The sequence below is a fragment of the Ranitomeya imitator genome, chromosome 2 (genome assembly GCF_032444005.1).
Source record: "Ranitomeya imitator isolate aRanImi1 chromosome 2, aRanImi1.pri, whole genome shotgun sequence".
NCBI lineage: Eukaryota > Metazoa > Chordata > Amphibia > Anura > Dendrobatidae > Ranitomeya > Ranitomeya imitator.
The window spans coordinates 23,863,264-24,007,442 of NC_091283.1; the positions used below are offsets into that span (position 1 = coordinate 23,863,264).

The 144,179-nt window shown below is 49.1% G+C and overlaps 6 protein-coding genes and 1 non-coding gene across 11 annotated transcripts in view; 4 read left to right on the forward strand and 3 right to left on the reverse strand.

The window, feature by feature from the left end:
- Positions 1–6,348: 6,348 nt before the first annotated feature.
- Positions 6,349–13,610, forward strand: OPA3 (outer mitochondrial membrane lipid metabolism regulator OPA3). The gene is made up of 2 exons (XM_069746160.1): positions 6,349–6,515; positions 11,714–13,610. The coding sequence occupies exons 1-2, from the start codon at positions 6,374–6,376 to the stop codon at positions 12,022–12,024; spliced, it is 453 nt and encodes a 150-aa protein (XP_069602261.1). The 5' UTR covers positions 6,349–6,373; the 3' UTR covers positions 12,025–13,610.
- On the reverse strand, positions 12,208–35,776 carry VASP (vasodilator stimulated phosphoprotein). 2 transcript variants are annotated; one of them, XM_069746158.1, is made up of 12 exons: positions 35,517–35,776; positions 30,751–30,919; positions 24,734–24,902; positions 24,592–24,649; positions 24,436–24,473; positions 23,966–24,231; positions 23,595–23,734; positions 23,344–23,429; positions 16,092–16,137; positions 15,940–16,018; positions 15,637–15,694; positions 12,208–13,567 (listed from the first exon to the last, which is right to left on the reverse strand). In XM_069746158.1, exons 1-12 carry the CDS (start codon positions 35,519–35,521, stop codon positions 13,530–13,532), a joined length of 1,152 nt encoding a protein of 383 aa, XP_069602259.1. In that variant the 5' UTR covers positions 35,522–35,776; the 3' UTR covers positions 12,208–13,529. The 2 variants fall into 2 exon arrangements, with proteins under 2 accessions (XP_069602259.1, XP_069602260.1); XM_069746159.1 differs by having other exon boundaries at positions 23,595–23,731; positions 35,517–35,656.
- A 534-nt stretch (positions 35,777–36,310) lies between these two features.
- LOC138667122 (uncharacterized) lies at positions 36,311–44,769 on the reverse strand. 2 transcript variants are annotated; one of them, XM_069755432.1, is made up of 8 exons: positions 43,945–44,765; positions 43,652–43,768; positions 42,074–42,141; positions 40,719–40,796; positions 40,034–40,083; positions 39,823–39,964; positions 39,676–39,762; positions 36,311–36,680 (listed from the first exon to the last, which is right to left on the reverse strand). In XM_069755432.1, the coding sequence occupies exons 1-8, from the start codon at positions 44,153–44,155 to the stop codon at positions 36,363–36,365; spliced, it is 1,071 nt and encodes a 356-aa protein (XP_069611533.1). In that variant the 5' UTR covers positions 44,156–44,765; the 3' UTR covers positions 36,311–36,362. The 2 variants fall into 2 exon arrangements, with proteins under 2 accessions (XP_069611533.1, XP_069611534.1); XM_069755433.1 differs by lacking the exon at positions 39,676–39,762 and having other exon boundaries at positions 43,945–44,769.
- Positions 44,770–53,772: 9,003 nt separating this feature from the next.
- On the forward strand, positions 53,773–88,285 carry RTN2 (reticulon 2). 2 transcript variants are annotated; one of them, XM_069746162.1, is made up of 10 exons: positions 53,773–53,998; positions 61,089–61,139; positions 61,383–61,688; positions 65,356–65,433; positions 67,245–67,443; positions 67,719–67,857; positions 68,741–68,810; positions 68,989–69,035; positions 71,131–71,189; positions 88,057–88,285. In XM_069746162.1, exons 1-10 carry the CDS (start codon positions 53,968–53,970, stop codon positions 88,097–88,099), a joined length of 1,023 nt encoding a protein of 340 aa, XP_069602263.1. In that variant the 5' UTR covers positions 53,773–53,967; the 3' UTR covers positions 88,100–88,285. The 2 variants fall into 2 exon arrangements, with proteins under 2 accessions (XP_069602263.1, XP_069602262.1); XM_069746161.1 differs by having other exon boundaries at positions 53,839–53,998; positions 61,089–61,154.
- A 4,531-nt stretch (positions 88,286–92,816) lies between these two features.
- Positions 92,817–104,331, forward strand: LOC138661467 (calpain-1 catalytic subunit-like). The gene is made up of 13 exons (XM_069746163.1): positions 92,817–93,084; positions 93,298–93,367; positions 94,911–95,035; positions 96,407–96,540; positions 96,693–96,864; positions 96,943–97,026; positions 97,838–97,923; positions 98,109–98,183; positions 100,882–101,018; positions 102,388–102,557; positions 102,830–102,844; positions 103,843–104,045; positions 104,190–104,331. Exons 1-13 carry the CDS (start codon positions 92,962–92,964, stop codon positions 104,194–104,196), a joined length of 1,401 nt encoding a protein of 466 aa, XP_069602264.1. The 5' UTR covers positions 92,817–92,961; the 3' UTR covers positions 104,197–104,331.
- Positions 104,332–123,868: 19,537 nt separating this feature from the next.
- TRNASTOP-UCA (transfer RNA opal suppressor (anticodon UCA)) lies at positions 123,869–123,955 on the reverse strand. Its single transcript has one exon. It is a non-coding gene; the product is annotated as a tRNA-Sec (tRNA).
- A 17,033-nt stretch (positions 123,956–140,988) lies between these two features.
- FOSB (FosB proto-oncogene, AP-1 transcription factor subunit) overlaps positions 140,989–144,179 on the forward strand; it is a 21,268-nt gene continuing 18,077 nt past the window's right edge. For both annotated transcript variants that reach the window (XM_069746167.1, XM_069746168.1), the window contains exon 1: positions 140,989–142,593. In XM_069746167.1, coding sequence (XP_069602268.1) covers positions 142,489–142,593 — 105 coding nt within the window. In that variant the 5' untranslated portion in view covers positions 140,989–142,488. The remainder of the gene's footprint in view (positions 142,594–144,179) is intronic.

Here is a 144,179-nt window from a genome sequence, read left to right on the forward strand (position 1 = left end):
AAGGTTTAGTTGTTTGACTGTGAACTTTGCTTAGAGGTCACCATCGCACTCTCCTTATTAATGTGACCACACACCTCAACCTAAGGTATTCCCTACCTACAGCTGGGTGACACCTTCTATTTAAAGGGCTTCTCCTTGAATATGGAGGTGCCAGAGCTACAGTGTTAGTTTTCCTTGCATACTTGCTAGTTGTCAGGTTCCCCAGGTCAGTCTGTCTGCTTGTCTGCCCTGTACCCATCTGCTATTACCTGCCTGTGCCCAACTGCTCATACCTGTCTGCGCTCTTCTGTCCATCAGCCGGGCCAGATCGCACCTGCCAGCACTCATCTGTCCTAACTCCCAGTCCAGAGCGCACCTGCCAGTACTTTTCTGTTCCTCAGCCAGTCACATCTGCACCCGTGGTTCCAGAGTCCCTACAGTGCCTGACTGCATTTTTTATCAATTCATTGGGCCTTATCAACTTAACCGCTCTAGGGGGTCAAATCTGTGGAAATGGGCTGTTTGCCCACTTTGATGCCAGTTCTGGTGCCCAGAACCCATTTGGGCCAGGCTGAAGGGACCTGGGTTTGATGCAGGGCATCACTGTCTGTGAATTTTAAGTGTTGTATCAGTGGCTCAAAGGCATTTAACCCCTTAAAAACATCAGTTACTTATTCAAATCTGTGGAAATGGGCTGTTTGCCCAATTTAATGCCAGTTCTGGTGCCCAGAACCCATTTGGGCCAGGCTGGAGAAACGTGGATTTGATGCAGGGCATCATTATCTTTATATTTTAAGTGTTGTATCAGTGGCCCAAAGGCATTTAACCCCTTAAAAACATCAGTTACTTATTCAAATCTGTGGAAATGGGCTGTTTGCCCACTTTGATGCCAGTTCTGGTGCCCAGAACCCATTTGGGCCAGGCTGAAGGGACCTGGGTTTGATGCAGGGCATCACTGTCTATGTATTTTAAGTGTTGTATCAGTGGCCCAAAGGCATTTAACCCCTTAAAACCATCAGTTACTTATTCAAATATGTGAAAATGGGCTGTTTGCCTACTTTGATGCCAGTTCTGGTGCCCAGAACCCATTTGGGCCAGGCTGGAGGGACCTTGGTTTGATGCATGGCATCACTATCTGTGTATTTTAAGGCTATGTTCACACTTTGCGGATTCCACTGCGGATTTTTCCGCAGCAGAATTCCAAAATCCGCAGTGAAAACCCGTTGCGGTTTTTACTGCGGATTTATCGCGGTTTTTACTGCGTTTTCTTCTGCGGATTTTCATCTGCAGTTTTCTATTGGAGCAGGTGAAAATCCGCAGAAAAGAAGTGACATGCTGCGGAATGTAATCCGCAGCGTTTCCGCGCGGATTTTTCTGCAGCATGTGCACAGCGTTTTTTGTTTCCCATAGGTTTACATTGTAATGTAAACTCATGGGAAACTGCTGCGGATCCGCAGCGGTCAAATCCGCTGTGGATCCGCAGCAAAATCCGCAAAGTGTGAACATAGCCTAAGTGTCAGATAAGTGGCCCAAAGGCATTTAACCCCTTTTAAACATCAGTTACTTATTCAAATCTGTGAAAATGGGCTGTTTGCCCACTTTGATGCCAGTTCTGGTGCCCAGAACCCATTTGGGCCAGGCTGAAGGGACCTGGGTTTGATGCAGGGCATCACTGTCTGTGAACTTTAAGTGTTGTATCAGTGGCCCAAAGGCATTTAACCCCTTAAAAACATGTTACTTATTCAAATCTGTGGAAATGGGCTATTTGCCCACTTTGATGCCAGTTCTGGTGCCCAGAACCCATTTGGGCCAGGATGAAGGGACCTGGGTTTGATGCAGGGCATCACTGTCTATGTATTTTAAGTGTTGTATCAGTGGCCCAAAGGCATTTAACCCCTTAAAAACATCAGTTACTTATTCAAATCTGTGAAAATGGGCTGTTTGCCCACTTTGATGCCAGTTCTGGTGCCCAGAACCCTTTGGGCCAGGTTGAAGGGACCTGGGTTTGATGCAGAGCATCACTGTCTGTGTATTTTAAGTGTCGTATCAGTGGCCCAAAGGTATTTAACCCCTTAAAAACATCAGTTACTTATTCATATGTCCAAAATTGTTTTTATGTGGGGCGCCCTGTTCTATATGTCTGCAGTGTTAGATCAGTGGCCCAAAGGCATTTAACCCTTTCTTCAGCGCTGTTTGGTGCCCACTTTGATGCCCATTTTTGTGCCAGTTTTATTGTTTTTGTAGCCGTTTTTAAGTGTATTCACATCAGGGCTCCTCGCTGCATTGTCTTTTATTATTATGATGATTATTTTTTGTTGTTAAACCTATAAAAAACAGAAAAGAAAAAATTGCCGAATAAGAAACCAACTTCAGCTCCGAATAAGAAACTGACGAATAAGAAACCAACTTCAGCTTCGTCACATTCTGGAGTTTCAATTATTTTTCTTTTTGCCTTTTATCTTACGGGTTACTCGCTATTTTGATCAGACTTTTATGCATGTGGCGATACCAAATATTCTTAGTTTGTATTATTTCATATTATTAAACGGGGGATGATTCAAAGTTTTTTAAACCATGTCTTTATTTACAATTTATTTTTTAGTCCCTTCAAGGGACTTGAACCTGCAATCATCTGATTGAGATGATTTATATATATGTATTGCATTATATAGATAAAATGATGTTCTCCTATGACCTGTCGCCCCCAAAATGGAAGTTGAGCTAAGCCCACCGGCATAAGGGGCTTATCTACAGCATTCTGGAATGCTATAGATAAGCCCCCGATGTAACCTGAAAGATGAGAAAAAGAGGTTAGATTATACTCACCCAGGGGCGGTCCCGCTGCGGTCCGATGGGCGTCGTGGTCCGGTCCGGGACCTCCCATCTTCATAGGATGATGTCCTCTTCTTGTCTTCACGCTGCGGCTCCGGCATACTTTGTCTCCCTGTTGAGGGCAGAGCAAAGTACTGCAGTGCGCAGGCGCTGAGCCTCTCTGATCTTTCCCGCCACCTGCGCACTGCAGTACTTTGCTCTGCCCTCAACAGGGAGATAAAGTACGCCTGCGCCGGAGCGTGAAGACAAGAAGACGATGTCATCCTATGAAGATGGGAGGCCCCGGACCGGACGCCCATTTGATCGGACCGCCCGCCCAGGTGAGTATAATCTAACCTATTTTTCTCCTCTTTCAGGTTACATTGGTGGCTTATCTACAGCATTACAGAATGCTGTAGATAAGCCCTTGATGGCAGTGGGCTTAGCTCAACTTCCATTTTGGGGGTGACAGGTTCCCTTTAACCAACATCAATCAGAGCAAGCTCCGTCACTGCTGTTAGAGCAAGATGTCAGCTGTGAACCATATTATAATCCTGAACTCATACAAGTTTATGGATAGTTTGTCATTCACAAACAGAAATTTGGCTTCTGCTCTCCAGGTGAATTGATGTCGTCCTGATGACTTTTTTTAATCCCGGAATTTTACAGACAGCAAGTCTCCACAGTAAAAGCCCCAGATATTCCGAGCCTTCAGTATTTGGTTGACCAGGGACCTGTGAAGGCTTTTTTTGGCTACAGCTTATGGTCCTCTGAACAGAATGGTTATGGGTTTGTTGGCTAAGCCCCACAAAGCCTTGGCCCCGTTTAACTATCCTTGTTTCTCCAGTTTTTGGGAGTAATTTGCTCTTTTTTAGTGGCTCTAGTATTGCCGACTTATTCTTTCAGGGTCGTCCACTACTTGGACAATCCCTTCTCAATCACCATAATCCCCCATGGAAACTGGTAACAGCCCGTACTCCTTTACGGCGACATCCGGAGAGGGTGGGAACTGCTGCTACTGCTGACATCCAGAGGGAGTGGGGAACCGCTGCTAGTGCTCTCTGATATCCAGAGGGTATGGGAACTGCTGCTACTGCTCTCTGACATCCAGAGGGAGTGAGAACCGCTGCTACTGCTCTGATATCCAGAGGGGATGGGAACTGCTGCTACTGCTCTCTGACATCTGGAGTGGGTAAGAAGTTTAACCACTTCTAATGCTCTCTTGATATCTGGAGGGGAGAAATGCTGCGATCTGACATCTGGAGGGGGGAGAACCGCTGCTGCTGCTGCTCTCTGACTTCTTCCGAATGTCACTTACATCCCAAGGAAGTGATAACTCCGTGCCCTAGTATTTTATGCATTGAAATCCCTGGTGTGGGTAAGAGTCCAGTGGGCGGGCCTACTAGTGACTGAGTTACCTCAGATCAGTCATTCACTAGTTGTCCCGCCCACCGGACTCCTACGCATCCAGAAACCAGGGATTTCGTTCAATAACATTGAGGTTTAATGGACATTTTCCCACAAAACTACACATCAATGTGGTCCGCACTCTGTGACCCCCGTCGTCAGATCAGACGCCATTTTTCACCCCTACTCACTTTGTATTGTTTTTTTTCTTAAAGGGAACCTGTCACCCCGTTTTTTTGAGATTGAGATATAAATACTGTTAAATAGGGCCTGCGCTGTGTGTTACTATAGTGTATGTAGTGTACCCCGATTCCCCACCTATGCTGAGAAATAACTTACCAAAGTCGCCGTTTTCGCCTGTCAATCAGGCTGGTCAGGTTGGGAGGGCGTGTTCACAGCGCTGGTTCTTCCTCAGCTTTACGTTGGTGGCGTAGTGGTGTGCGCCTGTTGAAGTGACTAATCCACTGTGGGCACGTGAACAAGCAGCGCGCGATCTGCGCTGTCATCCCTTTCGTCGGTGGGGGCGGCCATCTTCCTGGGGCCGCGCGTGCGCAGATCGAGTGCTCTGCTGCACGGGGCTTCAGGAAAATGGCCGCGGGATGCCGCGCGTGCGCATTAGAGATCGCGGCGGCCATTTTCCCAAAGCCGAGATGCAAACTTCACGTGCGCGCAGTGGATTCGTCACTGCGACATGCGCACACCACTACGCCACCAACGGAAAGCTGGGGAAGAAAAGAGCGATGTCACCCCGCCCACCCGACCTGACCAGCCTGATTGACAGGCGAAAACGGCGACTTTGTTAAGTTATTTCTCAGCATAGGTGGGGAATCAGGGTACACTACATACACTATAGGAACACACAGCACAGGCCCTATTTAACAGTATTTATATCTCAATCTCAAAAAACGGGGTGACAGGTTCCCTTTAACTACTTTACAAACTGTTCCGCCTTTTCAGATTTCTATAATGTTCTGAATTCAATGATGGAACCGATCAACCCCTCGGTTATCGCTGTGGGGTCTCGTGGGAGAAAATTTGCTTTTTTATAGTTATTACATACTTATGAACCTGAGATCACAGAATTCAAGACAGTCAGTGACAGACCGGTACCCGCCGCCTCAGTGACAGACCGGAGCCCGGTACCCGCCGCCTCAGTGACAGACCGGAGCCCGGTACCCGCCGCCTCAGTGACAGACCGGAGCCCGGTACCCGCCGCCTCAGTGACAGACCGGAGCCCGGTACCCGCCGCCTCAGTGACAGACCGGAGCCCGGTACCCGCCGCCTCAGTGACAGACCGGAGCCCGGTACCCGCCGCCTCAGTGACAGACCGGAGCCCGGTACCCGCCGCCTCAGTGACAGACCGGAGCCCGGTACCCGCCGCCTCACGGACAGACCGGAGCCCGGTACCCGCCGCCTCACGGACAGACCGGAGCCCGGTACCCGCCGCCTCACGGACAGACCGGAGCCCGGTACCCGCCGCCTCACGGACAGACCGGAGCCCGGTACCCGCCGCCTCACGGACAGACCGGAGCCCGGTACCCGCCGCCTCACGGACAGACCGGAGCCCGGTACCCGCCGCCTCACGGACAGACCGGAGCCCGGTACCCGCCGCCTCACGGACAGACCGGAGCCCGGTACCCGCCGCCTCACGGACAGACCGGAGCCCGCCGCCTCAGGGACAGACCGGAGCCCGGTACCCGCCGCCTCAGTGACAGACCGGAGCCCGGTACCCGCCGTCTCAGTGACAGACCGGAGCCCGGTACCCGCCGCCTCAGTGACAGACCGGAGCCCGGTACCCGCCGCCTCACGGACAGACCGGAGCCCGGTACCCGCCGCCTCAGTGACAGACCGGAGCCCGGTACCCGCCGCCTCACGGACAGACCGGAGCCCGGTACCCGCCGCCTCATGGACAGACCGGAGCCCGGTACCCGCCGCCTCAGTGACAGACCGGAGCCCGGTACCCGCCGCCTCAGTGACAGACCGGAGCCCGGTACCCGCCGCCTCAGTCACCTCTCCGCCGCCTCCCTCAGACTGGAGTGGAGTCACGTGTCCACCTAGTTGTGTTTCCCGCTCTTCTCACTGATTGGATAAACTGTGATGAGGCGGGGCTTAACACAGAGGAGATGTATAGGTAGACGAACTGGAGGAAGGACTTCGGCATGTGACGTCACTAAAGATGGTGGTTGGAGCGTTTCCTATCGCGAAGCTCCTCTATCTGGGGATCCGGCAGATTAGTAAACCGCTCGCCAACCGGATCAAAGCTGGAGCCAGACGCAGCGAATTCTTCCGCACCTACATCTGCCTGCCGCCCGCTCAAGGTGATTATACCGGGGCGACAGCTGCGCTACCGGGACGTGTAGGGAGGTGACCAATCACACCTCGGCAACGACCTGCGCCAGCCAATCACAGTGCAGCAGCTTAAAGCGGCGATCACGTGTGTGACAGAGAGGTCACCCTGATCACATGGAGGAATATGGGGGTCACCAAGAGCTACACAGGAGAGTGCCCCCATAATCATGATCCACTGCCCCATAATAATGACCCACTGCCCCATAATAATGACCCTCCTGCTACACTGCCCCCAAAATAATGACTCCCTGCTCCACAAAAATGACCCCCGCTACACTGCCCCATAATAATGACCCCCGCTACACTGCCCCCAAAATAATGACCCCCTGCTCCACTGCCCCCATAATAATGACCCCCTGCTCCACTGCCCCCAAAATAATGACCCTCCTGCTACACTGCCCCCAAAATAATGACCCCCTGCTCCACTGCCCCCATAATAATGACCCTCCTGCTACACTGCCCCCAAAATAATGACCCTCGCTACACTGCCCCCAAAATAATGACCCCCGCTACACTGCCCCATAAAAATGACCCCCCTACTACACTGCCCCCATAATAATGACCCCCCTACTACACTACCCCCATAATATTATTATTATGCATTTTTATAGCGCCATTTATTCCATGGCGCTTTACATGTGAATACGGGGCAGATATAGACAAATACATTAAACATGAGCAGATAACAAGGCACACGAGTACATAAGGAGGGAGGACCCTGCCCGCGAGGGCTCACAGTCTGCAGGGGATGGGTGAGGATACACTAGGAGAGGGAAGAGCTGGCTGTGCAGCTGTTCAGTAGGTTGAGGATCACTGCAGGCTTGTCGGAAGAGATGAGTCTTCAGGTTCTTTTTGAAGGTTTCTATGGTAGGCGCAAGTCTGATGTGTTGGGGTAGAGAGTTCCAGAGTATGGGGGAAGCACGGGAGAATAATGACCCTCCTGCTACACTGCCCCATAATAATGACCCTCTGCTACATACACTGCCCCCATAATAATAACCCCCGCTACACTGCCCCATAATAATGACCCCCCTACTACACTGCCCCATAATAATGACTCCTCTGCTACACTGCCCCCATAATAATGACTCCTCTGCTACACTGCCCCATAATGACCCTCCGCTACACTGCCCCATAATAATGATCCCTCTGCTAGTTTCCATAATAATGACCCCCCACTACACTGCCCCATAATAATGACCATGACCCCCACTACACTGCCCCATAATAACCATTGCCCCCCCCACTACACTGCCCCGTAATAATGACCATGATCCCCCCACTACACTGCCCCCATAATGACCCCCTACACTGCCCCCATAATAATGACCCTCCTGCTACACTGCCCCCATAATAATGACCCCTGCTACACTGCCCCTATAATAATGACCCCTCTGCTACACTGCCCCATAATAATGACCCCCCTACTACACTGCCCCCATAATAATGACCCCCCTGCTACACTGCCCCCATAATAATGACCCCCCTGCTACACTGCCCCCATAATGACTCCCCTGCTACTCTGCTCCCATAAGTGACACACTGCCCCATAATAATGACCCACTGCTACACTGCCCCCATAATAATGACTCCTCTGCTACACTGCGTCATAATAATGATGCTACTGCCCCCATAACGATCCCTGCTACACTGCCGCCATAATAATGACCCCCCCTACTACACTGCCCCATAATAATGACCATGACCCCCCACTACACTCTGCCCCATAATAATGACCATGACCCCCCCACTACACTGCCCCCATAATTTCCCTCCTGCTACACTGCCCTCATAATAATGACTCCCCCGCTACCCTGCTCCCATAATAGTGACACACTGCCCCATAATAATGACTCCTCTGCTACACTGCGCCATAATAATGGCGCTCCTGCTACACTGCCCCCATAATGACCCCGCTACACTGCCCCATAATAATGACCCTCCTGCTACACTGCCCCCATAATGACCCCCGCTACACTGCCCCATAAAAATGACCCCACTGCTACACTGCCCCCATAATAATGACCCAACTGCTACACTGCCCCCATAATTATTACCCCCCACTACATTGCCCCATAATGACTCCCTGCTACACTGCCCCCATAATATTAACCCCACTGCTCCCACAAAGGTATGTGTCCACGTTCAGTATTACATCCGGATTAGCTGCGGATTGGATGCTGCATACAGCCGCAGCGTCCAGATGTTACAGATAGTGGAGGAGATTTTATAAAATCCCGTCTCCACTATGCGTGCGAACACGCATCCGGCGGCCCTGCATAACCGGACATGCGGCACGTCTTTTTAGAACGCAGCATGTCTGTGACGCTCCGTCCAGGGCCCTATGTATGGGGTGCAGTGAATTTGGATGTGTGCAATGAACACATCCGGAATCACCGGGCATACAGAAGGGGGCGGCGCTTTGGGTGTAGCGGGGTTTCCGCTCCGTCCAAAGCTCAGTCATTACGGAACATGGACACACACCCTAATAATGACCTTCCATACTACCCTGCCCCCATAATAATGACCTCTGCTACACTGCCCCATAATAATGACCCCCCACTACACTGCCCCATAATAATGACCCCTCTGCTCCACTGCCCCCATAACAATGGCCCCCTTCTACACTGCCCCCATAATAATGACCCCCCGCTACGCTGCCCCATGACCCCTCTGCTACACTGCCCCATAATAATGACCCTCCTGCTACACTGCCCAATAATGACCTCTCTGCTACGCTGCCCCATAATAATGACCTTCCTGCTACACTGCCCAATAACGACCTCTCTGCTACGCTGCCCCATAATAATGACCCTCCTGCTACACTGCCCAATAACGACCTCTCTGCTACGCTGCCCCATAATAATGACCCTCCTGCTACACTGCCCAATAATGACCTCTCTGCTACGCTGCCCCATAATAATGACCCTCCTGCTACACTGCCCAATAATGACCTCTGCTACGCTGCCCCATAATAATGACTCCCCCGCTACACTGCCACCATAATAATGACTGCCCCACAATAATGACCCGCTGCTACACTGCTCCCATAATAATGACCAACCCCGCTACACTGCCCCTATAATGACCCCCCTGCTACACTGCCCAATAATGACCTCTCTGCTACGCTGCCCCATAATAATGACTCCCCCGCTACACTGCCACCATAATAATGACTGCCCCACAATAATGACCCGCTGCTACACTGCTCCTATAATGACCAACCCCGCTACACTGCCCCCATAATGACCCCCCTGCTACACTGCTCCAATAATGACCCCCCGCTACACTGCTTCCATAATGACCCCCGCTACACTGCCCCCATAGTAATGATCCCTGCTTTACTGCCCCATAATAATGACCCCCCTGCTACACTGCCCCCATAATGGCTCCCATACTACACTGCCCCCACAGTAATGACTCCCTGCTACACTGCCCCCATAATAATGACCCCCCTGCTACACTGCCCCCACAGTAATGACTCCCTGCTACACTGCCCCCATAATAATGACCCCCTGCTACATTGCCCCCACAGTAATGACCCCCGCTACACTGCCCCCACAGTAATGACTCCCTGCTACACTGCCCCCATAATAATGACCCCCCTCCTACAGTCCCCATAACCCCCATGCTACGCTGCCCCCATAATAATGACCCTCCTGCTACACTGTCCACTAATGATGACCCCTCTGCTAGTGCCCCATAATGACTCCCCCGCTACACAGCCCCCATAATAATGACTGCCCCACAATAATGACCCCCTGCTACACTGCTCCCATAATAATGACCCCACTGCTCCCATAATGACCCCCGCTACACTGCCCCCATAGTAATGATCCCTGCTTCACTGCCCCCATAATTACTACACTGCCCCATACTAATGACTCCACTGCCCCCATTACAATGACCCCCTGCTACACTGTCCCATAATAATGACCCCCGCTACCCCATAATGGTGACCCCCCCTGCTACAATGCCCCCATAATAATGGCCCCCCGCTACGCTGCCCCATAATAATGGCCCCCCTGCTACACTGCCCCCATAATAATGCCCCCCTGCTACACTGCCCCCATAATAATGACCCCCTGCTACGCTGCCCCCATAATAATGGCCCTCCTGCTACCCTGCCCAATAATGATGACCCCTCTGCTAGAGTGCCCCATAATGACTCCTCCCGCTACACTGCCCCATGACTGCCCCACAATAATGACCCCCTGCTACACTGCTCCCATAGTAATGATCCCTGCTTCACTGCCCCATGACTACACTGCCCCCATAATAATGACCCCCCTGCTACACTGCCCCCATAATAATGACCCCCGTTACACTGTCCCCATAACCCCCTGCTACACTACCCCATTATAGTGACCCCCTGCTACACTGCCCCCACAGTAATGACCGCCTGCTACACTGCCCCCACAGTAATGACCCCCTGCTACACTGCCCCCACAGTAATGACCGCCTGCTACACTGCCCCCACAGTAATGACCCCCTGCTACACTGCCCCCATATTAATGACCCCTCTGCTACATTGCCCCATAATAACGACCCTCCTGCTACACTGCCCCCATATTAATGACCCCCTGCTACACTGCCCATAATAATGACCCTCCTGCTACACTGCCCCATAATAATGCCCTCCCTGCTACTTCCCCCATGATAGTGCCTTCATAAAAGTATCACCAGATATGCTGCCCTCATAATAACTCTTGCTTCTCTGCCCCCTTGTGACTCCCTATGCTCTACCCCATAATAGTGCCCTCACAAGTGACACCTACTACTGCTCATGATAGACCCCCGTATGCTTCCTCCTATACCACAGCCAGCTGTGACAGCTTCTCAAGCCTTTTCCTCACCATAGAGAGTACGATGATATGAAGCTTCCCGTCTGCTGCGGACGTTCATACAAAAAACTAAAGTCGCTCAACTATATTATTTTCCAGTCTTGAACCCAACCAGTCATTGCTGATCCCCCTCCACCTTAATAGTCACAGACAAATTGCTGTAAGTGCTACACACAGAGGATGCAGTGTGTCGGGGTGTAGACAGAGGGCGCCGCTCTGCATGCCATGCATTGACCTCTGATTTTGTTATTGTATATTCTGCCCCCTGCTGGGCGCACCGTGCACTGCAGCTCGTGTGTCACAATCCTCTGGTTTCTTTGCAGTTTACCATTGGGTGGAGATGCGAGCGAAGATGAGGATCATGGGTTTCCGCGGAGCCGCCATTAAACCAATGAACGAGGAAGCGGCGGCAGACTTGGGGGCGGAGCTTCTAGGGGAAGCCACCATCTTTTTAATCGGAGGCGCTTGCATGGTGGCAGAATACTCGCGGCAGGCCACCAACTCCCGCCGGAAAGAGGAAGAGATGGAGGCCAGACTGAGCTCCATGGAGACAGAGATTGCTCGGCTGGGTCTCCTCACAGACGAGCTGGATGCGCGCGCTCGAGCCGCAGAGAGGCAGCAGGTGGCAAAGTGAGGCCGCTGCGCTGTGGTGAAGCTGGTGCCAGACCGGTGCCGGCCGCGTCTCCAGCCGTGGAATGAACAGCGGGACATGTGCCGTCTCTGGAGCAGCACGATCCGCAGAGGCCGGCCGCCCCGAGCGCTGGAGGGTGTATATAACCAGAATAAAGGACATTTCTGTGCTGTCTGGACACGGACAAAAGAGGCAAAGGATTTTATTTCTAGAAAACTGCTTACAAAAACAAAGTCCCTCATATATATATATTTAGATAGATATCAGCGCAAAATAGGTCAAAGCCCGACCTCCCCCGAGCGCCGCTCTCCAGTGTCTGACACCAATATCCTAAACCATCTGATGAGAGGAATCCGTCACCCGCCACCATTATACAGACGCAAATTCTGCTAGAAAATTTATACAAAAATTGAAATGATTCAAAAAAATAATAATAAAAAAGAACCCGTGAATTATCCCATAAAATTCCTATTGGTTGAAGCTCGGAGCCTCTGCAAACCCGTTTAGAGACACTCGGGAGAGTGTGGGAATAGGAGGTACTGGAGGGTGCAAGGAATGTTAGAATAGGGTGCAGAGCAGGCGGGGGGCCGCAGCTAAGACACAGGGCGCAGGAAAACGGAGGGGGCCGCAGCGAAGACATAGGGCGCAGGACACAGAGCAGCTCAGGAAAACAGAGGGGGCCGCAGGGAGGGAAAAGGGAGCAGGGAATTGGCCGCAGCTCGGGAAAAGGGAGCAGGGAGGGGGCCGCAGCTCGGGAAAAGGGAGCAGGGAATTGGCCGCAGCTAAGACATAGGGCGCAGGACACAGAGCAGCTCAGGAAAACGGAGGGGGCCGCAGCTCGGGAAAAGGGGGCAGGGAAGGGGCCGCAGCTAAGACATAGGGCGCAGGACACAGAGCAGCTCAGGAAAACGGAGGGGGCCGCAGCTCGGGAAAAGGGGGCAGGGAAGGGGCCGCAGCTAAGACATAGGGCGCAGGACACAGAGCAGCTCAGGAAAACGGAGGGGGCCGCAGCTCGGGAAAAGGGAGCAGGGAGGGGGCCGCAGCTCGGGAAAATGGAGCAGGGAGGGGGGCCACAGCTAAGACATAGGGCGCAGGACACAGAGCCGCTCAGGAAAACGGGGGAGCAGGGAAGGGGCCGCAGCTAAGACATAGGGCGCAGGACACAGAGCAGCTCAGGAAAAGGCTAAAGGGAAGGGGCTGCAGCTAAGGCATAGGGTGCATAATGGGGGCTGCAGCTAAGGCAGAGGGTGCAAAGTAGGATGGGGGGGGTCACAGCTCAAGGAAGAGGACAGCAGAGACAGCACAACATAGAAGGGGGCTGCAGAGCAGGAGCCGTAGCTCAGGAGGGCACAGAAGTGAGGGATATCCAGGAGCCGGCGGGCCCAGCAGCAGTACAGGGCTGTGTGGGGTACAGGTCGCCCGTTGCCCCCAGCAGGGGAATGATTGCAGAGTCTGCCATGCAGCACAGTGGGTAGAGCCTGAGACTTCACAGTGGGCGATCGCTGAAATCACGAAGTGCTGCTCCTGCGCATTTCTTGCATGAAGGCTGGAAAAAATTACAATAAGAAATAAAAAGCGTTAATAACCTGGAGGGATTCCTGTGCTATCTGCCGTACAGCTCCTGTAGGATGGCCCGCACTGTACATCTGATGCAGCGCTGCTTTATTTAAGGGACTGACCAGTAATGTCTGACTTATGGGACCCTCGCCGGTCACTATGATGGTCTTTGGCTCCCACTTCAGCTTCCTGCTAGGCCCCGGTGCGGGGGGGCTGGGTTGGAGCATGCTCGGTGGGGTTCAGCTCAGTGTCGGGGGCTCACGGAGACAGTGGGGTGATGCACGAGGTGAGAGAAACCCAAAGCATCTGCACAACTTGATGCAAATTTTCCCTTTTGGACTTATCCTATTGTCGGGGAAATACGAGGCCCCAGACTGTGCGCGGCTCTGCATGCACAAGCCATTATGTAGATTTCCATTTTAGTTCCAGCCAGAACTGCAATCCCCATTCTGCCGCTTTCTGGTTGACTGATAGTGTTTTTCAGTCCCTACATAAACACAAAGAATTATAGGCTCTCGGGAGGTCCGCGGCAGAATTGTGAGCGAGCAGAGAGGTTGGCGGCAAAACTGAGCAAGGCAGGGAGGTGCGCGGCAGAACTGTGAGGGAGGTCGGCAGCAAATTGTGAGCGAGGCAGGGAGTTCGGCAGCAAATTGTGAGCGAGGTAGGGAGGTCAGCGGCAGAACTGTGAGTGAAATAGGGAGGTCGCCAGCAAATTGTGAGCGAGGCAGGGAAGTCTGCGGCAGAACTGTGAGCGAGGTAGGGAGGTCCGCGGCATGATTGTGAGCGAGGTAGGGAGCTCCGCGGCAGGATTGTGAGCGAAGTGGGGAGGTCGGCGACAACTGTGAGCGAGGTGGGGAGGTCGGTGGCAGAACTGAACGAGTTGGGGAGGTCTGTGGCAGGATTGTGAGCGAGGTGGGGAGGTCGGCGACAGAACTGTGAGAGAGGTGGGGAGGTCGGCGGCAGAACTGAACAAGTTGGGGAGGTCTGTGGCAGGATTGTGAGCGAGGTGGGGAGGTCGGCGACAGAACTGTGAGCGAGGTGGGGAGGTCGGCGGCAGAACTGAACGAGTTGGGGAGGTCCGCGGCAGGCTTGTGAGCGAGGTAGGGAGGTCGGCGGCAGAAATGTAAACAAGATGGGGAGGTCTGTGGCAGAACTGTGAGCGAGGTGGGGAGGTCCCGCCGCAGGATTGTGAGCGAGGTAGGGAGGTCGGAGGCAGAACTGTGAGCGAGGTGGAGAGGTCGGCGGCAGAACTGTGAGCGAGGTGGGGTGGTCCGCGGCAGGATTGTGAGCGAAGTAGGGAGGTCCGCGGCAGAAATGTGAGCGAGGTAGGGAGATCCGCGGCAGGATTATGAGCGAGGTGGGGAGGTCGCAGGCAGAACTGTGAGTGAGGTGGGGAGGTCCGCGGCAGGATTGTGAGCGAGGTAGGGAGGTCCGCGGCAGAAATGTGAGCGAGGTAAGGAGGTCCGCGGCAGAAATGTGAGCGAGGTAGGGAGGTCCGCGGCAGAACTGTGAGCGAGGTAGGGAGATCTGCGGCAGGATTGTGAGCGAGGTGGGGGGGTCCGTGGCAGGATTGTGAGCGAGGTAGGGAGGTCCGTGGCAGGATTGTGAGCGAGGTAGGGAGGTCCGTGGCAGGATTGTGAGCGAGGTAGGGAGATCTGCGGCAGGATTGTGAGCGAGGTGGGGGGGTCCGTGGCAGGATTGTGAGCGAGGTAGGGAGGTCCGTGGCAGGATTGTGAGCGAGGTAGGGAGGTCCGTAGCAGGATTGTGAGCGAGGTAGGGAGGTCCGTGGCAGGATTGTGAGCGAGGTAGGTGATCACGTAAATATCTGCAGTGATACTTCTGTCTGTGGTTTTACACTTCTGAGATGAGTTTCTGCTTTTGGACAAAAATAAAACCCCGGAGGAACATAAAACCTGACAGCGGAAATAATTACTGAGTGCCGAGACACAATGTGCATTATGACCACATGAGGGCGCCATGCTGCCTGCCATACAGTGATCTGATATTTAAAGGGCCAGACATGCGTACAGTGGAGGGCGGTGTGACATCACATCTCACCTTCTATGATCTCCTCCTTGACTTTCTGCAGCTCCTTTCTCATTTCTTCTAATAATTCCTGTGGGAACAGACAGACGCTGCTGTGAAATAATCATGACAATCCTTACCTGTGACTCCTCAGCAGGAGGTGGCAATGGGTTGACTGCAATGTCACATGCCCCCCACACAAGTCAGCCAGAATCAATGGTGGGAAGGGGGTATAGACCCCCACAGCTTGGTCACATCGGGTGTAATCACCCCCCTCTAAACATAACCACAACCCCACCCGGCTGCGCCGGTCAGAAGCCGCGTCCATCATGTTACCTGCTTAATCCTCTCCATGGAGTCTGATTCTTCGGCGCTCGGGGCCACGTCTGCGGGGCTGCTGACTGTGGACTTCATCCTACAAAGAACACAAAGTCAGAGAATGGAAAGAAAAGGCAAAACCCACCGACCCCTGACACCCTAACACTGACCTCGGCAGCGTGGTGCTTCCCTTGTCCCACGGGCGACGGGCCGGCTCTGCAAGACACAATATGACAGATGTGAGGGGTCAACAGAACCACAAAAATCCCAACCCCTCCCCGACACTGACAAAGCACCAGCTCTATTACTGACAACCTGTATACTATGTATGAGAGGTTGTCAGACCCGCCCCTGGTGATGATATAACGGCTCGGGACCCAATTCCTCAAGCAATTGTCAGTGGTCTCGTAAGACTGACACTTTTGAAGTTCTTGCACCATAGACCCAGGGGGTCTGCAGAGTGGGGTCCGCAGACTTATTGATAAGTGACTTTGCTGCATCTCACGCCAGCAGCAGCGGTGGACAATGACGACTCGGGGGTCCGAGAATTCATGGTGTGATCCCAGGGGTGGAAAAACCACTGGAAATCTCATTTCTCAAGATTTCGTTCACCGACTGCTAAGAAAATCACAGCAGGAAAAAATCTGCCGTGTGTGAATTTATGCTGCAGACGCCACGACGGATTTAACCCTTTGTATTGCAGCATGCGTGCTAATCCGGACCTGTTCAACAATGAAAGGAGGGTGCTTAATAAATGGAGGGAATCATAAAGAGAGGGGAAGTGGGTAACAAAGATTCTTCTCTTTTTTTTTTTTGCATCAATTCCGAATTCTGACAAAAAAACTGAATTGAAAACTGCATGAGCGATTTCCACCCCAAAGACGGGGGCCCGGGCACACGGTGCTAGCAAAAATCACCAATATCCCCACCTACCCACAGTATCATGAATCACCTACTGTCACCTGCAGCCCCTTCCATCACATCTGCTCCCTTCTCCTCTGCATCTTCCACCTTATCGCAGGTGTTTGCAACCCCCATACCTCATTCCCCTCTTACAGCTCACTCAAAGCCCCTTCTGCATTCTCTCTCCACCCGCAGCCCCTTCTGCATTCTCTCTCCTCACAGCCCCTTCTGCATTCTCTCTCCTCACAGCCCCTTCTGCATTCTCTCTCCTCACAGCCCCTTCTGCATTCTCTCTCCTCACAGCCCCTTCTGCATTCTCTCTCCTCACAGCCCCTTCTCCTGCATTCTCTCTCCACCGGCAGCCCCTTCTGCATTCTCCTCACAGCCCCTTCTACATTCTCTCTCCTCGCAGCCCCTTCTGCATTCTCTCTCCTCGCAGCCCCTTCTGCATTCTCTCTCCTCGCAGCCCCTTCTGCATTCTCTCTCCTCACAGACCCTTCTGCATTCTCTCTCCTCACAGCCCCTTCTGCATTCTCTCTCCTCACAGCCCCTTCTGCATTCTCTCTCCTCACAGCCCCTTCTGCATTCTCTCTCCTCACAGCCCCTTCTGCATTCTCTCTCCTCATAGCCCCTTCTGCATTCTCTCTCCTCATAGCCCCTTCTGCATTCTCTCTCCTCACAGCCCCTTCTGCATTCTCTCTCCTCATAGCCCCTTCTGCATTCTCTCTCCTCATAGCCCCTTCTGCATTCTCTCTCCTCATAGCCCCTTCTCCTGCATTCTCTCTCCTCATAGCCCCTTCTGGATTCTCCTCACAGCCCCTTCTACATTCTCTCTCCTCACAGCCCTTTCTGCATTCTCTCTCCTCACAGCCCCTTCTCCTACATTCTCTCTTCACCCACAGCCCCTTCTGCATTCTCTCTCCTCTCAGCCCCCTCTCCTACATTCTCTTATCACCCACAGCCCCTTCTGCATTCTCTCTCCTCACAGCCCCCTCTCCTACATTCTCCTCACAGCCCCTTCTGCATTCTCTCTCCTCACAGCCCCCTCTCCTACATTCTCCTCACAGCCCCTTCTCCTACATTCTCCTCACAGCCCCTTCTGCATTCTCTCTCCTCACAGCCCCTTCTCCTACATTCTCCTCACAGCCCCTTCTGCATTCTCTCTCCTCACAGCCCCTTCTCCTACATTCTCCTCACAGCCCCTTCTGCATTCTCTCTCCTCACAGCCCCCTCTCCTACATTCTCCTCACAGCCCCTTCTCCTACATTCTCCTCACAGCCCCTTCTGCATTCTCTCTCCTCACAGCCCCTTCTCCTACATTCTCCTCACAGCCCCTTCTGCATTCTCTCTCCTCACAGCCCCCTCTCCTACATTCTCCTCACAGCCCCTTCTCCTACATTCTCCTCACAGCCCCTTCTGCATTCTCTCTCCTCACAGCCCCTTCTCCTACATTCTCCTCACAGCCCCTTCTGCATTCTCTCTCCTCAAAGCCCCCTCTCCTGCATTCTCTCTCCTCACAGCCCCTTCTCCTGCATTTTCTTATCACCTGCAGCCCCTTCTGCATTCTCTCTCCTCACAGCCCCCTCTCCTACATTCTCCTCACAGCCCCTTCTGCATTCTCTCTCCTCACAGCCCCCTCTCCTACATTCTCCTCACAGCCCCTTCTCCTACATTCTCCTCACAGCCCCTTCTCCTACATTCTCCTCACAGCCCCTTCTGCATTCTCTCTCCTCAAAGCCCCCTCTCCTACATTCTCTCTCCTCACAGCCCTCTCTACTACATTCTCTCTCCTCATAGCCCCCTCTCCTACATTCTCTCTCATCACCAGTAGCCCCCTCTCCTGCATTCTCTCCTCACAGCCCCTTCTCCTGCATTCTCTTATCACCTGCAGCCCCCTCTCCTGCATTCTCTTACCACCCGCAGCCCCCTCTCCTGCATTCAGTTCTCACCTGAAGCCCCCTCTCCTGCATTCTCATCTCCTGCATTCTCTCCTCACCTGCAGCCCCCTCTCCTGCTCCTGACATCCAGTGTGCTGTGTTGCCGTACATTTCTGGTCTGCTTTTCCCCACTAATTGCAGCCCAGGTCCTGGTGACAATCAGATCCTGAACACTGAGCCCCAATGATTGCACCCACATTTAAGACTGGTAATGCATTAATATAGCTGCAAACAAAATTCCCCCTCCCCTAGTGTAAATTTGGTTTATTTGCAATAAATCGCTGAATACAACTGATATAACAAGTGGTTTCTCCAAATTGAGCAAAAAATCTCACTTTTACTGGCTGCTGCAGTCTCAGGTTCTTCAGCCCCTGCACAGAATCGCTCAGAAGAGCACGATTGTCTCCAGCACCGGATGTAATAATCCAGGACCTCATCAACGATATCAGGCTGAGAATAAACACATCCAGTACCCGGCCTGGCTGTCAGAAATGTTACTTGGGAGTCACCACACTCATCAGATATTCCTGCCCCAGGTCGGATGGACGGTCACTTGAGTAAGTAGTATATAAGAATCGGAGTCCTGCCCTCGCACCCACCTGAAATAATCCTCTACAGATTATTAAAAAACAGCAATACAAAGCAGGGACTTCCAGGGCTCCTCCAACGCATTTCAACTTTTTGGTCCTAATCATGGCTGCTTTCTCTGTAGCATCTTAATTGCTCAAATTGTTTAAAACAAAGCTGTGGAAACCAATCACCTAAATTGCAGTACCCTGTGAGATTTACATCAGAGGTGCATGATGCAAAGATCCCCTCCAATTTGCTCAACACCATACAAATAAAATAGCGGTATGTTTGGAGGGGGAATGATGAAGCAGACCCAGAAAATAAACATAAACAACCTGCTTAAAATAAAGCACAGTGGAGGTTCAGTGATGCCTACAACGATGCATGACGGGGGCTTAGTGATGCCTACAAAGAAATACAGCGGGGGCTCAGTAATGCCTACATTAAAGGATGGTGTCACAGGTGTGTCAGATGCTACAGTCGCTCTGCATCTGGCTGCAGATTGTCTCTGCTTTTGGCATTGCAGACGCCCTCTTAATCCTTCTGACCTTTGGACCAAGTAGCAACCTCCCTCCTACTCTTATTGACACACCTGGATCTGGGTGTTTATAAACTCCCAGTCTGCTTCAGGGATATTCACATTTTCCATTGTAAAGGCTTGGAGCGATAGCAGTCGGCTAACTTCCTCTCTGGTACTGTTGGAGGACGTTTGGTGTTACCTCTCTGAGTTTGCCTAAGATAAGTTGCTTCCCCCTTGTTTGCCTCCCTTCTTCTCTAGTGTACAGTGGGAACTGACCAGTGCTCATCCCCCCCCCCCTTTTCCCTATTCAGGGCCTAGTTCTAGGGATATACAGGGCTTAGGTTCCTACTCGACGATTGGTGTGGAACCAATAGAGGGACGGTAGGGGAGGCAGGGTGCTATTGGATCTGACTAGGGGTCTCCACTCCCCCTTTCCGAAGCGTTTGGGCTTCCTTCCCCTCGTGTTGCACTTAAGTCTTCCCACAATGTGTGTGACTGATGGTGGGGGCTTAGTGATACCTACAATGAAGCATGTTGGGGGGCTTAGTGATGCCTACAGGGAAGCACGGCGGGGGCTGGTTGTGATGTCTACAGTGTAGGATGGTGGGAGTTTGGTGTTGCCTACAGTGAAGCATTACGGGGGCATGGAGATGCCTACAGTGAATCACGGGCGGGGCTTGGTGTCGACTGCAGAGAAGTATAACAGGGGCACAGTAATTAAAATGAATTTATCTATATAATTGTCTAAGGGGTACTTCCGTCTGTTTGTCTGTCTGTAACGGAAATCCAGCGTCGCTGATTGGTCGCGACCAATCAGCGTCAGGTTTAGTCCGGCTGCGAATTGGCCCCTCCCTACTCTCCTCCAGTCAGTGCCCCCTCCCTACTCCCCTCCATTCAGCGCCAGTGTGTCGCCCCGGGCCAACTTTTTACTATTGATGCTGCCTATGCAGCATCAATAGTAAAAAGATATGATGTTAAAAATAATAAAATTAAAAAATTGTGCTATTCTCACCTTCCACCGTCCACCGATGCACGCGATGCTGCCGCCAGCTTCCGTTCCCAGTGATGCATTGCAAAATTACTCAGATGACTTAGCGGTCATCTGGGTAATTTCGCAATGCATCACTGGGAACGGAAGCTGGCGGCAGCATCGGGACAGATTGGTGGACGCCGGACGGTGAGTATATAACTATTTTTTTTTCTTTCTTTAACAAGGATATGGTGCCCACACTGCTATATACTGCGTGGGAAGTGTTACATAATGCGTGGGCAGTGTTACATACTGCGTGGGCAGTGTTGCATACTGCGTGGGCAGTGTTGCATACTGCGTGAGCAGTGTTGCATACTGCGTGGGCAGTGTTATATACTGCCTGGCTGCTATATACTACGTGGCCTGTGTTATATACTATGTGGCTGTGCTATATACTACGTGGCTGTCTGTGCTATATAATAATAATATAATAATAATATAATATACTACGTGGCTGTCTGTGCTATATACTACGTGGCTGTCTGTGCTATTTACTACGTGGCTGTCTGTGCTATTTACTACGTGGCTGTCTGTGCTATTTACTACGTGGCTGTCTGTGCTATTTACTACGTGGCTGTCTGTGCTATTTACTACGTGGCTGTCTGTGTTATATACTACGTGGCTGTGCTATATACTACGTGGCTGTCTGTGCTATATAATAATAATATAATAATAATATAATATACTACGTGGCTGTCTGTGCTATATACTACGTGGCTGTCTGTGCTATTTTCTACGTGGCTGTCTGTGCTATTTACTACGTGGCTGTCTGCGCTATATACTACGTGGCTGCGCTATATACTACGTGGCTGCGCTATATACTACGTGGCTGCGCTATATACTACGTGGCTGTCTGTGCTATATACTACGTGGCTGTGCTATATACTACGTGGCTGTGCTATATACTACGTGGCTGTCTGTGCTATATACTACGTGGCTGCGATATATACTACGTGGCTGCGATATATACTACGTGGCTGTGCTATATACTACGTGGCTGGCTGTGCTATATACTACGTGGCTGTGCTATATACTACGTGGCTGTGCTATATACTACGTGGCTGTGCTATATACTACGTGGCTGTCTGTGCTATATACTATGTGGCTGTCTGTGCTATATACTACGTGGCTGTCTGTGCTATATACTACGTGGCTGTCTGTGCTATATACTACGTGGCTGTCTGTGCTATATACTACGTGGCTGTGCTATATACTACGTGGCTGTCTGTGCTATATAATAATAATATAATATACTACGTGGCTGTCTGTGCTATATACTACGTGGCTGTGCTATATAATACGTGGCTGTCTGTGCTATATACACAACGTGGCTGTCTGTGCTATATACTACGTGGCTGTCTGTGCTATATACTACGTGGCTGTGCTATATAATACGTGGCTGTCTGTGCTATATACACAACGTGGCTGTCTGTGCTATATACTACGTGGCTGTCTGTGCTATATACTACGTGGCTGTCTGTGCTATATACTACGTGGCTGTGCTATATACTACGTGGCTGTCTGTGCTATATAATAATAATATAATATACTACGTGGCTGTCTGTGCTATATACTACGTGGCTGTGCTATATAATACGTGGCTGTCTGTGCTATATACACAACGTGGCTGTCTGTGCTATATACTACGTGGCTGTCTGTGCTATATACTACGTGGCTGTGCTATATACTACATGGCTGTCTGTGCTATATACTACGTGGCTGCGCTATATACTACGTGGCTGCGCTATATACTACGTGGCTGTACTAAGCGCGACGTACATACATACAGTACATACATATTCTCGAATACCCGATGCGTTAGAATCGGGCCACCATCTAGTGTAAAATAATAACAGGGAGAGACCGACTGCAATTGAAGAGAAGATAAAGTCCTTTCCTTATTCTCCTCTTTTCTGTAACAGAACGCAGTGAGGGTCCTGCACACCCGGCATGCTATGAACTTGCTGCAGGAGCGTAAAAACTAAGGCGTTAACATGTACATTCCTGTCAGGCAGAATGTACAATGCAATTGCCCTCAGGCACCATTTTTTGCTACTCGGCCGCGGCCCTATTTTCTTTTGCACCTTTACTGAAAAAATTCTCTACATAGTTGAACATAATAAATGTACGGAGGCTGCATCTAAAGGAAATGTAGGGGGCAACATGTAAAACTAAACAGGGTGTGAGTCCTCCGTTCTACAGCCACATCATATGATTGTAGCACTGCCCTGATGAGGAATAACCATAAAACGTATGAAAGAAGGAGACAATAAGGAAGCACCCCGGGAAAACCTGACGCTGCAGGTACTGCAGGGGTGGGGCCGGTCTCCATCTTAGGGGATTATGCTCTGGCCCCGAAGATTCTGAATTAAGCAAGGACCGTTATCACGATGTTATAAGATCTTGTATCGGCCCATGAATGATGAAGCAGATATTACAGACTGAATGCTGATGTGACTCACCTGCCTGGCTCCGTCCACTGGTGATATCATTATCGTCTTGGGTGGCTGTGGGGGCCGGGCGCTCCGCCTGCTGGGTCATCATCTTCCTATAGAGAGAAGCCAAGAAATGAATCACCTATGTGGTCTAATACACTGTATATGGAAATAAGACGCGATCACAAATCATCACGTATCTCCGAAGAGCCCCAAGTCTAGTGAGGTCACTGCTAAGACACCCCCAAAAGGCGGGGAAGAAGGGACAAAATCGCTACCTGCGGGCCAGCATTTTATTCATTTCCTGCATGAGTCCTCCTCCACCTCCACCCCCGGTCGATGCTCCTCCACTGGTGCGGCTAACGTCTGGCTTGGGCGGGCCGCCACTGCTAGGAGAGGAGCCGCCAGACTCCTCCTGCTGAACCAAGTAGAAAAAAAAAAAAAGGTCAATAAATCACCAATATCCCCTCATCCTCACCCACTCAAAGCATCCGGATCTGTCTACAACCACATCTGCACCCGCCCCTTCCCTGCCACCTCCAACCTCCCACAGCCACACCTGCATCCGTCACTGGCTACTGTCCACATCACCTTAAATCTCCCCTGTAACCTCGTACTCCCCCCCACATTCCCCTTCTTTTTTTCTTACCTTTGACACTTTTTTCAGCTTGGCCGCAGCTAAGGCAGCTGCCAGGCCTCCACCGCTCGATTCAGCCCCTCCAATCACTCCTCCTGAAGGCAAGGGTGGTGGAGGAGGAGGGCCACTCCCAGGAGGAGCTGGTGGACCCCCAGGAGGAGCTGGTGGACCCCCAGGAGGAGCTGGTGGACCCCCAGGAGGAGGCGGTGGACCCCCAAAAGAAGGTGGTGGTCCTGGTGGTGGGGGTGGTCCAGCTGATACTGGGGTGACTGAAGCAACTAAAAGAGAAGTGATGGTTATTGCCGGCCATTGTACCCCACCCTAAACAGAAGCCTCCTAATGTGTATAAATGAAGAGGAAAACCATCATCAGCCGCCCGGAATACTGAGATAACATTAAAGGGCCTTGGGGGGTCTCTGATTTACTCCGATGACTTAACATTAGGCCTGTGAGCTGTTTTTGACCCTCTTATGCCCCCGTACCTGGACTCTGGACTTTCTGCTCCAGTTCTGGCTGCGGCCTGTGGACAAAGGACATGACTGGTAAGAACAGGCACCAATCTCTTAGGCCCACAAGGCCGCCCTCCATGTCACGGTGCCTAGCCTCATCATGGCCGCCATGTTGCTGCTGACACTCACCTCCTTGGCGGCTCCGGCTCTTCTGCTTTGGGTCCATTCTGACTGGGCCATGGCGCACCTGCAGAAAAGACACCGGTGACAGGCTCGGCCCAAGGTCGGCGCGCTCAGGTCACATGACTGCGGGGGGCACACCGGATCTTACCAGTTTCCAGACAATCAAGAGCCTGTATTATCCCCGCAGCGAACTGACCGGCCTCCTCCTTGCTGCTGAAGTTCAGCCCCCACACCTGCCGCGCGTCCCTCCACTGGTGGAAGTTGGGCGTAGCCTGGTTGTACTTCAGTCCTCGGATCAGGGGGCAGTTAATTACAACCTGCAGAAGACGAGAAGATAGAAGAGATAACCAGCGAACTGTCTGATCACACAGCAACCGCCATGTACGGCGAGAGCCTGCAGAGGGCGCTGTGGCCAACGGGGACGAGACGCCATGTCTATGAAATCCACTAGAAGAAAATGGTATTTATTGCCGATAGCAACCAATCACAGCGCAGCTTACATTTTCCAAAAGCAGACAAAGATGTGAAAGCTGAGCTGTAATAGGAGAAAATGTCTTTGCAGCCATTCTAATCTGGACAGATTTACAAAATGGTCTAAAGATATAAGAAAGAGGGTGAGGGCCACGCAAACCCTCAGCCCACCAATAACCATGGAGACGAATATCAACTAATTACATGACAAGGATACGGGTCTTATTTCTCAAGACTGTCCTTGTTGCCTGTGGCAACCAAACACAGCTCAGCTTTCATTTCTTAAACATCTCGGGAAGAATGAAAACTGCACTGTGATTGGTTGCTAAGGGCAGTGCAGGCAGTTTTCTTTTAGTTTTGATATCTCTGCAGCTCCTGTGTGGGGCCCACCAGTGGTGACCCCGTAAGGGGAGGAGCCAGATTTTGCTGTGGGTGGAGCCATTAGAAGTTATTTCTATATCTGAATATTTTACAATAGGGCCCGCCAGCTTCACACTACGTCACCGGCGACAGCACGACGATATGGAGAAATCACAAGAACCAGCATGCAAGACGACCACAGCGGGCAACAAGTCCCCCCGACGTTATATACAGAGCTGAGAGACGGCGGTGTTGATCTGCTGCACAATTATTACACGAGGGGAGGAAGGAGCAGCCGCCGCTACACGTTACAACATGTCCTTCCTGTGTCCACACTGCAACCCCCTGAGCAGGCGACATGACGGACAGGAGGGATGAGAAACCACCTGACACCATCACATCGAACAGCTAAAGACATACAGTATATCACAGGGCAGCGTAACCGCCATTATTACCCCAAACTTAAAGGGGGTATCCGGGACTTCATCAAAAAACAAAAAAATGTACCTAAGCACTAAAAGGCAGATAACTACAACTTACCTGCCTGTTGTTCCCGGCGCTGTTCTTCCCCAGTACAGAGCGGTCACAGACGCTCCTGCCGGGGATTCAGCTGTCTCTGCCGGCGTCACATCTGCAGAGCGGAGGCTTCTCTTCCACGCCGCTATGTCGAAGGGACGGGACTTACGCCGTCATTCTGATTGACAGCTGGATTCCCACAGCCTGAGGTAGAAGGCTGTCAATCAGAATGAAGCCGGGGGTCCCGCTCCGTCACACCAGCAGAGACAGCTGAAACCTGGCAGGAATGGTATGTCATGGGGAAGAACAGCGCCATGCACAACAGGCAGAAAAGTAAGAATTACCTCTGCCTCTTAGTGCTTAGGTATATGTTTTTTTTTATAAAGTCCCAGATAAACACTTTGAAAGGAATCTAAGTGAAAATAAGAGCGGTCACACCATAGAGCTCTGTACTGTAAGAGCGGTCACACTATAGAGCTCTGTACTGTAAGAGCGGTCACACTATAGAGCTCTGTACTGTAAGAGCGGTCACACTATAGAGCTCGGTACTGTAAGAGCGGTCACACTATAGAGCTCTGCACTGTAAGAGCGGTCCCACTATAGAGCTCTGTACTGTAAGAGCGGTCACACTATAGAGCTCTGCACTGTAAGAGCGGTCACACTATAGAGCTCTGTACTGTAAGAGCAGTCACACTATAGAGCTCTGCACTGTAAGAGCGGTCCCACTATAGAGCTCTGTACTGTAAGAGCGGTCACACTATAGAGCTCTGCACTGTAAGAGCGGTCACACTATAGAGCTCTGTACTGTAAGAGCGGTCACACTATAGAGCTCTGCACTGTAAGAGCGGTCACACTATAGAGCTCTGTACTGTAAGAGCGGTCACACTATAGAGCTCTGCACTGTAAGAGCGGTCACACTATAGAGCTCTGTACTGTAAGAGCAGTCACACTATAGAGCTCTGCACTGTAAGAGCGGTCCCACTATAGAGCTCTGTACTGTAAGAGCGGTCACACTATAGAGCTCTGCACTGTAAGAGCGGTCACACTATAGAGCTCTGTACTGTAAGAGCGGTCACACTATAGAGCTCTGCACTGTAAGAGCGGTCACACTATAGAGCTCTGTACTGTAAGAGCGGTCACACTATAGAGCTCTGTACTGTAAGAGCGGTCACATTATAGAGCTCTGTACTGTAAGAGCTGTCACACTATAGAGCTCTGTACTGTAAGAGCTGTCACATTATAGAGCTCTGTACTGTAAGAGCAGTCACACTATAGAGCTCTGTACTGTAAGAGCAGTCACACTATAGAGCTCTGTACTGTAAGAGCAGTCACACTATAGAGCTCTGTACTGTAAGAGCGGTCACACTATAGAGCTCTGTACTGTAAGAGCGGTCACACTATAGAGCTCTGTACTGTAAGAGCAGTCACACTATAGAGCTCTGTACTGTAAGAGCAGTCACACTATAGAGCTCTGTACTGTAAGAGCGGTCACATTATAGAGCTCTGTACTGTAAGAGCAGTCACACTATAGAGCTCTGTACTGTAAGAGCGGTCACACTATAGAGCTCTGTACTGTAAGAGCGGTCACATTATAGAGCTCTGTACTGTAAGAGCGGTCACACCATAGAGCTCTGTACTGTAAGAGCGGTCACACTATAGAGCTCTGTACTGTAAGAGCAGTCACACTATAGAGCTCTGTAGTGTAAGAGCAGTCACACTATAGAGCTCTGTACTGTAAGAGCGGTCACATTATAGAGCTCTGTACTGTAAGAGCAGTCACACTATAGAGCTCTGTACTGTAAGAGCGGTCACACTATAGAGCTCTGTACTGTAAGAGCGGTCACATTATAGAGCTCTGTACTGTAAGAGCAGTCACACTATAGAGCTCTGTACTGTAAGAGCGGTCACATTATAGAGCTCTGTACTGTAAGAGCGGTCACACCATAGAGCTCTGTACTGTAAGAGCGGTCACACTATAGAGCTCTGTACTGTAAGAGCAGTCACACTATAGAGCTCTGTAGTGTAAGAGCAGTCACACTATAGAGCTCTGTACTGTAAGAGCGGTCACATTATAGAGCTCTGTACTGTAAGAGCAGTCACACTATAGAGCTCTGTACTGTAAGAGCGGTCACACTATAGAGCTCTGTACTGTAAGAGCGGTCACATTATAGAGCTCTGTACTGTAAGAGCAGTCACACTATAGAGCTCTGTACTGTAAGAGCGGTCACATTATAGAGCTCTGTACTGTAAGAGCGGTCCCACTATAGAGCTCTGTACTGTAAGAACGGTCACACTATAGAGCTCTGTACTGTAAGAGCAGTCACACTATAGAGCTCTGTACTGTAAGAGCGGTGACATTATAGAGCCCTGTACTGTAAGAGCGGTCACACTATAGAGCTCTGTACTGTAAGAGCGGTCACACTATAGAGCTCGGTACTGTAAGAGCGGTCACACTATAGAGCTCTGTACTGTAAGAGCGGTCACACTATAGAGCTCTGTACTGTAAGAGCGGTCACACTATAGAGCTCTGTACTGTAAGAGAGGTCACACTATAGAGCTCTGTACTGTAAGAGCGGTCACACTATAGAGCTCTGTACTGTTAGAGCGGTCACACTATAGAGCTCTGTACTGTAAGAGCGGTCACACTATAGAGCTCTGTACTGTAAGAGCGGTCACACTATAGAGCTCTGTACTGTAAGAGCGGTCACACTATAGAGCTCTGTACTGTAAGAGCGGTCACATTATAGAGCTCTGTACTGTAAGAGCAGTCACACTATAGAGCTCTGTACTGTAAGAGCGGTCACATTATAGAGCTCTGTACTGTAAGAGCGGTCACACTATAGAGCTCTGTACTGTAAGAGCGGTCACACTATAGAGCTCTGTACTGTAAGAGCGGTCACACTATAGAGCTCTATACTGTAAGAGCGGTGACACTATAGAGCTCTATACTGTAAGAGCGGTGACACTATAGAGCTCTGTACTGTAAGAGCGGTGACACTATAGAGCTCTATACTGTAAGAGCTGTCACACTATAGAGCTCTGTACTGTAAGAGCGGTCACACTATAGAGCTCTGTACTGTAAGAGCGGTCACACTATAGAGCTCTGTACCGTAAGAGCGGTCACACTATAGAGCTCTGTACTGTAAGAGCGGTCACACTATAGAGCTCTGTACCGTAAGAGCGGTCACACTGTCGAGCAGGGCGGTCACACTGTCGAGCAGGGCGGTCACACTGTCGAGCAGGGCGGTCACACTGTGGAGCAGTCTTATTGAGTATATCAAATTCCCTAACTTCTTTTCTGACAGATAAAAGTCAAGTTTTCTGCACTGGATCACTAGGACCGGCTACTGATCCAGGGGTTTATTTTGGTTTCCAAATTTGGAGTCAGGCTGAGCTGTGGATTTGATAGAAATGATCAACATCTCACAGTATAAATCTGTGGAATTTGTGTGTCCTGGCTTAAATCATGTCTCGTGCTGAAATCACACCCGAAGCTGCACTCATCGTTATCTACTGCATTACTTATTATACTCCAGTTACATCCAGAGCTGCAGTCACCGTTATCTACCACATTACTTATTTACTCCAGTTACACCCAGAGCTGCAGTCACTTATCTACTACCATACTTATTTACTCTAGTTACATCCAGAGCTGCATTCACTGTTATCTACTACATTAGTTACTATACTCCAGTTACACCCAGAGCTGCAGTGTGGTTCCCTTTGACAAGGCTGCAGTGTCAGTTTCATACAACAATTTGCTTCCAAGCACAATCAACTGATCTGTGACTGCAGCTTTGGATGTGACTAAGAGGTGGTGGAACTCATGGGGGAGCTTTGGTTCATTCTTCTTATCCAACACAGTCACCTTGGGCTCCCATAATTCCATGTTCATTATCGGTATAGCTCTGCTCATCCTGAGCCTCCTGGTTCATGAACAAAATGACAAAACTAAAATAATGACTGACACAAAGCTGGATCTGCAGGGGAGAAGTTAAACGCTGCAGATTTCCATCCGATCTGGGATGACGGCATTTTGGGGCCCTGTAATGGCGTCCATGAAACATCTGAGCTAATACACACAAGGACGACTCGGGGACGGACACCTCCAGGTGAGTGGGGAACGCTCCATAATTAAATATCTACAAGAGGCTGTGATGGCTCCTGTATTCACATCCCCTCCGGCGCTGGACACATTCCTGGAATAACTCATCCTCCCAGTCCTCGTCAGAACCGCAGCCGTGGGGCGGTCAACATTCAGCGCTCCACAGCCAGCGCCTCTACAGCCAGCGCTCCACTGCCAGGAGTTGGCGGATGCTTTAGTCCAGGTCTGGGAGGAGATCCCTCAGAAAAACCATCCGCTGTCTCATCAGGAGCATGCCCAGGTGTTGTAGGGAGGTCATAGAGGCACGAGGAGGCCACACACACTACTGAGCATCTTTTCTTTGTCATGAGGCATTTCCACTGAAGTTGGATCAGCCTGTAATTTGATTTTCCACTTTGATTTTGAGCATCATTCCAACTCAAGACCTCCGAGGGATATTAGTTGTGATTTACACTGATAATTTTTAGGTTTTATTGTTCTGAACACATTCCACTATGCAATGAATAAAGATTTACAACTGGAATATTTCATTCAGTGATATCTAGGATGTGGTATTTTAGTGTTCCCTTTATTTTTTTGAGCAGTGTATATTTGATACATGATACACACCTGGTGCATAGACACATATACTACTTACATATATGGTACATATGCACATTACACATAAATGTGACACACACACACACTACAATATATGATGCCCCCATGTTTACCTGCTGATCAGGCTGCTTCCTCCCAACCACGCGGTACGACTGGCCCCCTGCGCTGTAGTAGAGCTGGACTCGGCTGTGTCCGGCGGGCCCAGTCCCAGCATTGATCCATTTCTTACTGGAATCATCATAGACCATGACGGTGGCTCTGGCCGTGATCACCGGTGTCTCACTGCAGAGAAGAGGAAGACGATGAGCAAAGAAATTCATGACTACCACCCCCACTACAACTCCCAGCATCTCCTGATATGCCGGAGGGACACAACACACTCCATCAGCGTTGTGGTGTCCCACCCTGTGGACGCAAAGTCACATCAGAGCCGTTATCAGGTGTAATTGGGGGGGGCTCTATATACATGTATGTATGTACACCCCTGGCCGGACACCAGAAAGTCCACTCCTGACCCCCAGAACGTCCACTCCTGACCCCCAGAACGTCCACTCCTGACCTCCAGAACGTCCACTCCTGACCCCCAGAACGTCCACTCCTGACCCCCAGAACGTCCGCTCCTGACCCCCCAGAACGTCCGCTCCTGACCCCCAGAACGTCCGCTCCTGACCCCCAGAACGTCCGCTCCTGACCCCCAGAACGTCCGCTCCTGACCCCCCAGAACGTCCGCTCCTGACCCCCAGAACGTCCGCTCCTGACCCCCAGAACGTCCACTCCTGACCCCCAGAACGTCCACTCCTGACCCCCAGAACGTCCACTCCTGACCCCCAGAACGTCCACTCCTGACCCCCAGAACGTCCACTCCTGACCCCCAGAAAGTCCACTCCTGACCCCCCAGAAAGTCCCTCCTGACCTCCAGAAAGTCCCTCCTGACCTCCAGAACGTCCACTCCTGACCCCCAGAACGTCCACTCCTGACCCCCAGAAAGTCCACTCCTGACCCCCAGAAAGTCCACTCCTGACCCCCAGAAAGTCCACTCCTGACCCCCAGAAAGTCCACTCCTGACCCTCCAGAACGTCCACTCCTGAACCCCAGAAAGTCCACTCCTGACCCCCAGAAAGTCCACTCCTGACCCCCAGAAAGTCCCTCCTGACCCCCAGAACGTCCACTCCTGACCCCCAGAAAGTCCACTCCTGACCCCCAGAACGTCCACTCCTGACCCCCAGAAAGTCCACTCCTGACCCCCAGAAAGTCCACTCCTGACCCTCCAGAACGTCCACTCCTGAACCCCAGAAAGTCCACTCCTGACCCCCAGAAAGTCCACTCCTGAACCCCAGAAAGTCCACTCCTGACCCCGGCCTCACATCGTCAGTGGTCAGAGCCGTTTATGCAGCATACAGTCCAAACAGTGTGTACCGGGCACAGGCAGCACAGGAGCGATGACCTCACACCCTACTATTGTAGAGTGTTACATACAGACCCGCCATCTTCCCCAGAAAACTTTATAACCGGTCTGGCTCAAGTGATAATGGACCGGAGGCTATAAATAACGTGTGATTATAATGTGACGGCAGACAGCCCTGCACCCAGTGCTACAGCAGACGGCGCGGTACATAAAGCCGCACAGAACGTGTCACATTTCATATAAACTGTCAGACACATAAAACAAAAATAAAAATGTGGCTTTCCCTCGGCCATCCGCCTCCTGCCCCCCCGCTGCAAGTTGTGGTTTTGTCTATATAAGGCTATGAGAAGCTGTCGGGAGCTACCACAATGACTGAGAAGAGGGAGGGAAAAAGGAAGTAAAAGGAATGAGCACACTGCTCAACACCGAAAATAATTACACAATACAGCCCAGTCTGACGGTCACCCAGGTGTTATAGGGAGGAGCGTGATGTCACCGTCCTCCAGGTGTTATAGGGAGGAGCGTGATGTCACCGTCCTCCAGGTGTTATAGGGAGGAGCGTGATTTTACCGTCCTCCAGGTGTTACAGGGAGGAGCGTGATGTCACCGTCCTCCAGGTGTTATAGGGAGGAGCGTGATTTTACCGTCCTCCAGGTGTTATACAGAGGAGCGTGATGTCACCGTCCTCCAGGTGTTATAGGGAGGAGCGTGATTTTACCGTCCTCCAGGTGTTATACAGAGGAGTGTGATGTCACCGTCCTCCAGGTGTTACAGGGAGGAGCGTGATGTCACCGTCCTCCAGGTGTTATAGGGAGGAGCGTGATGTCACCGTCCTCCAGGTGTTACAGGGAGGAGCGTGATGTCACCGTCCTCCAGGTGTTATACAGGAGTGTGATGTAACCGTCCTCCAGGTGTTATACAGGAGTGTGATGTAACCGTCCTCCAGGTGTTATAGGGAGGAGCGTGATTTTACCGTCCTCCAGGTGTTATACAGAGGAATGTGATATCACCGTCCTCCAGGTATTATACAGAGGAGCGTGATGTCACCGTCCTCCAGGTGTTATAGGGAGGAGCGTGATGTCACCGTCCTCCAGGTGTTATACAGGAGTGTGATGTCACCGTTCTCCAGGTGTTATACAGGAGTGTGATGTCACCGTCCTCCAGGTGTTATACAGGAGTGTGATGTCACTCTCCTCCAGGTGTTACAGGGAGGAGCGTGATGTCACCGTCCTCCAGGTGTTATACGGAGGAGCGTGATGTCACCGTCCTCCAGGTGTTATACGGAGGAGCGTGATGTCACCGTCCTCCAGGTGTTATAGGGAGGAGCGTGATGTCACCGTCCTCCAGGTGTTATACAGGAGTGTGATGTCACTGTCCTCCAGGTGTTACAGGGAGGAGCGTGATGTCACCGTCCTCCAGGTGTTATACAGGAGTGTGATGTCACTGTCCTCCAGGTGTTACAGGGAGGAGCGTGATGTCACCGTCCTCCAGGTGTTATACAGGAGTGTGATGTCACTGTCCTCCAGGTGTTACAGGGATGAGCGTGATGTCACCGTCCTCCAGGTGTTACAGGGAGGAGCGTGATGTCACCGTCCTCCAGGTGTTATACAGGAGTGTGATGTCACCGTCCTCCAGGTGTTATACAGGAGTGTGATGTAACCGTCCTCCAGGTGTTATAGGGAGGAGCGTGATGTCACCGTCCTCCAGGTGTTATACAGGAGTGTGATGTCACTGTCCTCCAGGTGTTACAGGGAGGAGCGTGATGTCACCGTCCTCCAGGTGTTATACAGGAGTGTGATGTCACTGTCCTCCAGGTGTTACAGGGATGAGCGTGATGTCACCGTCCTCCAGGTGTTACAGGGAGGAGCGTGATGTCACCGTCCTCCAGGTGTTATACAGGAGTGTGATGTCACCGTCCTCCAGGTGTTATAGGGAGGAGCGTGATTTTACCGTCCTCCAGGTGTTATACAGAGGAATGTGATATCACCGTCCTCCAGGTGTTATAGGGAGGAGCGTGATGTCACCGTCCTCCAGGTGTTATACAGGAGTGTGATGTCACCGTCCTCCAGGTGTTATACAGGAGTGTGATGTCACCGTCCTCCAGGTGTTATACAGGAGTGTGATGTCACCGTCCTCCAAGTGTTATACAGGAGTGTGATGTCACTGTCCTCCAGGTGTTACAGGGAGGAGCGTGATGTCACCGTCCTCCAGGTGTTATACGGAGGAGCGTGATGTCACCGTCCTCCAGGTGTTATACGGAGGAGCGTGATGTCACCGTCCTCCAGGTGTTATACGGAGGAGCGTGATGTCACCGTCCTCCAGGTGTTATACAGGAGTGTGATGTCACTGTCCTCCAGGTGTTACAGGGAGGAGCGTGATGTCACCGTCCTCCAGGTGTTACAGGGAGGAGCGTGATGTCACCGTCCTCCAGGTGTTATACAGGAGTGTGATGTCACCGTCCTCCAGGTGTTATACAGGAGTGTGATGTAACCGTCCTCCAGGTGTTATAGGGAGGAGCGTGATTTTACCGTCCTCCAGGTGTTATACAGAGGAATGTGATATCACCGTCCTCCAGGTGTTATAGAGAGGAGAGTGATGTCACCGTCCTCCAGGTGTTATAGGGAGGAGCGTGATGTCACCATCCTCCAGGTGTTATAGGGAGGAGCGTGATGTCACCGTCCTCCAGGTGTTATACAGAGGAGCGTGATGTCACCATCCTCCAGGTGTTATACAGAGGAGCGTGATGTCACCATCCTCCAGGTGTTATAGAGGGTGATGTCACCGTCCTCCAGGTGTTATAGGGAGGAGCGTGATGTCACCGTCCTCCAGGTGTTATAGAGGGATGTAGGTGGTACAGACAGTGGTGTGATGTCATAGGCATCCAAGTGTTATAAATAATACCCCCATATTTAAAATAGATAAGATATATATATCACCCCCAGGTACAATATATACCCATATAGAATACCCCTGGATACAGAGAATGCCAATATACAATAGCCCCAGGTACAGTACACACCTGTGTATAATACCCCCAGTACAATATACGTCCATATATATGATAGACCCCCGTACAGTATACACATATATGTATGCTATACCCAGGGTATTATATATGGGAGCATACTGTACCCAGGGATAGATATATATACACACTGTACCAAGGGGACGGATGATAGAGAATACATATATATATCCCCCTGGGTACAGTATACATATATTAACCTGGGTATAGTATACACCCATATATGATACACCCCCGGATACAGTGTACACATATATATATATATATATATATATATATATATATATATATATATATATACACACACACACACCCGGGTACTGTATACACCCATATATAATACCACCGGTACAGTATACGCTTTATACATTACCCCCCGGGCCTGTATACACCCGCACATGACAGTATATACACCGACACATGGCGCAGACAGGCCGGACCCCTCTCACCTCATGCTGCTGGCGCCTCCTCCTGGCAGGAATGTGCCCTCTCACCTGTGCGGCCCCCACCCTAACTCTCCTCGGCCCCTCAGCTATCTGGGCATAGCAGGCAGTGGCCCCTGCAGCAGCCGCCTCCTCCTCCTCCCGGGGCCCCGGGCTCTGTGTCCTCAGCCGCTCCCTAGCAGATCTATAGAGGCATCGGTCACTCCAGCTCCCTCTGCTCCCGTCTCTTTCTTTCTTTCCTCTCTGTTACCAGCTATCACTTCCTCTCTTTCGGGATCTGCCTTCTCTTAAAGCGGCCACAAGCCACAGCCCCACCACTTAAAGCAGCAACGCCACCTGCACCTTCCCCCACAGCCGGAGCTGCAGCCCCCGGGGGTTCGTGCAGTATGGCGGGAGGGCGCTCACACCTGGCAGGTGACTGCACGACACACCACCATCTACTCTACAGAAAGTCCAAATCCACACGGAAAATATTTATAACTACTTTTCAGGCCGACACCGACCAATCACAGCGCAGATTTCATTAATCTTCCCAAAGATTCTGCACAGCAGCCGGATCCCAAAATACGAGGGACACACAGGTTTGTGCAGGTCTAAAGGGGCTAAAATCCAAATAAAGCCCTGGGGAGACACAGGCCTGAGACTCTACAGTGACCCCTGGCGGTTGGTTGGGTGAACTGCACTTACAGATGACAGCTGACACTCTAGAGTGGAACAGACCCTGCAGAGGGCAGGAGAGGCGCCATCTTCTGAAACCAATTGGTCACACTCAGAAATACAGACCCACAACCTGCTCATCACATATCACAAAAATTCTTTAATAAAGTTAAAAGGGAAAAAAAAAAAAAAGTGTCATTCTGGTATGAGGCGGATGAGCTGAGCTTCCCCTGGCGCCAGCTGCACGCGGTCCTGGAGCAGCTGACCTCGGTTATGCTCCGGTTTGGTAGTCAACAATAATCGAACAGAGTTTGAGAAATAAGGAAAATGCAGAGACACATTGTGCGATCGATCAGAAGGACCAATAAGGACTAAAAGCGTGGAACAGGCCCAGGAGGATAAAGCGCTGTACGAGGAGCCATTAGATAAACGCTGCAACCAACCGGAGTGGAGCGCGGGGTTCTGGGATCGCAGGTGGAGAAGAGAACGGAGCCAGGAGGGCGGCGGGAGGGACTGTGGAGACAACGCAGAAAAAGACGTCAACCGGGGACACGCAGATTATCAGAAAGACATTACTATGTAAAAACACCTAATACGTATATATTATAATACTGCCCCCTATGTACAAGAATATAACTACTATAATACTGCCCCTATGTACAAGAATATAACTACTATAATACTGCCCCTATGTACAAGAATATAACTACTATAATACTGCCCCTATGTACAAGAATATAACTACTATAATACTGCCCCTATGTACAAGAATATAACTACTATAATACTGCCCCTATGTACAAGAATATAACTACTATAATACTGCTCCTATGTACAAGAATATAACTACTATAATACTGCTCCTATGTACAAGAATATAACTACTATAATACTGCTCCTATGTACAAGAATATAACTACTATAATACTGCTCCTATGTACAAGAATATAACTACTATAATACTGCCCCCTATGTACAAGAATATAACTACTATAATACTGCTCCTATGTACAAGAATATAACTACTATAATACTGCTCCTATGTACAAGAATATAACTACTATAATACTGCCCCTATGTACAAGAATATAACTACTATAATATTGCTCCTATGTACAAGAATATAACTACTATAATACTGCTCCTATGTACAAGAATATAACTACTATAATACTGCCCCTATGTACAAGAATATAACTACTATAATACTGCTCCCTATGTACAAGAATATAACTACTATAATACTGCTCCTATGTACAAGAATATAACTACTATAATACTGCCCCCTATGTACAGTAAAAGAACCTACTCAAAAGTGAATATATAGAATCCAATATTAGATATATTTAATAATATTATTTTAAAGTAATTATTAAACAAGGAGAAGCTGACAGCAAACATCACAGTAAATATAGTACAAAAAGTGGATACATCATAAGGGGCACAGATCCCATAGTATATACAAATATAACTAGCTAAATGAATAACCTCCCAAAAATATCCATATATATAAGTACCAGTATAGATGTGATCAGTGACTCCAGCTCCAACGTACGTTTCGCCACTGCGGCTTTTACAGAGTCCTTGAAAAAGCCGCAGTGGTGAAACGTACGTTGGAGCTGGAGTCACGGATCACATCTATACTGGTACTTATATATATGGATATTTTTGGGAGGTTATTCAAGTACCAGTATAGATGTGATCCGTGACTCCAGCTCCAACGTACGTTTCGCCACTGCGGCTTTTACAGAGTCCTTGAAAAAGCCACAGTGGCGAAACGTACGTTGGAGCTGGAGTCCCTGGGAGTCACGGATCACTTCTATACTGGTCATTTAGCTAGTTATATTCGTATACACTATGGGATTTGTGCCCCTTATGATGTATCCACTTTATGTACTATGATCAAATCAGAAAAAGTACCTGCCTAGTCAAGTGGCAATGCTCCAAATAGGTATAATCATCATCCAAAAGAGCAAATATGAAGCAACATAGCCATAAAATAAGTCAAATTTTATTAGAACACATATCAATACATAAGACAAAAAAGTTTATAAAAACTGGGGCAGAAAATATGCAAAAAGAAAAACCACCGTAAGGAAAAATATAATGCAAATACTAAATGTATCGAGGTAATCAATGAAAAAAATATATATATAATGACTTCAATATGTTAAACTGTACGCACCAGACAAATGTCAGACATGGCAATAGCCTATGCCGTGCAAAAGTGAAAACAGAAGAAAGACCGGCATGCTACATAGTCCCATCAGACAGTGTTCACATGTAATACAAAAAATGCAGTAAATCCCTACGGCAAACCAAAATTGGTTAAATAGTACACTGCAGACAGAATATCTAAATATATAATAAGAAAAAAGTTCTTAAGTAAAATGGAGCCATCCTCAAAAAATATCAAAAAATGTTTATTAACTGTAAGAACTTAGTATGCGCAGCAAATGAACATAGCGATAAACCTATGCCTATAATGCAACCAGATGGCTAAACCAGTGTATGCAACTAAGCAGAGAATTTGGAGGGATGATGGGATAAAGCAGCAACCCCTGCTACCACCGCTAGGTAATTACTATGGCTGCTTATTTCCCATCGGTTGCACTGCTGCACGTTTAGCCTATGTGACTCTAAACTTAGACGGGTCTTTATCCCATCATCCCTCCAAATTCTCTGCTTAGTTGCATACACTGGTTTAGCCATCTGGTTGCATTATAGGCATAGGTTTATCGCTATGTTCATTTGCTGCGCATACTAAGTTCTTACAGTTAATAAACATTTTTTGATATTTTTTGAGGATGGCTCCATTTTACTTAAGAACTTTTTTCTTATTATATATTTAGATATTCTGTCTGCAGTGTACTATTTAACCAATTTTGGTTTGCCGTAGGGATTTACTGCATTTTTTGTATTACATGTGAACACTGTCTGATGGGACTATGTAGCATGCCGGTCTTTCTTCTGTTTTCACTTTTGCACGGCATAGGCTATTGCCATGTCTGACATTTGTCTGGTGCGTACAGTTTAACATATTGAAGTCATTATATATATATTTTTTTCATTGATTACCTCGATACATTTAGTATTTGCATTATATTTTTCCTTACGGTGGTTTTTCTTTTTGCATATTTTCTGCCCCAGTTTTTATAAACTTTTTTGTCTTATGTATTGATATGTGTTCTAATAAAATTTGACTTATTTTATGGCTATGTTGCTTCATATTTGCTCTTTTGGATGATGATTATGTACTATGATGTTTGCGGTCAGCTTCTCCTTGTTTAATAATTCTATTTAATAACATTCTGATACTTGGATTCTATATATATTCACTTTTGAGCAGGCTCTTAGATTTTTTTATAGTGAATATTACTTATTTAGGCGAGTTCCTCACTGAGTGGTTTGTTTGCCCCATGTACAGTGTTGTTCCCACTATGATATCTTTTTCAGCCATGTGATAATGTCTCGGTACTTCTGATGTGGTGACCCCGGGGTGACACACCTGGCTCAGGGACAGGATGACGGTTCCGGGGAGGGTTACAGCCAGGAATTGTCTCAACTCCAGAGACTCAATGTCATCGGGCGTCACCTGCAGAAAATAAGCGGTTACTTTATGACGTGCCCTTCCCCTCCCCCGGTCCCCACTCACCTCCCAGGCCATATCCTTCATGGCTGACCCCATAGCGAACGGTTGCAGGTTCCAGTCAGGTAGAGGACAGGTGCGCAGAAGTTGGGACTTATTTTTGGGTGCGTCCTCATCGTCACACAGCCAATTAGGAAGCAGGATCAGCCTAATTATAGAGTTTTGTTAGAGCGTTTTCTTTTGTGTGGACACGTCACTGCGATTACTCGGTTGTCACCTTTCCTCCTCGCTGGCGATTTCTACTTCTTTCAGGAGGATCTGAGAGATCTGCCAAAATCAAGACATATCGTAGTCACCGACTATAGTGCAAGTGTCCACATGTGACATCAGATCAGAAGGAGTCACAGCCCCACCCCCTGGTGATGACATCAGAAATGAGACCACACCCCTTATACTACACCCCGCCCCCATCTATCACTGCTGACAACCTGCCTGTATATTATGTGTGAGGTTGTCACATAGCCCCGCCCCCTGGTGATGACATCACTGATCTAATGACGTCATCAGGCATGAGACCACACCCCTTATACTCCAGCACTGGCCTATCATCTACCAGGCTGTATACTGTGTGAGGTTGTCAGCCCCACCCCCTGGTGATGACATCACTGATCTAATGACGTCATCAGGCATGAGACCACACCCCTTATACTCCAGCACTGGCCTATCATCTACCAGGCTGTATACTGTGTGAGGTTGTCAGCCCCACCCCCTGGTGATGACATCACTGATCTAATGACGTCATCAGGCATGAGACCACACCCCTTATACTCCAGCACTGGCCTATCATCTACCAGGCTGTATACTGTGTGAGGTTGTCAGCCCCGTCCCCTGGTGATGACATCACAGTTGTCAGCCCCGCCCCTGAGGTACTAGTGCTCACAGTCCCTCATTTCCCCTCTCACCATCATTACAGTGGTTTTCTTGTCACCTAAAAGCTGGAACCCAGATGCTCCATCTTCCATCCAGCTCCGGGCAGAGTCCTGCACAAGAGGGGTTCAAGTTACTAAGAATGAGGGTCCCCAGCGCTGGGGTGTGGAGGCGGCCGGTGACAGGTGTGGCTGATGACAGACATTTTATAGTAGCTGCTGGGGGTAGTAGTAATATCTACAGTTCTCACTCTACAGTAGAAAAGCCCGCAGTCCGGGCACAGAACCTTCATCCCTGTGCCACACATTCACAGTTTCTCCGATACTCACCTCATGCTCTCCCATCTGTAGGAAAGACTGATCATTACTGACACACGAGGGATCCTGCTGAAGGAACGAGCGGGGTTCTTTACCGCAACAGCAGAAAGGCCACGATGGTTCATTCATGTGAATGCGTAAAATAGAAGAGCGCCCCCTACCGGAGGATTGAAGGGCCATACATCCACAGTTTATCCATGATGACCCATCCTCTCCTCTCCTGCAGGGTCCTCTCCTCTCCAAACAGCTTGTCTGCTCTTACAGTAAAGACAACTGTCCATTTCTGGAAACAGAACCTTCATCCTTCCAACAGGAGGAGGCGCTCGCATCGTCTGAGAAGACAGAGTATCACAATAAATACAGGACGGGTCATTTCTATAGTGGCTCAGATTTATCTTCTCCTCAGACGCCTCTTCTTAACGCTAAACCCAAGTAATTCCCCCGATTATCTCTAACCGTCTCCGGCCACCCGTCAGTTTGGATATTCTTTGCGCCATCTCCAGATGAAGAGACGCTCAGTTATAAAGTGCTGACAATACGGTGCCACGTGTGCGTTTTATAGGGGTGTCCGGGTTTCCTGTCTGAATGGAGCAGAGAACAGCTGCAGATATCTGGACCTGAGCCCCTAATAAGAGTGGCCGCCTTTAGAAGCAGCTGCCTGACGCTGAGCTCCCTGGACAGCGGAGCCGCACACTGCAGAGCTTTTGGCCAAGTTTCCACAATGAGTTTTTGACGCTGCAGATTTTCTGCACCAATTACAGAAATTAGGTTCATGAGGTTTTTAAATTACATTTTTTTTCAGCTGCACTTATTTGATCCCTGTGGTCAGGTGGTAAATCAACTGCTTTGTGCTGAAACGTCCCCGCTAATTAGTAGTGATAAAACATTATTGATAAAGTCATGTGCAGATAAGTGGTGTTTTTTTTTTGTTTTTTTAAGCCATCTCCTAAAAGTTGATTTAGAAAATCCACAAAAGGAAGACAAGAAAAAGAAACAAGTGTGAACAGAGTCTTACATTCTCTCCCCACAATCTCATGTATAAACCTCTCCCATAGACTGTAGGACATCATCACCTTCAGCCTCTGGACTTGATGGCCGTCATACTCCTCCAGTATCTGGACCTCCAGGATGATGCGGAGACCTGGGAACATGAAGACCACAGAGGTGATCAAGACTCTGGGCCTCGTCACTCAGCGCAGCCGTATAGACCTCCACGCCAGACACAGAATGCCACACCAGACAGACCTCCACGCCAGACACAGAATGCCACACCAGACAGACCTCCACGCCAGATATAGAATGCCACGCCGTACACAGACCATGCCGCACAGAATGCCACACCAGACAGACCTCCACGCCATACACAGACCACCACGCCAGACACAGAATGCCACGCCATACACAGACCACCACGCCAGACACAGAACACCACGCCGCACAGAATGCCACACCAGACAGACCACCACGCCATACACAGAATGCCACACCAGACAGACCACCACGCCATACACAGAATGTCACACCAGACAGACCACCACGCCATACACAGAATGCCACACCAGACAGACCACCACGCCATACACAGAATGCCACACCAGACAGACCACCACGCCATACACAGAATGTCACACCAGACAGACCTCCACGCCATACACAGAATGCCACACCAGACAGACCACCACGCCATACACAGAATGCCACACCAGACAGACCACCACGCCATACACAGAATGCCACACCAGACAGACCACCACGCCATACACAGAATGTCACACCAGACAGACCACCACGCCATACACAGAATGCCACACCAGACAGACCACCACGCCATACACAGAATGCCACACCAGACAGACCACCACGCCATACACAGAATGCCACACCAGACAGACCTCCACGCCATACACAGAATGCCACACCAGACAGACCACCACGCCATACACAGAATGCCACACCAGACAGACCACCACGCCATACACAGAATGTCACACCAGACAGACCTCCACGCCATACACAGAATGCCACACCAGACAGACCACCACGCCATACACAGAATGCCACACCAGACAGACCACCACGCCATACACAGAATGCCACACCAGACAGACCACCACGCCATACACAGAATGTCACACCAGACAGACCACCACGCCATACACAGAATGCCACACCAGACAGACCACCACGCCATACACAGAATGTCACACCAGACAGACCACCACGCCATACACAGAATGCCACACCAGACAGACCTCCACGCCATACACAGAATGCCACACCAGACAGACCACCACGCCATACACAGAATGCCACACCAGACAGACCACCACGCCATACACAGAATGCCACACCAGACAGACCACCACGCCATACACAGAATGTCACACCAGACAGACCTCCACACCGTACACAGACCACCACGCCATACACAGAATGTCACACCAGACAGACCTCCACACCGTACACAGACCACCACGCCATACACAGAATGTCACACCAGACAGACCTCCACACCGTACACAGACCACCACGCCATACACAGAATGTCACACCAGACAGACCTCCACACCGTACACAGACCACCACGCCATACACAGAATGTCACACCAGACAGACCGCCACGCCATACACAGACCGCCACATGCACTTACCGTATCTTTGCCCCTCGGTCACCTGACCTCTCACACTCCCGTTAGTCACCTCCTCATGGGCGACAATGAGACCCCCACACCCCAGAGATGACGCCTCTCGTATTCTGTGCGACACATCTGTAAGACATGGGGGGCAAGAGATGGGTAGAGGGGACAGGTCAGCCTGCAGCCACATAAGGCACGTTCTCCACATGCTGGGAGTTGTAGTTTCACGTCATCCAGAGAGCATCACCAACCCAAGATCCCTGCCCCCTCCGTCACACACGGCAGTGGGGGTCCCACATATAACTCACCGGTCTGTGGCGCCAGTCCTGCGATGCGGCAGATCACTCGGCGTTGGTGCCACGTGCTGGGTGGTGGTGGCACGTACGCCCGGGCGAGAATGGCGATGGCAGAACTAAGCAGCGCAGCCAGTAATATCCAGAAGAGCAGCAGCAGCCCCCGCCGTACGCACACCCAGCCGCGGGCGTCCTGCTCGGGCCTCAGGAGCGGCTGGGACTCCATGTCTCCCCGGCTGCGTCTCCTCCTACAGATCTTATACTTTGGTATTTGCTGACCAGAAAATCACCACAAAGTGTGAAGAGGAGTGTCACATTCTACATCCACCATCGTCGCCCCACCCGAGGCCACAACGGGGTCCGGGCAACAGACCAACCTCCGTACAATCACAGTACCACCAAAAATGGCACAAAAAACCCTGCAAAATTGTGCACCCAATCTACAAAAGCAGGTACCTGATAAGTCAGTGGCCAGCCGTGCATAACTAGAAACCCACAATAATGGCGGCCGCCTCGTTGGGGAATGGCTAGTTGAGCGGTTTCCAGACACCGCAGGCGCTGATCTCTGCTAACAGCTGCCACCTCCAAACACACTGAGGCCATGATCCAGGGCGCAGCGAGGGTTAAATGTGAGCCCAGGTGAAGCTGCAGTGGTGATCACCTGGACCGGGCGGGGGAGGCCTCCATGATGATTCCTGTGGTTTCCATGGAGACGTGGTGATCATGGGGGTCACGATTATAGTCACCACAGTCTGACGGATCCTGATCAAAATCACCCTCATCATCCTCGTCCCGCTGCATCTGGTCTTCATGATTTGTTACTTATTGTCTTGTGATTTCAATTTTTTTTTCTTCTTTAGTAAAATATTTGGAAAGCTGCTTTGTGATCACTGTAACAAAATCGCCACATGTGAATAAAAACCGCACATGGAGAACTATAAATATGGCCGCCTTTATGGATTGTATGTGTGGGTGGGGTGTGGCCGCTTTTTGTTACAGCATGGCTTCATATCCATAAGCTGCATTCACACCAGTAGCACGGCGGCCATGACGGTGGGAAAACAACAGAAATAATGGCAGCTACATTGGATGCCACATTACTGAGGTACAATAGGAGGAGAGTGCAGTATACAGCACAGAGCAGCATATGGCGCCATACCCAGGCCCCCAACACTGCACAGTACAGATCCATAATGGTGAGGGGTCAATTTGTATGACTGTAGTATGGCGGCGCGGAGACGAAGGATTGTAATATAGCGGTGCGGAGACGTATGATTGTAGTATAGAGGTGTGGAGACGTATGATTGTAGTATAGCGGTGCGGAGACGTAGGATTGTAGTATAGAGGTGCGGAGACGTATGATTGTAGTATAGAGGTGCGGAGACGTAGGATTGTAATATAGCGGTGCGGAGACGTAGGATTGTAGTATAGAGGTGTGGAGACGTATGATTGTAGTACAGCGGTGTGGAGACGTATGATTGTAGTATAGCGGTGTGGAGACGTATGATTGTAGTATAGCGGTGTGGAGACGTATGATTGTAGTATAGCGGTGTGGAGACGTATGATTGTAATATAGCGGTGTGGAGACGTATGATTGTAGTATGGTGGTGTGGAGACGTAGGATTGTAGTATAGCGGTGTGGTGACGTATGATTGTAATATAGCGGTGTGGAGACGTAGGATTGTAGTATAGCGGTGTGGAGACGTACGATTGTAGTATAGAGGTGTGGAGACGTATGATTATAATATAGCGGTGTGGAGACGTATGATTGTAGTATGGCGGTGTGGAGACGTATGATTGTAGTATAGCGGTGTGGTGACGTATGATTGTAATATAGCGGTGTGGAGACGTAGGATTGTAGTATAGCGGTGTGGAGACGTACGATTGTAGTATAGAGGTGTGGAGACGTATGATTATAATATAGCGGTGTGGAGACGTATGATTGTAGTATGGCGGTGTGGAGACGTATGATTGTAGTATAGAGGTGTGGAGACGTATGATTGTAATATAGCGGTGTGGTGACGTATGATTGTAGTATGGCGGTGTGGAGACGTATGATTGTAGTATAGCGGTGTGGAGACATATGATTGTAGTATAGCGGTGTGGTGACGTATGATTGTAGTATGGTGGTGTGGTGACGTATGATTGTAGTATGGCAGTGACGTATGATTGTAGTATGGCGGTGTGGTGACGTATGATTGTAGTATGGCGGTGTGGTGACGTATGATTGTAGTATGGCGGTGACGTATGATTGTAGTATGGCGGTGTGGTGACGTATGATTGTAGTATGGCGGTGTGGAGATGTATGATTGTAGTATAGCAGTGTGGAGACGTAGGATTGTAGTATAGAGGTGTGGAGACGTAGGATTGTAGTATAGAAGTGTGGAGACGGATGATTGTAGGAAAGCGGTGTGGAGACGGATGATTGTAGTATAGAGGTGTGGAGACGGATGATTGTAGGAAAGCGGTGTGGAGACATATGATTTTAGCATAGCGGGGTGGAGACGTATGATTATATTATAGCGGTGTGAAGACGTAGGATTGTAGTATAGTGGTGCGAAGACGTAGGATTGTAGTATATCGGTGTGGTGAAGTATGATTGTAGTATAGAGGTGTGGAGACGTATGATTGTAGTATAGCGGTGTGGAGACGTATGATTGTAGTATAGCGGGGCGAAGACGTAGGATTGTAGTATATCGGTGTGGTGAAGTATGATTGTAGTATAGAGGTGTGGAGACGTATGATTGTAGTATAGAGGTGTGGAGACGTAGGATTGTAGTATAGCGGTGTGGTGACGTATGATTGTAGTATGGCGGTGTGGAGACGTATGACTGTAGTATGGTGGTGTGGAGACGTATGATTTTAGCATAGCAGGGTGGAGACGTATGATTGTAGTATAGCAGTGTGGAGACGTATGACTGTAGTATAGCAGTGTGGAGATGTATGATTGTAGTATAGAGGTATGGAGACGTATGATTGCAGTATAGCGTTGTGGAGACGTATGAGTGAAGTATAGCAGTGTGGAGATGTATGATCGCATTATAGCGGTGACGTATGATTGTAGTATAGAGGTATGGAGACGTATGATTGCAGTATAGCGTTGTGGAGACGTATGAGTGAAGTATAGCGTTGTGGAGACGTATGACTGTAGTATAGCAGTGTGGAGATGTATGATCGCATTATAGCGGTGACGTTTGATTGTAGTATAGCGTTGTGGAGACGTATGATTGCAGTATAGCGGTGCAGTGATGTATGATTGTAGTATAGCGGTGCAGTGATGTATGATTGTAGAATAGCGGTGCAGTGATGTATGATTGTAGTATAGTGGTGTGCAGATATCTGGTGACAGGATTGTGGGGTGAAGACGTATGACTGTAGTATAGTGGTGTGGAGTTGTATGATTGTAGTATAGTGGTGTGGAGACGTATGATTGTAGCATGGCGTTGTGGAGACGTATGATTGTAGTATGGCGGTGTGGAGACGTATGATTGTAGTATGGCGGTGTGGAGACGTTTGATTGTAGTATGGCTGTTTGTAGACGTATGGTGGTGTGGAGTCCTATGATTGTAGTATGGCGGTGTGGAGTCCTATGATTGTACTATAGCTGTGACGTATGATTGTAGTATAGCGATGTGGAGACGTATGATTGTAGTACAGTGGTGACGTATGATTGTAGTATGGCAGTGTGGAGTCGTATGATTGTAGTATGGCAGTGTGGAGTCGTATGATTATAGTATAGCGGTGGGGAATCCTATGATTGTACTATAGCGGTGATGTATGATTGTAGTATAGCGATGTGGAGACGTATGATTGCAGTATAGGGTTGTGTAGACATATGATTGTAGTATTGCAGTGTGGAGATGTATGATTGCAGTATAGCGGTGACCTATGACTGTAGTATAGCGTTGTGGAGACGTATGATTGTAGATTAGCAGTATGATTTTAGTATAGCAGTGTGGAGACTTATGATTATAGTATAGCGGTGTGGAGTCGTATGATTGCAGTATAGCGTTGTGGAGACGTAGGATTGTAGTACAGCGGTGTGGTGACGTATGATTGTAGTATAGCGGTGACGTATGATTGTAGTATAGCGGTGTGGAGTTGTATGATTATAATATAGCGGTGTGGAGTCCTATGATTGTAGTATACCGGTGACGTATGATTGTAGAATAGCGGTGTGGAGTCGTATGATTGTAGTATAGCGGTGACATATGATTGTAGTATAGCGGTGTGGAGACGTATGACTGTAGTATAGCAGTGACGTATGATTGTAGCATAGTGGTGTAGAGACGTATGATTGTATAGCGGTGTGGAGACGTATGATTGTAGTATAGCGATGTGGAGACGTATGATTGTAGTATAGCGGTGTGGAGACGTATGAATGTAATATAGCGGTGTGGAGTCGTATGATTGTAGTATAGCGGTGTGGAGTCCTATGATTGTAGTATAGCGGTGATGTATGATTGTAGTATAGCGGTGTGGAGTCCTATGATTGTAGTATAGCGGTGACGTATGATTGTAGTATAGCGGTGTGGAGATGTATGATTGTAGTATAGCGGTGACATATGATTGTAGTATAGTGGTGTGGAAACGTATGATTGTAGTATAGCGGTGTGGAGACGTATGACTGTAGTATAGCAGTGACGTATGATTGTAGCATAGTGGTGTGGAGACGTATGATTGTAGTATAGCGGTGTGGAGACGTATGATTGTAGTATAGCGATGTGGAGACGTATGATTGTAGTATAGCAGTGACGTATGATTGTAGTATAGCGGTGTGGAAACGTATGATTGTAGTATAGCGATTTGGAGTCGTATGATTCTAGTATAGCGGTGACATATGATTGTAGTATAGCGGTGTGGAGACGTATGAATGTAATATAGCGGTGTGCAGTCGTATGATTATAGTATAGCGGTGTGGAGTCCTATGATTGTAGTATAACGGTGACGAATGATTGTAGTATAGCGGTGTGGAGTCCTATGATTGTAGTATAACGGTGACGAATGATTGTAGTATAGCGGTGTGGAGTCCTATGATTGTAGTATAGCGGTGACGTATGATTGTAGTATAGCGGTGTGGAGATGTATGATTGTAGTATAGCGGTGACATATGATTGTAGTATAGCGGTGACGTATGATTATACTATAGGGGTGTGGAGTCGTATGATTATAGAATAGCGGTGTGGAGTCGTATGATTGTAGTATAGCGGTGACGTATGATTGTAGAATAGCGGTGTGGAGTCCTATGATTGTAGTATAGCGGTGACGTATGATTGTAGTATAGCGGTGTGGAGATGTATGATTGTAGTATAGCGGTGACATATGATTGTAGTATAGTGGTGTGGAAACGTATGATTGTAGTATAGCGGTGTGGAGACGTATGACTGTAGTATAGCAGTGACGTATGATTGTAGCATAGTGGTGTGGAGACGTATGATTGTAGTATAGCGGTGTGGAGACGTATGATTGTAGTATAGCGATGTGGAGACGTATGATTGTAGTATAGCAGTGACGTATGATTGTAGCATAGTGGTGTGGAAACGTATGATTGTAGTATAGCAGTGTGGAAACGTATGATTGTAGTATAGCGATTTGGAGTCGTATGATTGTAGTATAGCGGTGACATATGATTGTAGTATAGCGGTGTGGAGACGTATGAATGTAATATAGCGGTGTGGAGTCGTATGATTATAGTATAGCGGTGTGGAGTCCTATGATTGTAGTATAACGGTGACGTATGATTGTAGTATAGCGGTGTGGAGTCCTATGATCGTAGTATAGCGGTGACGTATGATTGTAGTACAGCGGTGTGGAGATGTATGATTGTAGTATAGCGGTGACATATGATTGTAGTATAGCGGTGACGTATGATTATACTATAGGGGTGTGGAGTCGTATGATTACAGAATAGCGGTGTGGAGTCGTATGATTGTAGTATAGCGGTGACGTATGATTATAGTATAGAGGTGTGGAGTTCTATGATTGTAGTATAGCGGTGACGTATGATTATAGTATAGAGGTGTGGAGTTCTATGATTGTAGTATAGCGGTGACATATGATTGTAGTATAGCGGTGTGGAGTCATATGATTGTAGTGGTGACGTATGACTGTAGTATAGCGGTGTGGAGTCGTATGATTATAGAATAGCGGTGTGGAGTCGTATGATTGTATTATAGCGGTGACATATGATTGTAGTATAGCGGTGACGTATGATTATAGTATAGAGGTGTGGAGTAGGGTTGAGCAAAACGGATCGGACAAATTCAAAAATCGCCGACTTTCGGTAAAGTTGGGCTTCATGAAACCCGACCCGATCCTAGTGTGGGATCGGCCATGCGGTCGGCGATCTTCACGCCAAAGTCACGTTTTGTATGACGCGTTCAGCGCCATTTTTCAGCCAATGAAGGAGCGTGAGCAGCATGATGACATAGGTCTCAAGGGCGTGAACGCCTATCGCCAGTGCTGTAGCGATTTGCAATGTGCAACATCAGCTTTTCTGTGGAGAGAGAGAGAGAGAGAGAGAGATTTCCCATTGACTTGCATTGGGTTTCGTGTTTCGGTCGAACCCCGACTTTTCGCGATAATCAGCCGATTTCACTTGACTCGACTTTTGAGAAAGTCGGGTTTCGCGAAACCCAACTCGATCTTAAAAAAGTTAAAGTCGCTCAACCCTAGTGTGGAGCCCTATGATTGTAGTATAGTGGGGACGTATGACTGTAGTATAGCGGTGTGGAGTTGTATGATTATAGAATAGTGGTGTGGAGTCGTATGATTGTATTATAGCGGTGACATATGATTGTAGTATAGAGGTGTGGAGTCCTATGATTGTAGTATAGCGGTGACGTATGATTATAGTATAGAGGTGTGGAGTCCTATGATTGTAGAACAGCGGTGACGTATGATTGTAGAATAGCGGTGTGGAGTCCTATGATTGTAGTATAGTGGTGACGTATGATTGTAGTATAGCGGTGTGGAGATGTATGATTGTAGTATAGCCGTGACATATGATTGTAGTATAGCGGTGACGTATGATTATAGTATAGGGGTGTGGAGTCGTATGATTGATGTATAGCGGTGTGGAATCCTATGATTGTAGTATAGCGGTAACATATGATTATAGTATAGAGGTGTGGAGTCCTATGATTGTAGTATAGTGGTGACATATGACTGTAGTATAGCGGCGACATATGACTGTAGTATAGCGGCGTGGAGTCGTATGATTATAGAATAGCAGTATGGAGTCGTATGATTGTAGTATAGCGGTGTGGAGTCGTATGATTATAGAATAGCGGTGTGGAGTTGTATGATTGTAGTATAGCGGTGACATATGATTGTAGTATAGCAGTGACGTATGATTATAGTATAGTGGTGTGGAGTCCTATGATTGTAGTATAGAGGTGACATATGATTCTAGTATAGCGGTGACGTATGATTATAGTATAGTGGTGTGGAGTCCTATGATTGTAGTATAGCGGTGACATATGATTCTAGTATAGCGGTGATGTATGATTATAGTATAGTGGTGTGGAGATGTATGATTGTAGTATAGCGGTGACATATGATTGTAGTATAGCGTTGACATGATTCTAGTATAGCGGTGACGTATGATTATAGTATAGTGGTGTGGAGATGTATGATTGTAGTATAGCGGTGACATATGATTGTAGTATAGCGGTGACATATGATTCTAGTATAGCGGTGACGTATGATTATAGTATAGTGGTGTGGAGATGTATGATTGTAGTATAGCGGTGACATATGATTGTAGTATAGCGGTGACATGATTCTAGTATAGCGGTGACGTATGATTATAGTATAGTGGTGTGGAGATGTATGATTGTAGTATAGCGGTGACATATGATTGTAGTATAGCGGTGACGCTATGATTCTAGTATAGCGGTGACGTATGATTATAGTATAGTGGTGTGGAGATGTATGATTGTAGTATAGCGGTGACATATGATTGTAGTATAGCGGTGACATATGATTCTAGTATAGCGGTGACGTATGATTATAGTATAGTGGTGTGGAGATGTATGATTGTAGTATAGCGGTGACATATGATTGTAGTATAGCGGTGACATATGATTCTAGTATAGCGGTGACGTATGATTATAGTATAGTGGTGTGGAGATGTATGATGGTAGTATAGCGGTGACGTATGATTATAGTATAGCGGTATGGAGTCGCATGATTGAAGTATAGCGGTGACATATGATTGTAGTATAGAGGTGTGGAGTCGCATGATTGAAGTATAGCGGTGACGTATGATTGTAGTATAGAGGTATGGAATCGCATGATTGAAGTATAGCGGTGACATATGATTGTAGTATAGAGGTGTGGAGATGTATGATGGTAGTATAGCGGTGACATATGATTGAAGTATAGCGGTGACATATGATTGTAGTATAGAGGTGTGGAGATGTATGATGGTAGTATAGCGGTGACATATGATTGAAGTATAGCGGTGACGTATGATTATAGTATAGTGGTGTGGAGATGTATGATGGTAGTATAGCGGTGACATGATTGTAGTATAGCGGTGACATATGATTGTAGTATAGCGGTGACGTATGATTATAGTATAGTGGTGTGGAGTCCTATGATTGTAGTATAGAGGTGACATATGATTCTAGTATAGCGGTGACGTATGATTATAGTATAGTGGTGTGGAGTCCTATGATTGTAGTATAGCGGTGACATATGATTCTAGTATAGCGGTGATGTATGATTATAGTATAGTGGTGTGGAGATGTATGATTGTAGTATAGCGGTGACATATGATTGTAGTATAGCGTTGACATGATTCTAGTATAGCGGTGACGTATGATTATAGTATAGTGGTGTGGAGATGTATGATTGTAGTATAGCGGTGACATATGATTGTAGTATAGCGGTGACATATGATTCTAGTATAGCGGTGACGTATGATTATAGTATAGTGGTGTGGAGATGTATGATTGTAGTATAGCGGTGACATATGATTGTAGTATAGCGGTGACATGATTCTAGTATAGCGGTGACGTATGATTATAGTATAGTGGTGTGGAGATGTATGATTGTAGTATAGCGGTGACATATGATTGTAGTATAGCGGTGACGCTATGATTCTAGTATAGCGGTGACGTATGATTATAGTATAGTGGTGTGGAGATGTATGATTGTAGTATAGCGGTGACATATGATTGTAGTATAGCGGTGACATATGATTCTAGTATAGCGGTGACGTATGATTATAGTATAGTGGTGTGGAGATGTATGATTGTAGCATAGCGGTGACATATGATTGTAGTATAGCGGTGACATATGATTCTAGTATAGCGGTGACGTATGATTATAGTATAGTGGTGTGGAGATGTATGATGGTAGTATAGCGGTGACGTATGATTATAGTATAGCGGTATGGAGTCGCATGATTGAAGTATAGCGGTGACATATGATTGTAGTATAGAGGTGTGGAGTCGCATGATTGAAGTATAGCGGTGACGTATGATTGTAGTATAGAGGTGTGGAGATGTATGATGGTAGTATAGCGGTGACATATGATTGAAGTATAGCGGTGACATATGATTGTAGTATAGAGGTGTGGAGATGTATGATGGTAGTATAGCGGTGACATGATTGTAGTATAGCGGTGACATATGATTGAAGTATAGCGGTGACATATGATTGTAGTATAGAGGTGTGGAGTCGCATGATTGAAGTATAGCGGTGACATATGATTGTAGTATAGCGGTGACATATGATTGTAGTATAGAGGTGTGGAGTCGCATGATTGTAGTATAGCGGTGTGCAGACGTCTGATGACAGGACTGTGGGGTGGAGCGGTCCCTTGTCTCTCTTGCTGTTGGTCCATGAATGGCTGTGTGCAGTCATTTCCTGCCCCCTCTCAGGCCTTTGTCTGCTGCGCTCGCTCCTCCCTGTGTTTGTGAGTTGTGTGTGTCAGGTTGCTCCACAATGAGATGCTAGGCAGGGAGACAACACGCTGTGGGGTGCGCTCGTGTGGGTCTGTATGGGTGTCACCGGCAGACAGCGGATATGGGACACGTCCTGTCGTTCACACACTGCAGTAAGTGTCGCCTGCTGTATCATTGTGTGTCGCTGCGAGTGCAGGTGCGGCGTCTCCTCCATCATTGTCTATTATGTAGGGGCTGCATATGGGTGTATCCTATAGAGAGCGAGCGTGGCGTCCTCGTGTGACGGTCACGCAGATTATCACATGTCATGTGCGACCGTCACACTACTACAGTAGAATCTGATGCTCTGACTGTACTAGCGGTGAGTGTACATATATATCTGTGTATTAGTGGTGCCGTGTGTATATATCTGTGTATTAGTGGTGCCGTGTGTATATATCTGTGTATTAGCTCTGCTGTGTGTATATATCTGTGTATTAGCGGTGCTGTGTGTATATATCTGTGTATTAGCTCTGCTGTGTGTATATATCTGTGTATTAGTGGTGCCGTGTGTATATATCTGTGTATTAGTGGTGCCGTGTGTATATATCTGTGTATTAGCGGTGCCGTGTGTATATATCTGTGTATTAGTGGTGCCGTGTGTATATATCTGTGTATTAGTGGTGCCGTGTGTATATATCTGTGTATTAGCGGTGCTGTGTGTATATATCTGTGTATTAGTGGTGCCGTGTGTATATATCTGTGTATTAGTGGTGCCGTGTGTATATATCTGTGTATTAGTGGTGCCGTGTGTATATATCTGTGTATTAGTGGTGCCGTGTGTATATATCTGTGTATTAGTGGTGCCGTGTGTATATATCTGTGTATTAGCGGTGCTGTGTATATATATCTGTGTATTAGTGGTGCTGTGTGTATATATCTGTGTATTAGCTCTGCTGTGTGTATATATCTGTGTATTAGTGGTGCCGTGTGTATATATCTGTGTATTAGCTCTGCTGTGTGTATATATCTGTGTATTAGTGGTGCTGTGTGTATATATCTGTGTATTAGCTCTGCTGTGTGTATATATCTGTGTATTAGTGGTGCCGTGTGTATATATCTGTGTATTAGCGGTGCTGTGTGTATATATCTGTGTATTAGTGGTGCCGTGTGTATATATCTGTGTATTAGCTCTGCTGTGTGTATATATCTGTGTATTAGCGGTGCTGTGTGTATATATCTGTGTATTAGCGGTGCTGTGTGTATATATCTGTGTATTAGCTCTGCTGTGTGTATATATCTGTGTATTAGCTCTGCTGTGTGTATATATCTGTGTACTAGCGGTGCTGTGTGTATATATCTGTGTATTAGCTCTGCTGTGTGTATATATCTGTGTATTAGCTCTGCTGTGTGTATATATCTGTGTATTAGCTCTGCTGTGTGTATATATCTGTGTATTAGCTCTGCTGTGTGTATATATCTGTGTATTAGCTCTGCTGTGTGTATATATCTGTGTATTAGCTCTGCTGTGTGTATATATCTGTGTATTAGCTCTGCTGTGTGTATATATCTGTGTATTAGCTCTGCTGTGTGTATATATCTGTGTATTAGCGGTGCTGTGTGTATATATCTGTGTATTAGCGGTGCTGTGTGTATATATCTGTGTATTAGCTCTGCTGTGTGTATATATCTGTGTATTAGTGGTGCTGTGTGTATATATCTGTGTATTAGCTCTGCTGTGTGTATATATCTGTGTATTTGTGGTGCCGTGTGTATATATCTGTGTATTAGCGGTGCTGTGTGTATATATCTGTGTATTAGTGGTGCCGTGTGTATATATCTGTGTATTAGCTCTGCTGTGTGTATATATCTGTGTATTAGCTCTGCTGTGTGTATATATCTGTGTATTAGCTCTGCTGTGTGTATATATCTGTGTATTAGTGGTGCCGTGTGTATATATCTGTGTATTAGCTCTGCTGTGTGTATATATCTGTGTATTAGCTCTGCTGTGTGTATATATCTGTGTATTAGTGGTGCCGTGTGTATATATCTGTGTATTAGCTCTGCTGTGTGTATATATCTGTGTATTAGCTCTGCTGTGTGTATATATCTGTGTATTAGCTCTGCTGTGTGTATATATCTGTGTATTAGCTCTGCTGTGTGTATATATCTGTGTATTAGCTCTGCTGTGTGTATATATCTGTGTATTAGCGGTGCCGTGTGTATATATCTGTGTATTAGCTCTGCTGTGTGTATATATCTGTGTATTAGTGGTGCCGTGTGTATATATCTGTGTATTAGCTCTGCTGTGTGTATATATCTGTGTATTAGTGGTGCCGTGTGTATATATCTGTGTATTAGCTCTGCTGTGTGTATATATCTGTGTATTAGCTCTGCTGTGTGTATATATCTGTGTATTAGCTCTGCTGTGTGTATATATCTGTGTATTAGCGGTGCTGTGTGTATATATCTGTGTATTAGCTCTGCTGTGTGTATATATCTGTGTATTAGCTCTGCTGTGTGTATATATCTGTATTAGCGGTGCTGTGTGTATATATCTGTGTATTAGCGGTGCTGTGTGTATATATCTGTGTATTAGCTCTGCTGTGTGTATATATCTGTGTATTAGCTCTGCTGTGTGTATATATCTGTGTATTAGCTCTGCTGTGTGTATATATCTGTGTATTAGCTCTGCTGTGTGTATATATCTGTGTATTAGTGGTGCCGTGTGTATATATCTGTGTATTAGCTCTGCTGTGTGTATATATCTGTGTATTAGCTCTGCTGTGTGTATATATCTGTGTATTAGCTCTGCTGTGTGTATATATCTGTGTATTAGCGGTGCTGTGTGTATATATCTGTGTATTAGCGGTGCCGTGTGTATATATCTGTGTATTAGCTCTGCTGTGTGTATATATCTGTGTATTAGCTCTGCTGTGTGTATATATCTGTGTATTAGCTCTGCTGTGTGTATATATCTGTGTATTAGCTCTGCTGTGTGTATATATCTGTGTATTAGCTCTGCTGTGTGTATATATCTGTGTATTAGCTCTGCTGTGTGTATATATCTGTGTATTAGCTCTGCTGTGTGTATATATCTGTGTATTAGCTCTGCTGTGTGTATATATCTGTGTATTAGCTCTGCTGTGTGTATATATCTGTGTATTAGCTCTGCTGTGTGTATATATCTGTGTATTAGCTCTGCTGTGTGTATATATCTGTGTATTAGCTCTGCTGTGTGTATATATCTGTGTATTAGCTCTGCTGTGTGTATATATCTGTGTATTAGCTCTGCTGTGTGTATATATCTGTGTATTAGCGGTGCTGTGTGTATATATCTGTGTATTAGCGGTGCTGTGTGTATATATCTGTGTATTAGCGGTGCTGTGTGTATATATCTGTGTATTAGCGGTGCTGTGTGTATATATCTGTGTATTAGTGGTGCTGTGTGTATATATCTGTGTATTAGCTCTGCTGTGTGTATATATCTGTGTATTAGCGGTGCTGTGTGTATATATCTGTGTATTAGCGGTGCTGTGTGTATATATCTGTGTATTAGCTCTGCTGTGTGTATATATCTGTGTATTAGCTCTGCTGTGTGTATATATCTGTGTATTAGCTCTGCTGTGTGTATATATCTGTGTATTAGCGGTGCTGTGTGTATATATCTGTGTATTAGCGGTGCTGTGTGTATATATCTGTGTATTAGTGGTGCTGTGTGTATATATCTGTGTATTAGCTCTGCTGTGTGTATATATCTGTGTATTAGCGGTGCTGTGTGTATATATCTGTGTATTAGCGGTGCTGTGTGTATATATCTGTGTATTAGCTCTGCTGTGTGTATATATCTGTGTATTAGCTCTGCTGTGTGTATATATCTGTGTATTAGCTCTGCTGTGTGTATATATCTGTGTATTAGCGGTGCTGTGTGTATATATCTGTGTATTAGCTCTGCTGTGTGTATATATCTGTGTATTAGCTCTGCTGTGTGTATATATCTGTGTATTAGCTCTGCTGTGTGTATATATCTGTGTATTAGCTCTGCTGTGTGTATATATCTGTGTATTAGCTCTGCTGTGTGTATATATCTGTGTATTAGCGGTGCTGTGTGTATATATCTGTGTATTAGCTCTGCTGTGTGTATATATCTGTGTATTAGCTCTGCTGTGTGTATATATCTGTGTATTAGCTCTGCTGTGTGTATATATATGTGTATTAGCTCTGCTGTGTGTATATATCTGTGTATTAGCTCTGCTGTGTGTATATATCTGTGTATTAGCTCTGCTGTGTGTATATATCTGTGTATTAGCGGTGCTGTGTGTATATATCTGTGTATTAGCTCTGCTGTGTGTATATATCTGTGTATTAGCGGTGCTGTGTGTATATATCTGTGTATTAGCGGTGCTGTGTGTATATATCTGTGTATTAGCGGTGCTGTGTGTATATATCTGTGTATTAGCTCTGCTGTGTGTATATATCTGTGTATTAGCGGTGCTGTGTGTATATATCTGTGTATTAGCTCTGCTGTGTGTATATATCTGTGTATTAGCTCTGCTGTGTGTATATATCTGTGTATTAGCTCTGCTGTGTGTATATATCTGTGTATTAGCTCTGCTGTGTGTATATATCTGTGTATTAGCTCTGCTGTGTGTATATATCTGTGTATTAGCTCTGCTGTGTGTATATATCTGTGTATTAGCTCTGCTGTGTGTATATATCTGTGTATTAGCTCTGCTGTGTGTATATATCTGTGTATTAGCTCTGCTGTGTGTATATATCTGTGTATTAGCTCTGCTGTGTGTATATATCTGTGTATTAGCTCTGCTGTGTGTATATATCTGTGTATTAGCTCTGCTGTGTGTATATATCTGTGTATTAGCGGTGCTGTGTGTATATATCTGTGTATTAGCTCTGCTGTGTGTATATATCTGTGTATTAGCTCTGCTGTGTGTATATATCTGTGTATTAGCTCTGCTGTGTGTATATATCTGTGTATTAGCTCTGCTGTGTGTATATATCTGTGTATTAGCGGTGCTGTGTGTATATATCTGTGTATTAGCGGTGCTGTGTGTATATATCTGTGTATTAGCTCTGCTGTGTGTATATATCTGTGTATTAGCGGTGCTGTGTGTATATATCTGTGTATTAGCTCTGCTGTGTGTATATATCTGTGTATTAGCTCTGCTGTGTGTATATATCTGTATTAGCGGTGCTGTGTGTATATATCTGTGTATTAGCGGTGCTGTGTGTATATATCTGTGTATTAGCTCTGCTGTGTGTATATATCTGTGTATTAGCTCTGCTGTGTGTATATATCTGTGTATTAGCTCTGCTGTGTGTATATATCTGTGTATTAGTGGTGCCGTGTGTATATATCTGTGTATTAGCTCTGCTGTGTGTATATATCTGTGTATTAGCTCTGCTGTGTGTATATATCTGTGTATTAGCTCTGCTGTGTGTATATATCTGTGTATTAGCTCTGCTGTGTGTATATATCTGTGTATTAGTGGTGCCGTGTGTATATATCTGTGTATTAGCTCTGCTGTGTGTATATATCTGTGTATTAGCTCTGCTGTGTGTATATATCTGTGTATTAGCTCTGCTGTGTGTATATATCTGTGTATTAGCGGTGCCGTGTGTATATATCTGTGTATTAGCGGTGCCGTGTGTATATATCTGTGTATTAGCTCTGCTGTGTGTATATATCTGTGTATTAGCTCTGCTGTGTGTATATATCTGTGTATTAGCTCTGCTGTGTGTATATATCTGTGTATTAGCTCTGCTGTGTGTATATATCTGTGTATTAGCTCTGCTGTGTGTATATATCTGTGTATTAGCTCTGCTGTGTGTATATATCTGTGTATTAGCTCTGCTGTGTGTATATATCTGTGTATTAGCTCTGCTGTGTGTATATATCTGTGTATTAGCTCTGCTGTGTGTATATATCTGTGTATTAGCTCTGCTGTGTGTATATATCTGTGTATTAGCTCTGCTGTGTGTATATATCTGTGTATTAGCTCTGCTGTGTGTATATATCTGTGTATTAGCGGTGCTGTGTGTATATATCTGTGTATTAGCGGTGCTGTGTGTATATATCTGTGTATTAGCGGTGCTGTGTGTATATATCTGTGTATTAGCGGTGCTGTGTGTATATATCTGTGTATTAGCGGTGCTGTGTGTATATATCTGTGTATTAGCGGTGCTGTGTGTATATATCTGTGTATTAGCGGTGCTGTGTGTATATATCTGTGTATTAGCGGTGCTGTGTGTATATATCTGTGTATTAGCTCTGCTGTGTGTATATATCTGTGTATTAGCTCTGCTGTGTGTATATATCTGTGTATTAGCTCTGCTGTGTGTATATATCTGTGTATTAGCTCTGCTGTGTGTATATATCTGTGTATTAGCGGTGCTGTGTGTATATATCTGTGTATTAGCGGTGCTGTGTGTATATATCTGTGTATTAGCTCTGCTGTGTGTATATATCTGTGTATTAGCTCTGCTGTGTGTATATATCTGTGTATTAGCTCTGCTGTGTGTATATATATGTGTATTAGCTCTGCTGTGTGTATATATCTGTGTATTAGCTCTGCTGTGTGTATATATCTGTGTATTAGCGGTGCTGTGTGTATATATCTGTGTATTAGCTCTGCTGTGTGTATATATCTGTGTATTAGCTCTGCTGTGTGTATATATCTGTGTATTAGCTCTGCTGTGTGTATATATCTGTGTATTAGCTCTGCTGTGTGTATATATCTGTGTATTAGCGGTGCTGCCTGTGTGTTTGTAAAAATTAGCGTCTATGGTAATGAAGCAGTAAATTAGCTCAAGTACCTGTGTGGGGGCGGTGCCTGTGTGGGGGCGGTGCCTGTGTGGGGGCGGTGCCGTGCAGGTGCCTGTGTGGGGGCGGTGCCTGTGTGGGGGCGGTGCCTGTGTGGGGGCGGTGCCGTGCAGGTGCCTGTATGGGGGCGGTGCCTGTGTGGGGGCGGTGCCGTGCAGGTGCCTGTGTGGGGGCGGTGCCTGTGTGGGGGCGGTGCCGTGCAGGTGCCTGTGTGGGGGCGGTGCCTGTGTGGGGGCGGTGCCGTGCAGGTGCCTGTGTGGGGGCGGTGCCTGTGTGGGGGCGGTGCCGTGCAGGTGCCTGTATGGGGGCGGTGCCTGTGTGGGGGCGGAGCCTGCATGGAGGCGGTTGGACTCGTGCATTCAAATAAAACTTACCCCCAAATTATCCAAATTGTGCCTGTAATGTCTGTGTTTCTCCTGCAGAGGACGCTCCATCCACTGCCTCCAGCACCCCGGACTCCTGCCCTCCAGATGGTAAAGACTCCATGTGTATGTGTGTCCTCTAAACTAGTCACATGACATGCACTATTGATTTGTAGCCCCGCCCCTTCTTAGTGGCCCCTCAGCTCACGTTTTCAAAAACTTTCAGGTAAAATGAAAGCTGCACTGTGATTGGTTGCTCTGGGCACCAATGGCCGCTGTACTGACAGATGAGGGCCTGTCATGAAGCCACATGGTCAGTGCCGCTCTGATTCTACCATCTTGTCTTTGTTGTAGGTGACCTCGATGATGCCACGGTGACCCTGGCTGATCTGTGGCCCTTACCTTCACCTCAGGAGCCAACCTTCTCCTACATTACCATTGGCAGCTCAGCCCCATTAACTCGTCCCACAGTTAGGGCCCGAAGAGGACGGGGTCTGAGCCGAGGACAGTTACCAAGGAAACAGGAACCAGAAGAGGAGACTGTGACCTATGTTCTTTTGGAGAAGGCGTGTCAGATCACACAAGCCCTGCCCCCGAGGAACTATGAGGAACAGACGCTAGTGGAGAAGCCCCAGCCAAGAGTATCAGGGATCACAATGGGTGAGACATATATAATGCAGGAGGTAATGTAATGTATGTACACAGTGACTGCACCAGCAGAATAGTGAGTGCAGCTCTGGAGTATAATACAGGATGTAACTCAGGATCAGTAATGTAATGTATGTACACAGTGACTGCACCAGCAGAATAGTGAGTGCAGCTCTGGAGTATAATACAGGATGTAACTCAGGATTAGTAATGTAATGTATGTACACAGTGACTGCACCAGCAGAATAGTGAGTGCAGCTCTGGAGTATAATACAGGATGTAACTCAGGATTAGTAATGTAATGTATGTACACAGTGACTGCACCAGCAGAATAGTGAGTGCAGCTCTGAGGTATAATACAGGATGTAACTCAGGATCAGTAATGTAATGTATGTACACAGTGACTGCACCAGCAGAATAGTGAGTGCAGCTCTGGGGTATAATACAGGATGTAACTCAGGATCAGTAATGTAATGTATGTACACAGTGACTGCACCAGCAGAATAGTGAGTGCAGCTCTGGAGTATAATACAGGATGTAACTCAGGATCAGTAATGTAATGTATGTACACAGTGACTGCACCAGCAGAATAGTGAGTGCAGCTCTGGAGTATAATACAGGATGTAACTCAGGATCAGTAATGTAATGTATGTACACAGTGACTGCACCAGCAGAATAGTGAGTGCAGCTCTGGAGTATAATGCAGAATGTAACCCAGGATCAGTAATGTAATGTGTGTGCACAGTGACTGCACCAGCAGAATAGTGAGTGCAGCTCTGGAGTATAATGCAGAATGTAACTCAGGATCAGTAATGTAATGTATGTGCACAGTGACTGCACCAGCAGAATAGTGAGTGCAGCTCTAGGGCATAATACAGGATGTAACTCAGGATCAGTAATGTAATGTATGTACACAGTGACTGCACCAGCAGAATAGTGAGTGCAGCTCTGGAGTATAATGCCGAATGTAACTCAGGATCAGTAATGTAATGTATGTACACAGTGGCTGCACCAGCAGAATAGTGAGTGCAGCTCTGGGGTATAATACAGGATGTAACTCAGGATCAGTAATGTAATGTGTGTACACAGTGACTGCACCAGCAGAATAGTGAGTGCAGCTCTAGGGCATAATACAGGATGTAACTCAGGATCAGTAATGTAATGTATGTACACAGTGACTGCATGAGCGAAATAGTGAGTGCAGCTCTGGAGTATAATACAGGAGGTAACTCCGGATCAGTAATGTAATGTATGTACACAGTGACTGCACCAGCAGAATAGTGAGTGCAGCTCTGGGGTATAATACAGGATGTAACTCAGGATCAGTAATGTAATGTGTGTACACAGTGACTGCACCAGCAGAATAGTGAGTGCAGCTCTAGGGCATAATACAGGATGTAACTCAGGATCAGTAATGTAATGTATGTACACAGTGACTGCATGAGCGAAATAGTGAGTGCAGCTCTGGGGTATAATACAGGATGTAACTCAGGATCAGTAATGTAATGTATGTACACAGTGACTGCACCAGCAGAATAGTGAGTGCAGCTCTGGAGTATAATACAGGATGTAACTCAGGATCAGTAATGTAATGTATGTACACAGTGACTGCACCAGCAGAATAGTGAGTGCAGCTCTAGGGCATAATACAGGATGTAACTCAGGATCAGTAATGTAATGTATGTACACAGTGACTGCATGAGCGAAATAGTGAGTGCAGCTCTGGAGTATAATACAGGAGGTAACTCCGGATCAGTAATGTAATGTATGTACACAGTGACTGCACCAGCAGAATAGTGAGTGCAGCTCTGGGGTATAATACAGGATGTAACTCAGGATCAGTAATGTAATGTGTGTACACAGTGACTGCACCAGCAGAATAGTGAGTGCAGCTCTAGGGCATAATACAGGATGTAACGCAGGATCAGTAATGTAATGTATGTACACAGTGACTGCATGAGCGAAATAGTGAGTGCAGCTCTGGAGTATAATACAGGATGTAACTCCGGATCAGTAATGTATGTACACAGTGACTGCACCAGCAGAACAGTGAGTGCAGCTCTGGGGTATAATACAGGATGTAACTCCGGACCAGTAATGTAATGTATGTACACAGTGACTGCACCAGCAGAATAGTGAGTGCAGCTCTGGGGTATAATACAGGATGTAACTCAGGATCAGTAATGTAATGTATGTACACAGTGACTGCACCAGCAGAATAGTGAGTGCAGCTCTGGAGTATAATACAGGATGTAACTCCGGATCAGTAATGTAATGTATGTACACAGTGACTGCACCAGCAGAACAGTGAGTGCAGCTCTGGGGTATAATACAGGATGTAACTCCGGACCAGTAATGTAATGTATGTACACAGTGACTGCACCAGCAGAATAGTGAGTGCAGCTCTGGAGTATAATACAGGATATAACTCAGGATCAGTAATGTATGTACACAGTGACTGCACCAGCAGATAAGTGAGTGCAGCTCTGGGGTATAATACAAGAGATAACTCAGGATCAGTAATGTAATGTATGTACACAGTGACTGCACCAGCAGAATAGTGAGCGCAGCTCTGGAGGATAATACAGGAGGTAACTCAGGATCAGTAATGTAATGTATGTACACAGTGACTGCACCAGCAGAATAGTGAGTGCAGCTCTGGGGTATAATACAGGATGTAACTCAGGATCAGTAATGTAATGTATGTACACAGTGACTGCACCAGCAGAATAGTGAGTGCAGCTCTGGGGTATAATACAGGATGTAACTCAGGATCAGTAATGTAATGTATGTACACAGTGACTGCACCAGCAGAATAGGGAGTGCAGCTCTGGAGTATAATACAAGATGTAACTCAGGATCAGTAATGTAATGTATGTACACAGTGACTGCACCAGCAGAATAGGGAGTGCAGCTCTGGAGTATAATACAAGATGTAACTCAGGATCAGTAATGTAATGTATGTACACAGTGACTGGACCAGCAGAATAGAGGGTGCAGCTCTGGGGTATAATACAGGATGTAACTCAGGATCAGTAATGTAATGAATGTACACAGCGACTGCAGAACAGTGAGTGCAGCTGTGGAGTATGGTGCAGATTTTATATATGTTGGTTCCTCGTTATCAGTTATTATACACAGTGTTCATATGTCTGGTATATGGGGACAGATACAATGGCTTTCTCCTGGCTCGCCCTCCATTGTTGCAGCTTATCGCCCCCTGCGGTCTGTGATCTCTATAAGCTGCCAGCTTTGTATTAAGGCTTCTGTGAATGAGGGGAATCTCTGGCTGCAGTTCTCACCTCTCCCAGCTGGGCCAGGAGGTGGGATAATGGAGGTGATTTATGGGGTCCTCCTTTTGTCCTTAGCTTCTTCACCAGTGCAGGAGCTGGGGGGGGGGGGGCACTTACTACTTTTCTGCCTTTACTTTGATAAAACTTTCTATAATATGTAAGTGCCGAACCCCCCTCCCCCCCGGGGGCACGAGTCGCCCACTACAGCCGGTGTGGTGCTGGCATATGAGGGGCATGGAGTGGGCAGCAGCTGGCCCTGGGTGTGGACAGCTGTTCTCCGTGGCTTTTTCTGGCCACAGTGGGGGGTTCTCAGGACAGAGGTTGTTGCTGTCTCAGGGGGGTTGTCCCTGTCCGTCTATATTTAGTGTCTTCTTCTTCCCTCACAGACGCCGGTCGTAGAGACTCTCACCACCTGTCACCCCAGACCCGGAGCAGCTACCAGGAGGACACCATGAGGAAAGCGGGTGAGTGAGGGGTGGAGGCCGAGAATGGGGAAAAATGGGTACAAAAGGGACACATATGTCAGTCTCAGCGTGAGACCCCCCTACAGGACCAGGCTCCTCCACAGCCATGCCTGTCAGTTACAGTATCTGGGTCCCTCCTGTAAAATGGTCGGGGTCCCACAGCTCCCATCCACCACCCAGCAGCCCAATATGTGGGAAACGCAGGAAGGATCTTTTGAGGTTCACTTAATTCTGGAATCTGTAAGAGGTGGTAATTTGGTCTCCTTTATAGCTGATGGCCCTCCCTGGGGCCGAGGAACGGGGCTTGTGGAGTAGATGGGCCACATGTATTCATCTTATTACTTGCCAACTTGGTGGACGTGAAGCCAGGCCTGTGCCCCTGACTGCCCTGCTGCTCTGTAAGACAGGAGTGTGGGGCCCCATCACTGATAGCCCAGTAGTGAAACTACTAATTATTACCCACATCCCTGGGATTATGTATCCGGTATAATATCAGTGTGATGTCATCACCCAGCGTCGCATGATAGAGGGCGAAGAGATCCACGCTCAGCGCAGTCTTCCTCCCGAGGAACAGTGGTGGATAATGACCATATGCCCGTGCTGACGCTTACCTCGCTCTCTGCGCCCGTGCTGACGCTTACCTCGCTCTCTGCGCCCGTGCTGATGCTTACCTCGCTCTCTGCGCCCGTGCTGACGCTTACCTCGCTCTCTGCACCCGTGCTGACGCTTACCTCGCTGTTTGCTGATGTCGACCTCGCTCTCTGTTCCTGTGCTAACGCTTACCTTACTCTCTGCTGACACTTTTCTCTCACATTCTGTGCCCCTGCTGACACTTACCTCGCTCTCTGCGCTCGTGCTGATGCTTTCCTCGCTGTCTGCACGCGTGCTGACGCTTACCTCTCTCTCTGCGCCCGTGCTGACGCTTACCTCGCTCTCTGCGCCCATTCTGACGCTTACCTCTCTCTCTGCGCCCGTGCTGACGCTCGCTCTCTGCGCCTGTGCTGACGCTTACCTCGCTCTCTGTGCCCGTGCTGACGCTTACCTCGCTCTCTGTGCCCGTGCTGACGCTTACCTCGCTCTCTGTGCCCGTGCTGACGCTTACCTCGCTCTCTGTGCCCGTGCTGACGCTTACCTCGCTCTCTGTGCCCGTGCTGACGCTTACCTCGCTCTCTGCGCCCGTGCTGACGCTTACCTCGCTCTCTGCGCCCGTGCTGACGCTTACCTCGCTCTCTGTGCCCGTGCTGACGCTTACCTCGCTCTCTGCGCCCGTGCTGACGCTTACCTCGCTCTCTGCGCCCGTGCTGACGCTTACCTCGCTCTCTGTGCCCGTGCTGACGCTTACCTCGCTCTCTGTGCCCGTGCTGACGCTTACCTCGCTCTCTGTGCCCGTGCTGACGCTTACCTCGCTCTCTGCGCCCGTGCTGACGCTTACCTCGCTCTCTGCGCCCGTGCTGACGCTTACCTCGCTCTCTGTGCCCGTGCTGACGCTTACCTCGCTCTCTGCGCCCGTGCTGACGCTTACCTCGCTCTCTGCGCCCGTGCTGACGCTTACCTCGCTCTCTGCGCCCGTGCTGACGCTTACCTCGCTCTCTGCGCCCGTGCTGACGCTTACCTCGCTCTCTGCGCCCGTGCTGACGCTTACCTCGCTCTCTGTGCCCGTGCTGACGCTTACCTCGCTCTCTGCGCCCGTGCTGACGCTTACCTCGCTCTCTGTGCCTGTGCTAATCTCTACCTCACTTTCTGCACCTGTGCTGACCTCTACCTTGCTCTCTGCGACTGTGCTGACTCTTTCTTGCCTCTCTCTTTTTCAGTGGCAGACCTCTTATACTGGCGAGACATCACTCTCTCTGCCGGCTGTCTCACCGGTCTCACCGTGTGCCTGCTGTGCCTCATCCAGTTCAGTGTGATCAGCATCATCTCCTACTCCTGTCTCCTCGTCCTCAGCGCAACATTCATAATACGGCTCTACTGCAAACTCCTGAAGAAGGGGGACGGAATGAATCCCTTCCAGTGAGTGCGGGGATATAACCAGCGGTCCGCTGTGGGGGCAGCTCAGCGTGAGCCGTGCGGTGTCAGTGTGTTGCTGTATGTAGCAGTGTCGGGGTTCTCAGCTTAGTGGGGTATCTTGTGCTCTTCGTGTATCAGCGTGCGCAGGAGACTTCAGAAATCTCATTCACTTCACTGGTTCTGTAAAACGCTGCGTTTTCTCCTGGACAATAAAACACAGAAAAACTGCAGCATGGGAACAGGCCCTTATAGTCTGATATCCGCTTTCCTCTCCTCAGGAAGTACCTGGACATGGAGCCCATTCTGCCGCCCCAGCAGGTGGAGGTGGTCGCTGCCCGTCTTATCGTTCTCGCCTCCACTGCGCTCTCCACCCTCCGCAGACTCTTCTTAGTGCAGGACACAAAGGAGTCCCTGAAGGTAAAGGCTCCTGTGGCTCTCGCTTTTCTCATGTACTCGCCCAGGCACCTGATATTGATGGCTTCTCATCGCCTGAGCCGTGTAGTTCAGCTCCATTCACTGGTCACAGCTGATCTGTGCAGGTGCCGGGTGTCCGACCCTAACTGACCAAATATTGGTGACCTATCATATTGATAATCGTATATGCCTGGACAACCACTTTAAGGGGAATCGTCACCAGGTTTATGCCATCTAATCTGAGAGTAGTATGATGTACAGATAGATATCCTGATTCCAGTTATGTGTCACTTACTGGGCTGCTTACAGACGTTTTATCAACAGTAGTTTATCACTAGATGACCAGCAAACCAGCTGCCATGTGCTCCTCCATATTCATGAGCTCTGCATAACCCCGCCCCACTAGTGATTGGCTGCTTTCTGCCTATGCACAGTGCACACCGCAAGCTGCCAATCAGTGGTGTGGGCGTCGTTATACAGGGCTCGGCATTCAGAGAACTGCTAGATCTGCAGCAGAGAAAACCGCAGAAAACAGCCCAGTAAATGATACATTGCTGGAATCTGGAATCAAGGTCTCTGCCCCTACATCGTGCAGCAGTCAGTGGTGATGGATTCCTTTTAAGGCCTTGTTCTCACGATGGTGTTCGTGCTCTCCATGTGCACAGCGCACTCACCCATAAGTTAATGTGGCAACGCACACAGGAGACCGGTCCACGAAATGGACGTTTTGACACCTGAAAATAGGATGGAAAAAATGGACACGGGCGCGTAAATAAGGCCTGATAGGTTTCCCTGTCATACTTGTGTCGCCCGGGCGATGTATGAATTACACCTCACACCCATGACTGTGGGGGGCTCCCTGACTTTCCCCCATTTCTTCCCGCAGTTCTTGCTCCTCCTCTACCTCCTCACATATGTTGGCGCTGTGGTTAATGGACTGACCCTGCTGCTCCTTGGTAAGACCCCGACCGCTCACCTGCGGTGTCCCCTCCTGTGCACAGTGAGGTACTGGGGTATGAAGAGAGGGGGCTGCGTACAGGGTGTGCACCTCCTGTTGTATACAGTACAGGTATAATTGGGTGCAAGGTCCCCACGTGCTGTGTTGTCTTATTCATTCTCTTTTCTCTGTTCCAGTGGTGATTGGGGTCTTCACATTTCCAGTCATGTACAAGCACAACCAGGTGAGTACGGACATCAAATACCTGTAGATATCATGGGACGTATAGACACGGGTACATAGTGATATAGTGGGACGTATAGACACGGGTACACAGAGATATAGTGGGACATATAGACACAGGTTCATCGCAATATAGTGGGATGTATAGACATGGGTACACAGATATAGCAGGACATATAGACACAGGTACATAGAGATATAGTGGGGCATATAGACACAGGTACATAGAGATATAGTGGGGCATATAGACACAGGTACATAGAGATATAGTGGGGCATATAGACACAGGTACATAGACATATAGCGGGACGTATAGACACGGGTACATAGTGATATAGTGGGACGTATAGACACGGGTACATAGTGATATAGTGGGACATATAGACACAGGTTCATAACAATATAGTGGGATGTATAGACATGGGTACACAGATATAGCGGGACATATAGACACAGGTACATAGTGATATAGCGGGACATATAGACACGGGTACATAGAGATATAGTGGGACATATAGACACGGGTACATAGAGATATAGTGGGACATATAGACACGGGTACATAGAGATATAGTGGGACATATAGACACGGGTACATAGAGATATAGTGGGACATATAGACACGGGTACATAGAGATATAGTGGGACATATAGACACGGGTACATAGAGATATAGTGGGACATATAGACACAGGTACATAGAGATATAGTGGGACATATAGACACGGGTACATAGAGATATAGTGGGACATATAGACACAGGTACATAGCAATATAGTGGGATGGATAGACACGGGTACACAGATATAGCGGGACATAGACACAGGTACATAGAGATATAGTGGGGCATATAGACACAGGTACGTAGACATATAGTGGGACGTATAGACACAGGTACATAGTGATATAGTGGGACATATAGACACAGGTACATAGACATATAGCGGGATGTATAGACACGAAAAACCAAAAGATAGTCAGCTAACCTGAATATCGGCTATTCCACACCTGTTCCTGCACGGAAAAGTTGAGCACTCAGTATATAGTGATATAGCGGGACATATAGAAAGGGGTACATAGAGGTATAGTGGGACGTATAGACACAGGTATGTAGAGATATAGTGTGACATATAGACACGGGTACACAGAGATATAGTGGGACGTATAGACACGAAAAACCAAAAGATAGTCAGCTCACCTGAATATCGGCTATTCCACACCTGTTCCTGCACGGAAAAGTTGAGCACTCAGTCCACAGAAAAATCGATGAATCCAGCAGGAATGTAGTAAAATCACTAAATTTATTTCTTCATTTTTTTTTTTTTTTAAAAGGAAAGGGTTGTATCCTATGGTACACCACTTGTAAATAAGTATAATTTCTTACAGCATTATGCACACATGGCAGCGTTCTACCGACGCATTTCGACTAACGTCTTAATCACCATGATTTAAAAAAAAATGAAGAAATAAATGTAGTGATTTTACTACATTCCTGCTGGATTCATCGATTTTTCTGTGGACTTATAGACCCGGGTACAGAGAGATATAGCGGGACGTATAGATACGGGTACATAGAGATATATGGGACATATAGACATGGGTACATAGAGATATAGCGGGACATATAGACACGGGTACATAGAGATATACCGGGACGTATATACACGGGTACATAGAGATATAGTGAGACGTATATACACGGGTACATAGAGATATACCTGGACGTATAGACACGGGTACATAGTGATATAGCGGGACGTATAGACACGGGTACATAGAGATATACCTGGACGTATAGACATGGGTACATAGAGATATACCGGGACGTATAGATACGGGTACATAGAGATATAGGGGACATAAAGACATGGGTACATAGAGATATAGCGGGACATATAGACACGGGTACATAGAGATATAGTGTGACACATGGGACATATAGATATAGTGGGACGCATCAGCTGTCGTGGGCACAGGGATTATGTGCAACTATTGGAAACAGGACACCAATGGGAAACCTATAGATCTGTGATAGACACCCATAGTAGAGCTGTATAGTGAGGAGACAGATGCTGAGATCTCCGCTCTCCCCACAGGCGCTGCTCGATCGCTACGTCTCCATGGTCACCAGTCGAGTTGCAGCATTTAGAGCAAAGTAAGATCCTGAAATCTGCGGCCGTAATGAAGGCGATGGTCCCGGATGATGATGGATGAGTGCAGTTGAATGTCATGTAGGGTGTGTCCGCTGCGGCCCGCGCCGCAGTAATGGCGGTCGCTGAGTGGCCGGAGGATTTATTTGCATTCAGCAGTGACTACATATTGGGGTTTGATATTGACACTGAGGGGGACAAGGTTGGTCCTGTGCGACCTGAACTAATATTTTCTGACTTATTTGGTAAGTGTTCCAGCTTTGCGGATTATTTACTTTATTCTGTGCTCAGAGCAGCTTATTGTTCACTAATCGAATGAAATATTCCAGTTGTAAATCTTTATTCATTGCATAGTGGAATGTATTGAGAACAGTAAAACCTAAAAATTATCAACGTAAATCACAACTAATATCCCACAGAGGTCTGTAGTTGGACTGATGCTCAAAATCAAAGTGGAAAATGAAGTTACAAGCTGATCCAACTTCAGTGGAAATGCCTCAAGACAACGAAATGATGCTCAGTAGTGTGAGTGGCCTCCACGTGCCTGTATGATCTCCCTACAACGCCTGGGCATGCTCCTGATGAGGTGGCCGATGGTCTCCTGAGGGATCTCCTCCCAGACCTGGACTAAAGCATCCGCCAACTCCTGGGCAGTCTGTGGTTCAATGTGACATTGGTGGATGGTGCGAGACATGATGTCCCAGATGTGTTCAATCGGATTCAGGTCTGGGGAACGGGCGGGCCAGTACATAGCTTCAATGCCTTCATCTTGCAGGAACTGCTGACACACTCCAGCCACATGAGGTCTAGCATTGTCGTGCATTAGGAGGAACCCAAGACTAACCGCACCAGGATATGGTCTCACAAGGGGTCTGAGGATCTCATCTCGGTTCATAATGGCAGTCAGGCTACATCTGGCGAGCACATGGAGGGCTGTGCGGCCCACCAAAGAAATGCCACTCCACACCATTACTGACCCACTGCCAAACAGGTCATGCTGAAGGATGTTGCAGGCAGCAGATCGCTCTCCACGGTGTCTCCAGACTCTGTCAAGTCTGTCACATGTGCTCAATGTGAACCTGCTTTCATCTGTGAAGAGCACAGGGCGCCAGTGACGAATTTGCTAATCCTGGCGCTCTGTGGCAAATGCCAAGCATCCTGCACGGTGTTGGGCTGTGAGCACAACCCCCATCTGTGGACGTCGGGCATTCAGACCATCCTCATGGAGTCGGTTTCTAACCGTTTGTGCAGACACATGCACATTTGTGGCCTGTTGGAGGTCATTTTGCAGGGCTCTGGCAGTGCTCCTCCTGTTCCTCCTTGCACAAAGGCTGAGGTAGTGGCCCTGCTGCTTGGTTGTTGCCCTCCTACGGCCCCCTCCACGTCTCCTGGTGTACTGGCCTGTCTCCTGGTAGCGCCTCCAGCCTCTGGACACTACGCTGACAGACACAGCAAACCTTCTTGCCAAAGCTCGCATTGATGTGCCATCCTGGATGAGCTGCACTACCTGAGCCACTTGTGTGGGTTGTAGAGTCCGTCTCATGCTACCACGAGTGTGAAAGTACAACCAACATTCAAAAGTGACCAAAACAACAGCCAGAAAGCATTGGTACTAAGATGTGGTCTGTGGTCCCCACCTTGATAATTGCCAATAATTTCCATCTGTTGTCTATTCCATTTGCACAGCAGCATGTGAAATTGATTGTCAATCAGTGTTGCTTCCTAAGTGGACAGTTTGATTTCACAGAAGTTTGATTTACGTGGAGTTACATTCTGGTAAGTGTTATATATATATATATATATATATATATATATATATATATATATATATATATATATATATATATATATATATATATATATATATATATATATATATATATATATTATACATACATACAGTGGGGCAAAAAAGTATTTAGTCAGTCAGCAATAGTGCAAGTTCCACCACTTAAAAAGATGAGAGGCGTCTGTAATTTACATCATAGGTAGACCTCAACTATGAGAGACAAACTGAGAAAAAAAAATCCAGAAAATCACATTGTCTGTTTTTTAACATTTTATTTGCATATTATGGTGGAAAATAAGTATTTGGTCAGAAACAAACAATCAAGATTTCTGGCTCTCACAGACCTGTAACTTCTTCTTTAAGAGTCTCCTCTTTCCTCCACTCATTACCTGTAGTAATGGCACCTGTTTAAACTTGTTATCAGTATAAAAAGACACCTGTGCACACCCTCAAACAGTCTCACTCCAAACTCCACTATGGTGAAGACCAAAGAGCTGTCAAAGGACACGAGAAACAAAATTGTAGCCCTGCACCAGGCTGGGAAGACTGAATCTGCAATAGCCAACCAGCTTGGAGTGAAGAAATCAACAGTGGGAGCAATAATTAGAAAATGGAAGACATACAAGACCACTGATAATCTCCCTCGATCTGGGGCTCCACGCAAAATCCCACCCCGTGGTGTCAGAATGATCACAAGAACGGTGAACAAAAATCCCAGAACCACGCGGGGGGACCTAGTGAATGAACTGCAGAGAGCTGGGACCAATGTAACAAGGCCTACCATAAGTAACACACTACGCCACCATGGACTCAGATCCTGCAGTGCCAGACGTGTCCCACTGCTTAAGCCAGTACATGTCCGGGCCCGTCTGAAGTTTGCTAGAGAGCATTTGGATGATCCAGAGGAGTTTTGGGAGAATGTCCTATGGTCTGATGAAACCAAACTGGAACTGTTTGGCAGAAACACAACTTGTCGTGTTTGGAGGAAAAAGAATACTTAGTTGCATCCATCAAACACCATACCTACTGTAAAGCATGGTGGTGGAAACATCATGCTTTGGGGCTGTTTCTCTGCAAAGGGGCCAGGACGAATGATCCGGGTACATAAAAGAATGAATGGGGCCATGTATCGTGAGATTTTGAGTGCAAACCTCCTTCCATCAGCAAGGGCATTGAAGATGAAACGTGGCTGGGTCTTTCAACATGACAATGATCCAAAGCACACCGCCAGGGCAACAAAGGAGTGGCTTCATAAGAAGCATTTCAAGGTCCTGGAGTGGCCTAGCCAGTCTCCAGATCTCAACCCTATAGAAAACCTTTGGAGGGAGTTGAAAGTCCGTGTTGCCAAGCGAAAAGCCAAAAACATCACTGCTCTAGAGGAGATCTGCATGGAGGAATAGGCCAACATACCAACAACAGTGTGTGGCAACCTTGTGAAGACTTACAGAAAACATTTGACCTCTGTCATTGCCAACAAAGGATATATTACAAAGTATTGAGATGAAATTTTGTTTCTGACCAAATACTTATTTTCCACCATAATATGCAAATAAAATGTTAAAAAAACAGACAATGTGATTTTCTGGATTTTTTTTTCTCAGTTTGTCTCCCATAGTTGAGGTCTACCTATGATGTAAATTACAGACGCCTCTCATCTTTTTAAGTGGTGGAACTTGCACTATTGCTGACTGACTAAATACTTTTTTGCCCCACTGTATATATATACATATATATATACATATATATACATATATATATATATATATATATATATATATATATATATATATATATATATATATATATATATATATATATATATATATATATATATATATATATATATATATATATATATATATATATATATTAGATGGTGGCCCGATTCTAACACATCGGGTATTCTAGAGTATGTATGTGTATATAGCAGCTACATAGTATATAGCACAGGCCATGTAGTATATAGCAGACAAATACTACGTGGCCTGTGCTATATACTATGTGGCTGATATATACAGACATACATGTTGTGAATTCTGTGATCAAGCTCCCTCCTGTGGTCACGAGTGGTACTGCGGCTTCTGAGTTTCCTTCCTCAGGTGATGAGGTTAAGTCGTTAGGTGCTGCTCTATTTAACTCCACCTAGTGCTTTGATCCTGGCCTCCAGTCAATGTTCTAGTATTGGTCTTGCTTCCTCCTGGATCGTTCCTGTGGCCTGTCTGCTCAGCATAAGCTAAGTTCTGCTTGTGTTACTTTTGTTGCTATATTTTCTGTCCAGCTTGCTTTTTTGGTTTTGCTTGCTTGCTGGAAGCTCTGAGACGCAGAGGGAGCACCTCCGTACCGTTAGTCGGTGCGGAGGGTCTTTTTGCCCCTCTGCGTGGTTGTTTGTAGGTTTTTGTGTTGACCGCAAAGCTATCTTTCCTATCCTCGGTCTATTCAGTAAGTCGGGCCTCACTTTGCTAAATCTATTTCATCTCTGTGTTTGTGTTTTCATCTTACTCACAGTCATTATATGTGGGGGGCTGCCTTTTCCTTTGGGGAATTTCTCTGAGGCAAGGTAGGCTTATTTTTCTATCTTCAGGTCTAGCTAGTTTCTCAGGCTGTGCCGAGTTGCATAGGGAGCGTTAGGCGCAATCCACGGCTACCTCTAGTGTGGTTTGATAGGTTTAGGGATTGCGGTCAGCAGAGTTCCCACGTCTCAGAGCTCGTCCTATGTTTTTTGCTTATTGTCGGGTCACTTTGTGTGCTCTGAACTTCAAGGTCCATTGTGGTTCTGAATTACCTATTCATAACCGTACTGGAGGCCCAAAGTACTATGCTTCTCAATAGAGGGAAAAAAGAAGTTCTGAGACCATTTTTTTTTTCTTTGCACTGTGTTTTGCCTTTTTTTTCCCCTAAACATTTGGGTGGTTCAGGACACAGGTGTGGTGATGGACATTAAAGGTCTGTCTTCATGTGTGGATCTTCTCACTGCAAGAGTACAAAATATTCAAGACTTTGTGGCTCAGAATTCTATGTTAGAACCAAGAATTCCTATTCCTGATTTGTTTTCTGGAGATAGAGCTAAATTTCTGAGTTTCAAAAATAATTGCAAACTGTTTCTGGCGTTGAAACCTCGCTCCTCTGGTGACCCAGTTCAACAAGTTAAGATCATTATTTCTTTATTACGTGGCGACCCTCAAGACTGGGCATTTTCCCTTGCGCCAGGAGATCCTGCATTATGTAATATTGATGCGTTTTTTCTGGCGCTCGGATTACTGTACGATGAACCTAATTCAGTGGATCAGGCAGAGAAAAATTTGCTGGCTCTGTGTCAGGGTCAGGATGAGATAGAGATTTATTGTCAGAAGTTTAGAAAGTGGTCTGTGCTCACTCAATGGAATGAATGTGCTTTGGCAGCAATCTTCAGAAAGGGTCTCTCTGAAGCCCTTAAGGATGTCATGGAGGGATTTCCTATGCCTGCTGGTCTAAATGAGTCTATGTCTTTGGCCATTCAGATCGGTCGACGCTTGCGTGAGCGTAAATCTGTGCACCATTTGGCGGTATTATCTGAGCATAAACCTGAGCCTATGCAGTGCGATAGGACTTTGACCAGAGCTGAAAGGCAAGAACACAGACGTCAGAATGGGCTGTGTTTCTACTGTGGTGAGTCCACCCATGCCATCTCCGATTGTCCTAAGCGCACTAAGCGGTTCGCTAAGTCTGCCACCATTGGTACGGTACAGTCGAAATTTCTTTTGTCTGTTACTTTGATCTGCTCTTTGTCTTCCTATTCTGTCATGGCATTTGTGGATTCAGGCGCTGCCCTGAATTTGATGGACTTGGAGTTTGCTAGGCGCTGTGGGTTTGTCTTGGAGCCCTTGCAGTGTCTTATTCCATTGAGAGGAATTGATGCTACGCCTTTGGCCAAGAATAAGCCTCAGTATTGGACCCAGCTGACCATGTGCATGGCTCCTGCGCACCAGGAGGATATTCGCTTTCTGGTGTTGCAAAATCTGCATGATGTGGTCGTGTTGGGGTTGCCATGGCTACAAGTCCATAACCCAGTATTAGATTGGAAATCAATGTCTGTGTCCAGCTGGGGTTGTCAGGGGGTACATGGTGATGTTCCATTTCTGTCTATCTTATCATCCACCCCTTCTGAGGTCCCAGAGTTCTTGTCTGATTACCGGGATGTATTCGATGAGCCCAAGTCCAATGCCCTACCTCCGCATAGGGATTGTGATTGTGCTATCGAGTTGATTCCTGGCAGTAAGTTTCCTAAGGGTCGACTGTTTAATTTATCTGTACCTGAGCACGCCGCTATGCGGAGTTACGTGAAGGAGTCCTTGGAGAAGGGTCATATTCGTCCGTCGTCATCGCCATTGGGAGCAGGGTTCTTTTTTGTGGCCAAGAAGGATGGTTCGCTGAGACCTTGTATTGATTACCGCCTTCTAAATAAAATCACGGTCAAATTTCAGTACCCCTTGCCGCTGCTATCTGATTTGTTTGCTCGGATTAAGGGGGCTAGTTGGTTCACCAAGATAGATCTTCGTGGTGGGTATAATCTTGTGCGTATTAAACGGGGCGATGAATGGAAAACTGCATTTAATACGCCCGAGGGCCATTTTGAGTACCTGGTTATGCCATTCGGACTTGCCAATGCTCCATCAGTATTTCAGTCCTTTATGCATGACATCTTCCGAGAGTGCCTGGATAAATTCCTGATTGTATACTTGGATGATGTTTTGGTCTTCTCGGATGATTGGGAGTCTCACGTGAAGCAGGTCAGAATGGTGTTCCAGGTCCTGCGTGCTAATTCTTTGTTTGTGAAGGGATCAAAGTGTCTCTTTGGTGTTCAGAAGGTTTCATTTTTGGGGTTCATTTTTTCCCCTTCTACCATCGAGATGGACCCTGTTAAGGTCCAGGCCATTTATGATTGGACTCAGCCGACATCTCTGAAGAGTCTGCAAAAGTTCCTTGGCTTTGCTAATTTTTATCGTCGCTTCATCTGTAATTTTTCTAGTATTGCTAAACCATTGACCGATTTGACCAAGAAGGGTGCTGATGTGGTCAATTGGTCTTCTGCTGCTGTGGAAGCTTTTCAAGAGTTAAAGCGTCGTTTTTCTTCTGCCCCTGTGTTGTGTCAACCAGATGTTTCGCTTCCGTTCCAGGTTGAGGTTGATGCTTCTGAAATTGGAGCGGGGGCTGTTTTGTCGCAAAGAGATGCTGATTGCTCGGTGATGAAGCCATGCGCCTTCTTTTCCAGGAAGTTTTCGCCTGCTGAGCGAAATTATGATGTTGGCAATCGAGAGTTGCTGGCCATGAAGTGGGCATTCGAGGAGTGGCGTCATTGGCTTGAAGGAGCTAAGCATCGCGTGGTGGTCTTGACTGATCACAAGAACTTGACTTATCTCGAGTCTGCCAAACGGTTGAATCCTAGACAGGCTCGTTGGTCGCTGTTTTTCTCCCGTTTTGACTTTGTGGTTTCGTACCTTCCGGGCTCTAAAAATGTGAAGGCGGATGCCCTGTCTAGGAGTTTTGTGCCCGACTCTCCGGGTTTGCCTGAGCCGGCGGGTATTCTCAAAGAGGGAGTAATTGTGTCTGCCATCTCCCCTGATTTGCGGCGGGTGCTGCAAAAATTTCAGGCTAATAAACCTGATCGTTGCCCAGCAGAGAAACTGTTTGTCCCTGATAGGTGGACGAATAAAGTTATCTCTGAGGTTCATTGTTCGGTGTTGGCTGGTCATCCTGGAATCTTTGGTACCAGAGATTTGGTGGCTAGATCCTTTTGGTGGCCGTCTCTGTCGCGGGATGTGCGTTCTTTTGTGCAGTCCTGTGGGATTTGTGCTCGGGCTAAGCCCTGCTGTTCTCGTGCCAGTGGGTTGCTTTTGCCCTTGCCGATCCCGAAGAGGCCTTGGACACATATCTCTATGGATTTTATTTCTGATCTCCCCGTCTCTCAAAAGATGTCGGTCATTTGGGTAGTTTGTGATCGCTTCTCTAAGATGATCCATTTGGTACCCTTGTCTAAATTACCTTCCTCCTCTGATTTGGTGCCATTGTTCTTCCAGCATGTGGTTCGTTTACATGGCATTCCAGAGAACATCGTTTCTGACAGAGGTTCCCAGTTTGTTTCGAGGTTTTGGCGAGCCTTTTGTGCTAGGATGGGCATTGATTTGTCTTTTTCCTCGGCTTTCCATCCTCAGACAAATGGCCAGACTGAACGAACCAATCAGACCTTGGAAACATATCTGAGATGTTTTGTTTCTGCTGATCAGGATGATTGGGTGTCCTTTTTGCCGTTGGCTGAGTTCGCTCTTAATAATCGGGCCAGCTCGGCTACCTTGGTTTCACCGTTTTTCTGCAATTCTGGGTTCCATCCTCGTTTCTCTTCAGGGCAGGTTGAGTCTTCGGACTGTCCTGGTGTGGATACTGTGGTGGACAGGTTGCAGCGGATTTGGACTCATGTAGTGGACAATTTGACATTGTCCCAGGAGAAGGCTCAACGTTTCGCTAATCGCAGACGCTGTGTGGGTCCCCGACTTCGTGTTGGGGATTTGGTTTGGTTGTCATCTCGTTATATTCCTATGAAGGTTTCCTCTCCTAAGTTTAAGCCTCGTTTCATTGGTCCGTATAGGATTTCTGAGGTTCTTAATTCTGTGTCTTTTCGTTTGACCCTTCCAGATTCTTTTTCCATCCATAACGTATTCCATAGGTCATTGTTGCGGAGATACGTGGCGCCTGTGGTTCCATCTGTTGATCCTCCTGCCCCGGTTTTGGTGGAGGGGGAGTTGGAGTATATAGTGGAGAAGATTTTGGATTCTCGTGTTTCGAGACGGAAACTCCAGTATCTGGTTAAGTGGAAGGGTTATGGTCAGGAAGATAATTCCTGGGTCTTTGCCTCTGATGTCCATGCTGCCGATCTTGTTCGTGCCTTTCATATGGCTCATCCTGGTCGGCCTGGGGGCTCTGGTGAGGGTTCGGTGACCCCTCCTCAAGGGGGGGTACTGTTGTGAATTCTGTGATCAAGCTCCCTCCTGTGGTCACGAGTGGTACTGCGGCTTCTGAGTTTCCTTCCTCAGGTGATGAGGTTAAGTCGTTAGGTGCTGCTCTATTTAACTCCACCTAGTGCTTTGATCCTGGCCTCCAGTCAATGTTCTAGTATTGGTCTTGCTTCCTCCTGGATCGTTCCTGTGGCCTGTCTGCTCAGCATAAGCTAAGTTCTGCTTGTGTTACTTTTGTTGCTATATTTTCTGTCCAGCTTGCTTTTTTGGTTTTGCTTGCTTGCTGGAAGCTCTGAGACGCAGAGGGAGCACCTCCGTACCGTTAGTCGGTGCGGAGGGTCTTTTTGCCCCTCTGCGTGGTTGTTTGTAGGTTTTTGTGTTGACCGCAAAGCTATCTTTCCTATCCTCGGTCTATTCAGTAAGTCGGGCCTCACTTTGCTAAATCTATTTCATCTCTGTGTTTGTGTTTTCATCTTACTCACAGTCATTATATGTGGGGGGCTGCCTTTTCCTTTGGGGAATTTCTCTGAGGCAAGGTAGGCTTATTTTTCTATCTTCAGGTCTAGCTAGTTTCTCAGGCTGTGCCGAGTTGCATAGGGAGCGTTAGGCGCAATCCACGGCTACCTCTAGTGTAGTTTGATAGGTTTAGGGATTGCGGTCAGCAGAGTTCCCACGTCTCAGAGCTCGTCCTATGTTTTGTGGTTTTTGTCAGGTCACTTGTGTGCTCTGAACTTCAAGGTCCATTGTGGTTCTGAATTACCTATTCATAACACATACATACATATTGTAGAATACCCGATGCGTTAATACAGGCCACGCAATATATAACAGTGGCCACGCAGTATATAACACAGCCCAAACGGTATATAACACAGCCCACGTAGTATATAACACAGGCCACGCAGTATATAGCAGTCACGCAGTATATAACACAGGCGATGTAGTATTTAACACAGGCCACGCAGTATATAACACTGGGCAAGTAATATATAGCACAGCCCACTCAGTATATAACACTGTCCAGGTCGTATATAGCAGCCACGCGGTATATTACACAGCCCACGCAGTATATAACACTGTCCACGTAATATATAGCACAGCCCACACAGTATATAACACAGCCCACATAGCGTCTAAGGCTATGTGCACACGTAATTAGGATTAGGCTTAAGAATTTCTGGTGCGGATTCTGCCTCTCCTGGCAGAATAATAATAATAATAATCTTTATTTTTATATAGCGCTAACATATTCCGCAGCGCTTTGCAGTTTTGCACACATTATCATCACTGTCCCTGATTGGGCTCACAATCTAGAATCCCTATCAGTTTGTCTTTGGAATGTGGGAGGAAATCGGAGTGCCCGGAGGAAATCCACGCAAACACGGGGAGAACATACAAACTCTTTGCAGATGTTGTCCTGGGTGGGATTAGAACCCAGGACCCCAGCGCTGCAAGGCTGTAGTGCTAACCACTGCGCCACCGTGCTGCCCACCGGTCTCGCGAGACCGCTAAGTCTTCTGGGTAATTTCGCAATACATCTCTGGGAACGGAAGATGGCAGCAGGCGCGAGCGGATTGGCGGACTACTGAGGGTGAGTATAGCAGGTTTTTTGTTTTTTTATTTGTAACATTACATATTTTTACTCTTGATGCTGCATAGGCAGGTGCAATAGTAAAAAGTTGGGGACACACAGGGTTAATAGCAGCGGTAGCAGAGTGCGTTACCCGCGGCATAACGCAGTCCGTCACCGCTGGCATTAACCCTGTGTGAGCGGTGACCGGAGGGGAGTATGGAGCGGGCGCCGGGCGCTGACTGCAGGGGAGTAGTGAGGGACTAATTGGACTGTGCCCGTCGCTGATTGGTCGTGGCAGCCATGACAGGCAGCTGGCGAGACCAATCAGCGACGCGGGATTTCCGTTACAGAAGTTGCAGACAGACAGACGGAAGTACAACCAACACACAGAATGGGCAATGGACGGCACTAGAGAAGCACAAATCAATATGGACATACACTCCTTAAAGAACATCCGAAAAATACGCAGGTGGCACGTATGTTCTGGGTATACGGTGCTCAGCACTGATAGGCAATCCAGAGTAAATACGATGAAACAAGAAAAGAAAACAGTGCGGCACTCACCCTTATTATTTGAAGCTGTGAAATCGTGCTCTTTATTGGAGAAAAATGTATAAAACATCCATTAGGACATCAGGTCAGCGAGAGGGTGCGGAGGTGGAGTGTGGACGACGGCCGTTTCGCACGGTATGTGCTTCAACGGGTCCAGTTGATAACTTTGAGTACAGATAACGTAGTAGATGTCACCTGCAGTCCTATGTAACACCACACATAACAGTTATCATTATTATTATAGCGCCATTTATTCCATGGCGCTTTACATGTAAGGAGGGGTATACATAATAAAAAGCAAGTACAATAATCTTAAACAATACAAGTCACGACTGGTACAGGAGGAGAGAGGACCCTGCCCGCGAGGGCTCACAATCTACAAGGGATGGGTGAGGATACAGTAGGTGAGGATAGAGCTGGTCATGGAGTGGTTTGGTCGATCGGTGGTTACTGCAGGTTGTAGGCTTGTCGGAAGAGGTGGGTCTTCAGGTTCTTTTTGAAGGTTTCGATGGTAGGCGAGAGTCTGATATGTTGTGGTAGAGGGTTCCAGAGTAGGGGTGATACGCGAGAGAAATCTTGCATACGATTGTGGGAAGAGGAGAAAAGAGGGGAGTAGAGAAGGAGATCTTGTGAGGATCGGAGGTTGCGTGTAGGTAAGTACCGGGAGACGAGGTCACAGATGTATGGAGGAGACAGGTTGTGGATGGCTTTGTATGTCATGGTTAGGGTTTTGTACTGGAGTCTCTGGGTAATGGGGAGCCAGTGAAGGGATTGACAGAGGGGAGAAGCTGGGGAATAGCGGGGGGACAGGTGGATTAGTCGGGCAGCAGAGTTTGGAATAGATTGGACGGGTGTGATAGTGTTAGAGGGGATGCCACAGAGCAGGAGGTTGCAGTAGTCAAGGCGGGAGATGAGGGCATGGACTAGGGTTTTTGGAGATTGTTGGTTGAGGAATGTACGGATCCGTGAAATATTTTTGAGTTGAAGTCAGCAGGAAGTGGAAAGGGCTTGGATATGTGGTTTGAAGGAGAGATCAGAGTCAAGGATTACAGCGAGCTCTGTTGGGGGGGGTCAAGTGAGATGGGGGAAAGATGATGAATTCTGTTTTGTTCATATTAAGTTTTAGAAATCTAACGAAGAAGAAGGATGAAATAGTGGACAGACATTGATGGATTCTGGTTAGTAGGGAGGTGATATCTGGTCCAGAGATGTAAATCTGTGAGTCGTCAGAATAGAGATGATACTGAAAGCCGTGAGATTCTATGAGCTGTCCCAGGCTGAAGGTGTAAATGGCGAAGAGCAGGGGCCCTAGGACTGAACCGTGCGGGACTCCGACAGATAGGGGGTGAGGTGAGGAGGTGGTGTGTGAGTGGAAGATGCTGAATGTCCGGTCCGTTAGGTATAATGAGATCCAATATAGGGCCAAGTCTGTGATGCCAAGAGATGAGAGGGTCTCTAATAACAGGGAATGGTCCACTGTGTCAAAGGCAGAGGACAGGTCCAGGAGGAAGAGGACAGAGTAGTGTCACTTGGCTGTGGCGGTTAGTAGGTCATGGGTGATCTTAGTTAGGGTAGTTTCTGTGGAATGATGCGTTCGGAAGCCAGATTGTAAGCGGTCGCAGAAGGACCAAGAAGAGAGGTGGAAGGACAGTTCCAGTAGTTTTGAGGCATAGGGGAGAAGTGATATAGGGCGATAGCTAGATACAGAGGATGAGTCAAGAGAGGGCTTTTTGAGGATAGGTGTGATTGAGGCGTGTTTGAAGCGCAAGGGGAAAACATCAGTTGTTAGTGATAGGTTGAAGAGATGGGTTAGGGTTGGGATGAAGATTGTGGTGAGGTTTGGGATGAAGTGGGATGGAATCGGGTCAAGTGCACAGGTGGCGAGATGCAATCTTGAGAGTAGAGTGGGGAGTCGATCTTCTGTAATGTTGGAGAAGTTGGTTTTGGAGGAGAAGGGCTGAGCAGTTAGGAGGAAGGGCTCTGGGGGTTGTAGAACAAACCTTTCTCTGATGTTATCAATCTTCTGCTGAAAAAATGAGGCAAAGTCTTCAGCTGAGATGAGTGGGGAGGGAGGAGGTGCTGGGGGACGGAGGAGAGAATTGAAAGTGTTGAATAGCTGTTTATGGTTGTGAGACAGAGAGGATATGAGAGATGAGAAGTAAGTTTGTTTAGCTGTGGCAAGTGTGGCCTTGAAAGTAGTGAGGGACTTTTTGAATGCGATGAAGTGCTCGTTGGAGTGGGATCTTTTCCATCTCTGCTCATCAACCCTGGTCTCAGTTCTTTGGTCAGGCTGGTGTGCCAGAGTTGTCCGTTGATTTTGCGAGCTTTGGTATGTGTGAGGCGTCAGACCGATTCGAGAGCTGCAGCTATTGTGTTTTATATAAAGCGACAGCGGCATCCACATTGTGTAAGGAATTTATGTCTGTAAGAGGGAGAAGGGATTCAGAGAGAGAGAGTAGATCGAGGTGTTTAAGATTTCTGCGAAGGTGTGCAAGTTTGTAAAGTGGGGATTGTGGACATGGAGTGGAGAGGGAAGAGAATGTGAGTAGGTTGTGGTCAGAAAGAGGGAGTGGTGAGTTAGAGAGGTTAGATAGGGAGCAGAGGCGGGTGAAGATGAGGTCCAGTGTGTGGCCATCTTTGTGAGTGGCTACAGAAGACCATTGAGTGAGACCAAATGAGAAAGTGAGAGATAGCAGCTTAGTGGCTGCTGAGAAAGAAGTGTCAGTGGGGAAGTTGCCCATGATCATAGTGGGGATGTCAGCGGAGAGGAAATGAAGAAGGTGTTGGCTGGCCCTGGGGGCGGTAAATGTCAGCCAATTGGAGGTTAAAGGGGAGTAGATGAGCACACAATGCACCTCAAAGGAAGGAAGGGTAACAGAAGGTAGCAGTGGAATTTGGGCGAAGGAGCAGTTATCTGACAGGAGAAAACCAACTCCTCCACCATGCTTGCTTTTTGGGAGGGGGGGTATGGGAAAGGTGGAATCCACCATTTAAAAGTGCAGCAGGGGAGGCTGTGTCAGAAGGGGTGAGCCAGGTTTCAATGATGCCGAGGAAGGAAACTTTGTTAGTAATGAAAAGATCATGAATGTAGGAAAGTTTGTTGCAGACAGGGCGAGCGTTCCACAGAGCTCCTGTTACTGGGACTGGGGAAGCGGGGGCTGGGCGAATGGGTATAAGGTTAGAGAGGTTACAGAAATTTGTGATAGAGCGTGGATGGGAGGTAGAACTGACTGTGGGGATGTGGCGAGGAGGACCAGGATTTGGAGAGATATCACCAGTAGTAGGAAGGCGCAGAGAAAGTGTTAGCAGGTGGGAGCAGGAGAGGGCATGAGGGGGCTGTCTGTGTTTGGAGACAGAGGATTGTATGTAGAGGAACAGTTCTGAGGAGGAGGTGAGATGGATGGGGAGTTTGGAGGGAGAGATGACCAGTAGTGATGAGCGAATATACTCGTTACTCGAGATTTCCCGAGCATGCTCGGGGGTCCTCCGAGTATTTTTTAGTACTCTGAGATTTAGTTTTTCTTGCCGCAGCTGAATGATTTACATCTGTTAGCCAGCATAAGTACATGTGGGGGTTGCCTGATTGCTAGGGAATCCCCACATATAATCAAGCAGGCTAATAGATGTAAATCATCCAGCTGTGGCAAGAAAAACTAAATCTCCGAGCACTAAAAAATACTCGGAGGACCCCCGAGCATGCTCCTGAAATCTCGAGTAACGAGTATATTCGCTCATCACTAATGACAAGTCATTACTAGGTCTACACCTGCAGATCTAATCTACAGATTAGGGGGTTAGTAGAAAGTGAAGGATTATAGGGGAAGAGTGAAAACAAATGGAAACATTGCTTACAGTGACTGTGTCCAGTTACCCGCTGTTCAGTTCTGGATTAATTCATAGCGCCACACTTCTATGATGCACTGGGCAGACTGACGTCTTTGCAGACATAGGCTATGTGCACACGTAGGGAAAAGTGTTGGAGAATTTTCTGCACAAAATCCGCATCTCCTGGCAGAATCCGCAGCTGCGGATTTGCCGCGGTATTTATGCGGATTTAGTGCAGTTTTTGTGCGGAATTGATGCGGATTTTGTGCGGATTTTCTGCAGTTTTCTGTGGATTTCTATTATGGAAGGGCGCAGAAACGCTGCAGATCCGCACAAAAGAAGTGACATGCACTTCTTTTAAATCCGCAGCAATTCCGCACTGATTTTTCCGCACCATGTGCACAGCTTTTTTTTTTTTTTTTACATTGATTTACATTGTACTGTAAATCACAGTGCGGATCTGCAGCGTTTCTGCGCGGAAAAATCCGCTGCGGATCCGCAGCTAATCCGCATCGTGTGCACACAGCCATATGGTTTGCAATATAATTGCTAGAAAACGCATTCAGGTGTGGAGCTGAGGGGAGAGGTCTGTGCTCATCTTGGTCAGAGAATTAAGAGTGGACCAGAGGCAGAATGATCAAGGCAAATTAAGCAAGGAGGTCATAAATAACATTGGGGTATAGAAGGGGTTAGTTGAAAAACATACAGAGTGGATGCAGGGAGCAGAGGTAGGGAAAGTCAGTGTGGAAAGCTGGAGGATGTACCTGTAGGGAGAACAGATAAATGGACATGCTGATTAGAGTGTGATGGTGGCAGCTGGCAGGGTGCAGTCTATGTGCATCATTCTGGATTAATTCATAGCTCCACACACTTCTGTGATACTTATGTGGTGCACTGGGCAGACAGTGATAACTCTGACTACGGATAATGTAGTAGATGTCACCTGCAGTCCTATGTAACACTACAGTAATATCTCTCTGACTACAGATAATGTAGTAGATGTCACCTGCAGTCCTATGTAACACCACAGTGATCTCTCTGACTACAGACGATGTAGTAGATGTCACTTGCAGTCCTATGTAACACTACAGTAATATCTCTCTGACTACAGATAATGTAGTAGATGTCACCTGCAGTCCTATGTAACACCACAGTGATATCTCTCTGACTACAGATAATCTAGTAGATGTCACTTGCAGTCCTATGTAACACCACAGTAATATCTCTCTGACTACAATGTAGTATATGTCACCTGCAGTCCTATGTAACACCACAGTGATATCTCTCTGACTACAGATAATGTAGTAGATGTCACCTGCAGTCCTATGTAACACCACAGTGCTATCTCTCTGACTACAGATAATGTAGTAGATGTCACATGCAGTCCTATGTAACACCACAGTAATATCTCTCTGACTACAGATAATGTAGATGTCACTTGCAGTCCTATGTAACACCACAGTAATATCTCTCTGACTACAATGTAGTATATGTCACCTGCAGTCCTATGTAACACCACAGTGATATATCTGACTACAGATAATGTAGTAGATGTCACCTGCAGTCCTATGTAACACCACAGTGATATCTCTCTGACTACAGATAATGTAGTAGATGTCACATGCAGTCCTATGTAACACCACAGTGCTATCTCTCTGACTACAGATAATGTAGTAGATGTCACATGCAGTCCTATGTAACACCACAGTAATATCTCTCTGACTACAGATAATGTAGTAGATGTCACTTGCAGTCCTATGTAACACCACAGTAATATCTCTCTGACTACAATGTAGTATATGTCACCTGCAGTCCTATGTAACACCACAGTAATATCTCTGACTACGGATAATGTAGTAGATGTCACCTGCAGTCCTATGTAACACCACAGTGAGATCTCTCTGACTACAGATAATGTAGTAGATGTCACCTGCAGTCCTATGTAACACCACAGTGATATATCTCTGACTACAGATAATGTAGTAGATGTCACCTGCAGTCCTATGTAACACCACAGTGATATCTCTCTGACTACAGATAATGTAGTAGATGTCACCTGTAGTAGATGGTGTCCCTGGTAGTACTGTTAGTGACCAGCAGAGGGAGCAATTTGGAATAATTTTTAACCCTTTATTCTTTTACTCCAGATTTCGCGCTCAGCTGAGAAAACAAGGAACCAAAAAGGAGTGAGGACTGAAGGCCGCTGCACCCCCCGCCCCTCCAGTTACAGCCACAACACCAGTAGCAATGGTTCTCCTGATCGAGAGCGACTTCCAGTGGAACCCACAGAAAACGCCCATCGTTGTTACACAAAGAGTCACATGACAATAATTTAATAATTCTGTTTTTTGGGATAATAAATATTTTTGAGTTTTTTTTTTATTTGAATTTTGTGTCATAAACAGTGAATGATCACCGACTATTCCCTGACCTGAGAAACCAGGGTCTCATTTTCTCTATCCGGGGGCGTAATTTTGTGTAGTCAGAAATGACGGCGCCTTCAGGCCCTGTACACATTAGACTACAGTCTGCTGACCTCTGATATCGGCAGATAGTGAATGTGCGTAGGGACCTCCCGACTGTCACCCAACGGATGGTGTTGGGGAGAGAAGGGTCCAGCCACGTCATGAGAACAGTGACACATAGGATATTCTACCACTCACACTGTAAAGGATTATTCCAATTTTCATAGATGGGAGATATTGTCGGATAGTACATGTAAAAACAAGCACTTTCACAATTTACTGCTTACTAAAATTTTCAGCCGTTCTTGAGATATTAACTTTTTTTTTTCTTTTGTTTACAGCTGGTTGCCTAGGTGACCGACCACTGCTGCAGTCTAGCTTGTAAGCACTCCACTAAAGCTGTGTGGGATTAAAGGGCAACAGTGCTCTCCAGGATCCCGGACAGCTACAAAACTATCTGAATAGAAAAGCTCCTATAAGCGCTGCACATGTTCTGCTGTCTAGCAGCGGTGGTCGGTCTCCAAGGCAACGAGCTGTGAACAAAAAAGCGTTAATATCTCAAGAATGGCTGAAAATTTTAATAAACCGTAAATTGCAGGGTTGCTTGTATTCCGAGTACTAGCCGACAATATTCATCTATGAAGGTGGGAATAATCCTTAGGTATAGCGGAATAAATAAGCGCAGGCACAAAATGAGCAGAGGACCCTGATCATGGCCATATGCATTACAGCTCATAGGAAAGTAATAAAACCAGGGGTGTAACGACCACAGTCGCAGAGGTGACTTCACCTAAGGCCGGCATCACACTCAGCGTATGCAAATACGGTCCGTATATTACGGCCGTAATATGCTGAAAAGTCCCGAAAATAGTGGTCCGTAGCTCCTCCGTAGGCAGGGTGTGTCAGCGTATTTTGCGCATGGCATCCTCCGTATGTAATCCGTATGGCAGCCGTACTGCGTGTTTTTATCGCAGGCTTGCCAAACCAACATACGCCTATACAAGGGATCCATGTGTTAAAAAAAAAATAAAAACATATATACTGTCATATATATATATATATATATATATATGTGTCAGTAGACACATTATATTATTCCTTCATCCAGCGCGATATAGCAGAAAGCCGGTAATTCAATTACCGGCTTTTGCTTTTTCCTTCCTAAACCCGACATGATATGAGACATGGTTTACATACAGTAAACCATCTCATATCACCATTTTTTTTTTGCATAATCCACACTACTAATGTTAGTAGTGTGTATCTGCAAAATTTGGCCGTTCTAGCTCTTAAAATAAAGGGTTAAATGGCGGAAAAAATTGGCCTGGGAGCTTTCTAGGTAAGTTCCCACGATCTATGAACAGCCAGCAGAGGGCGCCTCACCACAAATGAAGCTAAATATAGATCATTGACCTATATTTAGCTTCATTCCCCGGGGTTTTGCAGCAAGGAGCAGCCTGCATTAGCGAACTCCTTGCTGCAAAATGTTTTAACCCCTTCAGAAGGATTTACATCGTTGGACTTTACAGATCTGCGGAAGGTAAGTATATTGTTGGTTTATTATGTTTTTTCTTTTCCAGAACGAGGGTCTTCAGTGATTGGATTGGGCGTTAAATAAAATATTACAACAACCTTTGTTTTTATTTCATTAAAATAATTTTTAATAATGTGTGTTTTTTTTTTAACCCTTTCATTCAATTGGATTAATAATGGATAGGTGTCATAATTGACGCCTCTCCCTTATTAATTAGGCTTAATGTCACCTTACAATAGCAAGGTGGCATTAACCCTTCATTACCCCATATCCCACCGCTACACGGGAATGGGAAGAGAGTGGCCAAGTGCCAGAATAGGCGCATCTTCCAGATGTGCCTTTTCTGGGGTGGCTGGGGGCAGATGTTTTTAGCCAGGGGGGGGCCAATAACCGTGGACCCTCTCCAGGCTATTAATATCTGCCCTCAGTCACTGGCTTTACTACTCTGGCGGAGAAAATTGCGCGGGAGCCCACGCCAATTTTTTCCGCCATTTAACCCTTTATTTTAAGAGCTAGAACGGCCAAATTTTGCAGATACACACTACTGACATTAGTAGTGTGGAATCTGCAAAAAAAATGGTGATATGAGATGGTTTACTGTATGTAAACCAGGTCTCAAATCATGTCGGGTTTTAGGAAGGAGAAAGCAAAAGCCGGTAATTGAATTACCGGCTTTTTGCTATATCGCGGCTGTATGAAGTAAGAATATATATACATATATGTGTCTCACTGACATATATATATATATATCTCCCTATTCTATGTGTACATATTTATTCTACCTATTCTACTGTAAGCTGTCAGTGTGATTGTACACCGCACTGAATTGCCGGCTTTTCTCTCTAACAGCGCTGCGTATTTCTCGCAAGTCACACTGCTGGTCCGTGTGTAATCCGTATTTTTGGGGCTTCCATAGACTTTCATTGGCGTTTTATTTGCGCAATACGGTGACAAACGCAGCATGCTGCGATTTTCTACGGCCGTAGAAAGCCGTATAATACTGATCAGTAAAATACGGCAGATAGGAGCAGGGGCATAGAGAATAATTGTGCCGTATTTTTTGCGAGTTTTACGGACGTAGTTTCTGCGCTCTTAGGTCCGTAAAACTCGCAAGTGTGACGGCGGCCTAAAGTGTATTGCGGTGCATAGACCCGTCGGGGCCGTGTGTATCAATACACTCTGCCAGCCAATCAGAGGCCAGCAGCTGAAGTTGGCGTGTCTGGAGGCGCGTGGCAGTGATGTCACACGCTCCCGTCGCTTGAACGCTGAAGTCAGCTGACGGCTTCAGAAGAGGATGGACGCCGTGCGGCGGGGAAGCGGAGGGAAGGTGAGTAGAATTGTTTATTTTTTTTTCCATGCAGAACAGCGGCAGAACGGGGGCCATGGACCAGATTAGGGACTTATACAGGGGCTTCTCACAATTAGAATCTCATCAAAAAGTTAATTTATTTCATGTGAAATCAATCACTCTGTGTGTAATGACTATAAAATATGAGATTCACTTTTTGTATAGAAGAACTGAAATAACATTTTGATGATGAATTTTGTGAGAAGCCCCTGTATATAGTATACCAGGATGGGGGGCCTGGTCTAATCTTGCACCGGGGCCCATCAGTCTTAAGTTACGCCACTGAATAAAACCAATAAACAATTTATATAAATGTGAAACCAACTGCAGATAGCGCCTGGGATGAGCGCTCGCTGACCACCAGCAACGTTCCCCTGCTTCTACTAAGGACCCCATGACAGGTGAACTATTGGGACATCGGCCCACAAAGGGTTTTTTTAGCGTTTCTACTCCAAAAACTGCCTGAAATATCACTGAAAAAAAACATGCTTGTAAGCAATCCTTTCTGTTGACCATTTCTTGCTGGTCAGATAACCTAGGTCTTTTGAGTTTTTGTTTTTTTCTTATGAAAATTGTCTCTTCTGAGAAAAAGAGGACTTAACTCTATAGCGCCACCTGTTGGAAGTAGCGATCCTACAAGTCACAATCAACTCTTTAACGAGTTGTGCAATATGACTTAGGATTAAAGCCAAATCAGTATCTCAATTCGCAGATACGGTGTTTCGGGCTGTTGGCCCTCCTCGTCGTGTTTTTTTCTTCACTTTGTTTTGATAAATGGTTTTTGGGAAAAAGAAAGTGCAGGTCGGTTATAGGAAGCGGCTACTGGTGAAATCCGCTCCAAACTAAGTGCCGTCCAATCAGAAGATTGAAAAAAATAAAACCACTTAGGAAAAAGAAAAAAAAAAACTTCTAAAACTCTTAAAAATTTCTTACAAAATTGTTCAAAATTAACACAGTGAATGAAAACCTGAATTGCCAAAGCACGGAGATTGTGTCCCACCTGCTCCATCCACGAGGGGCAGCACATGTCCAGACCGGGCGACCACGCGCTGCCCTTCAGGGAACGGTCTCCACTCCCAGTGACTCCCAGTCTGCAAACATCAGGCAAGTTACAGTCACTCGATTATTCTTCTGGACCCAATACAAAATCATGCACAATGATGCGGATTATACACTTTGCTGTTGATCTGATGAGTTGTTGTTTTTTTTTCCTTCTGAAGAGGTTTTGAAGAACGAGAAAAAAATTCTCTGGAGCGTAAAATCTCTCCAAAATAGTCACCGTCCAATCAAAAGGCTTCAAAGAGGCAGAAAATAAAAACGTCTCCAATATTTCCCAAACGAGGAACATTCCCTGCAGCGGTTTCCGCTAGAAAAGCCGTGTCTGCACTTGGCCCTACAGCGCCGGCCCCCCGCTGTGACCAGTGTCACATACCCCCCTATATGAGCAGCGTCAGCGCCCACCAATCACAGCGCCCCCTGAGGTGTGGGAACTGCGCTGCCCGTCACACCTCTGCCCTGGCTCCAACAACCACAACATAATCCTTCTACACCGCGAGGAGGGAATATCCGTGACACTTTATCTCTGAATACATAGAGAAAGGGCGTAGATAGCGATCGGCAGGTATAAGAGCTGACGGGCCGTCCAACGGCAGAACAAGCAGATTCCAGGAAGGCGTCCGCCGTAATCCCATCTATCTCTGCCACCATGTGGGCCGCGCAGGATTACCGGACTCTTCGCACTCTCTGCTTGGAGAAGGGACAACTATTTGACGACCCTGCTTTTCCCCGAAACGTTCCTGATCCCAACGTTGAGTGGAAGAGACCCCCGGTAAGTTTGGAGGATTTTCCTCTTTTTACAAACCCTGTTTGTGAAACGGACCCCCCAGAAATAATCTGATCCCAGGGTCTCGCTGCTGTGACCCCCAATAGTGAGCTGTTATCAGCAGATAATTCCGGGGCGGTGTGGGAACCTGGAGCTCCTGGATGTGGAGCAGGACCTCGAGATGCCGCACATTTTGATCTGTTCCTTTTTATTCTGCAGGATCTTTTCTCCAACCCCAAATTCATTGAGAGTGGATTCAGCAGCACGGACGTCTGCCAGGGGGATCTAGGTAAGCGGAGGGCAGCCCGAGCTGCAGCGTCACCATACCGAGCCATAAGGCTGAGCGGAGAGGAGGGGACCGTCCATTCACAGGTGTCACTGTGCTGGAGAAGTGTCCAAACCCTCCAATGTTAGACAAGGGGGTGGTCCTCTGCTGACCCCAACATCATAATGGTCCCTAGCTGCAAGACTCATATGTCAGCAGTAGCAAGGTGACAGTGTAATAAAACCGACAACTGCCAGCCTCGATCACCACTGGCCTCTATCACCATTGGCCTCTATCACTGCTGGCCTCTACCTTTATTTACTGCAGGCCTCTATCACCGCCGGCCTCTACCTCTATCACCATTGGCCTCTATCACCGCCGGCCTCTACCTCCATCACCATTGACCTCTATCACCACTGGCCTCTATCACCACCAGCATCTATCACCGCCGGCCTCTACCTCTATCACCGCTGGCCTCTACCACTGCTGGCCTCTACCTTTATTACTGCAGGCCTCTATCACTGCTGGCCTCTATCACCGCCTGCCTCTACCTCCATCACCATTGGCCTCTATCACCGCCGGCCTCTACCTCTATCACCACTGGCCTCTACCTCTATCACCACTGGCCTCTACCTCTATCACCACTGGCCTCTATCACCACCGGCCTCTACCTCTATCACCACTGGCCTCTATCACCACTGGCCTCTATCACCGCAAGCCTCTACCTCTATCACCACCAGCCTCTATCACTGCCGGCCTCTACCTCTATCACCGCTGGCCTCTACCACTGCTGGTCTCTACCTTTATTACTGCAGGCCTCTATCACCATTGGCCTCTATCACCGCCTGCCTCTACCTCCATCACCACTGGCTTCTATCACCGCCAGCCTCTACCTCTATCACCACCAGCCTCTATCACCGCCGGCCTCTACCTCTATAACCCGCTGGCCTCTATTACTGCCGGCCTCTACCTTTACCACCGCTGGCCTCCATCACCGCCAGCCTCTACCTCTATCACCATTGGCCTCTATCACCGCCGGTCTCTACGACCCTTGGGCTCTTTCACCATTGGCCTCTAATACCACTGCCTCAACCTCTATAAACGCTGGCCTCTATCACCGCCGACCTCTACTTCTATCACCGCCGACCTCTACCTCTATCACCGCCGGCCTTTACCCGTATCACCGCCGGCCTCTACCTCTATCACCACCATCCTTTACCTCTATCACCGCCGGCCTCTACCTCTATCACCACCATCCTTTACCTCTATCACCGCTGGCCTCTACCTCTGTCACCACTGGCCTCTATCACTGCCGGCCTCTACCTCTATCTAAGCCGCCGGCCTCTATAATTTTTTTTTGTTTGTTTAGTGACCTGTTACTTGCTCTGTGCAGTTGCCAGGGACCCCTCAGTATAATATCCTCTTGCGGGCCCATTCCCAGTCTGACCCTGGATGTGGGCATGAAATGAAATCTTAGTAATAATTGGAGAGTCCAGTGGATGTTCAGAGCAGGAACTCGCTGGAGGACACTTGTATTGCCTGGTCTTACGTCTCTTTTTTCCCCTAGGTGACTGCTGGCTCCTCTCCACTATCTCATCTCTCACACTCCACCCCTCTCTGTTCTCCCGAGTGGTCCCTACTGATCAGAGCTTCAGTCCCAGTGATGGTTACTGTGGAATATTCCATTTTAAGGTGGGGAGAGGTGTCCCATCAACTGACAAACAAAAATGAGGTCCTGATGTAGATGATGAAGGGAGTGTCGGGATGTGGACAGAGTAGAGGCTGTAAACTCGGATGTGGTCGCAGCAGGGGGCTCACACTGGGATGAGATCGGAGCAGGCGGTGCATACTGAGATGTAGTTGTAGCAAGCAGTGCACACTGGGATGTGGACGGAGCATGTGGTGCACACTGGGATGTGGTTGTAGCAAGCAGTGCACACAGGGATGTGGTCGGAGCAGGGGGCATACACTGGGATGTGGACGGAGCATGCGGTGCACACCGGGATGTGGTTGGAGCAGGTGGTGCACACTGGGATGTGGTTGGAGCAGGGGGCACACACTGGGATGTGGTCGGAGCAGGGGGCGCACACTGGGATGTGGTCAGAGCAGGGGGCGCACACTGGGATGTGGTCAGAGCAGGCGGTGCACACCGGGATGTGGTCGGAGCAGGGGGCGCACACTGGGATGTGGTCGGAGCAGGCGGTGCACACTGGGATGTGGTCGGAGCAGGGGGCGCACACTGGGATGTGGTCGGAGCAGGGGGCGCACACTGAGATGTGGTCGGAGCAGGCGGTGCACACTGGGATGTAGTTGGAGCAGGGGGCGCACACTGGGATGTGGTCAGAGCAGGCGGTGCACCCTGGGATGTGGTTGTAGCAGGGGGTGCACACTGGGATGTGGTTGGAGCAGGGGGTGCACACTGGGAGGTGGTCGGAGCAGGGGGCGCACACTGGGATGTGGTCGGAGCAGGCGGTGCACACTGGGATGTGGTCGGAGTAGCCGGCGCACACTGGGATGTGGTCGGAGCAGGGGGCGCACACTGCGATGTGGTCGGAGCAGGGAGCATACACTGGGATGTAGTCGGAGCAGGCGGTGCACACCGGGATGTGGTCGGAGCAGGCGGTGCACACTGGGATGTGTTCGGAGCAGGCAGTGCACACTGGAATTTGGTCAGAGCAGGGGGCGCACACTGGGATGTGGTCGGAGCAGGGGGCGCACACTGTGATGTGGTCGGAGCAGGCGGTGCACACTGGGATGTGGTCGGAGCAGGCGGTGCACACTGGGATGTGGTCGGAGCAGGCGGTGCACACTGGGATGTGGTTGGAGCAGGGGGCGCACACTGGGATGTGGTCGGAGCAGGTGGTGCACACTGGGATGTGGTCGGAGCAGGCGGTGCACACTGGGATGTGGTCGGAGCAGGCGGTGCACACTGGGATGTGGTCGGAGCAGGGGGCGCACACTGGGATGTGGTCGGAGCAGGGGGCGCACACTGGGATGTGGTCGGAGCAGGGGGTGTGGGTTCATCTGGTAGACATACTGATGATCTCCCCCTCGTCTCTGCAGTTGTGGCAGTTTGGTCAATGGTTTGATGTGGTGATTGACGACAAACTCCCAACCAAAAAAGGTCGACTTGTGTACACGAAGAGCGACTCTCAAGCGGAACTATGGAGTGCGCTGCTGGAGAAAGCCTACGCCAAGTATGTCCATCGCTCACCCAGAGCTCCACTCTAAAGCCACTGAGACTTGTAGTGCGCCAGGTTCTCTCTGTATCACGTCCCTCACATGTATCTGAACTGCGGGGGTTGCGATACATCTAGACCCCTCATCCCCTCCATGTGTGTCCTCTCAGGGTGTGCGGAGGCTACTCTGCGCTGCAGGGTGGAACCATCGCTGAGACACTGGAAGATTTCACTGGGGGAATAGCAGAGAATGTGAGTCTGAGCAGATACCCATCGGAGGAGGTTTGGGAGATGGTCACAGAGGCAGAGAGCAGAAAGGCCCTCATGGCCTGCTATATCCAGGTGAGTAGCGTCCTCCACTGTCCATCCTGAGTAAAGCACTGAGCTCAGATTCTACACTAAGTCCCTGTCCCCTGGAAGGTTTTAGATCCCGCTGACGTTGGACGTGTGGATGAGGAGGGCTTGGTGTTGGGACACGCGTACTCAGTTCTAGGAGCCAAGGAGGTAAGTGCAACCATGACACAATACACCAGGGGTCACCTGCTGCCCACACCCCTCACCCAGAAAGAAGATGATGATTAGGGGGGATCCGCCATCTGGAATATGGGGTTTTCCTAGAGACTGGAAGCCCTCCCCTGAAGCCAAGTATGCGGGGAGGTCTCATGGGAACACAGACCCTACAGTTTATTTTCCATTTATTAGTTTAATTATCACTTTGCTGTTATATTGGTTGGTTTCTGTTATGAATTTTTAGGGTTAAATGAGTAATGAGTAAAGCTGTGGTAACACGAGCTGGTTATTTCTGGGTTTTTTGTTGGCGCTCTTTTTATGCCTTCTCATTGGTCAGCTGTAAAAGACCGGGAAAAATCTTGTCTATAAATAGGCAGGTTTACCTCAGTTTTCCTCATATCGTTTATGAAGAGAGAAGATCCCGCCCGCCCTCCCTATTTTGTTGTGTTCCTTTCCTTGTCGTGGTTGTTTATTTGAGGGTAAAATCGCCCAACTATTGGGTGGATTGTTTCAGTTATTTATTGGTGTTATTTAATTAATTTATTAAATTCTTGGTATTTATTTATTAAGATATTTATTGGTAATATTCAATTAATTTATTTCATGTCAACCTAAATAAACACCACGGCCATTGATTTCCAACTTGAGGTTTTGTGTCTTTATTTTAATTAAGAATGGGTTTTGTGTTACCATGAGCAGGTGATTGGGTTTATTTCTGGCCCCACGTGTCATACAATAACACTGGATGATGACACAGGATCTGACTCCCATCATCCTCACCACTTTTTACCAATTCTCCGTCCAGGTGAAGCTCAGCTCCGAGGAGGTCACACTCATCAGGCTGAGGAATCCCTGGGGCTTCACCGAGTATAACGGTCCCTGGAGCGACAAGTGAGTGTGAGCAAGCTCATGTTACAGCGGAGGATCGGGGCAGGAGATGATCGCTTACAGGTGTCCAATCCTCCTCATGGGTTGGACCTGGAGAGGGCTGAAGCTCCTCCATTCCTGTGGTGCTTCTGCGGGGGAGGTCTTACTTTGCTTTGATCGAGTCATTGTGTCTTGTGATTCCCTTGCAGATCCCAGGAGTGGAGTTCAGTGTCAGACGTAGAGCGGAAAGCGCTGAACCTCCAGAAAGAAGATGGCGAGTTCTGGTAAAGACATTTATCTCGTATGAAGGGGGCTCCGGGCACGTCCATATGCTGTAATATGGGGTGTGCAGAAGGGCTGAGCTCAGAAGGTGACTACATGGTGGTTGCCCACAATCTGCCCTGAAATGTCTGCACTCGAGATAGATAAGTTTCACTGATACACATAAGAGGGGCTCCGCGCAGCCAGACATTGATTCATCGAATTACAGGTGACGAAGTAACAGCGGAGTCCGTCACATTGAAATCCCGACTCTACAGGTGATCCCACCAGGTTGGATTGGGCTAACAATTTTGTAGGCTGCACATCCTGTCCCGCCAAGGGTCTCCAAAGCACGTCTTTAGCACAGCCTGCGACAGCCTGAGGCAGTTCGTCCTGCCCCTCTGTAAGACCCTGTAGCCACCATCTTTCAAAGCCACTACCCTCCACAGCTGTGGCCATATAGCATTCCCATTATGTGAATCCAATACCGAAACCAGAGAACGGTCCTGGGTCACAGAGACACTAATGGCTCCATGGAGACCACACAATAAGGGACGTCCACGTACCCACTATGTCTGCCAAAAAACATGAACATCTGCACAGACCCCAGCGCCTATGGTCTTCTCTGCCCATGATGTCTTCTCTCCTGTGGCCTTTCTGATATGTGACTGACCCCGCCGCCTCTCATTCTGGGCTGACCCTACTGCCTCTCATTCTGGGCTGACCCCGCTGCCTCTCATTCTGGGCTGACCCTGTCGCCTCTCTCTGCCTTCAGGCTGACTCCGCCGCCTCTCATTCTGGGCTGACCCCACCGCCTCTTCCTGCCCTCAGGCTGACCCCGTCGCCTCTCTCTGCCTTCAGGCTGACCCCGTCGCCTCTCATTCTGGGCTGACCCCACCGCCTCTTTCTGCCCTCAGGCTGACCCCGTCGCCTCTCTCTGCCTTCAGGCTGACTCCGCCGCCTCTCATTCTGGGCTGACCCCACCGCCTCTTTCTGCCCTCAGGCTGACCCCGTCGCCTCTCTCTGCCTTCAGGCTGAGTCCACCGCCTCTCATTCTGGGCTGACCCGCGCTGCCTCTTCCTGCCCTCAGGCTGACCCCACCGCCTCTTTCTGCCCTCAGGCTGACCCCGCCGCCTCTCATTCTAGGCTGACCCGTCGCCTCTTTCTGCCCTCAGGCTAACCTCACCGCCTCTCTCTGTCCTCAGGCTGACCCCGCTTCTTCTCTCTGCCCTCTGACTGACCCCGTCGCCTCTCATTCTGAGCTGACCCCACCTCCTCTCTCTGCCCTCAGGCTGACCCCGTCACCTCTCTCTGCCCTCAGGCTGACCCGCCGCCTCTCTCTGCCCTCAGGCTGACCCTGCCGCCTCTCTCTGTCCTCAGGCTGACCCCGCTTCTTCTCTCTGCCCTCAGGCTGACCCCGCCGCCTCTCATTCTAGGCTGACCCGTCGCCTCTTTCTGCCCTCAGGCGGACCCCACTGCCTCTTTCTGCCCTCAGGATGAATCCGCCGCCTCTTCCTGCCCTCAGGCTGACCCCGCCACCTCTCATTCTAGGCTGACCTCATCGCCTCTTTCTGCCCTCAGGCTGACCCCACTGCCTCTTTCTGCCCTCAGGCTGACCCCGCCTCCTCTCTCTGCCCTCAGGCTGACCACGCTTCTCTCTGCCCTCTGACTGACCCCATCGCCTCTCATTCTGAGCTGACCCCACCTCCTCTCTCTGCCCTCAGGCTGACCCCGCCACCTCTCTCTGCCCTCAGGCTGACCCCGCTTCTCTCTGCCCTCTGACTGACCCCATCGCCTCTCATTCTGAGCTGACCCCACTTCCTCTCTCTGCCCTCAGGCTGATCTCGCCGCCTCTCTCTGTCCTCAGGCTGACTCCGCTTCTTCTCTCTGCCCTCGACTGACCCCATTGCCTCTCATTATGAGCTGACCCCACCTCCTCTCTCTGCCCTCAGGCTGACACGTCACCTCTCTCTGCCCTCAGGCTGACACGTCACCTCTCTCAAAGACCCCGTCACCTCTCCCTGTCCTCAGGCTGACCCGCCGCCTCTCTCTGCCCTTAGGCTGACCCCGCCGCCTCTCTCTGTTCTCAGGCTGACCCCGCTTCTTCTCTCTGCCCTCTGACTGACCCCCTCGCCTCTCATTCTGAGCTGACCCCACCTCCTCTTTCTGCCCTCAGGCTGACCCCGTCACCTCTCTCTGCCCTCAGGCTGACCTGCAGCCTCTCTCTGCCCTCAGGCTGACTCGCCGTCTCTCTCTGCCCTCAGGCTGACTCTGTCGGCTTTCTCTGCCCTCAGGCTGACCCCGTCGCCTTTCTCTGCCCTCAGGCTGACCCCGTCGCCCGGTTCTGTGCTCTGTCTGACCCCGCCACCTTTCTCTGTGCTTTGGATGACGCCGCCACTTCTCTGTACACTTGCTGACCCCGCTGTATTTCTATACACTGCCTGACCCTGCTATCTCTCTGCGCTCTGGATGACCCCGACGACTTTCTCCGTGCTCTGGCTGACCCCGCTGTCTCTCTGTACACTGCCTGACCCCGCTGTCTCTCTACGCTCTGGATGACCCAGCTGTCTCTCTGTATACTGCCTGACCCTGCCATCTCTCTGCACTCTGGATGACCCCAACTTTCTCTCTGCGCTCTGGGTGACCCTGCTGTCTCTCTGTACACTGCCTGACCCCGCTGTCTTTCTGCGCTCTGGATGACCCCGCTGTCTCTCTTTGCAGGATGCTCTGTGAGGATTTCTGCAGTCTCTTTTCATGGATCGTCATTTGTGAACACCAGCACTCATCTCAGTACAAGATCACTGAAGTTTCGGGCCGCTGGGAGCGTGGGATCAATGCAGGAGGAGGACGCAGACTGAGTAAGTACAACACTGTGCACACCGACACAATGGTCCTCAGTCATCAAAACGGTCAAATAAAACCTGCTTGCAGCAACCAATCACAGAGAAGCTTTACTTGTTAAACTGCGTTGGTAAAATGTAAGCTGCCCTGTGATTGGATGCTGTGAGTAATGAAGGCAGATTATTAGACAGTTGTGATAAATTTGCTCCTATGGATCTTACAGAGAACCTGCAGCTGCACCCCCCTCCCCACTGACAGCACAGATCTTACAGAGAGAATATGCAGATGCATCCCCCTCCTCCCCACTGACAGCATGGATCTTACAGAGAAGCTGCAGCTGCATCTCCCTCCTCCCCACTGACAGCATGGATCTTATAGAGAAAATCTGCAGCTGCATCCCCCTCCTCCCCACTGACAGCATGGATCTTACAGAGAGAATCTGCAGCTGCATCCCCCTCCTCCCCACTGACAGCACTGATCTTACAGAGAGAATCTGTAGCTGCATCCCCCTCCTCCCCACTGACATCATGGATCTTAAAGAGAGAATCTGCAGCTGCTTCCCCCTCCTCCCCACTGACAGCATGGATCTTAAAGAGAGAATCTGCAGCTGCATCCCCCTCCTCCCCACTGACAGCATGGATCTTACAGAATCTGTAGCTGCATCCCCCTCCTCCCCACTGATAGCACAGATCTCCTAGAGAAAAGCTGCAGCTGCATCCCCCTCCTCCCCACTGACAAGCACTGATCTTACAGAGAGAATATGTAGCTGCATTCTCCTCCTCCCCACTGACAGCATGGATCTTACAGAGAGAATCTGCAGCTGCATCCCCCTCCTCCCCACTGACAGCACTGATCTTACAGAGAGAATCTGTAGCTGCATCCCGCTCCTCCCAACTGACAGCATGGATCTTAAAGAGAGAATCTGTAGCTGCATCCCCCTCCTCCCCACTGACAGCATGGATCTTACAGAATCTGTAGCTGCATCCCCCTCCTCCCCACTGACAGCACTGATCTTACAGAGAGAATCTGTAGCTGCATCCCCCTCCTCCCCACTGATAGCACAGATCTCATAGAGAAAAGCTGCAGCTGCATCCCCCTCCTCCCCGCTGACAACACGATTCTCTTGGAGAGAAGCTGCAGCTGCATCCCCCCGTCTTCTGTCTCATTTATTGATTTTTGCGGCTGTAAAGGTACGTGGACATTTACATACATCCTGAGCCCAAGGAGGGGGTGTTGGCTGCATGTATTTCAGTTTCTTGTGTTCACAGTACTGCTGATTTATGTAAACATCTGCTATGACTGGGGCAGTAATCAGGGCTATGCTGTGCAGAGACCCTCCAGTGTCACCCACCACAGCCACTAACAACCCGAATTCCAATTATTTAGAATCTTTCTTCACCAACCCACAATTCCGGTTCCGCTTGGGCGTCACCTCAGACCAGGAGGAGGAGTCAGTCAGTGAGCCGGGGAATGAGGAGCGCTGGATGGTGTTAGCTGAGCTGCTGCAGACGGACAGAAGAGCCGCGAAACTCCACCTGACGTGTCACCTGTACAGGGCGAGTACCAACCACTGATACCGATGTATAGGATAATCTGTGATAACAGGTCATCCACAAACCATCCAAAATATCCCAAATGTGGAGTTCAAGAGCAGGATGTGTGTGGCCTGGGGCCCCGTGTTCTAGGGCCCGCCGCCCGAGAGCTGCTGCAGCACCTGAATCACTGACATCGGACTAGACTGCAGCCTCCATGACATCCTGGAGCTGCACTTAATGTCGGCTGCTCTTCTTCTTGTTGGCAACTAATAGTTTGTTTTTTTCATTCTTAGGTTCCTGAAGAGCTGGTGAGAATCTGCAGCGGGATCACCGGTCACCTCACACCACCAGGGCGGCGCATCATACAAACATGGACATAGGGGCAATAGATAGATCACACCTGGATCTCTGTAGTTCACAAGCCTTCAAAGAGGCGTACACACTGCATGGCGGAGAGGCGGCATTCACACTGCACTGCGCAGAGGTGGCATTTACTGCACGGCGGAGAGGCGGCATTCACACTGCACGGCGGAGAGGCGGCATTCACACTGCACGGCGCAGAGGTGGCATTCACACTGCACGGCGGAGAGGCGGCATTCACACTGCATGGCGGAGAGGCGGCATTCACACTGCACGGCAGAGAGGCGGCATTCACACTGCACGGCGGAGAAGCGGCCTTCACACTGTATGGCGGAGAGGCGGCATTCACACTGCACGGCGGAGAAGCGGCCTTCACACTGTATGGCGGAGAGGCGGCATTCACACTGCACGGCGCAGAGGCGGCATTCACACTGCACGGCGGAGAGGCGGCATTCATACTGCACGGCACAAAGGCGGCATTCACACTACACGGCAGAGAGGCGGCATTCACACTGCACGGCGGAGAAGCGGCCTTCACACTGTATGGCGGAGAGGCGGCATTCACACTGCACGGCGCAGAGGCGGCATTCACACTGCACGGCGGAGAGGCGGCATTCACACTGCACGGCGGCGATGCGGCATTCATATTGAACGGCATTGAGGTTGTGCAAGCTTTAAACGACACAAAAGTGACACCTGTACAGTCAAAATTTGTCAGAGTAGATCCAGAAGAAACAGGTACCTTCTTTCTCTGCGATTGGGTTCGGAGGAAAGGGCCAGACGATCGAGTAACTGAAGGACCTGAACCCTCCTGCCGCAGGTCCATCGCTCTCGTCTCCATAGTGTATCTGCTATGATGGCGGACTATTGCCGGGGTGATGGGGCACTGTAGGGTGTGAGGAGTGAAACTGCCCAGAATAATCTGACAGCCCGATCCATGTTCCAGGTTCCCCGTCCACATCTTGATCGCGGATTCTTCACGAGGAGCCGCCCGGTGGCGGACACTGGCACAGCACAGAACAGCCGCGGGGTGACAATGAGGGCATCTCTGACCCCAGGAGAATACGTCATTGTACCGGCCACATATGACGCCAACCAGGAGGGGAACTTCTATATCAGGGTGCACCGAGAGAAAGAGCCAGGGAACAGGTGAGAGACCCCACACCCCAACGGCAAACGCACAAAGGTCAGCTGCAGGGTGATGGAGGCGACCAGTGCTGCTGCTGGGAACCATTTATACAAAACGTCCTCTTCTTCCTTATATCAGATCAGTGTTCTACGTTCTCATTCCAGGACTTAGAGCGACGGATTCTTCTACAAATCTGTATTCAAATCACAAACAGAATACAAGGTGGGAGCGGCACAACAGGAGAGACCCCCGAGGCCGAGCGACAGCGCGGAAAATAATGATACGGAAATAAAAACTTCTCCAGAACATTCTGTGTTATTGACATGTATGTCTGACGTCGCTGAGCAGCAACAACATACATCCCCCATGTATGGCTGAGAAATCCCAGGAAAACCACAGCTAGACTGGTGTATCGAAACTCCCCGACCAATCATGATACAAACCAGCCATTACTGATCCTGAGTTACATTCTGTATTATACTCCAGAGCTGCACTCACTATTCTGCTGGTGCAGTCACTGTGTACATACATTGCATTACTGATCCTGAGTTACATCCTGTATTATACCCAGAGCTGCACTCACTATTCTGCTGGTGCAGTCACTGTGTACATGCATTACTGATCCTGAGTTACATCCTGTATTATACTCCAGAGCTGCACTCACTATTCTGCTGGTGCAGTCACTGTGTGCATACATTACATTACTGAGCCTGAGTTACATCCTGTATTATACTCCAGAGCTGCACTCACTATTCTGCTGGTGCAGTCACTGTGTACATACATTACATTACTGATCCTGAGTTACATCCTGTATTATACTCCAGAGCTGCACTCACTATTCTGCTGGTGCAGTCACTGTGTGCATACATTACATTACTGAGCCTGAGTTACATCCTGTATTATACTCCAGAGCTGCACTCACTATTCTGCTGGTGCAGTCACTGTGTGCATACATTACATTACTGATCCTGAGTTATATCCTGTATTATACCCCAGAGCAACACTCACTATTCTGCTGGTGCAGTCACTGTGTACATACATTACATTACTGATCCTGAGTTACATCCTGTATTATACTCCAGAGCTGCACTCACTATTCTGCTGCTGCAATCACTGTGTACATACATTGCATTACTGATCCCGAGTTACATCCTGTATTATACTCCAGAGCTGCACTCACTATTCTGCTAGTGCAGTCACTGTGCACATTCATTACATTACTGATCCTGAGTTACATTCTGTATTATACTCCAGAGCTGCACTCACTATTCTGCTGCTGCAATCACTGTGTACATACATTGCATTACTGATCCTGAGTTACATCCTGTATTATACTCCAGAGCTGCACTCACTATTCTGCTAGTGCAGTCACTGTGCACATTCATTACATTACTGATCCTGAGTTACATTCTGTATTATACTCCAGAGCTGCACTCACTATTCTGCTGGTGCAGTCACTGTGTACATACATTACATTACTGACCCTGAGTTACATCCTGTATTATACTCCAGAGCTGCACTCACTATTCTGCTAGTGCAGTCACTGTGCACATTCATTACATTACTGATCCTGAGTTACATTCTGTATTATACTCCAGAGCTGCACTCACTATTCTGCTGGTGCAGTCACTGTGTACATACATTACATTACTGATCCTGAGTTACATCCTGTATTATACTCCAGAGCTCCACTCACTATTCTGCTGGTGCAGTCACTGTGTACATACATTACATTACTGAGCCTGAGTTACATCCTGTATTATACACAGAGCTGCACTCACTATTCTGCTGGTGCAGTCACTGTGTACATGCATTACTAATCCTGAGTTACATCCTGTATTATACCCAGAGCTGCACTCACTATTCTGCTGGTGCAGTCACTGTGTACATGCATTACTGATCCTGAGTTACATCCTGTATTATACTCCAGAGCTGCACTCACTATTCTGCTGGTGCAGTCACTGTGTACATGCATTACTGATCCTGAGTTACATCCTGTATTATACTCCAGAGCTGCACTCACTATTCTGCTGGTGCAGTCACTGTGTACATACATTACATTACTGATCCTGAGTTACATCCTGTATTATACTCCAGAGCTGCACTCACTATTCTGCTGGTGCAGTCACTGTGTACATACATTACATTACTGAGCCTGAGTTACATCCTGTATTATACACAGAGCTGCACTCACTATTCTGCTGGTGCAGTCACTGTGTACATGCATTACAAATCCCGAGTTACATCCTGTATTATACCCAGAGCTGCACTCACTATTCTGCTGGTGCAGTCACTGTGTACATGCATTACTGATCCTGAGTTACACCCTGTATTATACCCCAGAGCTGCACTCACTATTCTGCTGGTGCAGTCACTGTGTACATACATTACATTACTGATCCTGAGTTACATCCTGTATTATACCCCAGAGCTGCACTCACTATTCTGCTGGTGCAGTCACTGTGTACATACATTACTGATCCTGAGTTACATCCTGTATTATACTCCAGAGCTGCACTCACTATTCTGCTGGTGCAGTCACTGTGTACATAAATTGCTGATCCTGAGTTACATCCTGTATTATACTCCAGAGCTGCACTCACTATTCTGCTGGTGCAGTCACTGTGTACATAAATTACTGATCCTGAGTTACATCCTGTATTATACTCCAGAGCTGCACTCACTATTCTGCTGGTGCAGTCACTGTGTACATACATTACATTACTGATCCTGAGTTACATCCTGTATTATACCCCACAGCTGCACTCACTATTCTGCTGGTGCAGTCACTGTGTACATACATTACATTACTGATCCTGAGTTACATCCTGTATTATACCCCAGAGCTGCACTCACTATTCTGCTGGTGCAGTCACTAGTATATAATAATGAATAATAATAATTGTATTTCTATAGCGCCGACATATTCCGCAGCAGTTTACATTTTAGAGGAGACTTTTACAGATGATAAAGACATTACAGAGTAACACACAACTCCAATACTAGGAGCCAGGGGTGTAACTACAACAGGTGCAGGGGTTGCAATCGCACCCGGGCCCTGAAGCCTAGGGGGCCCTAAAAGTCCCTTTGACCTATAGAAAAAGACTTCTGCTATTAAAGATTTAAAACATTTGGGGGCTCCGTTGGAGCTTTCGCATCGGGGCCCATGAGTTTCCAGTTACGCCACTGCCAGGAGCAGTGGGGGGTCCGGCTGCTCACAAGCTACAATCTATGAGGAAATAGGGGGGACGCGAATGGTAAATGGTCACAACTACTTGTATTGTAGGGTCCGGCCATAATATAATAAATAGGGAGATCACAGAACGCTGCACGAACCGGTAAGCGGACAGTGTGTGCACAGCACAGACACTGAGGGTAATAAGTGAGGGGAGGGTGAGAACAGATGATACGAGGGTTCTGATTTTGAAGAGAGTTTTGTATGGGCAATATATAAGTGAGGCGGTAGGCCAGTCTAAAGAAATGCGTTTTTAGGCCACACTTAAAACGGTGCGTATGGGGAATTAATCAAAGTGTCCTGGGTAGTGCATTCCAGACAATTGTCGCAGCACAAGAGAAGTTTTGGAGACTGGAGTGTGAGGTTCGGATTATTGAGGATGTTAATCTTAGGGCTTATACTCATTTGTGAGAAAAAAACAGTCCGTAATCTGGACCGAAGAAACGGGCGAGTGTCATGTGAGAACAATGCGATTTTTCTCACATAGCATCCGTATGCAATGCGTTTTTTTCTCTGCATCTATTTTTCTGCAGTCATTTACAGTGTTCTATGACACAGAATGGTAAGGTATCTGTAAAGAACAGACAGCATATGGATGGTCCGCATGCCATGCGATTTTTTTCTCGCACCCATTTGTCAGGAATCCTACTATATGTCACGGTTCACGGGGAGGATACCCTTATCATACCCACCACTCACACCAATTTGTCATGAACCAGGGTTGTTTGATTGCCCCTGGCCCTTTTTAAAGGGGATTTATCTATATCCCAGTTTAGGTTTGGAACTTGCAGCTCTCTGGCACCCCCCTTACCCTTAGGTCAGTCAGGGTACTGCACCTAGGATAATTAGTCGCCAGAAAAGCTGCCTGCTATGTACTGGCTATTGGGCACGCTGCAGCGAGGGCAATATAACTACTCCCACTCCGACAGGAACAATAATTATCAACGCCGCCAGTCGCTACAAAGACTCCCAACCGCAAAGTACAAATCCGCTGCCACCAGCTCCAATTTAGCAATACCGGGTCCGGAGCTGACCCAAATTAGTAGCACAATTCACCTCCATGGACGTGACAGTTCGTTATAGAGCAGGGAGAGATAAGTTAGTAGTCTGCGGGTCTGCGCCAGGCTACGGGGGGTCTGTGCCGGGCTGCGGGGGTCTGCGCCAGGCTGCGGGGGGGTCTGCGCCGGGCTGCGGGCGGGTCTGTGCCGGGCTGCGGGGGTCTGTGCCGGGCTGCGGGGGGTCTGCGCCGGGCTGCGGGGGGTCTGCGCCGGGCTGCGGGGGGGTCTGTGCCGGGCTGTGGGGGGTTTGGGCCGGGCTGTGGGGGGGTCTGCGGCAGGCTGTCGGGGGTCCTTGGGGGTGTGTGCGCGTGCAGGCATCGTCCGATGGGACTACAAGTCCCATCGGGCGATGTCTGCTACAGTGACAGTGATTGACACATTAGCTAATGATGGGACAGTAGTAGTCCCATCATCCGGCTAATGTGTTGAATGTAGAAAAAAACAAAAAACAAACACAAACATACATACATACATACAACATACTACATACGTACAACATACTACATACATACAACATACATACTACATACATACCACATAATATATACATACTACATACATACAACATACTACATACAACATACTACATACATACATAAAACATACTACATACATAGATTGTAAGCTCTCACGAGCAGGGTCGTCTTATTTTGCTTTAATTATTGAATTGTTAACGTTGTTACTTATGACTTTTGTGTTTGAAACTGTTAAACTGTAAAGCGCTGCGGAATATGTTGGCGCTATATAAAGATTATTATTATTAATATTATTATTACAACATACTATGTACATACACACATACTACATACATACAACATACTACATACATATATACATGCTACATTCATAAAACATACATACATACTACATACATACAACATACATACTACATACAATACATTCATACATTACATACAATACATACATATAGACATACAGTACATATAACATAGAGTACATACTCACCATCACTTGTCACTTTGTTCCCCGAAGCCAGTGTCACCTGTAAAAATATTAAAATAAAAAACAAACAATATACTCCCTAATCCACAGAAATCCAGGAGTTTCCCACAACGATCTCCCATGGAGAACGGCAGCATCAGCTGATGCGACAGCTCTCCAGGGGCTCCAGGAATACAATGACGGGAGGAAGGTATCCTTCCGCACTGTATTCCTCCGCCACTGTAAAAAAATAGTCCCTAGTCTCACTTTTGGCATTGCTGTGTGAGAAAGTTCCCATGCAGCTTTTGCCATAAAGTGAAACCAGTAAACTAAGGTAACCTCTCAGTGATGCACTGCAGGAGCCATTGTCTCCTGTCAGTGTGTCACTGAGGGTCCTATAGAGCAGTGACATCACCTGATGTCACTGTTCTATAGGGGAGATCGTCGTGGGACACTCGTTATTAATTGGACTACGGTGGACAGGTAGTATACGATTTATTATTTTACTTTTTGCAGGCGCTGAAGTATGGTAAGTATGGTTAAATTAAGAATAATAAAATATTTTTTTCTGGCTGTTTCTTTTTTTTTAGCTATTTCAGTACTGTAGGATTATTGACGCCTCTCCATTATTAACCTGGCTTAATGTCACCTTACAATAGCAAGGTGACATTAACCCCTTATTACCCCATATCCCACCGCTACACAGGAGTGGGAAGAGAGGGGCTAAGTGCGGGAATTGGCGCATCTTACAGATGCGCCATTTCTGGGGTGGCTGCGGACTGGTATTTGTAGCCGGGGGGGCCAATATCCATGGCCCCTCTCTAGCCTTTCTGGCTATAAAATATAGGGGGACTCCCACGTCATTTCTTTGAGGGGTCCCCCTATTTTAATAGCCAGTAAAGGCTACGCAGACAGTTACGTGCACATATTCATAGCCTGGAAAGGGGCCATGGGTATTAACCCCTTCCCAGGCTACAAATATTGGCCCCCGGCCATCGGCTTTCCCCCTCTGGTGCAAAAAATTGCGCGGGACGCCCACGCTGTTTTTCTTTCCGTTTTTTCTTTATGTTCATTATTCAACATAGGTATCTATGGATATATCTATAGATATATCTATAGACTAGATGGTGGCCCGATTCTAACGCATCGGGTATTCTATAATATGTATGTATGTATATGGCTGTCACATAGTATATAGCACAGCCCACGTAACACAGACAGCCATGTAGTATATAGCACAGTTCACGCAGTATATAACACAGCCCACGTAACACAGACAGGCACGTAGTATATAGCACAGCCACGTAGTATATAGCACAGCCATGTAGTATATAGCAAAGCCACGTAGTATATAGCATAGCTACGTAGTATATAACAGCCACTTAGTATATAGCATAGCCACGTAGTATATAACACTGACCACGTAGTATATAGCACAGCCCATGCAGTGTATAACACAGCCCACGCTGTATATAACACTACCCACGTAGTACATAACAATGCCCAAGCAGTATATAACACAGCCCACGTAGTATATAACACAGGCACGTGGTATATAACACTGCCCACGCAGTATATAACACTGCCCACGCAGTATATAGCACTGCCCACGCAGTATATAATACAGCCCACGTAGTATATAACACAGCCCACGTAGTATATAACAGCCCACGTAGTATATAACAGCCCACGTAGTATATAGCACAGCCCATGCAGTGTATAACATAGCCCACGCAGTATATAACACTGCCCACGTAGTATATAACACTGCCCATGTAGTATATAACACTGCCCACGTAGTATGTAGCAGCCACGTAGTATATAACTCTGCCCACGTAGAATAAAACACTGCCCACATAGTATGTAGCAGCCACGTAGTATATAACACAGCCCAAGTACTATGTAGCAGTGTGGGCACCATATCCCCATTAAAAAAAATAAAATAAAAAATACAAATACTTAAAAAATACTTATATACTCACTTTCCGTCGGCCCCCGGATCCAGGCGAGGCGTTTAGCGATGCTCCTCGCGACGTGCCGGTCCCAAGAATGCATTGCGGTATCGCGAGATGATGATGTAGCGGTCTCGCGAGAGCGCTACGTCATCATCTCGCGAGACCGCAATGCATGGCCCGGAGTGTCGCGAGGTGTGGGAAAGGCCCGGGAAGGAGAGTATATCACGATTTTGTTTTGTTTTTTTATTATTTTTAACATTCAATCTTTTTACTATTGATGCTGCATAGGCAGCATCAATAGTAAAAAGTTTGTCACACAGGGTTAATAGCAGCATTAACAGACTGCGTTACACTGCGTTATGCCGCAGTGTAACACAGTCGGTGTAATGGACTGCTACAACGCTATGTGGGCTGCGTGCGCTGGCTGGGGGGAGTATGGAGCGGGCACTGACAGCAGGGGAGTAGGGAGCGGCCATTTCACGGCCGGACTGTGCCCGTCGCTGATTAGTCGCGGCCCCTGTAATCCGTTGGCAAGACTTTCTTTGGCGGAATTTTTGCGCAATACGCTGACAAACGCAGAATGCCCCGATTTTCTACGTAAAATGCGGCTGCGAAATATACGGCAGATAGGAGCTGCCCCATAGAGAATCATTGGTCCGTGTGCAATGCATTGTTTTTGCGCCTCTCATACGTCCGTAAAACTCTCTAGTGTGACGCCGGCCTCATTCCTTCTATCTATCTATCTATCTGTCTATTTGTGTGTAATGGAGTGTGCGTTGGACAAATGTAAAAGAGGTTGGACAAGAAATGACATCAAAAATCTTTTTTTGTGTGTCAATAATAGATCTTTATTTAGCTTTCAAAAACGCATACAAATCCACAGGGAAAAAAAACGCATAAAAAACCGCAGCAAAAACGCGACAAAACCGCACCTGTGTTTTCTGGCAAGAGAGCGAAGAATCTGCAGCAGAAATGTGCACATACCCTCATACTTACCTGTCGGGCGAGCGCACTCCCGATCCTCCTTCTCGCTCTCCTGCCTCTGGGTTCTCGGGCGCTCGTCCTTTCTGCACATGCGCAGATGCGCTCCTTTCGCCGCTGTGGCTCCTGGGAGGTCGTGACCTGGTGACTCCAATATGGCGGTGCCCATTGGGTACTTTTTCCCTGCATCTGTCCAGGTGAGACGCCTTTGGGTCTATTGCGGTCGCTGGCTTCTTGCTGGCGTTTCTTTAGATTCTTTGGCTCCAGTCTCTGCTCCTCACGCTTTGACTCTGACTTGACTCTTTGCTGTTTGCCGTCCCTGCCAGTCCTGTGTTCCTGCTGTCTCTGCCAGTCCTGTGTTCCTGCCGACCCTGCCAGTCCTGTGTTCCTGCTGACCCTGACAGTCCTTTGTTCCTGCCGACCCTGCCAGTCCTGTGTTCTTGCCGACCCTGCCAGTCCTGTGTTCCTGCCGTCTCTGCCAGTCCTGTGCTCCTGCCGTCCCTGTCAGTCCTGTGTTCCTGTCGACCCTGCCAGTCCTGTGTTCCTGCCATCCCTGCCAGTCCTGTGTTCCTGCCATCCGTGCCAGTCCTGTGTTACTGCCGTCTCTGCCAGTCCTGTGTTCCTATCGTTCCTCGCCAATCGTGTGTCTTCGCCATACTGGTCAGTACTTTGTCTTTGCAGCCCCTGCCCGTCTTGAGTCTCCGCCGTTCTAGTCACCTCAGTGGCCCCGTCTCTCTCCCGTCTTCTGTTCTTCTCTGGTCCAGCCCACAGTCGCCCCTTTGGCTCTGGCAGTTGCGGCTTCACCCTCCTTGGGCCTGTCCGAAACACTCCCTGTACAGTGGGTGGCACTATCTGGTCCGCTCGTCCTCCGGAACTCTGAAGCCGCAACCCAGAGGGTCCACTACTCAGGTTCTGATAGTACGCAAAGGCCATGGATCCCGCTGGAGCTGCGGCTGCTCTGAAAGAACTTGTTTACTTGCGAGAGAATCAGACCCGGATGATGAAATCTATGGACTCCCATCTCTCTGCCCTCCAGTCCTCTGATCCGGGGAATGCCTCCCAGCTGGCCAGTTTGAAACAAGAACTGGCACAGCAGCGTGATGCCCAGTTCCATATCCTGGGTTATATGGCATCTGTCGATAGCCGACTTCTTTTTTTACAGTAGGCCGCATCTGTTCCTACACCAGCTCTAGCTCCCCATCCCTCTCCCCATATGGCCAAACCTCCTCGTTTTAATGGAGATTCCAAACTATGTCGGGGATTTCTTAATCAGTGCCATCTCCATTTCGAGCTCCTTCCTCTGCAATGCCCTACGGATCGGGCCAAGGTGGCCTTTATTATCTCGCATTTGGAGGGTGACGCTCTAGCATGGGTTAATCCTCTTTGGAAGTGGGATGATCCTGTGGTCATCATTCAGTTGACTCCATTTTTGGAGACGTTTCGTCGAGTATTTGATGAACCGGGTCGCTTAAGGCAGGGGTCCCCAACTCCAGTCCTCAAGGCCCACCAACAGGCCATGTTTTCAGGATTTCCTTAGCATTGCACAGGTGATGCAATTATTACCTGGGCAAGGCTAAGGAAATCCTGAAAACATGACCTGTTAGTGGGCCTTGAGGACTGGAGTTGGGGACCCCTGCCTTAAGCGACCCGGTTCATCAAATACTCGACGAAACGTCTCCCAACAACGATGTCGATCGCTGCAGCGTCGCTGTTTGGTCGCTGGAGAGCTGTCACACAGACAGCTCCCCAGCGACCAACGATCCCGAAGTCCCCAGGTAACCAGGGTAAACATCGGGTTGCTAAGCGCAGGGTCGCGCTTAGTAACCCGATGTTTACCCTGGTTACCGTTGTAAATGTAAAAAAACAAAAACTACATACTTACATTCCCGGTGTCTGGTCATGTCCCTCGCCTTCAGCTTCCCGCACTGACTGAGCGCCGGCCGTAAAGTACAGCGGTGACGTCACCGCTGTGCTGTGCTTTACGGCTGGCCGGCGCTCACCAGTCAGCGCCGGCTGACGGCGAGGGACCTGACCAGACACCGGGAATGTAAGTATGTAGTGTTTGTTTTTTTACATTTACAACGGTAACCAGGTTAAACATCGGGTTACTAAGCGCGGCCCTGCGCTTAGTAACTCGATGTTTACCCTGGTTACCAGTGAAGACATCGCTGAATCAGCGTCACACACGCCGATTCAGCGATGTCAGCGGGAGATCCAGCGACAAAATAAAGTGCTGGACTTTCCCCAGCGACCAACGATCTCCCAGCAGGGGCCTGATCGTTGGTCGCTGTCACACATAACGATTTCGTTAACGATATCGTTGCTACGTCACAAAAAGCAACGATATCGTTAACGATATCGTTATGTGTGACGGTACCTTAAGCCTCAACCACTGAGGCTTTGTTTAGTTTGCAGCAGGGGGTCTTTAACTGTTGGGCAATACGCTATCCAGTTTCAGATCTTATCTTCCGACTTGGGTTGGAATAATGAAGCATTAGTAGGGGCTTTCTGGCGGGGGCTATCTATCCGTATCAAGGATGAACTAGCTGGCCAAGAGACTCCAACTAATTTGGAGGATTTAATTGCCTTGGCTACTGTATAGACCTTCGCTTTCAGGAGCGTGCTCGGAAGAAAAAATTTCCTTGTTCTTCTATGTCTTCTCGTAGACCTCCCAGCCCAGGTCCCAGAGTCTCAGCTTCGGTTTATGCTCCTGAGCCGATGCAAGTGGATCGTCTAAAACTCTCCGAACAATGTTGCAAGGAAGGACGCGCCCAGGGTCTCTGCTTTTACTGTGGAAGCTCCTCTCATCTTCTCCGAGCCTGCCCAGATCGTCCGGAAAACTCCTCCACCTAGGTCAGGTAAGAGAGGCCTCCCTAGGTGCATGTGAAACCTCTCAACCCCTCACTCTGCATGTTTTGTTGCATATTCATGATAAACGTTTTTCCCTTGATGCTTATGTGGACTCGGGTGCAGCGGGAAATTTTATTAGGTTAGAGGAGGTAATTAAATTTTCTGTCCCTGTTCGGTCTTTAGAGAATCCTCTTTTTCTCGCTTCTGTAGATGGTAAGCCTCTGCAAGAGACTATAACGCAAGTTACGCAGTTGGTAGAGCTTCAGGTTGGGGCTCTTCATTGGGAGAAAATTTTGTTTTTTGTTTTAGCCAACATCTCTCATCCTATTCTTCTCGGTCTTCCGTGGTTGCGGGTCCATGAACCCTTCTTAGATTGGCATAGGGGCAACATTCTTCGTTGGGAAGATTCCTGTCAGACTCATCTGCTGCCGGTGCGTCCTGTGGGTTGTCCCCTGTCCCTCTCCCATTCCTTCTGGGTTGCCCTATGTTTATTCTTCCTTCGCTGATGTTTTTGACAAAAAGGAGGCGGAGACTCTTCCGCCACATCGACCCTACGACTGTCCTATAGACCTCGTTCCTGGTACCACTCCTCCTAGAGGAAGAATCTATCCTCTCTCCTGCAGAGACTCAAGCTATGTCGGACTATGTTCAGGAGAACCTCGCCAGAGGCTTCATTCAAAAATCTTCATCTACAGCTGGAGCAGGTTTCTTTTTTGTGAAAAAGAAGGATGGTACTTTTTATCTCTGTATTGACTACAGAGGGTTAAACAACATTACTGTGAAGAATAAATACCCATTGCCTCTTATTTCAGAACTCTTCGACCGCCTGAGGGGAGCACAAATTTTTACCAAACTTGATCTTCGGGGAGCCTACAACTTGGTCCGTATCCGTGCGGGAGACGAGTGGAAGACCACATTCAACACTCAGCACGGTCACTATGAGTATTTGGTGATGCCATTTGGTCTTTGTAACATTCCTGCCATATTCCAAGAGTTCATCAATGATATCTTTCGAGATTGCCTCTACTCCAGTGTCGTGGTCTACTTGGACGACATCCTCGTCTTCTCTCCAGATTTATCTACTCATCGACGAGACGTTCGCCAAGTCTTACTACGTTTAAGGGAGAATCATCTCTTTGCGAAGATTGAGAAATGTGTCTTTGAACAGTATTCCGTAACCTTCCTGGGTTATATTGTCTCTAAGGATGGCCTGAAGATAAATCCTGAGAAGGTGGCTGCCGTTCTAAATTGGCCACGTCCTTCGGGAGTAAAAGCTATTTAGCAATTTCTGGGCTTTGTGAATTACTATAGCCAATTTATCCCTCATTTCTCCTCCTTGATTAAACCAATTTCTGCTCAGGTCCACAAGGGAGTCGACCCTAACCTTTGGCCTCCGGAGGCCGAAGCTGCCTTCCAAACACTGAAGCAAGAATTTGCTTCAGCACCGGTGCTCCATTGACCGGATACCAATAGACCATTTATTCTTGAAGTGGATGCGTCCTCTATTGGAGCAGTACTTTTACAGGGGTCTAACTCAGGTCGATTAGTCTCCTGTGGGTTTTTCTCTAAAGCATTTTCTCCTCCTGAGCGTAATTATTCCATTGGTGACAAGGAATTACTGACCATTAAATTGGCCTTGGAGGAGTGGCGGTACCTCCTTGAAGGGGTTGTGCTTCCATTCACTATTTTTACGGACCACAAGAATCTAGCCTATTTCCAGTCCGGACAAAGGCTGAATCCTCGACAAGCCAGATGGTCCTTGTTCTTCAGACGTTTCGACTTCGAGCTACATTTCCGACCTGGAAATAAAAACATCAAAGCTGACGCTCTGTCAATGGATAGCACTGCAGCCTTGCAGCGCTGGGGTCCTGGGTTCTAATCCCACCTTGGACAACATCTGCAAGGAGTTTGTATGTTCTCCCCGTGTTTGCGTGGGTTTCCTCCGGGTACTCCGGTTTCCTCCCACATTCCAAAGACATACTGATAGGGAATTTAGATTGTGAGCCCCATCAGGGACAGTGATGATAATGTGTGCAAAACTGTAAAGCGCTGCGGAATATGTTAGCGCTATATAAAAATAAAGATTATTATTATTAAGAGGAGAGACCTGCGCATATTCTTGATCCTGCTAGAATCGTTTCTCTAGCTCCCCTGGATGTGATTACTCCTCCTCTGGGAAAAAACTTTGTGTCAAATCGTGACAAGATGAAAGTTTTATGTTGGGGTAATTCCTCCCGATTCGCTGGACACGTTGGGGGTAAGAAGACTCTCTCACTAATTTCTCGCCATAATTGGTGGCCTTCACTTCGCCAAGATGTCCTGGATTTCGTTGCTTCCTGTTCCTCGTGTGCTAGGAACAAAATTCCTCGACAGCTTCCTTCGGGATCTCTGCATCCACTTCCAGTGCCTTCGGTTCCCTGGAGTCATATTGCAATGGACTTCATCACCAACTTACCGAAGCCTACTAAATGCACAGTAATTTTGGTGGTGGTGGATAGATTTTCTAAAATGGCCCACTTCCATCTCTTTACCTGGTTTACCTTCTGCCCCTGACCTAGCGAGGATGTTCTTACATCAAGTATTTCGACTTCATGGATTCCCTCAGCATATCATGTCCGATTGTGGAGTTCAGTTTACCTCTCGCTTTTGGAGAGCTCTTTGTGGACTTATGAAGGTATCGTTGGATTTTTCTTCTGCATACCATCCCCAGTCCAACGGTCAAGTGGAGCGTGTAAATCAAATTCTCACATCTTATCTTCGCCATTTTACCAATGCTCATCATGATGACTGGGTGTCTCTTCTTCCCTGGGCAGAATTCAGCTTTAATAATCACACTAGTGAATCTTCATCTAAGTCTCCTTTTTTTATTGTTTTTGGGCAACATCCCGGTATTCCTCTCCCTGTTCTCCCCACCTCTGGTGTACCGGCGGCAGATTCCTTGTCCTTGGAATTTTCCAAGATTTGGCAGGAGGCTAAGGAGGCGCTTGAAAGGGCTAGTAGCAGAATGAAAAGGTATGCTGACAAGAGGCGTTTAGATGTTCCTCCGTATCGTCCTGGCGATAAGGTCTGGCTATCCTCTCGCTACATTAGACTCAAGATTCCCTCTCAAAAGTTAGGTCCACGTTACATTGGTCCCTTTGAGATTTCTATCCAAATTAATGATGTAGCTTACAAGTTGAAGTTGCCCACTTCGTTACGCATTCCTAACGCCTTTCATGTATCGCTCCTCAAACCCGCAATTTTTAATCATTTTTATTCAGCTCCGTCGCGTTCTCCTCTACCTATTTCTTCCGATGCCTCTTTTGAAGTTAAGGATATTCTCGGCCCAAGATCCCGGGGGTGCACGCAGGCGCAGTAAACAAAACATCAAGTGATGTCAGTTGTTGGGCAGCGCGAACTGCGCATGCCCAAGGCAGAATATGACCGCGCAGGCGCCTGGACAACTGAAAAACGCCGAGGAGGCGGCGCCCTTCTCGCAGAGTGACGGCTGGGAGGCGTCTGGAAGAGGGGGGAAAGACCTGCCTCCCTGGCGATTTCACAGGTATGAGGGACCAAATTCAAAAGCGATTATTTCTGCAGGGTAACGAACAATAACTAAAAGAGCCACCTTGTCAGAATGCAGCGTTAGTGCTGCACAAGATGGCTCTTTAGTTACAAACGCCTGGGGGGGTGACAGGTTCTCTTTAAGGTCAAAATAGGCTTGGTCATGAAGGGGTTAATAACCCCCCAAAAACACACACACAGCATAGTCATTTATTTGAAATAATGACACAGATTCCTTTAATAATCTTAATCAAACAATACTCACCGAATGCCTAATCCGCCAACATCTCCTGCAATAAAAATAACATAAACCACAATATTACTCACCTGTCCGTAGAGAAGATAATCCAGAATGTCCCACGACGATCCTGATCATTGATGTGACTGCTCTTAAAGACGGCCGGCGATACACTGACAGGAGGTAATCTCCTCCGCAGTGTATGACTGAGCTGTCCGTGAGAGAGGTCACCGGAGTTCATCAGCTGATCAGCTCCAGTGATCTTCTGCGTAGGAAAGTTCTCCATAAAGGTGCCGAGGGCACCCTCACCTGATGAACTCCGGTGACCTCTCTAATGGCAGCTCAGTGCTTTACACTGCGGGGGGCGTAATCACCTCCTGTCAGTGTGTCGCCGGCGGCCGGGTAGAGCGGTCACAGCTGTTCTACATGTGAGGTCACGGTGGGACACTCTGGATTATGTGGACTACAGCGGACAGGGAGTATATGGTGGTTTATTATTTTTCATTTTTTCTAGGAGACAAGGGCGTCGGGATTTGGTGTGAGGTGAGTATAATGGGTTTTTATGTGAATTTGTATGTAATTTTACTTTTATTTCTTTAGCAGTGAGCACAGGCGCCAGCAGATGATACTACTCTCCCATCATCGGCACCTGCAGTCACTGTTATCAATGACAGCAGCCATAGTCCGATGGGAGCAGTAGTATCGTCAGCCCACGCCAGTGGGTGACAGTCACAGCTGCAGGGTCACACTGACATCTGATGGCATGACCCCGCAGCGCTCTGACCGACAGTCTGCGGTAGTGTTACCACGGGTAACAGTCACAGCTGCGGGGTCACGCTGACATGACGGCATGACCCCGCAGCGCTCTGACCGTCAGTCTGCGGTAGTGTTACCGTGGGTAATAGTCACAGCTGCGGGTCACTGTTATGACCTGGTGGTGAGGACAATAATGGACCTGGTGGTTAAGAGCACACGGAATGACCTGATAGTTACTAATAATACAGGACAAGCTCTGAGACGTGGGAACTCTGCTGACCACAATCCCTAAACCTATGACACACACTAGAAATAGCCGTGGAGCGCTCCTGACGCTCCCTAGGCACCTCATCACAGCCTAAGGAACTAGCTAGCCCTAAAGATAGAAAAATAAAGCCTACCTTGCCTCAGAGAAATTCCCCAAAGGAACAGGCAGCCCCCCACATATAATGACTGTGAGTTAAGATGAAAATTACAAACACAGAGATGAAATAGATTTAGCAAAGTGAGGCCCGACTTACTGAACAGACAGAGGATAGGAAAGGTAACTTTGCGGTCAGCACAAAAACCTACAAAAAGACCACGCAGAGGGCGCAAAAAGACACTCCGCACCGACTCACGGTGTGGAGGCGCTCCCTCTACGTCCCAGAGCTTCCAGCAAGCAAGACAAAAATCAAAATAGCAAGCTGGACAGAAAAAATAGCAAACAGAGAAAAACAAGCAGGAACTTAGCTTCTGCTGGGAAGACAGGTCACAAGAACGATCCAGGAGCGAACTAGACCAATACTGGAACATTGACAGGTGGCATGGAGCAATGATCTAGGTGGAGTTAAATAGAGCAGCCAGCTAACGAATTAACCTCGTCACCTGTGGAAGGAACCTCAGAAGCCGCAGCTCCACTCACAACCACCAGAGGAAGCCCATGGACAGAACCAGCCGAAGTACCATTCATGACCACAGGAGGGAGCTTAACAACAGAATTCACAACAGGTCACGCTGACATCTGATGGCATGACCCCACAGCGCTCTGACCGACAGTCTACGGTAGTGTTACCACGGGTAACAGTCACAGCTGCGGGGTCACGCTGACATCTGATGGCATGACCCTGCAGCGCTCTGACAGTCGAAGGGTATGTTTCCGCATTCACGAAACACTGCGTTTTTGACGCTGCGTTGAGCTGCAGCGTCAAAAACGCAGCTTCCAGATGTTACAGCATAGTGGAGGGGATTTCATGAAATCCCGTCTCCACTATGCATAAGACGCATGCGGCATACCCACGGAAACGCACTTGCGGTGCGTCTTTTAAGAAAGCAGCATGTCCTTACATTGCAGAAAAAATGTAAGGACAACACAGGTGACCTGCCAGTGACCTCAGGTGCAGATTTGTTCAGGATTTTATCTGCATAAAATCCTGACCAAATCCTGACCGTGTAAACATATAGGGTATGTTTCCACGTTCAGGAAACGCTGCGTGTTCGACGCTGCATAGACGCAGCGGCAAACACGCAGCGTCCAGATGTTACAGCATAGTGGAGGGGACTTAATCAAATCCTGCCTCCACTATGCGTGGTAACACGCAAACGGCGGCCCTGTGATTCCGGACATGCGATGCGTCTTTTTAGATCGCAGCATGTCCGTTTACCTTGCGGCGATGCTGCACCGCCGCAAGGTATAACACAGGGCCCTATGTGTGGGGTGCGATGATACCGGATGTGTGCAATGAACACGTCCGGCATCATCGCGTCCCCAGAAGGGGGCGGAGCGATTTTGCCGCTCCGTCCAAACCACCGGCCATCCTGAATGTCGACACGTACCCTTAGGGTATGTGTCCACGTTCAGGATTGCATCAGGATTTGGTCAGGATTTTATGCAGGTAAAATCCTGACCAAATCTGCACCTGAGGTCACTGGCAGGTCACCTGCGTTGTTATTGCATTTTTTCTGCAATGTAAGGACATGCTGCGTTCTTAAGGCTATGTTCACACTTTGCAGATTTTGCTGCGGATCCGCAGCGGATTTGACCGCTGCGGATCCGCAGCAGTTTCCCATGAGTTTACATTTCAATGTAAACCTATGGGAAACAAAAAACGCTGTGCACATGCTGCAGAAAAATCCGCGCGGAAACGCTGTGGATTACATTCCGCAGCATGTCACTTCTTTTCTGCGGATTTTCACCTGCTCCAATAGAAAACTGCAGATGAAAATCCGCAGAAGAAAACGCAGTAAAAACCGCAATAAATCCGCAGTAAAAACCGCAACGGGTTTTCACTGCGGATTTTGGAATTCTGCTGCGGAAAAATCCGCAGTGGAATCCGCAAAGTGTGAACATAGCCTTACCCCTTCATGATCTTGGGATTTTTCATTTTTCCGTGTTCGTTTTTCACTCCCCTCCTTCCCAGAGCCATAACTTTTTTATTTTTCCGTCAATTTGGCCATGTGAGGGCTTATTTTTTGCGGGACGAGTTGTACTTTTGAACGACATCATTGGTTTTAGCATGTCGTGTACTAGAAAACGGGAAAAAAATTTCAAGTGCGGCGAAATTGCAAAAAAAGTGCAATCCCACACTTGTTTTTTGTTTGGCTTTTTTGCTAGGTTCACTAAATGCTAAAACTGACTTGACATTATGATTCTACAGGTCAGTACGAGTTCATAGACACCTAACATGACTAGGTTATTTTTTATCTAAGTGGTGAAAAAAAATTCCAAACTTTGCTAAAAAAAATAAAATAAAAATTGCGCCATTTTCCGATACTCGTAGCGTCTCCATTTTTCGTGATCTGGGGTCGGTTGAGGGCTTATTTTTTGCGTGCCGAGATGACGTTTTTTAATGATAGCATTTTGGTGCAGATACGTTCTTTTGATCGCCCGTTATTGCATTTTAATGCAATGTCGCAGCGACCTAAAAAAACGTAATTCTGGCGTGTCTAATTTTTTTCTCGCTACGCCGTTTAGCGATCAGGTTAATGCTTTTTTTTAATTGATAGATCGGGCGATTCTGAGCGCGGCGATACCAAACATGTGTAGATTTGATTTTTTTTTATTGATTTATTTTGATTGGGGCGAAAGGGGGGTGATTTAAACTTTTATATTTTTTTCACATTTTTTTTTTTTTTTTTTTTTTACTTTTGCCATGCTTCAATAGCCTCCATGGGAGGCTAGAAGCAGGCACAACGCGATTGGCTCTGCTACATTGCAGCGATCTGCTGTTCGCTGCTATGTAGCAGAAATGGAGGTGTGCTGTGAGCGCCAACCACAGGGTGGCGCTCACAGCTGCCGGTCATCAGTAACCATAGAGGTCTCAAGGATCTCTATGGTTACAATGGAGACGCATCGCCGACCCCCGATCATGTGACGGGGGTCGGCGATGACGTCATTTCCGGCCGCCCGGCCGGATGCGGTAGTTAAATGCCGCTGTCTGCGTTTGACAGCGGCATTTAACTAGTTAATAGGTGCGGGCAGATCGCGATTCTGCTCGCGCCTATTACGGGCACATGTCAGCTGTTCAAAACAGCTGACATGTCCCGGCTTTGGTGCGGGCTCACCGCCGGAGCCTGCATCAAAGCAGGGGAGCTGACCTCGGACGTACTATCCCGTCCGAGGTCAAATAGGGGTTAAAAGACGCGCCACATGTGCGTTTCCGCGGGTCTGCCGCATGCGTCTTTTAATGCATAGTGGAGATGGGATTTCATGAAATCCCCTCCACTATGCTGTAACATGTGGACGCTGCGTTTCCTGAACGTGGACACATAACCTTACTGGTGGTAGCGTTACTGCCGATAAGAACCGCCACGCTGGTGTTTGACAGAGTTGACAGCGTGGGAAACACCATAGGGCGCCGGTAAAACGCAAAACAAAAACTCAGCAAATCCGCACACAGTTCTCTACCTGCGTTTTTGCTGTGGATTTGACTGACTCAATGGGAGTCAATGGGTGAAAAACGCTGCAGAACCGCACAAAAAAGTCACATGCTGCAGAAAAAAACGCTGCAAATACGGAAATTTACTGACCGTGTGTAGAACACTGCAGGATTGTCACAACTGGCAGAAGGATTCCACAGCGTTTTTGGCCCATTTCTGTGCTGAAAAACAGCCGCAAAAACGCATCAAAACCGCGCTGTGCACACAGCCAACAGTGCAGGTGAGATAAGAGCCGCAGTCAGAGTCTGCAGAGTCAGGAACAGAAAAAAAGGGAAAAAAATTTGAGGCAAAAAAAAAAAAGCGGAGAGTGACGGATATTCCCAGCGCCAGTTCACATGTGGCCGCGTCTCCCTGCGGTTTCCTCCTCCGCCCGGAGGGTGGAATTGAACCACTCTGTCCCTAGACAGCTACAGGTTTGAAGCCTGCACCCCAGACCACTGAGGATCATCCGGGCGGGAGCAATGGCGGCTGCGCGGCTATATAACGGCCGCCGGCCCGGAGACACCTGACTCATGGAGAGCGCGGCACGGAGCCTCCGGTACCGGCCTCCTGGCTCCTCGCGAGACGCTCCGTGATTACAGACGCCTCCGGTGACCGGGAATTGGTGCAGCGACCGGAGAAACCCGAGGAAACGGAAGGCGGGGCGTATGCAAATGAGCGCAATGCACGCTGGTCCGCAGGAAAACTCGATGACTGTGAGAGCGGGCCAGCGCTGAGGGTGAGATGCTCTGCAGACACCGGACGGTGGTGGCGAGAAGCTCTGCAGCAGCGAAGGGTCAGGCCGTGAGTCAGAGACAGCGCGTCAGAGGAGCTGACGGAGAGAGGAGGCGACCCCGGCGAGCGGGGGGCTACACACAGCGGCTAATAATAGCCCGAGCTATAAATAGCCCGCGAGCTGACGTGTGAGCACGGCGCGCAGCCTGCTGGAAGCACAGGGACGGAGAGTCACCCATGGCAACGGGAGTCACCCATAGCAACCGGCCTGTGCAGTCACCCATAGCAACGGGAGAGTCACCCATAGCAACCGGCCTGTGCAGTCACCCATAGCAACGGGAGAATCACCCATAGAAACCGGTCTGTGCAGGAAACCAATATGCTGCAGTCACCCATGGCAACGGGAGTCACCCATAGCAACCGGCCTGTGCAGTCACCCATAGCAACGGGAGAATCACCCATAGAAACCAGTCTGTGCAGGAAACCAATATGCTGCAGTCACCCATAGCAACAGGAGTCACCCATAGCAACCGGCCTGTGCAGTCACCCATAGCAACGGGAGTCACCCATAGAAACCGGTCTGTGCAGTCACCCATAGCAACGGGAGAATCACCCATAGAAACCGGTCTGTGCAGTCACCCATAGCAACGGGAGAATCACCCATAGAAACCAGTCTGTGCAGGAAACCAATATGCTGCAGTCACCCATAGCAACAGGAGTCACCCATAGCAACCGGCCTGTGCAGTCACCCATAGCAACGGGAGTCACCCATAGCAACCGGCCTGTGCAGTCACCCATAGCAACGGGAGAATCACCCATAGAAACCGGTCTGTGCAGGAAACCAATATGCTGCAGTCACCCATGGCAACGGGAGTCACCCATAGCACCCGGCCTGTGCAGTCACCCATAGCAACGGGAGAATCACCTATAGAAACCGGTCTGTGCAGGAAACCAATATGCTGCAGTCACCCATAGCAACGGGAGTCACCCATAGCAACGGGCCTGTGCAGGAATCCATAGCAACAAGAGAGTCACCCATAGCAACCATCCTGTGCAGTCACCCAAAGCAATGGGAGAGTCACCCATAGAAACCGGCCTGTGCAGTCACCCATAGCAACGGGAGAATCACCCATAGAAACCGGTCTGTGCAGGAAACCAATATGCTGCAGTCACCCATAGCAACGGGAGTCACCCATAGCAACGGGCCTGTGCAGGAAACCATAGCAACAAGAGAGTCACCCATAGCAACCATCCTGTGCAGTCACCCAAAGCAATGGGAGAGTCACCCATAGAAACCGGCCTGTGCAGTCACCCATAGCAACGGGAGAATCACCCATAGAAACCGGTCTGTGCAGGAAACCAATATGCTGCAGTCACCCATGGCAACGGGAGTCACCCATAGCAACCGGCCTGTGCAGTTACCCATAGCAACGGGAGAGTCACCCATAGAAACCGGTCTGTGCAGGAAACCAATATGCTGCAGTCACCCATAGCAACGGGAGAGTCACCCATAGCAACTGGCCTGTGCAGTCACCCATAGCAACGGGAGAGTCACCCATAAAAACCGGTCTGTGCAGGAAACCAATATGCTGCTGTCACCCATAGCAACGGGGGTCACCCATAGCAACCGGCCTGTGCAGTCACCCATAGCAACGGGAGTCACCCATAGCAACCGGCCTGTGCAGTCACCCATAGCAACGGGAGAATCACCCACAGGGACCGGTCTGTGCAGGAAACCAATATGCTGCAGTCACCCATGGCAACGGGAGTCACCCATAGCATCCGGCCTGTGCAGTCACCCATAGCAACGGGAGAATCACCTATAGAAACCGGTCTGTGCAGGAAACCAATATGCTGCAGTCACCCATAGCAACGGGAGTCACCCATAGCAACGGGCCTGTGCAGGAAACCATAGCAACAAGAGAGTCACCCATAGCAACCATCCTGTGCAGTCACCCAAATCAATGGGAGAGTCACCCATAGAAACCGGCCTGTGCAGTCACCCATAGCAACGGGAGAATCACCCATAGAAACCGGTCTGTGCAGGAAACCAATATGCTGCAGTCACCCATAGCAACGTGAGAGTCACCCATAGCAACCGGCCTGTGCAGTCACCCATGGCAACGGGAGTCACCCATAGCAACCGGCCTGTGCAGTTACCCATAGCAACGGGAGTCACCCATAGCAACTGGCCTGTGCAGTCACCCATAGCAACGGGAGAGTCACCCATAGAAACCGGTCTGTGCAGGAAACCAATATGCTGCAGTCACCCATAGTAACGGGAGAGTCACCCATAGCAACCGGCCTGTGCAGGAAACCATAGCAATGGGAGAGTCACCCATAGCAACTGGAGAGTCACCCAGAGAAACCGGCCTGTGCAGGAAACCAGTATGCTGCAGTCACCCATAGCAACGGGAGAGTCACTCATAGCAACAGGCCTGTGCAGTCACTCATTGCAACGGGAGAGTCACCCCTAGGAACCGACCTGTGCAGGAAACTATAGCAACAGGAGAATCACCCATAGTAACCGACCTGTGCAGGAAACCAATATACTGCAGTCACCCATAGCAACCGGCCTGTGCAGAAAACCAATATGCTGCAGTCACCTATAGCAACCAACCTGTGCAACGGGAGAGTCACCCATAGCAACCAATCTGCCGCAGTCATGCATAGCAACAGGAGAGTCACCCATATCAACTGAACTGCTACCGTCAACCATAGCAACCAAACTGCTGCCATCACCCATAGCAATGGGAGAGTCACCCGTAACAACTGACCTGCTGCCGTCACCTATAGCAACTGTTGTGCTCCATAGCAACCATTGTGTTGCAGTCACCTATAGCAACGGAAGTGTCAATCACAGCAACCGAACTCCTGCCGTCACCCATAGTAACACAACTGTTGTCCATAGTAACTGCAGTCACATTTATAAATCACAGCCACCCATAGCTGCTGCCCATTCAGCATATTTAACATACTAACCTGTAGTGTAACCCATAGCAACCAGACCGCTGCTCAGTGTGACCCATGGCAATGAGCCGCAGCGGGACACCGCTCGGGTAATGTCCTGAGGTGCGAGGTCTCAGGTGACTGAGTCGCTGCAGGTCACTGCGCCTTTAACTGAAGCCACACCTTGAAACATTTGCCCCGCCCACTCGGCTGAGTCAGACTTTGTTGCTAGGAAACATAAATAAAGACAAGCGGAACGTCGTGACGTTGGTATTGGTAGTAACGTTCCCATGGTAACAGGAGGAGTGTTTACATGCGGCCCTGGCACGTGTGGGAGCGAAGGAGACGAGACAGGCGAGCGCCCCGGAGACCGCACCGACCCCGGGGAAACACAGCACACAGACCCGGGGGAAACAGCACACAGACCCCGGGGGAAACAGCACACAGACCCCGGGGGAAACAGCACACAGACCCCGGGGAAACAGCACACAGACCCCGGGGGAAACACAGCACACAGACCCCGGGGAAACAGCACACAGACCCCGGGGGAAACACAGCACACAGACCCCGGGGGAAACAGCACACAGACCCCGGGGGAAACACAGCACACAGACCCCGGGGAAACAGCACACAGACCCCGGGGAAACAGCACACAGACCCCGGGGAAACACAGCACACAGACCCCGGGGAAACAGCACACAGACCCCGGGGAAACACAGCACACAGACCCGGGGGAAACAGCACACAGACCCCGGGGGAAACACAGCACACAGACCCCGGGGAAACAGCACACAGACCCCGGGGAAACAGCACACAGACCCGGGGGAAACACAGCACACAGACCCCGGGGAAACAGCACACAGACCCCGGGGAAACACAGCACACAGACCCGGGGGAAACAGCACACAGACCCCGGGGGAAACACAGCACACAGACCCGGGGAAAACAGCACACAGACCCCGGGGGAAACACAGCACACAGACCCAGGGGAAACACAGGACACATACCCCGGGGAAACACAGCATACAGACTCCGGGAGAAACACAGCACACAGACCCCGGGGGAAACACAGCACACAGACCCGGGGGAAAACAGCACACAGACCCGGGGGAAACAGCACACAGACCCCGGGGAAAACACAGCACACAGACCCCGGGGAAACAGCACACAGACCCCGGGGGAAACACAGCACACAGACCCGGGGGAAAACAGCACACAGACCCCGGGGGAAACAGCACACAGACCCCGGGGGAAACACAGCACGCAGACCCGGGGGAAACAGCACACAGACCCCGGGGGAAACAGCACACAGACCCCGGGGAAACACAGCACACAGACCCGGGGGAAACAGCACACAGACCCCGGGGAAACACAGCACACAGACCCGGGGGAAACAGCACACAGACCCCGGGGGAAACACAGCACACAGACCCCGGGGGAAACAGCACACAGACCCCGGGGAAACACAGCACACAGACCCCGGGGAAACACAGCACACAGACCCGGGGGAAACAGCACACAGACCCCGGGGAAACACAGCACACAGACCCCGGGGAAACACAGCACACAGACCCGGGGGAAACAGCACACAGACCCCGGGGGAAACACAGCACACAGACCCCGGGGAAACAGCACACAGACCCCGGGGGAAACACAGCACACAGACCCGGGGGAAAACAGCACACAGACCCCGGGGAAACACAGCACACAGACCCGGGGGAAACAGCACACAGACCCCGGGGGAAACAGCACACAGACCCCGGGGAAAACACAGCACACAGACCCCGGGGAAACACAGCACACAGACCCGGGGGAAACAGCACACAGACCCCGGGGAAACACAGCACACAGACCCGGGGGAAACACAGCACACAGACCCCGGGGGAAACACAGCACACAGACCCCGGGGGAAACACAATACACAGACCCCGGGAGAAACACAGCACACAGACCCCGGGGGAAACACAGCACACAGACCCGGGGGAAACAGCACACAGACCCCGGGGAAACACAGCACACAGACCCCGGGGGAAACAGCACACAGACCCCGGGGAAACACAGCACACAGACCCCGGGGAAACACAGCACACAGACCCGGGGGAAACACAGCACACAGACCCGGGGGAAACAGCACACAGACCCCGGGGAAACACAGCACACAGACCCCGGGGAAACACAGCACACAGACCCCGGGGAAACACAGCACACAGACCCCGGGGAAACACAGCACACAGACCCGGGGGAAACAGCACACAGACCCCGGGGGAAACACAGCACACAGACCCCGGGGGAAACAGCACACAGACCCCGGGGAAACACAGCACACAGACCCCGGGGAAACACAGCACACAGACCCGGGGGAAACAGCACACAGACCCCGGGGAAACACAGCACACAGACCCCGGGGAAAACAGCACACAGACCCCGGGGGAAACACAGCACACAGACCCTGGGGGAAACACAGCACACAGACCCCGGGGGAAACACAGACCCCGGGGGAAACACAGCACACAGACCCGGGGGAAACACAGCACACAGACCCCGGGGGGAAACACAGCACACAGACCCCGGGGGAAACACAATACACAGACCCCGGGAGAAACACAGCACACAGAACCGGGGAAAACAGCACACAGACCCCGGGGGAAACACAGCACACAGACCCCGGGGGAAACACAGCACACAGACTCCGGGGGAAACACAGCACACAGACCCCGGGGGAAACACAGCACACAGACTCCGGGGGAAACACAGCACACAGACCGCGGGGGAAACACAGCACACAGACCCCGGGGGAAACACAGCACACAGACCCCGGGGGAAACACAGCACACAGACCCCGGGGGAAACACAGCACACAGACCCCGGGGGAAACACAGCACACAGACCCCGGGGGAAACACAGCACACAGACGCGGGGGGAAACACAGCACACAGACTCCGGGGGAAACAGCACCAGACTCCGGGGGAAACACAGCACACAGACCCCGGGGGAAACACAGCACACAGACCCCGGGGGAAACACAGCACACAGACCCGGGGGGAAACACAGCACACAGACCCGGGGAGAAACACATCACACAGACCCCGGGGGAAACACATCACACAGACCCCGGGGGAAACACATCACACAGACTCCGGGGGAAACACAGCACACAGACCCCGGGGGAAACACAGCACACAGACTCCGGGGGAAACACAGCACACAGACTCCGGGGGAAACACAGCACACAGACCCGGGGGGAAACACAGCACACAGACTCCGGGGGAAACACAGCACACAGACTCCGGGGGAAACACAGCACACAGACTCCCGGGGAAACTTCACACAGACCCCGGGTGAAACAGCACACAGACCCCGGGGGAACCACAGCACACAGACCCCGGGGGAAACAGCACACAGACCCCGGGGGAAACACAGCACACAGACTCCGGGGGAAACACAGCACACGGACTCCGGGGGGAAACACAGCACACAGACCCCGGGGGAAACACAGCACACAGACCCCGGGGGAAACACAACACACAGACCCCGGGGGAAACACAGCACACAGACCTCGGGGGAAACAGCACACAGACCCCGGGGGAAGCACAGCACACAGACCCCGGTGGAAACACAGCACACAGACTCCGGGGGAAACACAGCACACAGACCCCGGGGGAAACACAGCACACAGACTCCGGGGGAAACGGAGCACACAGACCCCGGGGGAAACACAGCACACAGACTCCGGGGGAAACACAGCACACAGACTCCAGGGGAAACAGCACACAAACTCCGGGGGAAACACAGCACACAGACCCCGGGGTAAACACAGCACACAGATCCCGGGGGAAACACAGCTCACAGACTCCGGGGGAAACACAACACACAGACCCCGGGGGAAACACAGCACACAGACTCCGGGGGAAACACAGCACACAGAGCCCGGGGGAAACAGCACACAGACCCCGGGGAAACACAGCACACAGACTCCGGGGGAAACACAGCACACAGACCCCGGGGGAAACACAGCACACAGACTCCGGGGGAAACACAGCACACAGACTCCGGGGAAACACAGCACACAGACCCCGGGGGAAACACAGCACACAGACTCCGGGGGAAACACAGCACACAGATCCCGGGGGAAACACAGCACACAGACTCCGGGGGAAACACAGCACACAGACCGCGGGGGAAACACAGCACACAGACCCCGGCGGAAACACAGCATACAGACCCCGGGGGAAACACAGCACACAGACCCCGGGGGAAACACAGCACACAGACCCCGGGGGAAACAGCACACAGACCCCGGGGGAAACACAGCACACAGACGCGGGGGGAAACACAGCACACAGACTCCGGGGGAAACAGCACCAGACTCCGGGGGAAACACAGCACACAGACCCCGGGGGAAACACAGCACACAGACCCGGGGGGAAACACAGCACACAGACCCGGGGAGAAACACATCACACAGACCCCGGGGGAAACACATCACACAGACCCCGGGGGAAACACATCACACAGACTCCGGGGGAAACACAGCACACAGACCCCGGGGGAAACACAGCACACAGACTCCGGGGGAAACACAGCACACAGACTCCGGGGGAAACACAGCACACAGTCCCGGGGGGAAACACAGCACACAGACTCCGGGGGAAACACAGCACACAGACTCCGGGGGAAACACAGCACACAGACTCCCGGGGAAACTTCACACAGACCCCGGGTGAAACAGCACACAGACCCCGGGGGAACCACAGCACACAGACCCCGGGGGAAACAGCACACAGACCCCGGGGGAAACACAGCACACAGACTCCGGGGGAAACACAGCACACAGACTCCGGGGGGAAACACAGCACACAGACCCCGGGGGAAACACAGCACACAGACCCCGGGGGAAACACAACACACAGACCCCGGGGGAAACACAGCACACAGACCTCGGGGGAAACAGCACACAGACCCCGGGGGAAGCACAGCACACAGACCCCGGTGGAAACACAGCACACAGACTCCGGGGGAAACACAGCACACAGACCCCGGGGGAAACACAGCACACAGACTCCGGGGGAAACGGAGCACACAGACCCCGGGGGAAACACAGCACACAGACTCCGGGGGAAACACAGCACACAGACTCCAGGGGAAACAGCACACAAACTCCGGGGGAAACACAGCACACAGACCCCGGGGGAAACACAGCACACAGACCCCGGGGGAAACACAGCACACAGATCCCGGGGGAAACACAGCTCACAGACTCCGGGGGAAACACAGCACACAGACCCCGGGGGAAACACAGCACACAGACTCCGGGGGAAACACAGCACACAGAGCCCGGGGGAAACAGCACACAGACCCCGGGGAAACACAGCACACAGACTCCGGGGGAAACACAGCACACAGACCCCGGGGGAAACACAGCACACAGACTTCGGGGGAAAAACAGCACACAGACTCCAGGGGAAACAGCACACAAACTCCGGGGGAAACACAGCACACAGACCCCGGGGGAAACACAGCACACAGATCCCGGGGGAAACACAGCTCACAGACTCCGGGGGAAACACAGCACACAGACCTCGGGGGAAACACAGCACACAGACTCCGGGGGAAACAGCACACAGACCCGGGGGGAAACACAGCACACAGACTCCGGGGAAAACACAGCACACAGACCCTGGGGGAAACACAGCACACAGACCCCGGGGGAAACACAGCTCACAGACCCCGAGGGAAACACAGCACACAGACCCAGGGGGAAACACAGCACACAGACTCCGGGGGAAACACAGCACACAGACCCCGGGGAAAACACAGCACACAGACCCCGGGGGAAACACAGCACACAGACTCCGGGGGAAACACAGCACACAGACTCCGTGGGAAACACAGCACACAGACTCTGGGGGAAACACAGCACACAGACTCCGGGGGAAACACAGTACACAGACCCCGGGGGAAACACAGCACACAGACTCCGGGGGAAACACAGTACACAGACCCCGGGGAAAACACAGCACACAGACTCCGGGGGAAACACAGCACACAGACTCCGTGGGAAACACAGCACACAGACTCCGGGGGAAACACAGCACACAGACTCCTGGCTCTAGAGTTTTCTGGTTCAGCTTTTGTCACAGAATTCACACAATTCATCTGCTCAGGTTCACACTGCTGACATTAGTGGAGGGCCCCGGAGCTGAGGGGTGTGCGGATGGGGAGACGCGACATTGTACAGGGGGCACTTATCACATGACTGAACCCTATAACGAGTGAATCAGGCACAGGAGGGGGCAGCAGCTCTGAGTGACTGGCCCACCCGGGAATGATCTGTGGGCAGTAGGAATCACACTAGTGACCCATCAAGAGGCCGAACCCACCGCGACCACCGTCCACCATGCTGCAGCACGACTACAACATAACCCCAACTCACCATGATACACCTCCATCACCCCGCCATGATACACCTCCATCACCCCGCCATGATATACCTCCATCACCCCGCCATGATACACCTCCATCACCCCGCCATGATACACCCCCAACATCATGCCACCCCGTCATGATACACCTCCTTCACCCTACCCCGTGATACACCTTCGTCACCCCACCATGATACACCTGTCACCCCACCGTGATACACCTCCGTCACCCCACCGTGATACACCTCCGTCACCCCACCCTCACTGTGATACACCCCCTTCACCCCACCCACACAGTGATATACACCTCCGTCACCCCGCAGTGATATACACCTCCGTCACCCCACCGTGATACACCTCCGTCACCCCACCCTAGCCGTGATACACCCCTGTCACCCCACCACCACAGTGATATACACCTCCGTCACCCCGCCATGATACACCCCCAACGTCACCCCACCCTGCTGCGATACCTTAACGTGCAGGTGGGTTAATCTAGAGGGTGTGATATTCTGTAGCTGCAGTGTCGCAGATACCGGACATTACCATCAGTGCGGATGTGAACCTAGGACGCAGCTCCTGTGATTGAGAGATATTGGGGCCATCACAGAACAGGAAAGGTTTTACTGCAAATGTCAGCAGGGGGGTAAAAAGGTGAGAGAAAATGCCGCACATTAATTTACGTCTCATTAGTCGCCAAAAAACTCTGCCCTCAGAGATATTCTCAGATAAGACCGCAAAGCGACTTTCCTCCATATTCAGGTTTATTCACCTTTTGGACCGATGACCCCAGAGATGCTCAGTAATAACATCAATAATCAATGTGCACACGGTACAAGGTTGTATCAGCGCTGGCCCCAGGTATTGTACATCATACTCCAATAGTGAAACCATATACAGTCTTGGGTAAAGGGTTGAGCCAGGTGTTGGCGTATCTGCCAGGGGCCATATGCACTGAACATTAGTAATTGGGACCGGAATAACCAAAGGTGGACAATTAATTGGTACTAATGAAAATCAGCCGGAGGGTCAATTCTCAGCTAAGTGGCATGGCTGTGTATAAAGAGTATGTGGGAGAGGCAGAGTCTCCCAGAAGCAAAAACAGTCGGAGATCTATGGACAACTGCGACTAAAAGTTGTAGAACAATTTCAGAAAAATATTCCTCAATGTATAACTTCAAACACTGAATATTCAACATCTAGAGCAGATAATATCATCAGAAGATTCAGAGATTCTGGAGAAATCCTGTGTACAAGTGACAAGGACGACGGTCAATTTTAAATGCTCTTGTCTCTCGGGTCACACTGCAGTAAATCCTGGAATGATTCAGTCCTGCATATCCCTCCATGGGCTCAGGAATAATCCAGAAATCATTGTCCGTGATCACAGGTTGCCGTACAATCCACAAAGTAAGTGAAATCTCTATCGTGTAAAGGAGCTGTATAGCTACATAATCCAGAAATGCTGCCGTCTATTCTGGGATCAAGCGCTGTTTTAATGGACGGAGGTAAAATGTAAAACTTATGTGGTCGGAGGAATCAAAATGTGAAATCTTTGTGGAAACCTGAACGCTGTGTCCTGCAGACTCGCTTGTTATTAATGAGAGAGATCATCCAGTTTGTTATCGAGGAGAGGAACTATCCAGCTTGTTATCGATGAACGGGATCATCCAGCTAGTTATTGAGGAGAGGAACCATCCTGCTTGTTATTGATGAGAAGAACCATCCAGCTTCTTATCAATGAGAGGGGCCTACCAGCTTGTTATCGAAGAGCGGGGCCTTCCAGCTTGTTACTGAAGAGATGGACCATCCAGCTTGTTATCGAAGAGATGGACCATTCAGCTTGTTATCAATGAGAGGGACCATCCGGCTTGTTATCGATGAGAGAAACCATCCAGCTTGTTATCGATGAGAGGGACCATTCAGCGTGTTATGAATGAGAGGGACCATTCAGCTTGTTATCAATGAGAGGGACCATTCAGCTTGTTATCAATGAGAGGGACCATTCAGCTTGTTATCAATGAGAGGGACCATCCAGCTTGTTATCGGGAAGAGGACCCATCCAGTTTGTTATTAGCACACAGTTCTCTGATGGTATGGGGCACATTAGTGCCTGTGGCAGGGGCAGTTACACATGAAAGGTGCCATCAATTCTATTACTTAAAGGTGACAGAACAACATCTGCTCGATCCAGACATTAGGGAAGACCTTGTATATTTCTGCAGGACAATGGTAAACTATATACTGCATCTTTCACAGCCGCATGGTTCCATAGAAAAAAAGTTCAGTGATTAACCAGATGCCTGCAATCCAGACCTTTCACCAAGACAAAAGAAATTCACAATATGAAACAAAAACAACTCAACAAAGACCCCGAATTTTGGAGCAGCAAGAATCAGACAAGAAGGGGACAATGCTCCCAAAACTCCAGCGATTGTCTCCTCACTTCTTCGACGTTTATAGACTGTTGTACGGAGAAGAGGGGACACTGAACAATGGGAACGCGGCTGGTGCACAGTGGTTTTCTTTACATTTTAGAGTGGCCCGTTTTCACATTGGGATCAGATATAATCTGATATCAGTGCCCTCACAGCACTGGGCAAATGTTTTAGGAGTGGAAAAAATTCTGCAAAGTCAGAATACTTTTAAAAATAAACATGATAATAGTTTATTTTTATTAATTAACAAAATTAAAAAGTGAATGATCAAAAGAGAAATCGGAATCAAATCCATATTTGGGCAACATCCTTTTTCTGCAGAACAGGCCTCAATCTGCTTCCATGGCTGCAGCATCTCCGGACTTGTCTCCCATGGCTGCAGCGTGTCTGGACCTTTCTCCCATGGCTGCAGTGTCTCCTGATTTGTCTCCCATGGCTGCAGCATCTATGGACTTGTCTCCCATGGCTGCAGCATCTCCGGACTTGTCTCCCATGGCTGCAGCTCCTCCGGACTTGTCTCCCGTGGCTGCAGCGTCTACGGACTTGTCTCCCATGGCTGCAGCATCTCCGGACTTGTCTCCCATGGCTGCAGCATCTCCGGACTTGTCTCCCATGGCTGCAGCATCTCCGGGCTTGTCTCCCATGGCTGCAGCATCTCCAGACTTGTCTCCCATGGCTGCAGCATCTCCGGGCTTGTCTCCCATGGCTTCACCATCTCCGGGCTTGTCTCCCATGGCTGCAGCATCTTCAGACTTGTCTCCCATGGCTGCAGCGTGTGTGGACCTTTCTCCCATGGCTTCAGCGTCTCCTGATTTGTCTCCCATGGCTGCAGCATCTATGGACTTGTCTCCAATGGCTGCAGCATCTATGGACTTGTCTCCCATGGCTGCAGCGTCTACGGACTGGTCTCCCGTGGCTGCAGCATCTACGGACTTGTCTCCCATGGCTGCAGCATCTCCGGGCTTGTCTCCCATGGCTGCAGCATCTCCAGACTTGTCTCCCATGGCTGCAGCATCTCCGGGCTTGTCTCCCATGGCTTCACCATCTCCGGGCTTGTCTCCCATGGCTGCAGCATCTTCAGACTTGTCTCCCATGGCTGCAGCGTGTCTGGACCTTTCTCCCATGGCTTCAGCGTCTCCTGATTTGTCTCCCATGGCTGCAGCATCTATGGACTTGTCTCCAATGGCTGCAGCATCTATGGACTTGTCTCCCATGGCTGCAGCGTCTACGGACTGGTCTCCCGTGGCTGCAGCATCTACGGACTTGTCTCCCATGGCTGCAGCATCTCCGGGCTTGTCTCCCATGGCTGCAGCATCTCCGGGCTTGTCTCCCATGGCTGCACCATCTCCGGACTTGTCTCCCATGGCTGCAGTTCCTCCGGACTTGTCTCCCGTGGCTGCAGTGTCTACGGACTTGTCTCCATGACTGCAGCTCCTCCGGGCTTGTCTCCCATGGCTGCAGCATCTCCAGACTTGTCTCCCATGGCTGCAGCATCTCCGGGCTTGTCTCCCATGGCTGCACCATCTCCGGGCTTGTCTCCCATGGCTGCAGCATCTCCAGACTTGTCTCCCATGTCTGCAGCATCTCTGGACTTGTCTCCCATGGCTGCAGCTCCTCCGGACTTATCTCCCGTAGCTGCAGCATCTCCGGACTTGTCTCCATAAAGCACATTGAGGATGTCATTGGTCGGTGATCACACACAAGTTGCCGGCAGTGGATCCTGATGATTTGTGCAATCAGTGGCAGAACCTTCCTCAGACAACTATTAACCTCGGTGACAGCAGCTGACAACACCATTAATACTGACCAAATCCACTACTCCATTTACTGAAATGCAGCCACAAACTTGATGGACCCTCCACCGTGCGCCACTGCTGCTGCAGACCCTCATTATTGTGTCGATCTCCAGCCTCTTGGGAACAAGATGCTTCTGTTATAGTTAAATATTTAACATTTTACTCCCCAGTCCAGAGCAGCGGCTGCCCCCATTCCCTATGTTTTAGCGCAGAAGGTCTGTGTGTTGGTCACAATTCTTCTATAAAGGTCACATCTGGCCAGACTCCTCCGAACAGTAGACAGGTGTAGCAGCGTCCCTGGTTGTCAGTTCTTAGCTGATGGAATTGCTGGTCATCTTCCAATATCAACAGGAGGCATTATGTATCTACTGCACTAAGTTTCCTTGCCCAACTGCTGTGTCTTCAGTCCTGAACGTTACTCATTTCTTGTTGCTTCAGAGGAACTTGAAAAGCACATCATGAAACCTCAGTCTGCGGTGACTATGCCTTGGAGAGACCTCGCTGATGCAGTATAACTACCTTGTGCTTTGTTCCTGTGCTCAGTCTTGCCTTGGTGAATGGCCTGTGACATGAAACCTCCCACATCATCACCATTATAGCAGAGTTTGACTTTTACTCATTTGCTTTTAAACCTCCTACACAGCTGTTTCTGTTTCAGTAAATTATTGTGTTTCCACATACGATGAAAATAATGATCATTATCACTTGTCTGGAATCAATGATTACACGTACACCCAACAATAATCCTATAACCCCCCCCCCCCCCCGCCGAGCTCCTTCATAACCTGTGTACAAGTGATCGAGAAAAAGTGATGGAGGTGACGGGCGGTCACCAGATACTGATGATGGAGGTGACGGGCGGTCACCAGATACTGATGATGGAGGCGACAGGTCAACAGATACTGATGATGGAGGTGATGGGCGGTCACCAGATACTGATGATGGAGGCGACAGGTCAACAGATACTGATGATGGAGGTGATGGGCGGTCTCCAGATACTGATGATGGAGGCGACAGGTCAACAGATACTGATGATGGAGGTGACGGGCGGTCACCAGATACTGATGATGGAGGCGACAGGTCAACAGATACTGATGATGGAGGTGATGGGCGGTCACCAGATACTGATGATGGAGGCGACAGGTCAACAGATACTGATGATGGAGGTGATGGGCGGTCTCCAGATACTGATGATGGAGGCGACAGGTCAACAGATACTGATGATGGAGGTGATGGGCGGTCACCAGATACTGATGATGGAGGTGACGGGCGGTCACCAGATACTGATGATGGAGGTGACGGGCGGTCACCAGATACTGATGATGGAGGTGACGGGCGGTCACCAGATACTGATGATGGAGGTGACGGGCGGTCACCAGATACTGATGATGGAGGTGACGGGCGGTCACCAGATACTGATGATGGAGGTGACGGGCGGTCACCAGATACTGATGATGGAGGCGACAGGCTGTCACCAGATACTGATGATGGAGGCGACAGGTGGTCACCAGATACTGATGATGGAGGTGACAGGTGGTCACCAGATACTGATGATGGAGGCGACGGGCGGTCACCAGATACTGATGATGGAGGCGACAGGTGGTCACCAGATACTGATGATGGAGGCGACGGGCGGTCACCAGATACTGATGATGGAGGCGACGGGCGGTCACCAGATACTGATGATGGAGGTGACGGGCGGTCACCAGATACTGATGATGGAGGTGACGGGCGGTCACCAGATACTGATGATGGAGGCGACAGGTGGTCACCAGATACTGATGATGGAGGCGACAGGTGGTCACCAGATACTGATGATGGAGGCGACGGGCGGTCACCAGATACTGATGATGGAGGTGACGGGCGGTCACCAGATACTGATGATGGAGGCGACAGGTGGTCACCAGATACTGATGATGGAGGTGACCGGCGGTCACCAGATACTGATGATGGAGGTGACGGGCGGTCACCAGATACTGATGATGGAGGTGACGGGTGGTCACCAGATACTGATGATGGAGGTGACGGGCGGTCACCAGATACTGATGATGGAGGTGACGGGTGGTCTCCAGATACTGATGATGGAGGTGACGGGCGGTCACCAGATACTGATGATGGAGGTGACGGGCGGTCACCAGATACTGATGATGGAGGTGACGGGCGGTCACCAGATACTGATGATGGAGGTGACGGGTGGTCTCCAGATACTGATGATGGAGGTGACGGGCGGTCACCAGATACTGATGATGGAGGCGACAGGTGGTCACCAGATACTGATGATGGAGGTGACGGGTGGTCACCAGATACTGATGATGGAGGTGACGGGCGGTCACCAGATACTGATGATGGAGGTGACGGGTGGTCACCAGATACTGATGATGGAGGTGACGGGCGGTCACCAGATACTGATGATGGAGGTGACGGGTGGTCTCCAGATACTGATGATGGAGGCGCTCACATTATACTCGGCCATATGCATTAGATGGCGGTCGGATGAACCATCGACGCCTCTGATGTCGCCGTCTTCCCTTCTATACATTGTTCCGCTGCTTTCCTGGGTTTTCTATGACAATGTCTGAGGCTTCAGCAGGGGCTCTTTTACAGGAGATCTATGAGATTGCTGTGTGAAGTCGGACATCAGTCTAGTGTAATGTATACGGGCCTATACCGCACGTTTCCACCCCTGCCCCGTATATACCGCGCAGTGCAGACTGCTCTCAGGGCCGTTATGTTGTAGCAGTGATATTACGGTGTCCGCTCTCCCGGGGATTTCTCACACAGAGGTCCCGGCCCGGCCGCGCTGTCTCCGGCATAGTAGCAGCATAAAGCTATTAATACTCGTCTCTGCCGAGCTGAGAACAGGGATTCCCTCTGACGTCGCTGCTTGGTAACCAGATAAACACAGCAAAGACACCTTATATGGCTATGTACGTCACAGGAACTCCGGGTGGGCGGAGCCGCCCGCAGTGTCCTCCAGAGATCAGAGCTCTCAGGGCATCTTTAGGGCTGAAAGTCGAGGAGAGCAGGCGGGGAGCTCCGGGGCTGCGGACTGGAGAGTTTGAGGGTGCTCGGTGCAGTCAATGAGAATATATAGGCAAAAGAGTGTGTGACGTGTGCAGAGGGGGGCGGGCTGCACCGGTATAAATAGCTGCGAGCGAGCGGAGTTTCATTCATAAACCTGAGGAAAAGCGGAGCGTGAGGACGGACGCTGCTGCCCGTATACTGTGCTGACACCACGGCCGCTGGGGGCGCCCTGACCGGACTGCTGCACCCGAGGACTTATCTGTGATTAGGAGGAGATCCCATCATTTATTATCTGTGACCGGGAGGAGATTCCACCATTTATTATCTGTGACCAGGAGGAGATCCCATCCCATCATTTATTATCTGTGACCAGGAGGAGATCCCATTTATTATCTGTGCCAGGAGGAGATCCCATCATGTATTATCTGTGACCAGGAGGAGATCCCATCAATTATCTGTGACCAGGAGGAGATCCCAATCATTTATTATCTGTGACCAGGAGGAGATCCCATCATTTATTATCTGTGACCAGGAGGAGATCCCATCATTTATTATCTGTGACCAGGAGGAGATCCCATCATTTATTATCTGTGACCAGGAGGAGATCCCATCATTTATTATCTGTGCCAGGAGGAGATCCCATCAATTATCTGTGACCAGGAGGAGATCCCATCATTTATTACCTGTACTCAGGAGGAGATCCCATCATTTATTACCTGTACTCAGGAGGAGATCCCATCATTTATTATCTGTGACCAGGAGTTGATCCCATCATTTATTATCACTGATCCTCATACAGGAGATCCCATCGTTGATCCCAACACAGGATAAGATCCCATCATTTATTACCTGTACTCAGGAGGAGATCCCATCATTTATTATCTGTGACAAGGAGATCCCATCACTGATTCCCATACAGGAGATTCCATCATTGATCCTAACAAAGGATAAGATCCCATCATTTATTACCTGTACTCAGGAGGAGGAGATCCCATCATTTATTTACTGCACACAAGAAGAGATTCCATCATTTATTAACTGGACACAGGAGCATTGATCCCAATACATGAGAAGATCCCATCACTGATCCCTACATAGGAAGGGATCCCATCACTGATCATTATACAGGAGAGCCCACCAGCTTTTATTATCTGTGCCCAGGAGATCCCATCATTGCATCTTACACAGGAGGAGATCCCATCACTTATTTTACTGAAAAAGTTTGCTAAAGATACATTATTGATCCCAATTAAATTCCAAGATTTCCTTCTTGATCCCATCACGGAGACCTACACAGGAGAAAACCCCATTATTTATCTTTACAAATATCTAAGGAAATCCCCTTATTTATTTCTATAGAGGGGACCTAGCGTGGATCTGCAGACAGGAGTGGATCCCACTATTTATCTCTCCAAAGAAGGAAATCCCATCACTGATCCCTACCTAAGAATGAAGAGCTCTCACAGCTGATCCCTACAGAAGGCTAGAAGATCCCATTGTTGATCCCTACAGAAGTCGCTACTGCGGATCCCCGTGATCCCATCCACAGCTGATCTCTGCTTAGTGCTGAGGAGATCCCTGACGTTTGTACACTCGGGATCTACTGTTTGACATCGAGGCCTCAGCGCAGGATTCCGGGGGGACATGTACCAGGGATACGACTCCTCCAGTTCCTCCCCCTCGGCCGAGTCTCAGTATCTGTCATCCGTGGATTCATTTGGGAGTCCATCCACGGCTGCTGCCCCACAGGTGAGTGTGACGTCACAGGACAGGGGCGACGTCATAGGGAAGTCAGGGAGTCACAGGGCAGGTTCTGTCCCGAGAGTCAACAAACACCGAAGAGTGAGAAAATACAAAGGGAAATCAAGTTCATGTTGTGATCGCCTCAGGCCAATAGGATGCCGGAGTGTCAAGAGGAGTCAGCAGGCAGGGCTGTAACAGGAGACCACAGGCAGGCAGGGGTGTCAGGAGGAGACAGTAGGCAGGTCAGGGCTGTAACAGGAGACCACAGGCAGGCAGGGGTGTCAGGAGGAGACAGTAGGCAGGTCAGGGCTGTAACAGGAGACCACAGGCAGGCAGGGGTGTCAGGAGGAGACAGCAGGCAGGTCAGGGCTGTAACAGGAGACCACAGGCACGCAGGGGTGTCAGGAGGAGACAGTAGGCAGGTCAGGGCTGTAACAGGAGACCACAGACAGGCAGGGGTGTCAGGAGGAGACAGCAGGCAGGGCTGTAACAGGAGACCACAGACAGGCAGGGGTGTCAGAAGGAGACAGCAGGCAGGTCAGGGCTGTAACAGGAGACCACAGGCAGGCAGGGGTGTCAGGAGGAGACAGTAGGCAGGTCAGGGCTGTAACAGGAGACCACAGACAGGCAGGGGTGTCAGGAGGAGACAGCAGGCACGGCAGGATAATATCAGGAGACCACAGGCAGGCAGGGGTGTCAGGAGGAGACAGCAGGCAGGGCTGTAACAGGAGACCACAGACAGGCAGGGGTGTCAGAAGGAGACAGCAGGCAGGTCAGGGCTGTAACAGGAGACCACAGGCAGGCAGGGGTGTCAGAAGGAGACCGCAGGCAGGGTTGTAACAGGCGACCGCAGGCAGGGGTGTCAGGAGGAGACAGTAGGCAGGTCAGGGCTGTCACAGGAGACCACAGGCAGGCAGGGGTGTAAGGAGGAGCCCACAGACGGGGCAGGGGTGTAAGGAGAACACAGACGGGGCAGAGGAGTAAGGAGGAGACCACAGACGGGGCAGAGGAGTAAGGAGGAGACCACAGACGGGGCAGAGGAGTAAGGAGGAGACCACAGACGGGGCAGGGGTGTAAGGAGGAGACCGCAGACGGGGCAGGGGTGTAAGGTGGAGACCACAGACAGGGCAGGGGTGTAAGGTGGAGACCACAGACGGGGCAGGGGTGTAAGGTGGAGACCACAGACGGGGCAGGGGTGTAAGGAGGAGACCACAGAAGGGCAGAGGTGTAAGGAGGAGACCACAGACGGGGCAGAGGTGTAAAGAGAAGACCACAGACGGGGCAGGGGTGTAAGGAGACCACAGGCAGGGGTGTAAGGAGACCACAGACAGGGCAGGGGTGTAAGGAGGAGACCACAGACGGGGCAGGGGTGTAAGGAGGAGAACACAGACGGGGCAGAGGTGTAAGGAGGAGACCACAGACGGGGCAGAGGTGTAAGGAGGAGACCACAGATGGGGCAGGGGTGTAAGGAGGAGACCACAGACGGGGCAGAGGTGTAAAGAGAAGACCACAGACGGGGCAGGGGTGTAAGGAGACCACAGACAGGGCAGGGGTGTAAGGAGACCACAGACAGGGCAGGGGTGTAAGGAGGA

Bases quoted from the DNA above. Each gene is read 5' to 3' on its own strand.
- OPA3 (XM_069746160.1), top strand. From the start codon at position 6,374: ATGGTGGTTGGAGCGTTTCCTATCGCGAAGCTCCTCTATCTGGGGATC. The intron at 6,516-11,713 runs GTGATTATACCG...GTTTCTTTGCAG, and splicing joins CTGCCTGCCGCCCGCTCAAG to TTTACCATTGGGTGGAGATG.
- VASP (XM_069746158.1), bottom strand. The intron at 16,138-23,343 runs GTGAGTCACATC...TGTGTCTTGCAG, and splicing joins CAGTGGACGGAGCCAGGCAG to AGCCGGCCCGTCGCCCGTGG. The intron at 15,695-15,939 runs GTAACATGATGG...CTGTTCCCACAG, and splicing joins CCATGGAGAGGATTAAGCAG to GAATTATTAGAAGAAATGAG.
- LOC138667122 (XM_069755432.1), bottom strand. From the start codon at position 44,155: ATGGAGTCCCAGCCGCTCCTGAGGCCCGAGCAGGACGCCCGCGGCTGG. The intron at 40,084-40,718 runs GTGAGAGGGGAA...TGATTTTGGCAG, and splicing joins AGAAAACCACTGTAATGATG to ATCTCTCAGATCCTCCTGAA. The intron at 39,763-39,822 runs GTGAGTGGGGAC...TATTTTCTGCAG, and splicing joins TGAAGGATATGGCCTGGGAG to GTGACGCCCGATGACATTGA.
- RTN2 (XM_069746161.1), top strand. From the start codon at position 53,968: ATGGGACACGTCCTGTCGTTCACACACTGCA. The intron at 67,858-68,740 runs GTAAAGGCTCCT...TTCTTCCCGCAG, and splicing joins ACACAAAGGAGTCCCTGAAG to TTCTTGCTCCTCCTCTACCT. The intron at 69,036-71,130 runs GTGAGTACGGAC...CTCTCCCCACAG, and splicing joins TCATGTACAAGCACAACCAG to GCGCTGCTCGATCGCTACGT.
- LOC138661467 (XM_069746163.1), top strand. From the start codon at position 92,962: ATGTGGGCCGCGCAGGATTACCGGACTCTTCGCACTCTCTGCTTGGAG. The intron at 95,036-96,406 runs GTGGGGAGAGGT...TCGTCTCTGCAG, and splicing joins GTGGAATATTCCATTTTAAG to TTGTGGCAGTTTGGTCAATG. The intron at 98,184-100,881 runs GTAAAGACATTT...CTCTCTTTGCAG, and splicing joins AAAGAAGATGGCGAGTTCTG to GATGCTCTGTGAGGATTTCT.